We start from the raw sequence: 131,631 nt of genomic DNA, 5'->3' as shown, positions 1-131,631 counted from the left end.
AGCTTTGATCGGTTTTCAAATTAATCATTAGGGTTGTAACATTTCAGTCAGTGATAGATTTGTAAGAGGTATCACTCACACGACCATCGGAAAAAGTTTTGTAACTTTTAATCATAAAAAGGAGTACATCAGATGGTCTGTACCTGTTCAACCTTCCAGCATTTAAAAAAATCTTTAGTTTAAAAACTTGCACATTATTTATCAAATTATCCAAATAATGATACTGAAAAATTTATTTAACTTTTGACAAGTTATCTAAAAATTACTCTTATATTTCAGGGGAAGCGATAAGACGAAGCCCTTATAGACATCTGACTCTAAAATGGATTCCAACTTTGTTAACTTGACAAGGAAGTGCATGCATAAATTTGACAAGTAAGCATGTCTGTAGTAACAAGTTGGAGGTTGCAAAATCATTTATTCCATTTTATATCTAATTTCCTTACACTTTAGATAATTTGATATGAACATATCAAGGTACACCCTAAGCCTTCAACTTATCAGTAAAATGCACAAAATTGAATGGCAAGTATACTGGGGTTAGATAGAGGTACAATGGTAATTTTGAAAAGAAACATACAGGGCGGGTCCGGGTTTCAAGGAAAAAGGCGAGATGGGTTATTGTCCGTATTAGTAAAAATAGCGACGAGAGTAGAAAGGAAAAATCTCTTCCGAAGATTTTATGACAAAATTGATAGTAATTCCGATCAAAGAGGGAGAGCCAAAGAAGGCGAGTATGCCCTCTAAACGCCACTTCCGATCCGCCACGGACTTGGAAGGATTAACAGTATTGACATTGCCTAGTGTTTTGACCGAAATGTCTAGAAGTTAAATTATTACGTTTACGTTATATATGTCTTGTTTTCTGTACAGAAAAACCCAGAGGGTACGTATTCATTTTTTGTTTCTTTTCATGCTCTTGCATAATATTTTTTAGACATTTGTGTAGCGAATAAACCTTTTAACTGTTTAAGACGAAAATTAATTGTACCTTACAAAATATAAATTATTTAATAAACATTTGCAATCGTTATGCAACACGTTTTACAGAAATTTTATAATCTTCTGGTTTTGTTGAAAAATATATACAGATTTCTTTCTCACATCCAAAATAATAATGTTTAAATTCGTAGGCAGGAAATATCGATGAATATAATGTAGTTTGCCGGTGTTAAGTAACATGGCCGACGGTGCCCAAATGTGTCTTGACATTAAGCAGTAAGAACAAACAGGAAATGCATTTTGAATAACATTAAAATTGAATTACTAGGCAATTAACTTAAGACCAGCTTTAGGAGAAATCCATTGATATTACAGCATCCCTTAAGAGACTCTAAATGTACACGTGCTTTCAGTTCTACGAGTTTAGCAGTCAGATCATGTCTCAAAGATTCATTTTATAACATTACATGTTCATCATTAATAATGCAGTGTATATTTGATTCCAGTTTTCCCTCTGATTTGATAAGTTAATATGCTATTGAAGATTAAAAACGTGTTGTATCATGATCCATAAAACTTAATCGATGTGTCTGAATTCTAAATCCTGTATTTTCAGCATTAACGTGGTTCGCACGTAGATGGAATTAAATCAGAATCCTGCAATAACTATCTATACACTACTACAAAAATGGTAACACCCATCCTTAAACATGTTAAACAGAACATGAATTGCATGTGCTTCTCGATAATTTGATCAGTTTCTTTTAACCACTATGTTAAATAATTTTTAAGAGGTAAAAAAATTCCAACTGGACAATCAAAGAAAATAAGTTGAAGAAATACAACTAGAAAACACAATGTCCACAGCAAAAACAAGACTAACAAAGAAATACAACTAGAAAACACAATGTCCACAGCAAAAACAAGACAAACAAAGAATTACAACTAGAAAACACAATGTCCACAGCAAAAACAAGACAAACAAAGAAATACAACTAGAAAACACAATGTCCACATTAAAAACAAGACAAACAATAGTCAACAAAACACTACATAGAGAACCATAAGGGTTGACCTGAGCTAACCCGACAAAATAAACCTTGCTTGAACAAGAGAGGTAGTGTAAACCAAAGGGATATACAAACAAAGAAGTCGAAAACGAACTGACAATACCATACATGACAAAAAACAGTAAACGACAAAAAGACAAAGAACAGTCTTCTGAGTAGCCTCTGGCCTTTGTTAGTCTTGTATGTTTTTTAATTTATATGTTTTGGAGTTTAGTGTGACGTCCATTTCCACTGAACCAGTACACAGTTTTATTTAGGGGCCAGCTGAGGACCACCTCCGGGTGCGGGGTTTTCTCGCTGCGTTGAAGACCCATTGGTGGCCCTCGGCGTTATCTGCTCTTTGGTCGGGTTGTTGTCTCTTTGACATATTCCCCATTTCCATTCTCAATTTTATTCAAAACACAATATAGAAAACTAAATGTGGTCTCAGGTGCTCCGGAATGTAAGCAGATCCTACTCCACATGTAGCACCGTCGTAGTGCATATGTAAGTACCAACCAGGTGATATAAGTCTAATTCGGTAGGTCACATTCGAGGAAAAGAGGGCGATATTGGGGTTTCGACAATCGGAACATTATCCGTCGTGTTCTGTAAAAGAGAGATACCATAACAGTCAACCAACTGATGACGGCATTCATAAAATTTTCAACTTCCACTTCATCACCTGGAAATCTTGGTTCAATAGCGTCCTTGTTAGCAGCAACCCCCTATCAAGGAAATCGTGATAGGAAATTAAAGCTCATAAATATATCATTTCAACTGGGAGATATAATTTATATGTAGGCGCTGCTGGAATGTTGCTGGCTACATAGTAATGGATAGTTTACAATTGGGTAGCTGACATAATCTTGTGTCGTATAGATTTTTTCTAAACCAACCCTCATTCGCAATTTTAAGATGTAAGTCAAGATATGAAGCAGACATAACTGTATCTGTTGTATCCTTTGTTTCAAGTTCGATGGAATAGATACATTCCACGTAGTCAGCAAACTTTGAATTATTTAATGAGAGGACACCATTTATATAGCGGAATGCGAAGTTAAAGAATAATGCTAGCTTCTTTTCATTCTTCCTAAGAAGCTGCTGTATGAAATCTACCTCATATTAATAAAGGAACAAGCCGACAAGAAGAGGAGCACAGTTGGTTCCCATGGAAGTGCCGATTGTTTGTTGATAAATACTTGAAATAAAGGATGCAACAGATACATTTATGTCTGCCTTATATCTTGAATCAAATCTAGAAATTGCGAATGAGGGTCGGTTAAGAAACTTTACGACAAAAGAGATGACTTTAGCTACCCGAATTGTGAACTTTCCATTTCTATGTAGCAATATTCCAGCAGCACCAACACATGGAATATATATCTTCCAATTGAAATGATATTCCAGAGCTTGCATTTCCTGTCATGAATTGGTACTTACATGTAAAACACGACGGATGCTACATGTGCAGTAGGGTTTGCTTTCCCTCTAGAACATATGAGGTCATCCCCGATTTTTGGTGGGGTTCGTGTTGCTCAGTTTTTAGTTTTGAATGTTGTGTTTTGTGAACTGCTGTTTGTCTTTTCGTCGTTTTTCGTTTTTGACATGGCTTTGTCAGTTTGTTTTCGATTTATGAATTTGAATGTCCCTCCTTTTAGTATATTTCGTCTCTCTTTGTCAATCAAGAAATCAAGCATCTTGATATTGCCAGTTTTTTTTAATGTTTTGTTTGAACCAGAAGTACTATTTTTTCCTCCCTGAAAAAGATATTTGTATCTACGTTGGCCATTCTTTTTTATGAAACAAAACAGGACCAATTCTCTCAATTTGTCTTTTAGTTTCGAATAAGGAATACTTGTGTAAAGGGTAGAAGAGTAAATGGTTTTAATACTATTATAAGGGGAAAGAGACTTAGAATTTATTTACTCTTACAGATCTTCCGATTTGTTTTGTATCCACATCTGATTCACACCGCCCCTAGAGTAGGTATTTTCACAATAACTCTGAAACCCAGCTTTGATTGCTGATAAAATTGACGATAATACGATTTCCTGGAGCATTTGGAAGACCATGCAATATAACATTGTTTGTACAGACACTTATGTCACTGATGAGTCTTTTGTAGACGAAACGCGTCTGGCTAACAAAATTTCAATCCGGGTATCAATGATGAGTTTATTTATGCAATATAGCTATCCAATACATTGAAGGAAGATCCAGTTCTTCATCGTTGGGTGAAATTCCAAAGGAATATAGAACAGAACTATCACAAAAGAGAGGCGAAAGATACAAAAGGGACATTCAAAGTCGAAAATAAACTGATTACGCCATAATAGTTCAGGATTTCCTCTTTGATAAGTGTCGTTAGAGTATATGTTGAGTTTCCAAGTGATATGTCAATAACTAATTTATCAAGCATCATACAAGGAATGATTCAACTCTTTATGACTTGTTTCATTGAATTCAATTACATACTTCGAATCTTTACAGCATTTGGAAAGATGGAACAGGACTACTTGAATTCACATTTGGATTGTGGCGGTATTCCTAGTTTCAATCATTTGTTTTTCTGATGATGCTATTGTTGCGGAATTAGGGGCTTTAACGACAATCACTACGCATAAAAGGTCTCACACGGCCAGTTACGATGTTGTTGGACATCCAGTAGCTCCCCGTGCTTTATTTACATTGCCTTTGATTGTCTGTTCGTCTTTTTTTCTTTGGCAAGTCTGCTAAGTGTTAACGAATGGTGTGAGTGTTTCACATAAGATCACAAGATACGTATTTGACTAATCATTCTTCAGCTAAGCATTTCAGTTTTACTACGTAATGTATACTTTGATACACGTGCACTCTCAAGTAGAATATTTTGCATGCTTTATAAACCAGCTAAACAATATACATCCATTTTAATTGATAACAATGTTTGATAATTCTATTAAACATTAGGTGGTGTAAAAATAATAAAGAATAATCACTTAAACGGACGAAAGTGATATCAAAATGTGCTGAATATTACAAATAAACTCATCATAGATACCAATATAGAAATTTTGTATTTGCGCCAGACGCGCGTTTCGTCTACAAAAGACTCATCAGTGACGCTCGAATAAAAAAAAATTAAAAAGGCCACATATAGTATGAAGTTGAAGAGCATTGAGGACCAAAAATTCCTAAATGTTTTGCCAAATACAGCTAAGGTAATCTATTCCTGAGGTAGAAAAGCCTTAGAATTTAAAAAATGTAAAGTTTTGTAAACAGTTAATTTATAATTATGACCATATCAATAATTCATGTCAACACAGAAATGCTGACTACTGGGATGGTGATACCCTTGGGGAATAAAAACTCCACCTGGCCGACAATAATTTGCTGTTCCACAACAATTAACATTGTTTTATACCTGTTGTTTAGTGTCGCTATGTTTTATGCCTGCTATGTTTTATGCCTGTTGTTTAGTGTCGTTATGTTTTATGCCTGTTGTTTAGTGTCGTTATGTTTTATGCCTGTTGTTTAGTGTCGCTATGTTTTATACCTGTTGTTTAGTGTCGTTATGTTTTATGCCTGTTGTTTAGTGTCGTTATGTTTTATACCTGTTGTTTAGTGTCGTTATATTTTATGCCTGTTGTTTAGTGTCGTTATGTTTTATGCCTGTTGTTTAGTGTCGTTATGTTTTATGCCTGTTGTTTAGTGTCGTTATGTTTTATGCCTGTTGTTTAGTGTCGTTATGTTTTGTGACTGGACTTGAAAGCAAATAACTATCAATCAATCGTTATGTTTAAAACATGGACACTCGATCGAGTTTGTTTAGTTTTTTAATTTTCGTTGATTTTTTAATAAGCTTTGGATTTTCCAATACTTTGGCTTCGAGCATCACTGAAGAGATATTGATTGTCGAAATGCGCATCTGGTGCAGAAAAATCGGTACCGTTTATGTTATTAACGATATTCTAGGACATCTTTTAAGTTTTTCTTGGCAGTTGATTGCTGATTGCAAGTCCTCTAACTTTACTTTATGTTAAAATTTAGAAAATCAAACTGTAGAGTTACCTACCGTTGTCCATATCTTGCATATTTCCACGTCTTCAGATAATTACCAGTTGACTAAATTGTAATAACCTAAACCATTCATACAATGCATTGTTTTGGTTAAACTGACAATTTTACTGCAAATGCAATCATCACATCAAGCCTCAGACTCACCTATTTTATTTTAAAAGACATAATTTAATTTGAAAAGGTAACTTTAAAACCATTTCAGCTACAATACCAATTAAGTGCAATTAAATGGAAAATCAGTCAGATTAGCACAAACTCGAACACGATCTTGGTGCGTCGACAGCATAAGCAGCTCTAACCGTTCTAAGCACCACATGTTACGCAATATGCCAAAGCAATATTCAGTAGCAAACAGGGACATGACAGTAAATAAAAGTAAATCTTACATTAGAATCTTCAATTTAAGAGAGCAATGCACCAACATGAGAACAACTGTCTGGACACGTCGCTTTTAAATCAAAGTGTTTTCTGAAGTCAAAATTTGCCATGTTGACGGCACTTAAAAGACGAAGCATGCCTATTTAACAGAATATTTCCATTTGACAACTGTCACGCAAAAATCATTAAAAACATATTCTATCAGCGAATCCCTTGGAATACGACATCTCCCCTCTCGGGATGATAAACTTTGACATTTGAATCACACAAATTATGTTTTCCACAAGAAAGTCATACACATAAAATAATTAAAGACATCACTACTACTGTTTATCTGTTCTTCGTGTGAATAGTTTTTATGAAATATTTTACGACCTGTTTCAATATTGTTATCGGAAAACAGAAAATATACAAGACAATGGTAGCTTGATTACAGCATTGTCAATCCCCCTGATAATAACACTGAAAAAGGATGGAAAATTATTTTAGTTTTTGATTTGATTCAAGCTAAATACACACAGACAAAAGCACGGTCGTTATATTACAGACACTCGATAACAGCAGGTTAATTTGTCAGTTGATAACGTTGAAATATAAACGAATATCAGCTTGAGGATCGTATAGCCTTTGTAAAAACGAACAAAACGAAAAATAGAAGACGTAGAGATTCTTTTCCAATCTTCTAAGGCTGTGATTTCGTAAAAAAACAAATCATAATTAAAAAATATATACTTGGTTTATAATTTAACAGTTACCCGATATTACAATTGTAGTGGTCATCGAATAAATGTAAGAATTTTGGTTGAAGAAACAATAAAATGAAGGCACAATGTTTGATAGGAAATAGTCTTACCAGAAATATGGAATACAGAGCAAAGACCACCTGTCTAATGGAACCTTATTTTTTTTACTAAAACATGAAGATCATTTAAGATAAATTTGACTGTAGTTCATCTTGAATGATAACGTACAATAGCCAACGAGCATACACCTATTTTGTAAAAGGTGGACATTCTGATTCTAACAAAACTGGCATCATCAAAATGTCCCTATTAAATTTTAAAAATTTTTTGGCAGACGTGTATATTTACAAACAGACATGCGTGTATGCTATTAAACTTGAAAAAGGAGAGGATAATACAAATGCAGCTGAAAACAGTCCTTCTTCATACCTAAACAAAACTTAAAAAAATACAATGGGAGCCAGTTCGGAATTAAACTTAACGAAAAGAAAGATGACTTTGTTTTTTCTAATGTGATCCTACCATTTTTATGCAAGGATAATTATCCCAGTGGCAACTGCAAGTGTAGTATGTATCTCTTAGTGGCACTTGTGTGTTGACATGAATTATCATTGATATGGTCATAATATAAATTAACTGTTTACAAAACCTTAAATTTTTCGAAATACTAAGGATTTTTTCCCCAGGAATAGATTACCTTAGCTGTATTCGGCAAAACCTTTCAGAGTTTTGGGTCCTTAATGCTCTTCAACTTCGTACTTTTTTTTACCTTTTTAACTTTTTTGATTCGAGCGTTACTGTTGAGTCTGTTGTAGACGAAACGCGCGTCTGGCGTAAACAATTTTAATTTTGGTATCTATGATGAGTTTATTGATATCATATTATAGATATACCTATTATGATTCCCTTATATGCTTTTAGATTTTGCATCTTAATTCATGTAGAGATTTTGTGTCATGATTTAATACTCCGTATAGTTTCCTTTCTATCATATTGACAAAGTTTTCTCTTGTGCTGTGTGGAGGCTATAAAAACTCATTAGAGATACTAGGCTTATAATTTGTTGCGGCATACGTTCACTGTAATTTCTCACAATATGTAGACATGCCACATTTTTTTTGGCTAGTTGTTTCCATTAGCAGTTGTCTGGGTCTTATATTATTGTTGGATTTTCAATTTGTGATTTCTCAATAAAAAGAGAGCTTTTCGATCTTCCTATGGTCAAATTGTGACCAGTTCACGTATATTTTTAATAACGGCATGTGTCCAGAACTTTTCGTTGATTTTATTAAAAAACGTATTTTTTTAAGTGTGTTTATATTCAGTTTGGAATTGTGACAATGCGCAATTTTGTTTTGATATTGTCAGTGACGGCATTTATTGCATCTGCTACCGTTCTTATGATTGTACGTGATATTCCACTAATTATTGTATCATATTTCATAGATGTCCTTGGTTACTTAAGTACGGATTATTTGCCTTTCAATATATATCTTCGAATATTTATATCTCTTTTACTTTTTTGTAAATATACTGGAACAGCCGATGGATTCTAAATAATAGGTCCAAGGACAGAGATTGGAAACAACTGTGGGATGATGTTTGACTGCTATACTTTAAAAAAAGTATAGGGATTTGTGCAAAAACCAAGAAGTCCTTAATACAGAAAGAAAAAAAAACACTTTATGAATTTCATACGTCTGACGCGCTTTTCTTGATTTACCTTCACCAGGGGTGCTTAAAGTCGAATATTTGAAATCCAAGGATGAATAGAAACCGAAACAGTTGAAGAGCTATATGACCAACAAAAGACCCGAAATAATGTCAAAATCCATTTGAAAGGTCAACTTTGCCTGAGGGAGTCGAAACCTTAGTTCGTTAATAATTTAAAAATTCAAGAAAGGTTTGTTATAAATGAAGCTTATTGAGATGTAATGTGATTGAGACCATTATCCACAACAGTACAAAGAACGAGGATGTTAACATATACAGGTTATCGTATAAGGCCTTCATTGATTAGCAAACGTATACCCTAAGTTAAGATAAAAAGGTCCTCTGAATAGTAAAAAGTTAATCAAAGCCATTGTCACGGAAAGGAATATCTGCAATAATAGGAAATGTCACTTACATGGAGGAAGGTACAACTAACGGTCTGATTTAAAACAAATAACGTTAAACTAAAAATAGAGAAACCAAATACAACCCCTGTCTGAACTAGCACATAAAGAATATTGATGTTCCAATGAATTATCTTATAAAATGTGTTTTGGTCTACCTGCTAAATGCTTTTATGATGCAGTACACACATTTTATTAATGACATACACATTTCTAAATGCTTTCAAATCTGTTTAGATATTGTATTTAGAACATCTCTGAAAAAAATTATTGATTTATTTCTTTGAACTAATACTGCATGGGTTTTCTCATTGTTGAAGGCCGTACGGTTGCCTACATCCTCTTTATTTGAACTTTGGTGGATAGTTGTCAAAATTGGCAATCCTACCACATCTCCTTATTTTCATAATGAAATGGTGTCAAATTGCATATGGTTTGTCCAGCATAATGCCAAGTTCTGTGCTGATAATTAATAATTTTTGATAATTTTGTAGCAAAGTTTAGAATGTTTGTACGAATCAATCATTTTTAGATTATGTCGGTGAGTAATTTATCTTTAATCCCTAAATTTTGATTTACATATTTATTAACTTTAGGTAAAAAACTCATCAAAGTTACCAGGCTTAGAATTTGGTAGGCCTGTCACGTTTCGTCTACACAAGACTCATCAGTGGTAAATGTCATTATTGCAGGTTTTTCAATCATTCTTTTTCTTCAAAATCAAAAAAAATAGTGCTACTACTATTTCCATTAAACATTCATTTAAACAAATAAAAAGATTAACTGTTTGTCTGCATAATGTTAAGATGCAAGTATATCAAGGTTATAGGTCCCATTGTTGTTTGCATTACACCTATTTAAGAACAAGATAATGCAGAAATGATAATAACGTTTAATATGTAAGTTACAAAACATATGCATAACAATGAGTAAAATAATGTGTACCTCGTAATATGAATGGATGTCGAAAGTTTATTTGTACATTTGTTTAAATGTACATGTCTTAAATTTCAACAGTAAAATGCAAATTTCACAAGAGCACCAAAGGGGATTAACTGTTCTGTTAAAAAAACATAGTTGTCTTTCTTTCTTCACATAATGCCTCAGTTTCTATGTAGGGGCAGCTCTAGCGTTTAACACTTGTCTCGTTAGTTCTTCAAATGCCTGCAAAATTATAACAAGTAAATATTGTTTATGATTTGACGTTATCTTAAACATGTATTCATTTGACCATGGCAAAAGTAATAAAATGTTATTGAATAAATGTCATGGTAAATCAAACGCAAAAGGAACATTGATTTTTAAATCAGATATATAAACGTTTACTTTCCTTTCCAATTTGATGTGCATGTTTCAGTAGTTGTTTTGTATCATTGGACAAGTTTTCTCTGTAAAAGGCTTGATCCAAATGTACATGAACAACAGTCGACAAATCAACACACATACAACATTCAAAATTAAATGGGACTTTTTAAATAATATGTCAAATATCAATTCTTAAAATATAACTTGTAATTGATAATAACACTTTATTTGGTGCGTCTGAACGAAAATTCCAGAAAAGTGCTCCAGGCACATCAAATCTATAAAGTGTTAGAAATGCATGAAGTCATTCAGAAGAAATTAATTGCAATTTACTTTATCTAACCAAAATCAAACCAAATGAACTTTTATGATTTAAAAATCATTTACATGTTTTACTTATAAACCAATTTCTTAAAAAAAAACAAAATGCAGCGATCATGTTTTATATTGGTAGATGCACTATTTTTAACATTCAAATATTCATCAAATTTTGCATAGAAACACATATCTGTCATATACGACAATTAAATAGAACGGCTTATGTTATTTATACACACCTCTTGAAAGCATTTTACCACAATCGTTTCTCTTACATGTAAACCTGTCATTTTATGCACTGATTTTCCAAATTGTTATAATAAATTTGGGGAAAAATGAAAAATTTTGATCAATCATGGATTGTTGCCAAATACCTTGTGTTAGCTTAAAATGTTTTAGACACAAACTAGTATTTTCGAGTAATCCTTTGACATTTTACTTCAATTACAAGAAAACTTACATCTATTTCTGCTAAGACGGTTGGATCAATTTCCTTTCTTGGAGACAACGATGTATCACTTTTGCTATTTTCAAAAACATCATCTGATGATGTGCTATTTCTAGACTTTGTAAGGTCTATGAGACTATTATTTGATTTCCTTGGACTTTGGTCTGATTGATCTGAGTCATCGTCATCATCATCCCGACTAAGATCCATATTTAAAGCACCATTAGAACCACCGTTTGCAGTGACTAAACCGTTATATTTCGGCACTTCAAAATGTTGCTTTTTAGATTTCCCCTTTAAAGATCGTTTTGTCTTTTGAGCTAACTTTTGAACACTATTTTTCAATTTCAAACTGTTTCCACGAATAGTATCATCGTCTTTCTTTTCATTGTCAAGACTTTCGGATGACATGCCGTCATTGAATGGTAATGACTCGTCTGAATGCATGAGATATTGAGGCTTTTTATTTTGATTCATGTCCAACATTTCCTTGCGACTTATGTCTATATCAATTGTTTGCATTTTTTCACTCAGTTCACGCAACTGTTCTTGAAGATGTTCAGTCTTACTTTCATCCACTTTCTTTTTCTTTCCAAATAAAAATTTTCGACCAGTTGACTGTGGTTGCATCTGTTTTTGAATTGTATCCATCTTGAAAAATAAGAGGAATGTTTTTGTTAATCATATCTCATTTCTTTATTTGTAGATTCTGAGATAAAAGATGATAATGTCAATTTCAATGATTGTTTGTATTTGTACCTCATTAGATATAAGCATTTTAATCAATTAACCCATTAAAAACCTTTTTCATCACAAATATTAACTGAAATGTTGACAATGTTTGCAATCTGTATTCGCCCAGCATGTGTAATGTTTTTAAAACAGATAACCCATTACTCAATTGATCAGATATTGCAGTGTACCTTGGAATTCTTCCAATTTTTGTCCTTCTTAAAAACGATTAATCTATTAGCACCTATTATGCGTATCATTATTTTATTTTCATTTCTTGGATCAAGCTGTTAAATTTTCAACATTATAAAATATATGCATCTAAGCATCTAAGAATATTTTCTTTTAACAATGTACATGCAAAAAAACTAAAGACAGGGCAACATGGACTCCCCATCCCCCCCCCCCCCCCAAAAAAAAACCAAACCTTTAAACATTCATTTGACGTGGCTCGGTAATTGTACATCCCGTCATTGTGTTATGGTGCTATGGTAAATTTTTGTATTCTTGTCTTTAGTTTTTGCTTAAATGTGCTTTGTCTATATGCCTTTTTGTTTTTCTTTATTGACATATTTGTTTTTATAGTGATTAAGATTATAACACAATGTTGACTGCTGTACCCCTATTTTTGACATTTTTACCTATTATGTCTGTTTGCATTGTTCACACATTGTTGTCAATATAATTGAATTTTATGCGACTGTCATACAAGTGAGAGGTTTAGCTAGCTATAAAACCAGGTTCTATCCACCATTTTCTACATCAGAAAATGTCTGTACCAAGTCAGGAATATGACAGTTGTTATCCATTCGTTTGATGTGTTTGAGCTTTTGATTTTGCCATTCGGTTAGGGACTTTCCGTTTTGAATTTTCCTCGGATTTCGGTAATTTTGTTATTTTACTTTTCATCAAAGATACAAGGGTTATAGTTTGTTACACAAGACGCACGTTTCGTTTGCATAAGACTCATCATTGGACTGGAATCAATCAGTTAATTGAAAGGCCACATCAGGTACTAGGCATAAGAGCATTGGACGGTATGAAATTCCTACTAGAAGAGTGGCAATCATTAGGATAACAGTATTGTAGGTAAGAAAAAGGGAACATATCCTTGGTCATCTGTGGCACAAATATTTCATAATGATCAACCATGCGGCATGCCATGATTGCAACTGCAACACATTCGATGAGATGACTTCAACTTTATTATCAAAAATCCCTCCGTAAAGTAGCTTTCATATAAACAGCAATAATCTTTGTCAAATAAATCCTGACAAGAAGCGCAATCAAAAGAATATCGTACCACTTAGAAGATGAATTTATCATTAGGAGATTCTGATGGAATGTTTCTACATTAAAAAAAGTTCACAAGAAGGAAATGAAGTCATCTCTTGTCGAAGTTAAGTTCTCAACTAAACCTTATTGTGTATCTTTAGAAAGAGCCTAGGTACAAAGCAGATCCAATTGGATGTGTGGTATCCTACATTTCAAATTCAATGGGGGACAATATAAAAAATATTTCGGAAAAATAGAAAAAAAAATCTGTAAAAGGATGAAAGCTAAATGATGCTTCCATCTTTTCTTTCTTAAGAAGCCCCTGCATAAAACATATCCAATGTAATTGGATTCCAATTGGAATAATTCAGCGAAAAGAGAGCACAAGTCGTTCTAACAGTATCGTATACTATCTGTTGATATACTGCGTCCACCAATACATTACATATATCTTTTGAAATTCAATATACTAGGTAAATCCAGAAAAAGCGCTTCGGATTTTCAAATATTTTGGCCTCGAGCATCACTGAACATTAATTGTCGAAATGAACATCTGGTGCAGAAAAATGGGTACCGTTTATATTATCGGAAGCATGAAATTTAAAGTGTTGTTTTCATTTTTTACCTTAATTTGAGTAGACATTCTTCTTTGACGTAACCGTACCACGTCAGATATCAGCTGATCATCCTGTACATAACCACCGGAAGTGTCAGCAGAATTATGATGCTGCTTCTGAAATATGGCATTATGTGTAAAATTAGGATTATCTGAACAAAAAGAAAAAAAAAATAAGTATATACAGACAATGTCGAGCTGGGTCAATATCGTCTCCTTAAAAAAAAATAAATAAGTATATACAGACAATGTCGAGCTGGGTTAATATCGTCTCCTTAAAAAAAAAAAAAAAATAAGTATATACAGACAATGTCGAGCTGGGTTAATATCGTCTCCTTAAAAAAAAAAAATAAGTATATACAGACAATGTCGAGCTGGGTTAATATCGTCTCCTTAAAAAAAAAATAAATAAGTATATACAGACAATGTCGAGCTGGGTTAATATCGTCTCCTTTAAAACAAAATAAATAAGTAAATACAGACAATGTCGAGCTGGGTTAATATCGTCTCCTTTAAAAAAAATAAAAAAATAAGTATATACAGACAATGTCGAGCTGGGTTAATATCGTCTCCTTTAATTAAGTATCATTACACTATCGTCCATGCTAGGTATGAAGGGGCAAGAACATATTAACAGGTGCAACTTAAAAGCAGTCTGGTGGTGCGATTATGGGATACTGCAGCTCAGTATCTCTGCTTCAAAGCATCTAGTGAGGCATTATCCACGAGAGGTTGTGGGAGGCTGTTTATATCTGTAGAAACATAACTCAGTCTGAATTAACGCAAGTAAACAGCGCCAGAAATAAGGCGGGTGATATACTGTTTCACATAAGACAATTCCCCGTAAACGTTCTTCCTTATTTCAATTTATGTCAATCAAACAAAGATATCGAAACGTCTTATCACGTCTAATATTGATAGCAAATCAGTGAAATGAAATAGTTCAGAAACTGACAAATTTATGAAGATTAATAAAACTGTTAGTCTATATGGAGGAACTTGTTGATACAATAGCTTGATATAGAGAAGATTGTTTTACTATTATCAATCTTGATTGAAATATTCCATTTTGTCAAAGTATTAACTCTTGACAGATGAAATGTCTTATATATACCTCTGATAGAAACATTCTTATTAATATAAAATACAGTTGCTTTAATGAATTCCAAGAATTTAAAGAATGTAGGAACATTATAGTTTCTATCTTTCTATCAAACTGCCATTGAATCGAATATTTCTACCAACTTACAAAGGGCCCACGGGGCCACTACAACTTGAGATGTATGAAGTATTGGTGTTACATTAATATTCGAAACAAAGTATTATAGGTTATCGATAAGCATCTTATATAAGCTAAAAGTCGATTGACATGCGAAATTTAACAATATCCTTCTTACACTGTTAATACCAAGGATACATGTTAAGGAAACTTGGATATCATTTCTCTATCATTATTGACAGTGCCAACTTTTACAAAGTTATAGTTTGACAAAAGATAAACAAACACCCTTGTCTGGATTTGGCAACGCTTTAGGTCCTTCCTGGTTTTATCAGCTGTTTAACGTTTTTATAAGTTTCTGATTTTCCAAAAAAACTTTGGTCTCGGACATCACTGAAGATACATTTATTGTTTGAATGCGCATCTGGTGCCCGAAAATTGGTAATGTCAATGCTATCAAGCATTTTAAGTGAAGCCAAATAAATATATTTGTGACGTCATAATACACACCTTTTGTCTGGCTGCTTGTTTAAGCTCAAGTTCACGCTTTTGACGTAGCATTTCCTGAAGTAATTTCTGTTTGACTGACTGGCATTTTTCTTGATAATTATCTGTTGAAAATATCATTGTAAAATAAATAAATCAGTACATCTGGATATACATCAGTAAGATTGGCAAAAATGTAAACAAATATAATACGAACTGATACCATTACGATAACATAGTGAACTGTTATTGTGTTAAAGTGCCAAGTACAATACTGGAATCCGACAGTGGAATTCAGAAGTATCGATATATTTAGACTGTAGCTAGATTAAATAGGTACAAAAATGGTGACTGGTGTTAAAGTGCCAAGTACAATACTGGAATCCGACAGTGGAATTCAGAAGTATCGATATGTTAAGACTGAAGTTAGATTAAATGGGTACAAAAAGGGTGTTGAAGTGCCAAGTACAATACAGGAATCCGATAATTCAGAAGTGTCGATATGTTAAGACTGTAGTCAGATTAAATGGATACAAAAAAGGGAGTTTAAGATCTTAAAACAGCATAAACTGCATCGTTTTCTTTCAGTAAATAAGTCATGATGTATTAAAACTTATATAACTGTATTATTATTATTTAAAAAATCATGAAATGTTTATCTCCATGAAACTAGTAGAAGGAACGTGATCAAATGGTTTTTTTTCTCCACATTTCATATAATTATATCATAGGCTTTGCTTAAGTGTTGCGTAAGAAAGGGCACTACACTGATTAAATAGTTTACTGATATAATTAGACAGTACATTGTTTATAATTAGACGAACGAATCCAAATTGGAAACACCTATTCTAAATGTACTTTTTGCACTGTTCACGTCACTGTCAACCACCTTTGTACAATTCTATTTTACATTATAAGATAAGATAAGATAAGAAAAACATATTTTGATTCGGCATAAGTTAAATATACAACACAAGCTCTAAGGAGCTTTTGACCGAATACAAAAAACAAATACATAACATTAAACAGTCTAAGATATAAAACAACCTAGCATGCAATAAAAAATTAAGCAACAGATTTACAATGAAGTAAAACATTGTTTACCTATATAAAAGTTTGAAATTTAGATTAAAAATATGGTAACTATTTAAATAAATAGATTACTTTTATAAAAATCAAATAAAAAAGTTTAGAACTACAATATATGCTTTGAGATCTAGAAATTTCAAAGAACAGAATATTTTCAACATGAATTATACTGTAACAAAAAAAAACCAAACATCCTCCTGTGTATTCTTTTTATTCCTCACGAAGTCTATCATCGGTATTGCAAATTTAATGATAACCTACGTATGTAATTAAATTAACCATCATTTGTTCTATAAGTACATGTAACATTTACCGTTTTGATTATCGTTGTTGCTTTCAGCTTGACTATGCTCACTAGGTGGCTGTCCTGTTGCTGATTGAAGTTTTTCTACCCATAATTCCATCTCATCTCTGCTGTTCGCGGATAAATATGTAGAAGAGATTTCCTTAAAAAAAACGTAAAAAGATGAATCAGATGTGTAGTAAGCGTCAAGGAATCAACAATTTTACCATACTACGAACGTCATAAGACATCTGTAGAGATCAACATACGGTCTTCACAGGTATACCAACGTCCGTACAAGGCTCTAAATCGCCGCAGTCTAAACGTTTTAGCTAAATTTAACTGAGTTAATGAAAGATGGTGTCATCAACAGTTATTTCCTTTTTCTTATAGTCAAATTAGGTTCACTGCGACAATACCCACCCCAACATGCAAAAAGAAAGAAAATTCTTTATTTTGAGGACAAACAAAAAGCCATGAGAAAGGTGTATGGACCAATAAAAATAAAAAGGATACGAAACGTGAACACAACCAAAAATACGAATAATCTTATAGTTGATTGGTTTGATTTTTGTTTGCTTATTTATATACCAGTGGGAAATATTTCATGCATTTTCAGAACGAGATTAAATTAACGATGTTTATATTTACAATCATCAGTTCACAATTAAAACATACACCTGCATGAAAGTATACGACAGTCTTTTGAAGTTACTGATATCTAAAAAAAGGTGACAATTAAAAATTATTCAACGATTGACCGGTAGCCAAACATTCATTTGAGAATATAGCATGCATTTCAGACAGATGTAACGACAAAGACAATCCAGTATTTGTCATAAATCGATTGAAATAGAAAACATTATTGGTTTCTTTGGTTCTAATCAATAATTGATCTGGAAAATCGCTTCAAACGCAGCATTTTTTCACTCCATTATTGTTTTGCATTTACATGTATCTTCACAATATATTCAAAATGAATACAGATAAATACACCAAGAGTACAATATGCTTTCAAAGATCAAAAGAAAAGAGTACCAACCTCATGTGCCAGTTTTATTGCGAATCGTTTCCCTCTAAATTGGTCAATTAGAGATGACACCTTGTAACCATGGAGATCTTGTATATCAACTGTTACTGTGTCATCTTCCGTCAAAAAGGAAAATAGTGTTCCATCCTTTAAGGCATACCAGTATCTGTAAGTTTCCCAAATAAATAAATAAAAATAAAAAAAAAAGTTTTTAAATGCAATACTACAAACATCAAAACTCACTCCCAACATCCATTATCTAGCCTATTTCCCGAAATCCTGCTGCTAGCCTACGGTTTTGCTAATAAACCCGGTCGTGTTATTTTAGGCGTAATTTATTGTATGCGCGTAACAACAATGTTCTGATATATCATGTATATCTGAAATCTAAATGATAAAGAAATGTGCAAAGCGAAACCTAAATTTGAAAAGGTACACTTAAACCAGTACGCCCAATCACTGATAATTAAAACACGAATGAAGAACAAAGGTAGAATTAATGGTGGTTAAAAGGCAAATACACACTAATAACACAAACATCACTGAAGAGACATTATTTGTCGAAATCCGGATATGGCGTATAAAAACCTTTGCACCTTTTGTTTGCGGTATATCATCTTTTCCGCAAGTTTATTGTTTTCTGTTTAAGTATTAAATTTAAAATTAAGATCCATTTATTACATCGGTGATCCGTTTATTTGGCAATCGTCAGCAGGGTTTATGAACATTTGTTGTTCGACCTGTCAGTCAAATGCGTTTTGTTAAAATATACTTTTTCACTTTTTTGGTCTTTTGGAAAATGCTGTTTGTGCTGTATTTAGACCCCTCTAACAAGAAATTTGTTTTGCATGCACACGTATAAAAATTGCGGTTTTTATCCAACGCAATCATAGGTTTGAACGTTGTTTTCAATTTAGACTTGTATATGTATAACTAAACGAAAAACACAGTATTCTTGTGAACAGACTACCAACACCAAAGGTAGGAAATGAGGAGCTACATAAATTCTGCAACATTTATAGGCCATCAAAAGGTCTTGAAATAAAGATAAACGAAACTGTCTATGAACGAACAATTTCTGCAACACTCATCTTGACTTTCAAAACGAATAAATTAAATTAGAAATTACAAATACATGTGTGCTCCAAGTAAGTAAAATCAAATGAAACTTCAAATAGAAAAGAACACATATATGCATGTTCCGGGCTTTGTGTTGGTACGAACATAATATATGATAAATAATAAATCCCTCTAAAATACTGAAAAAAATACATAGCAATATTCATATTACTATTACTGTTACGGTGACATACTGGCATATATCTATATGATTATAAAATTTAACACCCCCTCCAAAAACTAAACAAAACAAGAGGCTGTCAAAATGACAGCAAACCGGATTTAAATTTTATTTATTAGTGTCATTACTATAGCAATGAAGGGACATACCTCCTTAAAGTGAAAATTGACCTAAAAAAAAAAAATTAATATCATCAAAATGAATCACCTGATATATTCCCCGTTCACCAATCTCCTTTCCAAACCCCCACATATTGGACAATTTCCTAGACTTCATGGTGTTACTCACAAAAAACAAAACAAAAAATGACAGCAAACCGGGTATAACATTGTATTAAAATGTGTTGCATTGTCATAGCAATGAAGCGCCATAACTCCTGAAAGGCCAAAGTGAAAATCGTCAAAATCAAAATTGACCCCATTAAAAACATAAAAAAATTACCTGATCCATTCACCATTCACTAATCTTCTTTCCAAACCACCACATATTGGACAACTCCCTAGACTACTTGGTGTTATTTTCTTAACCGTCAATGGTTTGTGTCTTTTGCGAGAAGACGCTGGTGAATCTGGACAATACTTGTCGGCCATTTCAGTACGTGCTTTTGTGTGAAATGAGTGTGATCTTCTTACCTCTCGTCCGGTTGCTCCCTGTAAGTACAGAAAAACAAATATAAGCCGTCTCACAAATAACAGTTTAATGTCCTTGATTCAAAATATTATTCTTTTGAATATTGACACAAGAGGTTAAAAAAAAGATGTCTACACTCTCGTTATATAATCCACCTTGTTTTTGTGGTTTTAGATTTTGTTTACTCCTCTATTTAATTAAAAAATGCTTAATACACGACAATGGACAAATATCCAATATAAGTAAGGTTATACATGCTGGCATGTTAATAAGACGATATCAATTCTCCAAGCGTTGAAAAATACGACAGTAAAAATCTCATAAAATCTCGTTAAAATCTCTCTAACAAGATACTTAATTCTTTGACTAGAATCTACAAACTATAAACGACAGTTTCAATCAGTTAATCTATAGTAAAATGAACTTTAATCTTTAATTCAATATACGTTTAAGTATACAACAGCATCCTTTCATTTAATGATAAGGTTTTCTGAATATTACAAAAGCATGGCGAAACATAAAAGCAAGATGCAACACGAATGATGGGCATGCAATTGGTACCACGCAATTGTTGTCAGCTGTTATTGAAATGTCAGTGTGGAAGTTTATTGAATTTCATAGCTATATTTTCTTCATTTAAGTCAAAGAAACTAATAAGGCATGTATATGTAGATACTCAATAACGTATTTTTATTGAAAAATATCATGAGATGTAGCCGAACGCTTAGTTTGTTTGTCTTTAACATATGTGTTCTCATTTACTTTGGTTGAAGGTTTTTGCTACATTCTTCTTTATTAAATATTATATACGTAATGATAAATAAGAAAAATGTAGCTTTTTCCTGGTACCAAAATTGGCAAATTATAAGAGGTTTCTAGCTGGTACTTCAAAATGTATTAATGTCTATACCCATTACATATAAGTGTAAGATGAACCTTTTGAGTAATTAACACATTTGATTTTATTTTTTTATGAAGAATGTGACATATTGATGATTATGGTTATTGTCATAAGTGAAATGTATAATGATAGAAACAGCCATAATACAGTTGTGAATTAATTGTGTTGTTGTAAGTTGGTTGCTTAATTTCCAGTGGCACATGTTTCATGCATGTTCAGGCCGAACATGATATTTAGTTTTCTTTTTATTTACCTAGTTTATGAATAAATACAAAAAATGGTAGCAAAATAGGTTATATTATATAACATAACCTCCTTGGTTGTAAGCAGCATTGTATCTCTGTTCTGAATATAATAATTATTTAAATGCTAATTTGGGAGGAGGCATGCATGTTGTCACAGTAGACACAAACTTGATTTTTTTGGTCAATGTCACATGTTTGTATTGTTTATTGTTTATTTTTGTTATTTAGTAACAATCCTATTGTTTGGATTTTACACTAATAAAATATCTTATCTTATCTTCTTCATCTTTTCTAATTGGATGAAGAAACAGCATGCTCTAAAAAACGAAGGAATGATGGAATGTTTGTCAAAATAGAATGTGCAAGTAGTCTAAACCCATTATTGTGAAGCGAGATGTAAAACTAATCACTAAGGATAAAGACAGCTAACAAACATTCCAAAATAAGATAAGATAAGAATTTTAAGAATTTTATTAATCTAATCAAGAACCCATAAAGGGCATCATTTACAACAATATTAAGCACAATATGATTGGAAAAAAGAAAAACTATATCCTAATATAATACTATCATATATTGGACAGGATCAGAGCCTAACACATCATGTGTCTTACATAACATTAACAATAATTGCATAATAATTTTATATATTTTGTATTCCCCTGGATCTTATTTCTAAACACTTAATTATATAATTGCCTAGGCACATAAGAGTTGGTAAATGCTCATTTGTGAACAGCCAGAAATATTTTTTATCCTTGGGTAATTCTTTAAAATTATTACAAAAACTGTTTACTTTATCCCATAATAATTTTCTCTGTTCGTTATATAAAGGACAACTTACTGTGAAATGGGTCTCATCTTCAATAGAATTTGATCCATGTGATAGGCAGTGATGACATAGACGCTGACTTCTCTCTATGTATTTTTTACTATACCTATCTTTCTCAATTTTAAGATCATGTGCACTTATTCTCAATTTACATATAGCTCTTCTTATATTAAAATCTTTAATTGATAAATAAGCCTCCTTTACGAAGTCAGTCTTGAGGTTGAAATAATTTTCTAATTTACTATTACCTTGTGATAAGGTATCAGATCTTTTGACCCCCCAAAATGTTTTAAAACTGTTACAAAGTTTACATTTTACAAATTTAATTAATCTATTGAGCTTTGTATTCAAATTTTGTATATCAAGTGATTGAAGGACATATCTCATAGATGAATACCAACAATTAATGTTTCCTGCATCTAAAATTTTATTACAAACATAAGCATCATAAAGTAACCCATCGTCCAATTTGTTAAGCCTGTGTACATATTTTACCATAGATATAATGACAGAAAAATAAAGAGGAAATCTTGCAACCTCTGATAACACTGCCAAAAATATATCACCCAGGTTAAAAATCAGGACCACTCGAATAAACAACCTCAAGAAGAAATTATTTAATTGAGCAATACCAGAACTCGAACTGTACATTGTAAAACTTAACAAATCGTCAAAACTGACAGTGGAATAATCAAAATTGCCCCTCCCCCACCACCAAAAAAACAAAACAAAAACAAAGAGACAGACAAAAAACAAAAGACAAAAAGAACAAAACAAAAAATAAACAGAAATAAGTGCTCGCTCGTCTCCATCATTCATCTTAATTGTCATGTAAAGAAATAACAACGCGAAGAATGAACTAGGGTTTGGAATATTGTACATCTAGCATATTAAATTGGGTAAAATCTTCATTCTACCAAAATATCAAACGAAAAAGAAGCACACTTATTTTTTGTTTATTAATACGATGACAAGTATGCCAAATATCGTGCTGCTGATAACATTATCTAAATAAATATTAAACCTCTAGAAATGTATGGTTAATGGGGATAATATAGAGTTAAAAATATTTGTACAAGCTTTCAAAAATAATCTCGTGATCTCTGCATTTTATATATTGGTTTTGTAAATTCTGGCAAAATATTTATAACCCCTCACCGTGGCATGATTCTACTGAAATGAACTTATCTAAGGTCAATTGTATGTGTTGGACAATGACGTACATGTACACACACGCTTACAAATAGTCCCCCAAAACATAACACAAAATTTAACTAGAAGACAGACTTGCGTATCTCCAGAGAAAAGTTAACAACTGTAGTAGGAGCTATATGAAAAGGGATTGACGGACAGACGAACGGACAAAATAAATAAATTCGTAAGGGTTCCGCGGAACCCAGTGTCTCGCCTACTTTTGCTTTTAATCGCAGGCTCAACAAAAATGAGGAAAAAAATAAATAAAAATATTCCTCTCTATACTATCTTTTGATTGTAAGTAGCTTCTGTCCAAGTTTGGTAAAAATCCAGGATAGTTTATGAATCTAATAAATGTTTTAAAAACTTAAACTGCAGACTGTATGTAATGTTAACTGGAAGAAAAACAAAGTCCATTTATAAGTAAAATACGGAAAAAATCAAACAAAATTTTAACAAAATTTCCTTCTAGATACTAGCTTTTAATCATAAACAAGCTTCTGTCCAAGTTTGGTACAAATCCAGGATAGTTTAAGAAAGTTGTTAAAATTTTAAAAACTTTAACCACTGAGTGAATGTAATGTTAACTGGCAGAAAAACTAAGTCCATTTATAAGTAAAAAACGGAAAAAATGGATTTTTTTTTTTACAAAATTTACTTCTGGATACTATCTTATGATCATAAACAATCTTTTTTCCAAGTTTGGTAGAAATCCAGGATAGTTTAAGAAAGTTATTAAAATTTCAAAAACTTTAACCACAGAGTGAATGTAATGTTTCTTGGTAGAAAAACTAAGTCCATTTATAAGTAAAATACGGAAAAAATGGATTTTTTTTTTTACAAAATTTACTTCTGGATACTATCTTATGATCATAAACAAGCTTCTTTCCAAGTTTGGTAGAAATCCAGGATAGTTTAAGAAAGTTCTTAAAATTTCAAAAACTTTAACCACAGAGTGAATGTAATGTTTCTTGACAGAAAAACTAAGTCCATTTATAAGTAAAATACGGAAAAAATGGATTTTTTTTTTTACAAAATTTACTTTTGAATATTATCTTATGATCATAAACAAGCTTCTGTCCAAGTTTGGTAGAAATCCAGGATAGTTTAAGAAAGTTATTAAAATTTCAAAAACTTTAACCACAGAGTGAATATTTGTGGACGCCGCCGACGACAACGACGACGACGACGATGCCGACGGAATGTAGGATCGCTATGTCTCGCTTTTTCGACAAAAGTCGAAGGCTCGACAAAAACTGTAGTAGACGAACGGACAAAAAAAAACTGTAGTAGAAACTATGTGAAAAGGGTGGACGGAAAGACGGACGGACGGACGAACGAGCGGACGAACGGACGCACAGACCGAAAAACATAATGCCCATAAATGGGGCATAAAAAACAACATATTTGTATTGTTGCGTTTTCCTGTTAGAATGCTTAACGATTTGTCAATGACATAAAGAACAAATTAACCTTGTAAAACACATTGTTCCAATTATACAAGGTCACAATACATGAAGATAAAAATGTCCCCTCTTTACGAAAAGCCATTTTCCCTATGCAACAAAGATATTTCAAATGTATTGTGGACGGTTCTAAGAAAAATATAGATAAAACTGTAGGTAATTTAGGTTTTATTGTTCTTGACTAATATTTGGTGCAGATTTTGATACAACTTTGTACAATATAAATGTTGTTATGGACACATTTAAAATGTGTTACAATAATTTCGAGCAGTTTGAGACGGCTCTTTAATCCTAATGTAATAGGTAAGCTCTACATCACTCAAGTCTTACACATGTGAATTATTTCACCAATAGACCATGGAAGTAAAATCACAATATAATACTTCCATGAATAGACTGAGCACTATCGGATTACTCTTTAATGACACTGAAAAGGGGAGTTTCCTGACTTGGAATATGTGTTGTTGTGCTACGAAAATAAAATGAATGCAAATGATATCTTTTTTTTGTTAATTTGTGGAAATTTAATAATATTTACAACAGAGGTTGTTTGATAATATCTTTTTCACGTTTAGCAGTTTAGCTAATTACCCATTCAAGATTAAACACTAATGTTTCTCTCTGACTGTTTAATGGGAACCAATACATAACAAAATCTCAAAATATAAATAGAGTATGAACAGTTACATCTGCAAGTGTTTTATTTATGAGGGTGGTCGCAAGAAAAAATAGATTAGATTAACTATTAAATGGGTTTAAAATTAGATCATCAGCGAGAACAAACATCGAGTGTTTTTCATTGATCTTCCATGGAACTAAGCTTAAAACAGTCCATCAGTTAATTTTAATGAAATGTGATCATAATATAACTGTTGAAAATTAAGTCAAACTGTATTCAAGATTTTGTCTTGGTAAAATATTTCACCGAAAACAAATTTTCTTAAAAATTTTAAAGTTTTAATTGCAAATTGAAGATGATGTTTAGTTAATACCATCCCGTAGACATTTAATCAAGCTAATGCTGCATTACATAACAATATTAATAAGTAGATATATAAAACAAGTGAAACTGCGAGCTACTGCTCACTGATGATACACCGCCCAAATATGGATAATTTTAATAGTCTAAAAATATGTAAGTGTTCGGTAAACAGGAAGTTGTTGAGTGATAAATCTGAAAACGCATCACACGGTATAGCTCACTCATATAAACCTTGAAACCAAATTTCAGAAATCCTTGTAATGTAGTACCTGAGAAAAATGCGACAAAAAATATTCATGGGACGGACGGACGGACTGACGGATGGACGGACAGACAGAATTAAAAGAGTATACCCCCACTTTTTTAAAGCGGGGGTATAATTATTGAATAAAATGGTAAATCTCAATTTATTAAGTCCCAATTCATGAAATTGCGAACTTATTAGAATAAACATGTTTTTACTACAATATTTGAACTGTACAATGGTCAACATGGCCAATAGCAAATAGTTTTCATACCAGAAACATATAAAATGTGTGTCTATGACATGTTTACATTAATTTATTAGTAAACACGTCTATCATTCTAGGTCAAAAACATATACATGAAAATAAAAATTCAGGGCATAATAAACCTGGATTAAGGACAACAGTTGTTTTGCTTTTTTCTTCAAAAATTCATTGTAAAGGCAATGAACTCAAACCTTATAAACAAACTAGACAAAAGATCCTAAAGATATTAGTTTATAATTTCAGGATACACCGAGTTTGTCAAACGTATTTCAACTTTTGCTTTTGATTTTTGAGTGAGTAAATAAAAATATCCATGTTAATCAAACGTACACATGTCTCTGCCTGTCATGGTCATAATATTTTTAGTTCAAACGTGCACATGTCTATGCCTGGCAGTTTCATAATATTTTCAGTTCAACCGTGCACAAGTCTCTGCTTGGCATTGTCATAATATTTTCAGTTAAAACGTGCATAAGTCTGGCATTATCATAATATTTTCAGTTCAAACGTTCACATGTCTCTGCCTGGCATTGTCATAATATTTTCAGTACATATGTGCACGTGTCTCTGCCTGGCATTGTCATAATATTTTCAATTCAAACGTGCACAAAGCTCTGCCTGGCATTGTCTTATAAAAAAGATGTGGTATGATTGCCAATGAGACAACTCTTCACAAGAGAACAAATGACACAGAAATTAACAACTATAGGTCACCGTACGGCCTTCAACAATGAGCAAAGCCCATACCGCATAGTCAGCTATAAAAGGCCCCGAAATAAAAAATGTAAAACAATTCAAACGAGAAAACTAACGGCCTAATTCATGTACAAAAAAAATGAACGAAAAACAAATATATAACACATCAACAAACGACAACCACTGAATTACAGGTTCCTGACTTGGGAAAGGCACATACATACAGAATGTGGCGGAGTTAAACGTTAGAGGGATCCCCCCCCCCCTAACCTGGGACAGTGGTGTAACGGTACAACATAAGAACGAAACTATAAAAATCAGTTGGAAAAGGCTCAACTCATCAGATGGAAACAAATAGAATTACCATGATCTAACAAAAACACAGAGTGGACGTGGCCGGGTACTTATACATCCAAACAACAACAAAAACTAAGTACAGATCTGAGAGTACTCACAGTTACTGACAGCTAGTTCAAAGCCAATAACAACTAATAAAAAACATCATGCATCTAAGACTAAATTATCAATCATTACACATCCAACATCTAATGGATTTAGTGTAAAGATGTCATAAACAGTCAGAGAAAAACATGACCTTGTGCAATGCCAAGATATAGGTACCGACAGATTGAAGATCCATGAATGTGCATATGTATATCATAATATGTTTCGTTCAAACGTGCACACAAGTCTCTGCCTAGTATTGTCAAAATATTTTCCGTTTACACGTACAAATGTATATATATCAAAATAATTTCCGTTTACACGTACAAATGTATATATATAATTTCCGTTTACACGTACAAATGTATATATATATATATATATATATATATACATTTGTACGTGTAAACGGAAATTATTTTGACAATATATATATCAGTCTGTTATTGTCCTTTTTTATTTCAGTTTACATAGATATAGGAAGATGTGGTATGAGTGCCAATGAGACAACTCTCCATCCAAGTTACAATTTATAAAAGTAAACCATTATAGGTCAAGGTACGGCCTTCAACACGGAGCATTTGCTCACACCGAACAGCAAGCTATAAAGGCCCCAAAAAAATTACTAGTGTAAAACCATTCAAACGGAAAAACCAACGGTCTAATCTATATAAAAACGAGAAACGAGAAACACGTATGAACTACATAAACAGACGACAACTACTGTAATCAGATTCCTGACTTAGGACAGGTGCAAACATTTGCAGCGGGATTAAACGTTTTAATGGTACCAAACCTTCTCCCTTTTCTGAAACAATAGCATAACATCACAACATACATGTTTGCATGTCTCGATCTAGTATTGTTTTATACACTGATTTCAGTTTTCATGTATTCAAATCTCAGGGTTTTTTTTTTTCATTTGATATTTAGATATTCTGAATTTCCCCGCACGCCTAACAACCGTCTCGGGTTTCTGACATTACGTATTGTTTACTTCGCGCAGTTGAATGTTCAAAACCAATATACACATATAAAGACATTGGTTCTGTATCCCCCCTTTCTTGATGTACCTTTTTTGGAACAAACACATCTTGTGTATTGGTTCTAAAATGTTATATAGCCATCACTGCTTGCAATGCAGCAAAAACTAGAATGATTATCAATATTCATGCTATCAATATTACTCCAGGGTTGAAACGACCTGGTAAAGACATAAAGACGGATGTTTTATCTCTGCTGCACTTGCTCGTCTATCTTACTATCTATAAAATTCTGATTGAGATACATTTTTCCAATCGAGATATGTAGATTAGGGAACATAATAATAAATACCAAAGTCATAAGGAAATAGGGTAATTTAAAACCAATTTTACACTTGCTCGACTTTTGAAGTCATTCAAAGTGATGTAGAAGTTTAAACAAGCTTCATTTTATTATAGAAATTTTAAAATATGTCCAATAAATTATAACACTTGACGTTAAGTTTAAACTTATTTTTATGAATCACTGCTGGAGATATTTATAAAAAATAAGGTCAGAAATGATTATCAATTTTGGAAAAAGAGGAAAAGAGACTAAAAATCTCGCATTAATAACAATATTTCTTGTAGAATAGGTGGTAAAAATAGTCAGCTACATGCTAGGTACGACAGCAAAATTAATATCATATATTGCTTGTTTATGTTTTAAAAGTAAAAAAAATAATTCCATATTGTCAAAATAAACGGTATAAGTACAAATAATTGGAAAACTGTTTAATATTTAAAAATATAAAAGCAAAATTCCAAAAATATTTTTTGTGTTAAAAATTTTGTTTCTTACTTTATCATATTTAACTCTTTCTCAAACAGCAAAATATAATAGAAAAATACTTACTGCAAAATTGAAAAATGGAAAATCAGTATAACCAAGCAGAGCAAACGATTCAACTGAACCTACCTACGAATTGATTGAAGTATATCAATGCTCCTATTTCAAAAATATAAACAATTGTGGTTGTACCGCAGATTGTGATGACGTGATAGCGAAATCTCTACAACTTAGTGAATTACGTAGAGACGTGAGGTTCTGTAATATAATTGAACTTAAAGTTTACTATGCAATTTTCTGTTAATAAAACACTTAAAACCTATCATTAAAACGTCTTACAGATTGTAATGAAGGGTTGTTCAGCATTATTTATGTGTGTTCAACAAATATTTAATGATCAGGTATTTTAGTGATTGATTTTTATTTACATTAAGGTCTCGATCGCACCCTCAAGTGTTTGTTTCTGCTATCTATGATGTACAATATGTTAAGAGATTGAAAAAAGGTCGGGAAAAAACAAAAGTGGTTGTATGAAAAAGTAATGTTTAATAATATGAATACACTCAGAAAGAAAACTGATCAAAATCATGTAACCTGTAGGTTCTGAAAGGTCTACACCAAAAGGGCATGCAGGGCAAAGTTAAAAACAGCTTACTTGTACTATGCCACCTTACAAAATACCCCATCAGAGTTTGTAAATAGTTGTTGTAAAGGTTAACCGCAGATTGCCACCCCCCCCCCTCATTTTAACACTAAGATTATCCAATTTTGAACTTCTTAGTTGCTTTCTGTTTGATATCATTTCAAATTTTCTGCGTTGATATCACTGATAAAGTAAAATCATATTATACAAAATGATGTAAATTTACCTGTAGACAGTTGAATCTTTTCAATAATTTCCATTTTGAATTGGATCTACTGCTCATTTTATAATAAAAATCCATACAATATGTCGTTGGAAATTAATAACCAGTTGTGTAGCTAGTGCATTGTTGCATGTATTAATGTAACGATTTACACGTTTTTATAAGCATTATAAGGCCAAAGAAATGGGTTTACTATAATCAAATTAATCATGATTTTTACAAATATATTTGTTCTACACGGTAAGGTTAACCCCAAATTCCTTGCAGCGTTTATATGACGCACAGACGATACAATCATTTCAAAATCGCTTTTTATGATATCCGAAAATCAAAGCCCTGTTCTATTCTTCAAATAAACTATCAATTTAACAGATTGAAAGCAAATAAGAAATTTTTTCCTATGGCCTTAATTTAAACAGTTTTACAGATTATGTGCAGGTTTACAATAGAAAACTATTTTGAAAGGCCAAGTACCTTCGACTTTTTAATAACATTTTAATTCTATTAATCTTTCCTAAGTAATTGGAACAAATAACAATGCTTTTATCACGGGTGTATTCGTTATTCGTTCTCCTATATTTTATATTTTTAATGAGTTTTACCAGCTTAATTAGCATGAACATAAACGTAACTTTCATAATTAGAAATAAAAAATGTATTTCGCTAGTGGTTGGTTCAATATTCTTTTTTCTTAAAAAACCAAGTTAATGGTTTGAAGATAGATATTTTTACAATAACCTACGGATTCTGAGCATGGCAAATTTCTACAACCAAGCACAAAAACACGAGAAATCGATGATCAACCTGGAGAACAAACTTATGTATTAATAATTCTGATTAATTCACAATTTATTTCTCCATACTTAAATATTTTTTTAAAGGAATCAACTGGCGAATTTCAAAATATCGACTCGGCGTAGGTAGTCGGTTTTAAAAAAAGATCTTTTGCTTTCTTTTAGAACTGTACAATTTAAAATAGTGAGCAATCCATCACGCATCTATATGTAGCGTTACAAAGAACATAGTACCTTTCATCTCTAACGATACCAAACCATCTACGTGTGTACCTGTTACTATAGGTAGCCAGTGTTTGGCACTTCTAAACCTACATGCAGTAATGGCACTACATCTAAAAATTCTTCAAATTAAAAGTTTTCTTTAAAAAGACTATAATATAAAAAATGCTTTTAGAGAGATTATTATTTCAGATTTCCAAGCGATTTTTCAGAAATTGGTCAAATGTTTTCTGTATAATGCTCAACTGTAATAATTTTGTATTAAAATTGCAATCACCCCGATTTATCTAAGTACTGTAAACCAGCTAATTTTCGTGAGCAATTTAATTTCGCGACTTTCGCGAGTAGAAAAATAACGCGAATATAAATCGTCGCGAAAATTTAAAACTGGGATCTTTCCTTATCTAACTACAAGAAGTAAATCTGAAAATCGCGAAATTAAATCGCCGCGCAGTGGGCTAGAAGGTGATAAACGCGAATTAAAGTATCCGCGAAAATAAGTTGGTTTATAGTATTTGAAACCCATATTAATTTCTACAATCAACACTAACATCTTCAAATCAGAAATTATTCATTCAGATTTGACATAAAACAAAGCACTAACAAGGTTTCGGGCTTAGGACAGGTACATGAATGATATGTGGCTGGGTTGAACTAGTTTTGTGAGAACTCAAACCTTCCGATTTTAATTTCTCTTTTGCGTTTGATATAAATCACTGTTATATTATTTTTTTCTTCTTAAAATATCAAATTTTATGATTAATTTTTATTTGAATAAACTAAATGCACAACTGGTACGCTCTGATTTCTAAACAACTTTTAAATGTAAAGTGTAATTTCAACGTCTTAGTTATGCAGATTAAATGGGTAGATGCTGGGCATGCATAATAAATTGTTGAACCGAAATTAAAAAGATATAAACTCATTGATATAAGGTTATTGCTTTAAGTAGTTAATTTAAAAGAAGCTTTAGTCTTTTTGATATTTTATTATACTAAGTATAGTTATGAGGAGGATGCACAATTTTAAGTTAGATATGTCGATAAAATTGTAATAAATGAGTTGTAAATTTAAAGTAAAGTACAAAAATTGAAAAATGTGAAATACGTTTATCCAAGATGCAGAGTTACAAAAATTAGTAAAACGATTAACAAAGAACATTTTAGTCTTGCTTCAAATATTAAACTAGCGAATTGATATTCCCCCTTATATTTGACTCCGTGGTTGAATAACAACAGTATACTAACTAACCTTTTCAATAATTCTATATATAATGATATCAATTTATATAAACTAAGCAACAAATTCAGGATGGATGCCCCCATACATGTTCAATTTGATGCACAGTTTAAAAAATCTAAATTGATTGCACAGGAAAGAAAATAAGGTTGTAGGGTTTAGGCTTACACTAAATGAAAAATTAGGTTTTGAAGATGTCCAAACTTATTTAATTTATAAGTGGTTTGTACTTGTAACTCTTTTTAAATGATTAATATCAGTTTCAAAGGTTCACTTCGTATTTCTATATTAAGTACAAATTAACTTCAAGCGATTATATAGTTACTGAATTAAACATGCAAAAAAGGCGTATATTCTGATTCAAGTAGTATACTTTTAATGACTTTTTGTGTTAAAATCCACGTAATATAGCCAGTTAAAATCAAATTCTTAAAGATGAAAAGGATGCTTGCAACTTGCATACCAACATTCGAGCAAATATAGAAATGCATATAATTTTTAACCAAGTGCAGAGCTCTGTCTGCGCAAAGTCATACATTTTTTAACACCAGTTTTCGTTATTTACAAATATATTTTTTTTATTCATTTGAATGTTAGGGTTTTTAGGTACAGATTTTTTTTTGCATTAAGGTACGCATCAATGTGTATTTTCCATCAACTTCTACGCGAATATATAATCATTGAATTAAGTATAATTATTTGACCAGAACACACATTAAAAGGTCAACTTGCCATTGGGGTATAACAAATGTCAAGTTATGTATAAATAAAGCTATGATCTAACCATTACTTAATGTAGATTTTTATACCAAATAACGATTAACCAGAGGCTAAAAATAGCTTATACTTGTGTAAATTAATGCCAATAACATACAAACTCGATTTATTAAGCCACTATGATAACTCCTCGAAAGGCCACTGAATTGTTCTAGTTACTAGTATCCACACCTTAAATTTTCTTTAAGTGATAATTTTGATAAAGTATAATGAAAGAAATTAAAGTATTAGAGTGCAAAAAAAGATGTGAAAGTGATTTCAACCCCACAATTTGCCTATTTTTACTGGATATATTTTTAAGCGCCGTAAACTCACTAGAAATGCAAAAGTAACAACTTTTGGCAACATTTAAACCTAAAAAACTCATTTAGTTAGGATTGAACAGCTTGACATTTTACAGGTTAAAAAATCCTTTTTCTGTCACTGTAGGGGATATAAAGTTGGCATTTATGACGTTAATAGATATACCAATAATATATATTATAAGTCGTAAATTTTCAATTCAAGAAAACTCATCAAAAGTATTATGTTTAATTTGAACTCTTTAGCATGTCGCGGTGGCATTTTTCAAGTGAAAGTACGAAATCAAATATGAATAGAAATAGGTAATTTTTGTATCAGAAATATTATGTTTATTCGGTACAATGTCATTCATATATATGTATATCGAAATAAGGGATTACAATCGCCTCTTTCTTTGAAACTAATCTCTTTAATTTTAAATGCATCCTACTTTCCTTAACAGGTCAATTTTAAGATATGCGCATAATTTATCTAAAACATGCATTTCAGGGTTTCACCATAAAGATCTAAGCAAAGATGCAACAAAATTAAATGGGTTTTAATATTCAAATAGCATCATGATTAACAGTTTCTTAAAAGCTCTAAATTTTACATGCGCCAACAAGTTTCTCAATAGTTACTTCTTAATTCGGCAAATTTCAACGCATAAACAAATTTGTATTCTTTCTCAATTTAAAATGTTGAACCTTCCTCATGCAAAGTTAAGCAAAGATCGGTTTTGCTAGCACTTGTATGCCCCTTTGGAGTATAACTTGCAATAAAAATAAATCTTTGGCTTTCAACAATTTAGATTCGATGTATCCCTAGTGACATTAAATCCAAAAGTGTACATCGAACGCAACTATGCGTTTTTCTTTAACTTATCAAATGTTCAGGCAGTACTATAAACAATCATATTCATTAGAAATACGACGAACAGAAATAAATGTCGTTCTCTTGTTTTACAGTAAAACTTTGCCATACTTTTATTTCGGTACATTTGTTTTACAGACATAAGATGATAACAATGTGTTTTCTTAATCTTAATACTTTGTATTGTAAACTTACTTTATAGTCGGAACATACCTATCCAAAATGTCACACGTGTTGACCAAAGTCCAGTTATATACAAGTCAACAATTCTTTTTTTTATATATATATTGGAGCATGAATAACGCCTGCATTTCCATTAAATGTCAAAAATCGATATCCATCGAATATTTGGCCCAATTAATGTCGAATAGAGTGTCTTCATGATATTACATGCAGATAAAAATGATATTTTTTTGAGTTGTGGTCGTTAAGCTAATGGGTGTGATATTCAATCATTCTAAGATTAACGGCCCTAAATCGGCAAATCGACCAATATTTCGCTTTCCAACCTAACTAAAAATTTTATATGAATTCATATATTGGGAATACCAGAGATGAAAAGAATTCTTTCCTCCTTTTACGAGAATTAAATTTGCCCTGTTTGAGATCATCTGCATACTACATAAAAGGACATTTATTGTGCTAGTTATAAAATAGCCATCAACTTGTAACGATGGCGTGTGACAGATGGATAATAATTTAGACATTTACAAGACCAACAAACAAGTCGTAGGAGTTTAAAGGCTATTTGTCCATCAACTGACCAAAATGCAAGAAATCACAATTTGTTTGGACTGACCACTTAAAAATACAATCATATTCGAAGGTGACTTGTTTTTCGTTTATCGCAATACATCAATTTGAAATTAATGTAGTAAAATATTTAGAGAACCAATCAATCTAAAAGTTTCTTAAAATATAAAAGGTTCGACTTTCAGGAATTTGAAATTACATGTACATGTTTCTTTCAAATTGTTTGGCTATATTGATGAGGGGCCTGATGGGTTATTTTCGTTCTTCGTGATCGGCGCATTTTCGCTATCGTGATCCGTTTTTCTACAGATTTATTATTTTTTTATATTTTCGTGATCCGTGATCATGGAAATTTATTTTCTGTGAATCGTGATTGACAAAAAAATCAACTCGTGAATCGTGATGAGACCCCCCCCCCCCCCCCCACCCCATCAGCTATTGTTGCATTCTGTTCAAAATAATTTATTATATCACTAATGAGACACGTCATAAGAAATAATTTGTAGGGAGATGAACACACATTTGTAAATGTATCTGAAATCTGTGCATTCTCTGACTAATTTGAATTCATCAACCTACAACAAAGGCAACAAGTTGCCTGAAGGAGAGTGAAGTTAAGGTCACGTGTGTTGTTCCGACATAAATCAAACTATATCCCGCTTAATATAATTTCACTGCAATACAAATAGACATATTTATTACCTCCAGTGTTCATATTTAGCATCCAATTAAAACAATATGACAAAGATGTGTTATTTAATAGAACCATTACGTACTATATGTCGTGGTTACTACTGCGTTAAATATTTACATTGTAAGAACACGGATTCAGTGCACATAATGTTAAATGGGGGTGTAGGCGATTCCTTATTTAATATCTAGCTCGGTGATTGGCAATAGACACAGAGCATAGTTTATAAAGTCAGATTACAGGCTTTTATTTATGTTTGCATGGCACACTTATAGCTAAACTAGCTCCAAATTCTGAACAAGCAGTGTATCAAAGCAAATGATAGACAAAATATGACAAATGGCAGCGCATCGAAATCCTGTCACGACCGCATACATGCATTTACAATTTTTTCAAAGTTTATGTGAACACATTATCAGGAGGTTGTGATTATCCGTCCCAAATTTGGCAAAATATGATATACACTGACATATTGGATAAGCTTGTCCATAGATATCAGGATTAAAGTTTTGCACGTCAGATGCGCGTCTTGTCTACAAAAGACTCTTCAATAACGCTTAAATAAAAAGTTACAAAGGCCAAATAAAGTATGAAAAAGGTGCGTTACCCTTTCTCCCCGTCTTCTAGATTACATGCATGATGAATCAAATGAGATAATCTACATAATCGATAAAATAAATGGTAAGAGTTTTATTGATAAATCAATGGATTTCAAGTTTAAAATAAAAACTCTGTTATTTATCTTTCCACAACTCCTGCTTACGTGTATTTAAATATCTCAAAAGCAACGAAATCCCACAGTGAGGCAGAGTTCAGTTATTTGTTTGAAATACTTATCCCTAGAATCTGGGTCTCTCATTTTATATATTGATTTAAAATTCAAATTCAAATGACATTTACACATCAAGTGCAATATTTATTACTTATAAATTACTAAAGTCATACATGTACATGTACATCGAGCACCTTTACGTATTAGAATTCTGAAAAGATTTATTTCATGGAATTTTAATAAGTAGCTATTCAATATTTATTGCATGTGTGTTTACTTGAATAGGTAGATAATTAAATTTCTTCAAACAAGTACATCCTTCATCAAATAGCTAAGTAAAGATCAAACTTGGCAGGTAAGTCAAGGTATTTTATCTCCCCTTTTACGGAATAAACATATACCTCACAGAAGCTGTTTACCTTTAATCTTCAATGAATGTTAAACGACAAACAAGCTATCACTGATTGCTTATTCTGCATAATGCAATATCGATTATAATTATTTAAAAAAAAACATAAACTAAACGTCAAAAGACAGCAGTCATAAAAAAAGTATCCCTTAAAGTCCTCTTGTAAATTTGAACCGAAACTAATTCTGCGCATCTATGTTTTATTTACCATAGCATTTGCAAACCGCAAAGAAGATAAGTAGAGCGCGACCAACGTTATTAACTTTATTACCGAACAAAATACAAGTCAAGTAAACCCCCGCAAAACAGGGTACACAATATGTACGAGAAACTAATATTAAAAGTTTAAATAATAATATTCTTGACATCATGACTCTTTTGTTGGCATGACACTATCCAGTTTACGTACACCAAGACAGAATTAAATAACAAATACTAGATGCAACCTTCAACAGTTTGAGCTAACTAAGCACAAGTCTAAAAGAATATACTAGCACTTATTTCTTCTTTCTTCTTTCTTAAAACGAAATATGCATTCATTCAGATTTAGGTAGGATTACACCGTGTATTCTATATGTGCACAATATATCACAGTAAAAGAATCAAATGAAGAAAGCATCAAGACTCGAATAACAAGAATGCAACAAAACAAAACACGTGTCAACTAAAGAAACAGATGATTCTTTAGCATGACCAATAGAAACTAAAGAATTTTACGCATATGCTGAATCAATTGCCTTTTGGATCAATTAAGTCCAAGTATTGGTCTAACGTACCTTTGTCAGACTGCTCCAAGTAGGTGCCATGATTAACCTCCTAGAGCCTGGTAGTGACCCCATTGTCCCCGATCGTACTCTATTCCGTTCTCCTACTGTCAACACTGCAGTTAGTCCAGCATCAGAAATTCTTCGATATAGTCTTGATTTTTGCGGTTCTTCCATTTTTTTCAAATATCACTTACATGTATGTTTTTTTAAACTGACAACCTAGTTTTTTAATGATTCAAATATGTATATAAAGTTTTACGAAAATGGCTTCACCCATAAAATCAATAAATATGAACGACTTTAGTCCAACCGTTAAATGATTTTCTTCTTCACCATACTATCTGAATCCCATTTAGAGTTGATTAAGTGAAGCAACACCGTTACGCTCATTTATAAAAACATATCACTTTCTCGACTTAAATTCACGTTATCACAGTTAGAACAAGCACTGACCTTTAATTTCAACAATCAAATTTCAAATGAAATCTGTAATAAATTCCCTGGTTGTGTGAATTGCTATAATATTTAACATATCCTCAATGATAACATTTATCTATTGGAAGTCCGATACATCACCGTCATTATGGCCAAACCCGTACAATAATAATAATAAAACCGTGGTATTTATTACAAATTCCTTACGCAGTTGAAATGTGACTAGTTTTTAATGTTTCGTGTCCCCGTATAATAATGATCCTCTTATATCAACTGGACTCTTCTGTTTAAGTACTAAAACCACATAGAATATTGGACACTTTGATTCAACGAAAACAATAAATTAAAGTTCACTGACACTATACATAAGATAGGCACTTAGAAGACTTTAATAATGTAAGCCCGAGATACTTACAAGCTAGCGAAGTCCAAGAAAGCGTGTTACTCAACGCGCATACTATTGACTTAGTCTAAAAAAGATAGCTAATCAAATACAAATCAAACTTTCCACTTGGTGAATCACTACAATTTTATAATTTATATCTGCACAATTCAATATAACAACACATCTAATGCATATTGTATTAAAATCAACAGGTGAGAAATAGATATATAGTCCTGTTACAATTCATTCAAAAATTAGACGAAATTTTATACCAACATATTTCGTTTCTTGAATGAGTTCCATTTGTGGTTGTGTGGTTAACAAATTGATAATTTTAATCCGTGTCGAATCATATTATACATTTTGAATTAATAATAACATCCCAGAAATAAGAAATTTTCTCCCTGTTGTATATATATGCGTCGGATGTGAGAAGTCACGGTTGATGAGTTTTTACCTATCTTTATCTAGATGACTTTATGAGTGTCATTTATCTCTGTGAAGTTCCTGTTCGCATTGTCACCCGTCCGTAACATTTAATCAGTCATATTTATGTTTATTATTATTAAAAATAATATTACAACATTATAGGTGATGGTACTGGTTACAGCTTGGCATGTAAATGTAAATAGGTCTCAAATGGTCAGTTTAGAAATCTTGTCACAATGCTATCATCTCTAACCATTAGTCTGACAAAGCCGGTCGACTTTTTATGAACGATGTATTCAATTCATTGCAAACCATGCATTCGTTCTAAAATTAAGGTATTATTAACAACATAAGAAATCACCAATACATAGAAAATTTAAAAAAATATTTACAAGCTATCAGAATTATCCAAATTATAACCAATAGCAATATCCATAAAACAATTCGGACATGAAAACAAAGGCACCAGAATAGGGAGAACGAGAGGCGATAACCGGCCTTCTGTGAGATACTTCGGACTCTCTAAATACAATATAATAGGGAATTTATCTTGCACGTCCTTTTTTAAGTCCCATGCAAATGTCTACCCTAAAAATGAAAAAAATTCTACTGTCATTGCCAACAAGAGAAAATATATATATTTTTTAAATTATCCATAAAAAGTGGAAAACGGTCTACAGAGAGTTTAACATAATTATGTAACATTAAGGAGATATGGTATGATTACCAGTGATACAACTATCCATCAGAGTTACAATGAAGTGGAAGTAAGCAATTATTGGCCGTCGTACGGCTTTCAACCAAAAACAAATATGCCCGAATAGACTGCAACAAACGACAACCACTGAATTATAGTTTCAGAAATAGATGTTTTTGAATAAATGAAATACAGTAACAGTAAAAGTGTTTTTCATTTTTACCATGGCATTGCCAGTTTGTTTTCGATTTGCGTGTTAGAATATCCTTTTGTTATCTTTGTATACGTTACCATAGTCGATATCTTGAATGTTAGCAATTTTACATTTTATCTTATTTTTTAGCCATTTCAATAACACCATTGACCTGTATCACTTTATAATAATATACTTTAAATACACACATTTTAATGAATGATAAATATAATTACAACTGTGCTACAGGTAGTTTCATGACTCTTTATAGAGCACCTTTTAGTTTAGAACTGTGACCTTTTTGAGAGTATATATACCGAACGGATATGTTGACAGAAGACGTATAAGTTGCACTATAAACAACAAGAAATATTTTAACCATGACTTCTAAAACATTTGTAAAATAAAAACAACAACAACCGATGACTTAAGGAGACTATTCGTGCATGAAAAAACCCATCTATATCATTTCATATATATTTTGTTCGGTACACAGCGGTCATAAGTTTTTAACAAACTGAATGCAAATAGTATATAACGCAACCTCTGTGTGATTTTTTTCCCGCCAAACACACTCTAACTATTCTCCCTGCCATCTTTCTGTAAGAATACTTATTTTCTTTCACTAAACTTTGAAAAACTCCAAAATGAATATTTTTTTTTAATTTTATTTAAAAATAACAGCAGTATATTAAAGCTAACAGCTGCATTAAAAAGGAAGCAATATTATAAATATTTCCATTCTCTTTGTAAAAGGAATACAACAACTACCATTAAAGTTAACAGGCTGGTGTTGGAAAAAAAATATACGGTCTTCATAAAATTAGGTCGTACAGTCACTGAAGTTATTTCACTTAAATCCCGAGTTAATATTAACTTGATACAACGAATGCCCACGATCATTAATAAAAGAAGCACAACTTATAGGGTCCTTCACAATATGAAAAGGAAAAGGAATTCATACATATTAAGCAGTCTGGGAATTCATGGCAAGCCATAACTCTACAATGTTATGGTAACCCATAACCTTTCAATGTTTTGAGATTCCAATACCTAATCCTCTTTCATTTTAGTACGGTGACGTCTTCATTATCGCTTTCGTTATATTCCGGATCTCAAACCGTTACCTCACCGAAGTCGGTATTTTGTTTACATTGACATCCGGGTCACTGTGTAAAAATGGACGAACAACAACCTTCGACATCGCATTCAAGGGGTACGTAAATTAGCCGACTGCGGCAATATTATATGTTACACATGAATGAACCTGCATGCAGTGTTAAACAAATGATTAATTTACATTTTACAATACTCAAACACGCAATTACGCTTTTATTTAAAGAAATTACGCTTTTCCAAACTCGTTCAAAAAATAAAATATACACGAAAGTTATGGTTAACCCTAACTTTATTCACCTGAATGGTTACGGTTTACCAAAACAAAAGAAAGGTTACGGATATCCGTAACTTCAATAGGGAGCAGTTGTTTATTTCATTGAACAAGCTGACAAAATGATTGATACCCATAAGGCAGTTCTTGTCTCAATGAAAAAAGGGGGGTTGCCAACATGTAAATATACATGAAATAAAGCTCATGTTATATATGCATGGTATTTTGAAGAGTAAAATTTCAAAGAAATACTGGAGAACAGAAAAAGTTCAGACTAATAGTATTTTATTAATTTTTAATTTTATTACTGTTAAATTTAAAATAAAATAGCCCTAGATAGACATCTTCATATATATATAGCTGATAACCGTCAGCTGATGCAATTGCGATATTTTCACATTAACCGTCACGGGTAACATTAATGTATTGGCCAAAATGCAAAAGCATGCAAACCATAGATAAACAAACAGTGATATAACTGTGAAATTTAGAGTAAACTAGCCCAAGATAGACATCTTCATATTCAGCATGGCATATTGCTCTCTCAACACGGTCAGCCATTTATCGTCCCCTTCCGACAGACTATCATCGTTATTTGTTTCAAAACTTTAAAGAGGAGGGGATGTATATCCTTTAGGCAACATGAATCGTTCTCTATTAAAGGAATGTGCAAGAAGTTTACATATGAATGTAAGATTATTTTTTTTCTTTCAGAAGCATGGCACAGCAAGAAAAAGATATAAGACACAACAAGACATTCAAAGTGATTTTGAATAAGACAATTGATTGACTTTTTCAATGTATTCTTAAATAAATCAAATAGTTGATGTAAAATGGTGTTTTGTTCTCATCTCTTAAGCCAATTATCAATGATTATTGACTTAAAATTTACCCCTTTTAGAAGTGTAACGTTTTAGTTTAAAAAGAGAAGTTATATTGAAAAATCTGAATTTGGGACACACGTTTTAGTCAATGTAATTTCAACTTAAAAATGTGTATAATGTTTGCATATAATGTCCAATGGCAAATATGGCATGCATGTTCAGGTTGACATATGCATGATGTGTATAAGATAGGTAATAAAAGTTGAGAGTGAAAAACTAAACATTATACCATTGTGGTAGGAATGTGGGCTTTCTTGCACTGTCTGTAATCTGTCCACCTATATTTGTCGATTTTGTCCAACAAATATTTTCATTACTGTTTTTCCCAAAACTGCTGATCAAGATGAGTTCATATTTGAAGAGCTGCTTGATAGTGATGAACTGTGATGTGTGAACATTTTTGTATCTGGCACCTGTTTCCTGTTTGCTTATACATTGCATTTCAAAATGTTGAATGTTCCCAAATTTTTCATTACTTTTATTAGCTCACCTGGCCCAAAGGGCCAAGTGTGCTTTTCTCATCACTTGGCGTCCGTCGTCGTCTGTCGTCGTTAACTTTTACAAAAATCTTCTCCTCTGAAACGACTGGGTCAAATTTAACCAAACTTGGCCACAATCATCATTGGGGTATCTAGTTTTAAAAATGTGTCCGGTGACCCGGCCAACCAACCAAGATGGCCGCCATGGCTAAAAATAGATCATAGGGGTACATTTTGTAAATTGTAGATTTTGGCTTATATCTCTGAAACCAAAGCATTTAGAGCAAATCTGAAAGGGGTAAAATTGTTTATTAGGTCAAGATCTATCTGCCCTGAAATTTTCAGATGAATCGGACAACCCGCTGTTGGGTTGCTGCCCCTGAATTGGTAATTTTATGGAAATTTTGACGTTTTTGGTTATTATCTTGAATATTATTATAGATAGAGATAAACTGTAAACAGCAATAATGTACAGCAAAGTAAGACCTACAAATAAGTCAACATGATCAAAATGGTCAATTGACCCCTTAAGGAGTTATTGCCCTTTATAGTCAATTTTTAACAATTTTTATAAATTTTGTAAATTTTTGTAAATTTTTACAAAATATTTTCCACTGTAACTACTGGGCCAAGTTCATTATAGATAGAGATAATTGTAAGCAGCAAGAATGTTCAGTAAAGTAAGATCTACAAACACATCACCATCACCAAAACACAATTTTGTCATGAATCCATCTGTGTCCTTTGTTTAATATGCACATAGACCAAGGTGAGCGACACAGCCTCTTTAGAGCCTCTAGTTAGAAACGCTGCTGAACAGAATGACTTAATATTTGGTAAGTGGCTTGACCATGATGAGTTGTGTCTGCCATTTTGGATGTGTCAAAATTTGTAGATATTTCTTGTATTTAGATACTTTGAATTGTGAATTTTCATATGCTTAGCAAAACAACTGATTTATTCTTGTTTGTATATAGAATGAATCACTGTGTATTCATTAAACTAATGATTTGTTATTTAAAAAAAGCAGGAAACTCGATCAAAAGTACAGAAATTTTTATATTGATATGATCTAGATATCAATCAAAAACATCTAAAAACATTTTGAAAACATTTTTAAGGCAGTCTCACTTGAAAGAAAACATCACAAAAACATTTTTATAACATTATTTGATACTCATGATGTTTTTCAAACGTTTCAGAAAATATTTCTAGAAAACATTTTTTAAAAGATTATCAAAATGTTTTATCCGCCATTGGTTTTCACATTATCATGATATTTCTTGACAACATTTTAATTATATTATGCAAATATATTAGAAAACGTTTAAGCAATATACATTTTAAGTTTTTCTCAAGTTTTTTTGTGATATTTTCATGACATTAGACACAACATTTTAATAACGTTTTAAAGATGTTTTTGTGTTTGCTGGGTTTATACTCCAATCAAATTTTATAGGTCTAACATTTATATTTACTCTAATTCATTGTATTCTGAAATGGATGCCATGATCAGCATGGATCAGGAAGATACGAAATATAGCCTTTTGTTTATGGTATGGACTACCAAAACCTTTTTATGACTGAAGGTTATGGTAAACCCTAACTAGAAAGGTAATGGATGCCCATAACCTTATCAAGATAAATGAAAAATAATTTCTCCCAACCTCAAAATGCACAGTTATGGATATCCATAACTATGAAGGTTATGGGTTACCATAACATTGTAGAGTTATGGCTTGCCATGAATTCCCAGACTGTTAAGAGGCGTGGTGGACGAACGCTAAACAAACAAATTGTGATCGAATAATTATACCGTTGTACTGTTAAAGATGGATATAAGATACATGTAATATAAATCACCACAGGACATCACAATAAATAGATACCAAAATCGACATGTATACATTTAATCTATTCTTATCGCATTTAAATCAAGAAATTAAATTTGAAAATGCAAAGCGACATCAGCCTTTCTACTCCACTAAGTATTGTATTGAGTCTAGCATTCATTTCATTTGTCAACCGATACAAGGCAATAAGTATATAAACAAATTTTGTAATATTCTTCAAATGCATTTAGTTTGTCAATGATATATATGAGGGTTTAGATAGAGGGGGGGGGGGGGGGTCTTCATTTCCTTATTTTTTATACCATTTTTCTCTATTCTTCATTTGTTTTGCCCTTCATTCTATATTCTTTATTTTCAGCCCCTCTGTTACTCTCTATTCTATATTTGATTTGCCTATTTTTCGATATACTTTATTTTTTCAGACATTTATTCTGCAGCTTTTGCCCATTATTCTCTAATTTATAACCCCGTCCATGCAGACCCTCATATATCAAACGATCTTTAATATACTTTTGATGAATTCACATAAACATGTTACAGAATCGACAGGTGCTTGATTGTGTATTGGATGTAATAGACATCGTTATTTTATTTTGATTGTTTTCAAAGCATATTAAATTATCATGATTCACAACATGACTAGGAATATTAATATGATTATAAAATATTGCCAGTATCAGCAGTTTTATTACTTTACATGTATTATACGCAGAGCTCTGTACAAAAATGGAGAAAGAGTCCGTAGATGGTCTGTTGCAAAGTAAAATTTCTGTCCCTCATTTAACAGATTTTCCAGTGTTAGTCAAAATTTCCCCGATCTTCATCCCACACGGCCTCTACTACGGAACCTACCTATTGAATTTATAGTTAATTTGTTTTTGTCCTGAATATGCATGAAATATTTGCCACTGGATGTTAAGCAACCAACAATCAATCACGGAAGAAAGAAAATCAATCAGATGAAACTTATTTGGCCACTCAAACTTTTGCGTTCCTTGTGAAAGTTACTATAGAAAAGCTGTTTAAAAACAGAAAAAATAGTTTACTATACTTGACTTATAATATATTTTTTATGATCGCGTTACTGCATGTAAACTTTTTCTCAAAGATTTTCAAAAGATCATTGAAAAGAAAATGCAATAATTAGATCATTTAAATGTTATTACTAGTATGTTGATTCCTAATTGAACACCTCAGCTCAATACAATAACAATAAAATACAAAATGTACAAACTAAGGTATTTATATACGCACCAAAATTATAAAGTTTTTTGACATGCATAATATCTCGTAGAGGGAACAAGATCAAACCAATTTTGACTCCGCAATAAAAAATATTAAGATGTGGAATGAAACAAATATCCACCAGAGACAAAACGACGTAGATGTAGGCACATACATTTTTTTTAAATTTGTGTTAACCTTAAAGTTAAACCATAGCATAACAAGAAAAACATACAAGCAAACAAACAAAAAACAACAAGAAACCCACGTTAAAGCAATTAATTCATTAATACATGTATAAGTCAGTGGAGGGCATTTTAGCGGGAACAAATCGGACGGTTTTAGCGCTTATATAAATTATAACCCATTTTAGCGCAAGATATTTAACCCATTTTTAACGAAAAAGTGAAATTATCAATGTCCAATTTGCGACAGAAATTAATTTATATTTGAATAATCAATCAAAATAGTATTAAGACAGCACAACTTAAATAATATTGCAAAAGGAACTGTTCCTTTTCATCATTTGGTCTAGATTAAGATGTAGATTCATTCATACTTCTTCTTCATTTGGTCTAGATTGAGATGTAGATTCATTCATACTTCTTTGTTTGTATACGTTGTTAACATTTGATAACAGTATCCAGCAAGCCGTCACATATTCCAACTTTATTTCCTGTTTGTTTCAACATTATATTTTCATGTATAAAAATAAGAAGATGTGGTAGAATTGCCAATGAGAACTCTCCACCAGAGACCAAATGACATAGAAGTTAACAACTATAGGTCACCGTAGCCAAATTGTAAATTCAAGTAACTTAAATATCACGGCAGCATGGAAGACTGTTCATGGCTTTAGTATGGTGCGTATTACTCAACCAGGTAAGATTTCTCAAATGGGCTATCGAAAATACAGGCGAACGGATTAATTCTGCGCTAAAATGGGCTATGAAGTCTGAACTAAAAAGTCCCTTGTAGTTTTGAAATTTTCGCTAAAATGTCCTGCACCCAAAATACAAGTAGGATTTTCATTTAGGATTGCCAAATATGTTTGAAGAGAACAATGATATTTGTGAATACCTGATTGTTCTTATTTAACATACCAGCCAGGTAATCATCAAAGAATTTATATTAATTTCTATTTCAGATTAACTGGATAGAAATTTTTAATTGGATTAGTAATATCAAGGATTTGAATAGTCTTACTATACAAATCCTTGGTAATATAAAAAAAAATCAAAAGTATTTGTCAATTTTAATTGGATTACGATAAACTATGTCAACAATTTATTTACGAAATAATTCTCTTAAGGGAAGGGTTAAACCTATAATCATGACATATTTTATTATTTGTAAATTACATACGGTTTTAAAATGAAACATAGTAATTTATACTATGCACAAACCCACCCATGTTTAATATATACAACTTTCCGTCGGTCTTGTGCTTAAAATGTTCAAAACTGAGTACAAAACCTCCGTGATATCTAAGTATTTTACCTGTATATATTGTATACACAAGAGCATTGAGAAAGACTGAGCATAGAATAGTTTAACCCCATCACGTTTGAGGTGCTATACGAATTCAGAATTTCCCCCATTGTCTGTCTTTTTTGTATATTTTAGGCGATTGATCGCATACATATGGAACAGTTTGTTTGTTAAGTAATATATTATTGTACAGATTCATCAGATACCAACTACTTTTAAGCAACTATAGATTACCATAAAACCTTTAGAAATGAGCAAACCCAATATCGTAGAGTCGGTCATAAAGTTAGGACTAAAGCGAGGTGTCTTAAGAAGGTCTTAAAGCGGGAGGTTTGGCATGCCATTAAACCAGGTTCAACCCACCATTTTTTCTTAAAATGTCCTGTACCAAGTCAGGAATATGGCAGTTGTTATCAAATAGTTCGTTTCTATGTGTGTTGGCGTTTGTTTTTGTTTCACTTCTGTGTTCCTGTTGTTTCTTTGTTTTCCTCTTATGGTTGATGTGTTTCCATCGGTTTTGGTTTGTAGCCCGGATTTGTTTTTTTTTCTCAATCGTTTTATGACTTTTGAACACCGGTATACTACTGTTGCCTTTATTTAGGATAGTCATAAGTTAAGACATCGTTATGATGTCGTAACATGAATTGTAAACAAATATGGCTGCTGTAGTTTTAATGCACATCAGACGACGACAACAAAATATACGCAGAAATAGCTCTGATTCGGTAAATATAGCAAGAATGCACGATTTTATCCTTTAACCTTATCATAACCGATACAGTGACAATTTGAATTCAATTCTCTTGTACAAAAAAAAATGACATCATTTTATTTTTTTTATCCTCCATTTTGTATTTGAATTTTCATATGTATATTGGTGTATTATATAAATTACACTTATTTTTTGTATTAATTTTGCAAATTATCTAATTATGAAATATTAATCAATACGTTTAGCAATCTATAGGAAACACATGCTACATTTACATGAATTTTTCCATATCCATGTTAATATTTTAAAATTTAAAGAACTTGCGACAGGTTTATGATATCTTTGCTAAGATCATGCTAGGACAGCTTCGAGGCGAGGTCTGAGATATGTCCTAAGATAGTCATAAAGGGATCATAAGACATGTCCTTAGATATATCTTATGACAGGTCTTCGGATAGCTTCGTGAAACTGGCCCCTGGTTTCCCCAAGTCTGCTTTCCTGGGCTGATTAGGGGTATTGTATAACAGGAAATGTGAATAAAACGATTTATCAATTGAAAAAAAAACTTTAAAAAATATATACATATATTAGTTTGCGGCTACATTTTCTGTGCATTAATATATGATATATAATGTGCCATTGTAGAATTTGCACTTTCTAATTGTTAGATTCTTGTACTTTTCACCGTTATTTTTTAAGTTGATTGTGGAATGTTTAGAGATAACCTATATATTTGCTGTCAAGTTCCCAGTATTTTTTTCTATATTGTGAAGACAACACTTAATGAGCTTCTTAAATGACTCGATTCAATATTTTGTGGTATGTATCTCTAAGATAATGTATAATTAGAGATGATTGAAATATCTAAAGTTAGATCGTAAGTTTTGAAGAGGAAACACTCATTACTTTATAATTCTTTTCAAGCGCCTCCAATTCATCATGTTCACTTAGACATCAATCGTACGTTTAACATCAAAGTTAACAGTCTTAAGTTGCCAAATAAAAAGTGTCTCCCGAATAATTCCAAGTGGGAGTACATTAGCAATTAAAATTTTACTGACTTGTCGACGATTCTCTTTGTATATTAAATTCAAATGAATTGTTGCTTAAAAAGGTTAATTAGAAGATAAGATGATTTATACAAAACAGTGAGAGGACGTTTTTCATATACATGTATTCCTAACAATACAAAAGGGTCTGGATGGGGGGTCCATCATTTCTGTATTCTTTATAATTTATTATGCAATTTTTCATTATTCTTTATACCTTTATCCCATTATTCTGAATTCTTAATATTTTAGCACCTCGTTATTCTCTATTCTTTATTTTTTTTGGTCCATTTTTCTCTATTCTTTATATTTTTTGCCCATTATTCTCTATTCGGTAAACCCCCATCCACACACTCATACAAATGATGAGATATGTTTTAACTTTTGAAATGTAATTTGCTTATTGATTAAGTTTTTATTTAACTTTAGATGCACAGCCTGCATGTCGATAACATAATATCAAAAACGATTACACAGTTATTTTAAAGTTGTGTAAGCATGTGTAATTTTGAAGAAAAATACTTACCACATTTCAACGTCACAAATGCCAAATCTATGCCATATTATACCTTTGTTATATTGGATGGATAGTGTCCCTGAATATTAAACATCTGTTTTTTTCCGCAAGGTACATTACATAATTGAGTTATCTTTCGTTGTACAAAAACGATAATCGATAGCAGACGAATGATTTCATTGAGCAAGAAAAATAGACATGACAATAATAACTCAGAATATGTTTTCAAGTGATGGAGTCAGTATATTTTTAGGCATTTGTGTACACAGTCGGATTATGTATCTTAAAATATTCAGTAGCCCTTTTAAGATACGTCAAACGAAAATTGAATTTAAATTTTTGTTTCTGTTAATGTCCATATTTGACTTCCTAAGGATAATATTCAGTTTTCAGTATTCAGAATAATAGAAAGAAGAAAGATACATTCTTACATGTTTTGTTAATATTGGAAACTTCTAATGGGGTCCACTCCAATGGTGACTGGTGAATAAAAATATGGTCCCTTGGTCTTCTTCCGACTTGCAGTAAAACCCTTGCCAAAGCGGGGCGCCAGTTTGGGTGTGCAGGATGTATAAATTCGCAGCCACGTCCAGTCAAAACGAGGACGTGAATTATGATGCCTCGTATAGAGAGAGTGCCACGGTCTCTGCGCAATAAAAACCTTTGCAACAACTCTTTGGTGGGTCCGTAGGTGGCCTGTTGCAAGGCTTAATCTGTCCCTATCCAATCTACCCTCATTTTCCAGTGGAAGTCCAAATTTCCCGGCCTTCATCCCGGTCGACCCTGATTACAGAACCTACCTATTGTATGAATTGTTAATTTATTCTTGTCCTGATCATGCATGAAATATTTACGATTAAACATTAAGCAACCAACAATCTATCAATCAATAAATCTAATAGGGCTATTATATCCATGCTACCAAAACGACCAGGTCGTAATAAGATTCACTGTATACAAAAGTCAATAGCACTCATACTGATACTAAACACTCGAAACATTGGATAAACGTTGAAACGGTAAAAATGTGGGCAGTAAATCCATCATATAGATATGATCTTAACAATATATCTATTGCACAGTCAGGTGGTCAAGCCCCTGTAATTGCAACAACATATACTAGTACATGTAGTATCAAATCTAAAATCTAAATGTATTGTGGACGAGAGGAATAATTAGTTAATACTTTATACATCGGCTTGCACTACTACTTCTTTGCTAACCAATTAGTAACAACTTCTATTATGCGGTCTTAAAAGTGATTAAAACTATGTATTGTTATAATTCTAATATCTATGGTTAAATCCAATATAGGAATGCCGTCTAAAGGACGATAAGCAATTCATTTTATATTTGTAAAAAAATATGTGAAGACAGTTCAAGTGTTGATAAAGCATTGCATTTAGATTAACCAAAAGCGAGTAAAAAAGAAATGCCTCGCCCCGCACGCAATTGTCACATTTTTCATGATCAGTGAACCGTGAAATCTTGGTCAAAACCCTTATTTTGCATATACATTAAGTTGTTCCCTAAATAAGGAACATGTGAACGAAGATTCAAGTTGATGTGACCACAAACTACCTAAAACTAATTCAAAACCTTTAACCTATTATCAACCAAAAGTTAAACCTATCACATTTCCATGTTCAGTGAAATGTGAAATAAGGATAAAAACCATAATTTTGAACAAACATTTAATAGAATTGAGAATGGATATAATTCACTTCGTTATGAAAAAAAGTGTACTAAGTTTCAAGTTGAAGTGACCACAAACTGGCTTAAACCAAAATTTTAACCTAGCTTAAACCAAAATTTTGACAACACATTTCCATGTGTTCTTAACTATGATATCAAGGTAAATGCCACATTTGGCATACACATTAAATTGTTCAATACATAATGAACAGGTGTACTAGGTTTGAAGTGGATGTGGGCACAAACTACCTTTTATCAAAACTATAACCGACAGTAAACCGAAACTTTAACCTGATATGTGACAGACTAACTGACGGACCAACGCACAGACCAGAAAACATAATGCCCTCTAGCATTGTAGGCGGGACATGAACAAAATACACTTTAACCAAACTTTTTACCTTATATGGTGTTATAGAAAACTAAAACGCATTTGGTTAACAGATATATCTACTGAACCCGACGATGAGTGATCAAAACCAGAGACATACAATACAATTGTATTATATGTCTCTGTCAAAGCCAATGATTAAACCATAAATTGAAAGGCAGATACTATAGACATATACTACACGAAGAAGATATAAAAAGAAAGAAGAATAAAGTCTTACCGTTGCTTCTTTATTCAACTGCACTAACGTCTTGCCATCTGTAACTATATGTAAACCATCTCCATGTGATCCAGTGAGGTCTTTGTTTGTTACATCGTTTCTCTGTTTATATGAACTCAGCTTAGCTCGTACTACATTGAACAAATAGTTTTTGTCTTTCTCCCATACCTGTTTTAATGTTTCGTCGTGTTGCGGTGGAATGAATTTATGGTAATTGTCTATACCAACAGAACATTCACTGTCATCTGCGGAAGAACTGAATGTGTCATCACTTCCGGACATGATCCCGTTGGGTACGGAATGTCTTTTATTAGTACCAGTATTTGATAAAGCCCTTACTACACTATTATTTCCATATGTAGAGTTTTTGGCATTAGAATTATTGACCCCGTTTGCCTCTAATTCTTTCAATTCAACATCACACTGAATTTTACTAGATTCCATTTGTAGAATTTGCAGCCATCTGCTAAGATCAGCATAGTCACAAGCATTTAAGTAAATGCTTTTCTTGTTTTTCTGTGTCAGCTTGAACACATACATCCTCTTATAGCGTTTATCTTGGTCCGACACATACGCAACTTCACACCGTGTTAAGATTACCACAAGGTCAGGAGTTTCGTCCTGATTTTGAGTTTTAAACCCGTATAAACATCCTTTACTAACAACACACCAAAGCTTTTGCCATTTTATAAGATACTTATATTGCAAAAAACCAGATATGCTTATATCGTTCAGGTCTTTAAATTTGATTTTTGATGACCCTGACTTTTCAGAAGCGCTTTTCAATAATCGGTCTTTCAGATCTGATGCTGTTCTAACTATTCCTTTGCTAAGACCCTTTTCAGATTTTCCGAAGTCAAGCGATTGGGATAATCTTTTATCATGTGATTTAGCTAGAGGTGATTGGCCATTTGCAGTCAGATGATTCTTTCCTGTGTCATCAAGAGAATGAGTTTCCCCATTCTCATCTGGCTTACTGTTCTTGCGTTTATGTTTAAAAAGGCTTTCCAAGCTACCAAAAGAACGAATTTTCTTAAACGTCACTGCCTTTTTATCAGCCGATTCACGTCTTTCAAAATGCGTTGCTTTCATAGGAACTGATTTCAAATTCTCTGATTCATTATCACGTCTTAATTTTCGCCTAATGTCGCCAATTGAATTCCGAACATTTTGGCTTCTATTCAATGATTCTTGGTCATCCAAATTATTCGAACCGTCACTAGTATCATTCCACGCATAAGACGATCGAGTACCCGTATTTGATTTAGGTGATGGTGCGTATGTTGGTGAAATACATGATCCCTGAGGTCTAGATGATATACCTGGAATTGAATGTCGACGTGGTTCTTGCAGTGCATCATTTTCAAGTTCACCATCGTTATCAAGTTTAGAAGCAGCTTTAAGCAATGTCATCCATTCTTCCTGAGCAAACTGGTTATCTAAACTAAACAAATATTTTTTCCTCGAAGAACAATCATCAATTATAATCTGGTATTTATCGATTCCTGATACAGTTTTAGTAGAAACCCCTTTCGAATTAACTGAACGATATACAAGAGACCTGACTGAACAACCCGGTAAAATAACAACCACGCTTGGCTTTTCTGATGACTCGTTTTCAAAGACACAAAACAGCATATCTGCAAGGATACACCATACGTTCTTGTGTTCTGATTGGTCGTATAACCATCCCGCCCTTTCCGGAAATTCCAAATCTGTCATTGTTACATTTCGGAGTTTATCAGTTAGACTTGACATTCCGTTGATATTGGAAATGCCGTTTTTGAACTCAACACTGAAGCCAGGGTAACGCATCATTCTATTCTGCGTTTTCAAAAACCTTCTACGGAGGACATCACGGTGCTCGTTTAGATCATCTGATACAACTAATACATCATTCTCTGAGGTACAGGTCCCATGCTGTAATATATAAAAGCATAAAACAATATAAATGGAAATTTGTTTTTAATGTTATATTATCTGTAACTTTGACTACCTTTTCCGAAAACCAAAACATTTCACATTGTGAAATTTCTTTTTTGTTTGTGTAGGCGCATTCAAGAAGATACACTTGCCTACATATCATCCTTTTCGTATAGTGCGTAGGTAAAAATGTAACTTTTTTCCATATTGGTTTGGTTTTGTGTGGTGGGTTGGAAAAGTGAAATACCAAAGTGTTAGATTCCTTAAGTAATGTTTAGATACGGCGAAACTTTCAGTTGTGAAAAAATATTTACATTTTTCATGTCGGGGCCTTCTATAGCCAACTATACGATAAGTTTTTTTTCTCATTGTTGAATGCCGTACGGTTGCCTATAATTGCTTACATCCACTTCATTTGAACTCTGGTGGATAGTTTTCTCATTGGGAATCATGCCACATCTCCTTATTTTCACATTGACTAAGTACCACAAGTAGAACAATGCAAATTTTACTAAGTATCACAAGTAGAACCAACCTTGACTTAGTACCACAAGTAGAACCAAACTTGACAAAGTACAAGTAGAATAAAACTTGACTAAGTACCACAGGTAGAACCAAACTTGACAAAGTACCACAAGTAGAACCAAACTTGACAAAATACCACAAGTAGAGCTAAACTTGACTAAGTACCACAAGTAGAGCTAAACTTGACTAAGTACTAGTACCACAAGTAGAGCTAAACTTGATTTAGTACAACAAGTAGAGCTAAACTTGATTTAGTACAACAAGTAGAGCTAAGCTTGACTGAGTTACCACAAGTAGAGCTAAACTTGACTAAGTACCACAAGTAGAGCTAAACTTGATTTAGTACAACAAGTAGAGCTAAACTTGATTTAGTACAACAAGTAGAGCTAAACTTGATTTAGTACAACAAGTAGAGCTAAGCTTGACTAAGAACCACAAGTAGAGCTAAACTTGATTTAGTGCCACAAGTAGAGCTAAGCTTGACTAAGAACCACAAGTAGAATCAAACTTGACTAAGTACCACAAGTAGAATCAAACTTGACTAAGTACAACAAGTAGAGCTAAGCTTGACTAAGAACCACAAGTAGAGCTAAACTTGACTAAGGAATCAAATCTGTGGAAAGGTGAGGGACGAGCCTAAATTTCCAAATTAATGTTTAGCAAATCACGAAAATATTAAAGGAATGAAGCTTTTATGATCGTGTTTCATCTTGGTAATTGCTGTAAGATTTTTGACAGCATTACAATAAAGATATCAAACCTGACAGTCGTCAACGTCAACATATATAGGTACGCCATCATAGAGGATTCTACTCACGTTTACAAGATATCAAAATTTTCCAAACCAAACTAAATTCCATCGCATAACAATATAATCAAATGTGTTCCTTATACACTATATAAAAGGTCTTTCAATTATAGCATACGTTTAAACTGAATCCTTAAGCCTCGTATCTCTTTCGACATCCACGATAATTAGTGCAACAAATTGGTAAAGTAGACGTTGGTAAAAATAAAATAAAAATATAAATACCATTTTTATGCCGTTATGTCACATAGCTTTCATTCGTGTACAGTCTTCAATTGAAACACAGATTAGCCAAATATCCCAATAATCCGAAAGTTAAAATTTTACAATGAGAATTATCCTTAACCAAAGGGTAATTTTCTTTAAGCCACAAACAATGTGTTAGGTCTTGGCATAGAGCCACCATGTCGCATTTATAATATAATATTTGTTAGATATGATATGATTTAAAATAACGTGTCTTTGAATGCATCAATGTTTGAACAGCTGAGTGCATATTATGCAAGGTATAAAGTATTTTGAAAAAAAGGACAGTACACCTGGAAGCTTTGCTATTGAGATGGGCTTGTCATTTCATTGGGGTTGTATAGTAAATGAAATCATTATTACGCTTAATAAGTTATTGAAGTACAAACACATTCAGACCTGTTATGCATAAAAATTGTAATTGAAACATCATATAAAAAACGAAAAAAAAAAGTTATATATTTAAAGAAGATATGTTAGGTACTTTTTAATATAAGAAACTAGATATGACCTTTCGTTTTTTTTTGTTTATGATTTCAACATCACATAGAAACAAAATCACTAGTTCAGTGCATGAAAATCTAGCCCCAAAACTAATTAACATTTTTGTTAATAGAATATAAATAATAACTGTTTCATTTTATGACCTAAAAAGTAGAAGTAAATTCCTGGCCCACTAAAATCCTATACAATAATGTACAATTATAATGTGCAGTGTGACATATCATTTGTCAAGCGTATAGTTATTAGTGTTATCTAGGAAATCTAAGCTACTACTGTCTATTACCATTTTATAATTAAAGTAATAATAACATAAAGAGTTAAGTGATACACAACACCTTCATTGTCCGATCTAGACCCTCGATAGCGATAGGAGGTGTATTAAAAAAAATTAAAAGAATGGACATGGAGTGGCTGTACGTCAGGCACTCATTTACAATACTTCAAAAATCTTTCTACAATAGGTATATACGTACATTATAAATGCTCAAACTTTTACAATCTATCTCAATTACTTGAATTTAATGTGGCAGTATAAATATACCATGAATTTGAAACCACTCACATTTTGATGGTCAAATTACATATATTAAAAACGTTTTTTGTAAAGCAAAAGAGTTAGGTATTGTTTTTTAAAGATGTTTTTTTTCTGGCTTAGCATACTTTTAGTCTTTCACATCTTTCATTCTGGCTCAATAGACTTATTGATAAAAAATATATAATCATACGGTTGTAGTTAAATCATTGCATCTCGTATTTTGGGGATTTTAAAGAAATTCGCTTATTCATGTACTGCTCATGACTTTATGGAATATATCCAAAACACAGCCGTCGATATCAGAATGTAGGACAGTATGATTTATATATCAGCACGTAAGTTCTTTTAGACCGATACCAAGGCTCCGTGTTGAAGACCGTACTGTGACCTATAATGGTTTACTTTTATAAATTTTGACTTGGATGGAAAGTTGTCTCATTTGCACTCATACCACATCTTCTTATATCTATGAACCTCATCAATCGTTGTCTTTGTTTTTTGTCTTTACGATAATTCTGTGTTAAAGGCAAAAAAGAGGCGGAAGATACCACTATCAACAAATTCCAACAGGTCGCTTTTTTATCCTGGTTGCAACAAAGTTATGACAAAGCTACACCGATATCAAGACAAAATTCCAAAATGAAATAATATAACAAAAAAACTTTCGAAACCTTTTTTGAAGTTCGGAAGAGAATTAAAAGAACGAATCAATTTGGGTATCGACTTTGTGGTGCATTTTAATTTTAATCTAAATAGGATTAGTGAGACATGCCTTTTCAGTATATGACATTTTACTTATGTTATTCAGACCTGAATACTAGACTAAGTATCTACCACTAATGTTCTATGATTACTTCTAATGACACTTTCCCTTTGTTTTTAAATCACGTAATTTGACGAAGACGAAAATAAAAATATCAATTCACACAATGTTCACTCCAAAAAATACAATAGCAAGCAATCCATCCGAAAAAATACTTGAAAAAAAACTCTTAATAAATTAGCGAATAGCGGGAATTATTGTTCAAAAAGACTCTATATTTAAAAAAATAATTTATAAGAATCGTGGCTAAAGAGTATGGAGCGTGTTTTCAATGTAGACGTTTTGCAAGAACACAACTCGTATTTACAAAATTGCTAACCATAATTTTTTAACGCAATTGGGATATTTTTAGTATTGCCCGTATTTATTTATTGTCATTTTTCGAATTGAAAAAGAGATACGTGCTTAACTATATTTTTCGGAGTACCCAAATGCTTTGACGGGACACGTGCATAGAAAAGAAAGTCCATCAGTATTAGATTTAACACTCAAAACTTGACAGTAATGGGATATTTTAATAAAAGTAGGCAAAAGCAAAAATTATTCTATTTATTATTTCTAATTAAATCTGATGAAAACAACGAATAACGAACGTTATTATTATTTGAACGTACATTAACGTGCATTTATAAGGTGGGCTAACAAAATTGAAATACAAAGTAAGAAACAAATATAAAGACCTTTTCTGCATATTGAAAACAATTCAAATCAAATAATTTTAAACATTACAAAAGTGAAGCTTGATTTACACTTGATAATGAAAATTATCAAAATAAATTTATAGTTATCATACCTGTTTTATGAACACAAATCCTTCTACACATATTCCACAGAATGTAAACAATGTTTGATTTTAAATATCAAATTCATGTTCGTTCAAAAATTATCAATGCTAATAAAGTCGTTTTTAATTCCCTTAATTAAATCTCCTGTTCCATACCGATAACTGTAAGTAGATTAAAAGCATAACTGGATTGTCACTGGCCGTAACCTGATTATTTCAAGTGAATTTACGGTCAGTATATAGATCAACAAAAGGAAGAAATTAAAGTATATTTTCGTAATTAATAAACAGTACACAAAGCAATCCTATTTTAGAGATATCCTATATCTGACACGTCTTTTCATTAAAATTTTAAATGCCCATATAAGTGGAAACCTGTCTCGAAATCATTTGTTAAATATTTTTGTATCAATTATTGAGTTATGCATTAAACCAGATATAAGTTTTAATATTCAATATTCGTGGATTATACAGAAAGGTAATACCATATTTTATTTTCATAACCGTAATCTTCAGAAAAATAGACAATATACATGTTTTACAGTAACCCATTTGTACAATCAACATAGCCGTTTGGACTGCAATATAATGTATAAAACAAGTCTTTCAAAAATATTTATCATCCTAATGACTCGATTATTTTTTTCGTGTCTTTGAAGATGACTGTTTTAAATTTTACAAAGCAAAACAACATACCATATACATCAATAGAAAATTCGATTTGTGAATGAATAGTTCTATATTCAAATTGTACACGTAAAACAGCAATTAAAATCAGCTGACTAGCCTTTAAATGAAGATTACAAAGATTGCCTTTCAATGCAAGCATAATAAGTACATTACTAATATTCTTAATGTTTGAAATAACAATGAGAAAGGAGTAGAATTTACAAATGAAACATAAATATACGCTCTGAATGCAAATTACTACAAAATGGAAAATAATAAACGAATCTTAAAAAATGTTTAAAATTGTAGAAAGGATAGGGTAAGCGAAAATGTCTTATACATAAAATATCTCGGATTGTCTTATTATAAAGATTTGTGTTTACTCGAGTTATGGAGGGTCTTGAATTGGTTACTCTAAAGAAAATACTGAGATGTGGTTTGATTGTCAATGAGACAAATATCCACCAATCACCAAATGTAAACAACTATAAAAGGTTACCGTACGACCTGCAACAATAAGCAAAACCCATAGAGTAAAGTCAGCTATAAAAGGACAAGGGTTAACAATATATCAAACAAATTAAGAAAATATATCGGTCTTATACAAGCAAATAACACTAAAGGATAAACACTCGCAGCAGTCATGCAACGACAACACAAAGACTGCAATTTCTTAGCTATATAAAGAAAGTGGCGGGATTAACTTGCTTTTGAGCACCCATCCCCCGAAAAAAATAGGAGCAATGGTGTTACAGTCAATATTAGAACAAAATGTAAACATCAATCGACGAGGCATCGATTCATCATAATGTAATTTAGATTGAACAGGTAAAAACTTTACGTATTATCCAAGAAAAACTAAGGAATACCAGGGACATAAACATCATCTTGATAGAGTAAAATCATTTCACCGAGTAGAGCACAATAGAACTAAACAAAACGACATAATTGTTACACGAGAATAAATATATCACATGTTTTAGCGTGTATAAGGGCATATTTCGTCTTTTACACATAAAAACATAGATTATCTAAAATGGAATTTGCTTGTAATTTGTAACAACTTCTTACAAAATTATACACAAAAGTCAGACATATGTATGCATGATCAATTGAACAAGGTCTTTACTAAGCCAGGTCTACTTACATCTACATTTCGTTTTGTAATAAAGTTGATAGAGGACAATTTTAAGACCAAATATGGTCATCATTTGGCAGCTACAGTCTGTGATAAGAATGTATTTAGAAAGCTTTGTCGAGTATGTTATGTAATAAGTATTTTTAATGCAATTTTAAAGGAAAGCCTCTGGGTAAGAGGTCTGCATGTATATTTAATGTCTTGCAACAATCCCGATACCAGAGAGGAACCAACTTATCCCCAAATAAAAAAAAAATATCCTGCTAAGAAGCCTTTACCACTGAATCATGTAGAAACAACCATTTCAGCTGAAGTTGTGAGTTTTACGAGAGAGTGGAAGATACCAACGGGACATTCATACTCATAAGTAGAAGACAAACTGACAACGTCATTCAAACAAAAAGAGAAACAATGAAAAGACGTATTACAGTCTACAAAACATAATATAAAAATTTAAGGTGGTACATAACACTACAGGGAGATAACTCTGTAAAAATCAGCTGAACGTTTTAATCACGTTCTATTGTTAAGGAAATATTAAGCTTCTCGATGATCAAAATTAGTGTTTGTCAAACTGCTATATATCCAATGAAATTTTTCCGATAAAGTGTGTAGTTCAATTTTTATGAAATTTTTATATTTTTGTCAAAGGGTCAAAGTAAATATTTTGTCAAAATTTTATGAAAATTAAACGAGCCAAATTAATTTTAGTCAAGGTGTTTGGTACCATCTTAAAAACTGAGCAACAAACTATGTAAAAACTTACAATTGTCATAGAATTCAAAACATCGTTCATTTTAGTCTATGATACATAAAAGGGCAGGATTTGAATTGTATAGCCAGTGCCTATCCCGATACATTGTAGCATTTAAATAGTAAAATTGAGAAGATATGAGAAATGTTGCACTTCCTAACGATCTCTTGACACACAAATTACTTTTTTTACACTTCAATCATATAAGTTTGTAATCTATAGCAATTTAATCTCAAATCATTACGGATCACTGCCAGTCAATGAACAAAACCTACTACGAAGTAATTGAAAAACAATAATTTATTATTGTTAAGGTCTTTCGTCTCAAATCGATAATCATACAACAGTTTGACAACCTGAAATGACGTTCTGAAATGTAATAGCAAAACCTAAGTACTCGGTCATTTCAGGTTTAAATAAATAGAACTTAAATTTATGAAAATTAATTAATTCAACACCTATTCTTCACAATTAATATAATTTTATAGATAGAGCACGAGGCCCAATTTTTCTTTCATTCATTTGTTAAATATTATGATAATTATTCCATTCAGATAAAGTAATAATGACATTAGTACTGTACATCTTGACAATCCATCACGTTTCAGCGATGTTTACTGTTCATAATCAAACATTTTTAAGTTTATCAAAACTGTGGAAGCACACAGATGTTATTATTTTGTTAGATGGACTGAGGTTTATAAAACGGACAGTCCCTCAATTGGTTCAGTGCGATAATGTACATTGAAGCCCGGCTGGTACGTGCTTGGCCAGAATTTTACGTATCAAAGAATGAAGTTATAGGTTTAAAGAAAGAAAAGACTCCGGCTCATTTATTCTTTGTTTTCACATAAATTCCAACCAGAGTCGTTGCAGATATAAGTTTTGAAATCCTTGGTTTTCCTTCACCAGAAATCGAACAAACAGCTTTCGTATACAAGACAAGCACGCTACAACGCGACCACCCATATTGCTATAATAAAAAAAAAAAAAAAAGACTCAAATTATTCGGATATTTTGAAAGATCCCTTTTTTTCCTGAGTTTTCCTTACACTAATTGGAAGACATTAATGAAAAATATGACAAGCTGAGGCTGCAATTTTTATAGCTGACAATATATGACAAGTCAAAATTTGTTACATGTTCGAAACACTTTTACGCCTTTGATTTTCGATAGCAGCAAAACTTAACACCAACACCCTGTTCACCTACATTTTACTACCATAAGATAAGATAAGATAAGATAAGATAAGCATTTTATTAATCTAATCAAGAACCCATAAAGGGCATCATTTACAACAATATTAAGCACAATATGATTGGAAAAAAGAAAAGAAAAACTAGATCCTAATATAATACTATCATATATTGGACAGGATCAGAGCCTAACACATCATGTGTCTTACATAACTATAACAATAATTGCATAATAATTAAATATTATTTTATATATTTTGTATCCACCTGGATCTTATTTCTAAACACTTAATTATATAATTGCCTAGGCACATAAGAGTTGGTAAATGCTCATTTGTGAACAGCCAGAAATATTTTTTATCCTTGGGTAATTCTTTAAAATTATTACAAAAACTGTTTACTTTATCCCATAATAATTTTCTCTGTTCGTTATATAAAGGACAACTTACTGTGAAATGGGTCTCATCTTCAATAGAATTTGATCCATGTGATAGGCAGTGATGACATAGACGCTGACTTCTCTCTATGTATTTTTTACTATATCTTTCTTTCTCAATTTTCACGTACCATATATATTTGACAACTTATCCCCACGTCTAAATATATATATAAAATATATTCTACTTGAGATAAAGCAAAAAAAAAAAAAAAACCCAACCAAACCAAAGTGCGAATTTATCCTGGAAAAATTATACACAAATAAACAAAGGATAATTTAAATGGGTTTTTGTTCTGTTTTGCACTATTTACAGAAAGACAACACTAGTGTAAATTTACTCATCGGACAATCTACACTCCGGAATAAAAGCACAAATCATCACAAGCGACTACAACTCAAAAGAGGATGGATGCATCTGAAACATGCTTACAAAATTGGAACTTCAGAAACTCCAGTACTAGAGTCAAGAGTCAACAACTATTAGTATGTTATGTACACGGTATTTGATGGGCTGTTTTCTGATATTGACCCAGACAACTATCTAAAACCGCCAATACTCAATAGAGCTACCACAACGAAAGAGTATAATTATCAGCCAACACATATTACAGTGAAGCAAGAAAAATATAACACAAGGTGTTTTACATTCCCACAAGCAGGACACAACAATACTAGTATTCTAACTCGCTCTTCATGAAAACTATCATTGATTGAAACCACTTGGAAGATTGCTGTGTGCGCTAAAAGTGTATCGAGCTGTAAATTTACTCTCGCGAACCGTCAATAAATCGGCGGCGCCCTCTCATCTGTTGCATTAAAGCTATTATTGGTGTATTAAACGTATCCATATATGCAGATACAGAGACTAAGTGTCAGTACCAGAATATAGAATATATAGATGTTTTCTTATATAGAATACTAAACATAACAATTTAAAAAAAATATAATGGATCGTCAACTCACGTTCTTAGATTAACGTTAATGGAACACTTAAAACATACCAAGAAGCCTGTCTATTAAAGTGATTAATTTTTATATTAAACTTTATCAAACTATACATCAATGACCCTAGACAGATATAGCAGATAAGTCAAGTCAATGTTTTGATCATGGGGACATTCAATAGACAATTTGGTAGATACCGTGTCATGTTAAAGTGATCAAAGGTTTAGCACTGTGTGAGAGAAGTTTGATAGTATATGACATGTAAATAAAATAATTCCCATTGAACAATTAAATTATTGGATATAATTTATTGTATCTGAAATGACTTGAATATTTTTGAAACCATAAACACATGAATTGGATGTTCTCGTCTGAATTCTAGATAATGTATAAAATGAAAACAAGAATTACTACAAACACTATTTTGGACCGATAGGACAAGATCGTATCTTTTTTTAAATATATATGTATCTAAATTTGTTAACCTCTCGATCTACCGATTTCAAATGCTGTGTAAAATTCTTAAATCATAACGAAAAAAGTAAAATAAAAAATACCGAACTCCAAGGAAAATTCGAAACGGAAGGTCCCTTATCAAAAGGCAAAATCAAAAGCTCAAACACATCAAACGAATAGAAAACAACTGTCATATTCCTGACTTGGTACAAGCATTTCTTTCTGTAGAAAATGGTGGCTAAAACCTGGTTTTATAGCTAGCTAAACCTCTCACTTGTATGACAGTCGCATAAATTTCAATTATATTGACAACAATGTGTGAACAAAACAAACAGACATAATAGGAAAAAAATGTCAAAAATAGGACTACAGCAGTCAACATTGTGTTATAATCTTAATCACTATAAAAACAAACAAATATGTCAACAAAGAAAAACAAAATGCATATAGACAAAGCACATAGGCAAAAATGAAAGACAAGAATACAAAAAATGACCACAGCACAATAACACAATGGCGGGATGTATAAGTAACGAGCCACGCCAAATGGATATTACCACAAATGGACTAAACAGTAAAGGTTAATGATTTACAAAGACAAATAAAAGAACACCATAACACGTAATTAAGATGATAAACAACGCAGTACCTAGAATCTATACTTCAAGACCATCTTCTTTTTTCAAGACGCATATACACACACACATTAAATTAATAAGAGAAACCATGTCATGTGTGGAAAAATAAAAAAAGGCAAACAAACGATAGACAGTGTGTGAAAATTTGATAAACGTCTTACCTTTTACCGTGGTGACTTTAATACATGTACCTGTTATTAGGTAAAATGTTCACACTGCACATTCCACATATTTATTTCAGTTTTGCACGAAATATTCTTTTCAGCAACATATATATACTAGTTAAACACTATAATAATACAAACATTGGATTTCTTTATTTGTAAATATCTCCCAGTGTGTACTACACGTATCTTCTCAAATCTGTTTATTGTTTTAAATATACCTTATCATTGTTTGGCTGTCAACCTGACGGTCTGAATTGTATCTATAATTTTTTTGGAACGCTTCTTATCCATAAGTCTAATTGTTTAAGTGTGAGACAAGGCGACACGCAGAATAATCACGAATAGTCAAACATATGAAGGTTCAGATTAGGTCACTGATATGTTTTTGACTTAAAAATCGCCAGTCTAAAATATTCTAAATCCAGTTACGCAGAGAAGTTTCTAAAAACGATTTTTCATTATCATCTGCTAATGCATCTAAAATCCACTTTAATCCATCCATGCATTTCCAGATAGTGACGTTCCACACTGAAGCTTTAGTATAGTACATGTATCCTTTATTTATTTTACAACCGAGGAAAATGAATTTAGCATTTAAAGTACCATTTATTAATATGATTTAATCGTTTAAATTTAAACAACGAAATGTTGTTATACCGAAGTATATATATGTATGTCGATAATATCGTAGTTCAGTGTCGCACCTGATAAAGTGATACTTAGAAACCCGATTTTATATCTAACACTTTAATGACAAAGTTTGTGAAGCGAATACTAAGAATGTTCGTGGCAGTGCCAGATTTAAAGCATTTCAAAATTAAGTGATTAACCTGTGATGGTAAACTGATTAAGTCACCCGATCTGAGTAAATTCTAGATTTTTCATCAAAACAAATTGTCAACCTTTTGAAATGTCCGAGATTGAATTTGATATAATATTTCCATTTAAACTTATAATAAGTCAAATATTCTACAAACGCAATTGTAATGTGCTTTCATTATTATTATTCATTATTCATTATTAACAAAAATTACATCCACTTTGACCAACTCAGAGGTCTTGCTTTCAAATCATCGTAACACAATGCTGAGATTTGTCACAAGAACAAACACATATTGATATATCTGTATCAGTAGAAGTATAAAGTAGGGAATTAACTCATACAAACTATTATTATTTAAATCAAATTGTAATTTTTAAATAATTTTGAGTTATGACAAACCCAACTCATTTAAACGATAGGTCAGCAGGTAAAGATTCGTTATGTGCATTAACATATATAAATTAGTTGATATGAAATAGATTGCAACAAATGTGCATACGCAGAAATGTCTCGCCTGCTTTACTGGCCATTTATTTTATGTTAAAATCTTAAAGATAAAAGTTTTACTACACGTATCACATAAACTTAACATTTATAAAGATCCATTACAATGAGGTCAAGGTCAGATAAATCTGTCAGGCAAACATGTACACCTTACAATTAATCCGTACACCAAATATAGCCGAACTATTGCTTATGGTAATTGAAAAACAGACCAAACCACACAAAACGTAACATTGACCAATGAACCATGAAAATGAAGTCAAAGGTCAGATAAAATCTGCCAGACTGGCATGTACACCTTACAACTTTCCATGCACCACTATCATACTTCACGTTAAAATGCCATATTTTGATTGGCTAATACGAGGGTGTTAATTTACTCTATTACCCTTCATGGAGACGCTTGATCAAGTGTGCGCTTTATTAAATACGACTCTATCCTATGGCAAATACTCTATTACCCTTCACGGAGACGCTTGATCAAGTGTGCGCTTTATTAAAAACGGATGGTTGTTATGTACTAGACGTCATAGTTTATTACTTTGAATTTGAAATTTAATCGACAGTAATAACAGAACATTCAATATAATAAATTAAATAACACATGTCGACTCAGTTGACAATGTTTTTCTCGGGGTAACAATCTGCTCTATCACCCTCTCAGCTATGTGTTATTTATATATATAGTTGACCTAGTGCTTATAGTATCTGAGAAACGGATCTAAAATCACTATCAAAGAAATGAGGTCGATGCCAGATGAACTCTGTCTGACGGATATGTACACGTTGCAAGAAACCGATATACCAAATATGGTTATCAGATTACTCATAATAAGTAAGAAATTCTCATGACAAAAAAAAACAATTTTTTTCCAAGCAGTCGCTGAACCATGAAAATGAGGTCAAGGACAATGGACATATGACAGACGGAAACTTCGTAACATATAAAGGTATCTTCATTCAAGGTATGAAATATCCAGGTCTTCTACCTTTTGAAATATAAAGCTTTATACAAATAGTTTACACTGCCGCCGAATAGTAATCATATGTCTTGCATACTGCGACTTTCGTCTCAGGCGAGACGAAAACTTCAGACTGATGACTGAAAGCAACTTCTTCGGAAGATAACGTGATTTGTCCATATAATTATAATAAAATGAAATTCAATACACACAGAAATATAATGCGGTATTGTATGTAGTAAATAATTATTTATTTAAATGAAAATGAACAACCTTTAAAAGGCTCTCCTCTTAATTATGTTTGTATTTAGACTTAACCTTTAAATGTTTACACGCCGTATGAACTATGTCAAATTGAACAGAAATTCCTTAATAAAGTGTACATATTAAGTATATATTTGGTAATTAAAATCGTGTAGGTTTCTCTATTCACAAATTCAAGATATAAATTGTATTCAAAAATTCAAATGATACCATGTAAACGCAAAATCAAGAAAAGTATTTCCATCTTCATGAATAAAATAATTCTGATGAAAGATTTATAGACCAATGAAATATATTATACAACTATTGAACGTGATTATTCTTTTGATATTGTTAATCGTATGATAATCTTAAAATGTAGGAAAAACACTGGGACTTTACTTTTCTTCATTCCTATAGAATTTGCCAACATTTAGAATTGATACTGATGTCATATGTCACATGTATACTGTTTCCCCCCTAATTATAATATACTTTTTATAGGATAGGACCCTTTACATCAAACAATTCGAGCATGACTATCTTTTAGTTGTAATCTATCATTGTAGGGAATAAATTCCAACGCAACTTTCATACCTAAGCAATATTGATATGTATCCTTAGTTTTAAATATCCTACTGCTTTATAACGTCTCTTTGCGTTTAACCTCGAAACAACAGAAATCAATTAGCTGCGTTGGAATATATCATTAAAAATTTTCTCGTAAAAATTAATCATATGCAACACTTTAACGCCCTTCACAACTAAACTCTTTGTTATATATAAACTGAACAGAAATGCTTCAAATTCTGCCTTTTTTCGTTGCCTTGCGCAAGAAAAAGAACCCCAGAGGGTTTAATTTACACGAATACGGACACCGTGCTTTCTGATACCCCGCTTAAAACATTCCGATGTACAAAAATGAGAAGAAGATATCAAGACAATCATAATCAAGTCAGAAGCCTGCGTTCAGCGGTTGTTTTTGGTTGCTATCTTTTATATTTGTTTTTCGTTTATTGCTTTGTTATAAATGGTTTTCTTGTTTTAATTGTTCACATTTTATCTTGTCGGGGCCTTTTATAGCTGAATTTAAGGTATGGGTTTTTCTAAAAGTTGAAGCTCGTACGATGACCTAAAGTTGCTTTCATCCATACTATTTGGCCTTTGGTGGATAGTTATCTCATCGGAAATCATACCACTTCTCATATAATCCATACATTGAAAAAAAAACATAGCCAAAACGAAAACAAGAAGTAATTTATAGGAAAATAAAATAGCCGATATCTTTCAAATTTTCTGGTGATACTTCATGAAACCTGTTAAGAGTGTTTGTTTTATTGCCTTGAGCGACATTATCCAAGTAAAAACTGTGGCAACCTTAGCTAGCTTCCTGTAGTAGCGAGTACGTTTTTACTCTGCTTTCCAGATTATGTGCCGTTTTTTCCTTGATCAAGTAAAATGGTCATCCTGTTGATAGCTGCACTGTGTAGGGTTAAATTGTGTGTGTTACTTTCACGACATATGTATAGATAAGCAAAAGAGTAGGTTTTTGACCAAGTAAAACTGGTTAAATCGCAGCACATGTTGGGCTTGTACCAAGTACGGCTATCTGTTCCATGGGTTGTTCGTTGTTGTTGGTCTTTAATTGTATGTCTGATTTTTTAATAGATTTGTGGTGTTGGTGGTTGGTGATATTCAATTTTCATCGTAAATTTTACAATTTTCAGGGGCGTTTCTATGATATTTGAAAGAGGGGGCGTAGAAGCAAATCTTTCTGGACCTTTTTTTTTGCTTAAAATCATAAAATAATTGTGAAATGCACTAATGTAACAATATAAGCAGATAACGATAGTTTTTTTTTGTTTTTTTTTTAAATGGGGGGCGTACGCCCATTACGCCCTCACCTGGACCCACCCCTGATTTTATTACAGCCATACTCGACCATAAAGGTTCTTAGGCTTTCTAGTTTGAACATGCTGATGTTTCATACTGACCAATACGGCCTCAACTACTATATCTATAACAAAATGGATATAATGAAATTCCAACTTGTACAGCTATGATCTCTGTTTATCTTTAGCTATTTTTTTTAGTATTAAGTTTAGACAACATGTGAGTTTCGTTGTAATTAATTTACATTTGACCAAATAGTTTCCCTTAGATTTAGAAGTTAACTAAAATGGCATTTTATTTCCTTAGATGCACAGTCATCCAAGTAGATATGAAGCTGGTAATTTGTTAATAATCTTAGCATAAGTAATTACAGAATAATTTCAGTTTTGTTCTGTTCAACAATTTTTCACTTTTAAAGGTAAAAATAAATTGATTACTATGGTACCCGATTTCTGCCTTTATAGCTTATATAGGGCTAATATCCATTCAAACCATGAATCATTTCAACCCGACATGAATGAAATGATCTTTAGGTCACCCATTCTAAAGATTGCACTTGAAGATGGAAATGTGAGGTATTTAGGATCCGCGCCAGGCTTTAGTTTAAATACCTGTCCCAGACCAAACCCAATGATTCACTATGTCTCAAATATTCATACAAAAGGAGCGACACAATACATATCTTGTAAATCTTTTCAAATGTGAACAAAAAGAAATGCCTATTTCCTTTGATGCATTCCGTATATATGTATTAGATTATGTATATCTTTTTGTTCAGTTTCAATTTTAAGGAAGAAGACATTCAAAACACGATTTCTACGGTCAAGGCTGAATATTTGAAGACCAATCAAAAATACATTATCTTCAATCTGTCATGACTATCTTATTGTTGGTTTCTATATGTATATGTTTCATTGTTTTTGATCACACTGACGTGAAAGCATTTGAAAAAATTGTTTTAAAACTAAATTTCATCAACATAAACGATCTAAAGACTTTATCGATGCCCATTTAATATTTTTATCAAATATATTTCTATCTCGAAATAAAGCCTTAAAGTAGAATGTTTTAATCTCAAATCTTACCAGAACAATTATATATGTTCTGATTTTCTACACCGGGTATACGTTTTCTATAAGACCATGAACATTTATACCTATACCAATCTAGATAGAATGTATGTATACCATCTACTGTCGAAACTAACCAAGGTGCTAAACAGTACATACCTACAGTTTCAGTCTCAGTAAACAAAGTGCTAAACAGGACATACAGTTTCAGCCTCAGTAAACAAAGTGCTAAACAGGACATAACTACAGTTTTAGCCTCAGTAAACAAAGTGATAAACAGGACATAACTACAGTTTCTACATCACAAACCAATTTTTTTATTAGGACATAATACAGTTTCAGCCTCACAAACCAAAATGCTAAACAGAGAAAAACTACAGTTTCAGCCTCTCTGACCAAAATGCTAAACAGAGAATAACTACAGTAAAATGCTAAACAGAGAAAAACTAGTTTCAGCCTCTCTGACCAAAATGCTAAACAGAGAATAACTACAGTAAAATGCTAAACAGAGAAAAACTACAGTTTCAGCCTCTCTGACCAAAATGCTAAACAGAGGATAACTACAGTAAAATGATAAACAGAGAACAACTACAGTCTCAGCCTCACTAACCAAAATGCTAAACAGAGAATAACTACAGTAACACACTAAACAGAGAATAACTACAGTAAAATGCTAAACAGAAAAAATCTAGTTTCAGCCTCACTAACCAAAGTGCTAAACAGAGAATAACTACAGTAAAATGCTAAACAGAGAAAAACTACAGTTTCAGCCTCTCTGACCAAAATACTAAACAGAGAATAACTACAGTAAAATGTTAAACAGAGAAAAACTACAGTTTCAGCATCACTAACCAAAGTGCTACATAAACTTATTTCTTGACACTCTTTGTAAATGCAGTCTTTTTAACCGTGTATTTCTTTATTAGTCAAAACATGTGTACCACCAACACCGATGACACTATGGCCATCTGGAAAATGTCATTTTGTAACATCAACAAACTTGAAGATCTATATTTGAAAGAAAAGTTAAAGTTTTAAACAATTCAGGAAATAAATGAACAAAGACCCAATCAAGGTTTACAAGAGAAGTTAATGACAAGACGTTATTGATGAGAAATGAGAGTTCTCTAGAATAAACCTTTTATTATCAGATCTATCCAAATCTGTAAAAAAAATATACCTTTAGTACACGAGAGGCGAAAGATACCAAAGGGACATTCAAACTCGCAAGTCGAAAATAAAATTACAACGCCATGGCTAAAAAAAGAAAAAGACAAACAGACAAACAATAGTACACAAAACACAACATAGAAAACTAAAGACTGAGCAACACGAACCCCACCAAAAACTGGGGTGATCTCAGGAGCTTCGGAAGGGTAAGCAGATCCTGCTCCACATGTGGCACCCATCGTGTTGCTCATGTTAGTACAAACCCGATAATAAGTCTAATTCGGTAGGTCACATTCGGGGAAAAGTATACATATTTCAGTATACTTGAATTGTGTTTCTTGAATCAGTTTCATCAGGTAAACATTTCGGAGCAGCGAAGTCAGTAATACTGTCTGATGTAACAGTTAAAGGGGCATTAGCTACGAGTTAGATAAAAAAAAATTAAAAAAACGATTCGTTTTGTTTCAAGTATTGATAAAAGCAGAATTCTGAAATAATGTTTCGTTAAAAGCAGTTAGTTTAGCCCAAAAAAGTAACACTTCTAGGAAGACCAGTGGCGGTACCAAGAATGAAATGCGCGAGGCAAACGTTTGACAAAAAATAACCGTTCAAAAAAAGCGTTTCCAACACATTTGATTTTAGCAATCCACAAATAAAAGAGTCCTCAAATGTTTAGCTCCGAGTCATAATGGTTAGATAAAATGATAAGCAGTACTGATTCTCAATAATTCTTGGAAGTATCATGCTTCAGTAATAGCCGAAGAAGATAATTATAACCGTAAAACAATCATATTCCCAAGAACATCAAAAAGCCACCAACATTCTATATCGCTCCTCTAAAATTGTTCCAGAATTCAAAACGCATGTACTGTGTGTTGAAAGATTCTTGAATAAAATTATGATTTGAAAATGCAAATGTTGTATATTCTCAAATACACATAAAACTTGCTTTTGTAGTTTAAAAAAGACAAAATAAATTTTACGTAAGTTGCCTGTTTCAACCGATCCATGCATGACCTTCTACATTTTATATCCTGTTTCTTTACCCTGTTACACCAACTCAGCAAAAACAACTTTATCAAGTCAACCCCTACCATTAAACTAAATGTCTTCTGTGATATATACATACCTACCCATAGCTATAAACCTATCCATATTCTTACATTACAAAAACACATATGTACAAGAACAAATTTAGTAAATAAATTCTTCAAATTTCATTGACAAAATGATTTGAAACAAATACTTAATACCATCTCAAAGCAAAAAGAATAACAAAAAGTAGTATTTATATGTATTTTTGGTTACAATTGTAATTTACACAATGCCCCAAAACACCTACAAACGAAGAATTAAATGCAAAGTCCTACCTTCATGATTGTGACCGATCGTAAGACTGTCTTTGAATACATTTCTATCTCTATATCATCTGTTTGTCTGTGTCAAATACGTTGACTTAAAAATCCACTACTTGTCGACATTTACTCAAAAATGGCTTATCAATATGAACATTCTGAATAGAAAACTGAACCCGAGGACAACCTAAAAAAATATCTTCTTACTAGTATACAATAAGGTGTATTTAATGAAGATAGTTAGATGGGTTTCATTCAATAAGACCAATTCAAAGATTTAATTCTTAAAATATTTTGCGTGCTTGATTTAACGCACACTAAAACACATCTTTTGTTTGTCAACATTATTTTGGCCCATTTTTTTTATGCCTGATTAAAGAAGATTTTCGTTTGTCGAACAATTTTCGAATAAAGACATATTATTACTTATCATAATGATACTAAAATTGAGAACATATTTGCACGGCGGGTATGTTTAAAGGATTAAATAAGGTAATATTCCGTTATGTATGTTTTGTCAATAGATATATATAGGTTACGACCTTCATTGTAATTCTTCAATATAAGGTCAAATAATTTGTGAATGATATTATATCATACTACTTAAGCCAATCACGCTATGATATTAAGATAGCTGTGAGAACTTTACCATTTTATAATATATTATTATTCCTAAATAAACTTTGGTGCCGTTTTTTTGAAAATAAAGCAGTAAATTTAAAGGTCTTAATGTCCTCTACGAAAGACTGGATTAAAATAAAATCCAACTAAATCTTTGTCTATCGGAACTAAATTTCTGTGGCTCTTTTCATAAAAATATTACGACAAAAATTGATTATAGGTTATACTGAAATGTTTATGACTTAAGGGTACTTTTTCTCATATCATTTTTTGTGAATTGATCGCTGTCCTTTATTTCCTGGTGTGTAGTCTTTTATATGTAAGAAACTTCACAGTTCTAAAAATTTATCGGGAAATCAGTGACCGAGTGATTTGTTAAAGTTGTCCATCTACAGATGGTAAGTGATTCTCTCCGGGCACTCCCTCAACTACCTCAATCAATAAAAAACTGCGACCAATGATATAGCCAAGAGTGCTGAAAGTGACACTCCCAATCACTCAATCTGAAAATGTATTAATTGTGGTAAACCTACCGTACGAGTATGAACCCCCTAAGGAAAGGTTTGCCTTTTACGATTTTGACAAGGAAATCATGCCAATCGGGTTTCTTACAATCTATCATAATCATCTGTTAATAAATTAAGAAATTATTTAGAAAATAAGGTTCGCACTTTTTAGGCAAAGTTGATCTTAAAGTTAGGTAGATTTGGCTATTCTTTTTTGGGTCCTTTTTGATCACGTGTGTAGGTATTTTAACATACCGGGCTTTCAGCGTTTCGGGTGAAGGAGAACCCGGAAATGCGCTTCGGACACAACACATTTATAAGGTGTTATTTTCATTTTGGGAAGGGAAATGAATTTTCAAAAACAAACAAGACAGCTTGAGGATTTTGGTTATCAATTGACTCCCGCTTTCCCTGTGGTAATATCCCGCATCTACCAAGTTTTATGTTTATCTACCTCAGTAAGTTCGCTAGGCCAAGTTATATTAGACCTAAGCTACTGGATCTTTGGTACTGCTTAGTAGTCAAAATTGATAATGGGTAAATTTAGTAAGGGCTTTAATCAGTAAAAGGATGGGAGAACATAAGCTCTCAAGATAATAGGTCCCTTATATTATATGAACTTATCCATTTATTGGTTTGTTGCAGTGTTAATGCCATGCCATGGCGTTGTCAGTAATTTTTATTCCCCACCTTGGGGCATTATGTTTTTTCGGTTTGTGCGTCCGTCCGTTCGTCCGTTCGTTCGTCCGTCCGTCCGTTCGTCCGTCCATTTGTCCGTCTGTCCAACTTCAGGTTAAAGTTTTTGGTCAAGGTAGTTTTTGATGAAGTTGAAGTCCAATCAACTTGAAACTTAGTACACATGATTCCTATGATAAATTATGATCTTTCTAAGTGTAATGCCAAATTAGAGTTTTGACCCCAATTTCATGGTCCACTGAACATATAAAATGATATTGCGAGTGGGGCATCCGTGTTCTATGGACACATGCTTGTCTATTTATGAGTTTGAATGCCCCTTTGGTATCTTTCGCCTCTCTGTCATAAGGGAAGTTTGATATCACCCTGAAGTTAATGGGTTGGTTGCTTGTATAATTCTTAAATATCACATTCTCACAATATGATACATACATGTAACACATCGATTACTGAAAAAAAGGAAATCAACTTTTTTTTTTTTTTAAATCAATAGATATTTTGGCGGGAACATACTGACTCTGGATTTTTCTTTAAAATACACGAAGTATTTGCGTGTATAAATCGAAGAAATGCATATAAGTAATAACAAGAAGTTTGATAAATAATTTGCCAAATGTGTCTTTAAGTATCTCTTAAAATAAATCCCCTCCCCCACTCAACCCCCCCCCCCCCCCCCCAACCACTACCAAAAAATATGAAGCTTACTCCTTGAAATTTGTAATGTATTTCTAATAGAAATCCAATGACTAAGGAGTTTGAGTGCTATGAAAAAAATCTCTTAAACCAACAAGCGACAATTCATTGGTATATTTTTTTATATCCGAAACCTCCTTTTGGAGAACAATTTGGATGTAGAATGATATTTACTCACGGACTGATATTCTGTTCGTCGAGCTTCACACTTCTTTTTCCGGGCCTCACGTCTTTGTCGCTTCATTTCTCTGCGTAGTTTTCTTTCTTCTGCATTCTCATATTCAATTTTTCTAAGAACTGACAGCATAATTCTAAAAACGGGATCATCTTGATGTTGAACGTTTTTTCTTTTTCCTTGTTTTAATCTCAAAGCATTTAAAATTTGGACATAGTTCTTGACTTCTTCAATCTGTGATTCTCGTCGATGGACGAGAAATTGCTGATGTGCAGCCTCATTGTCGGCTTTGTCTTGCTCTACAGGCCTCCCAAGAAGTACAAATTTGGATTCCGGTGTGCGTTCTAATAACTTTCCTTGAAAATCTATCCCAAGCATAGACCTTCTCTTTTGTATAGCATTTTCCAAAACATCAACTTGCATACAAAACATCGTGTGGATTATCTACAATTGTGAGAACAACGTGTCAAATCCTTTCGACCATGTCGCTAACAAGCAATAGATTGTCTATGTGTAAAAAGGTGACAAGAAAATATATTTTTGTGGACAAAACAAAAGTAATACATTATTTATATGGATCACCTATAAACCAAGATTTGATGTTTTGTACATTCTTAAATTTTAACTTTGTTCAAAGGGATTAAACTCTTGCGGTTTTCTATACATTTAAGCATGTCAAATTTTGGGAGATGATTAATGCATTGGTCTTAACTTGAAATAAAAATGTAGTTGTTGAGTATAATTAACTGACTGTTTAATTCTTCGAAACAGATATGACACTTGTTTTTTGTATAAACACGCAAAATCTGTTAAAATCTTTCAAGAAACTGTTTGAAACAGTCTTTAAGCATTTATCATTTGGATATATGTTCAGTAACACGACATAATGGTATTCCAAGCTAATAATATTCACGTGAAGTTTCGATACAGTAGCAAGCGCTGATTCAGACGCCCCCTCTAAAAAAAAGAAAAAAATGTGATTTATAGGTAAAATTACAACTATTTTTTTGCCGAATATGGTCGCTTTACTCCTATTATCGGGAAACGCCCCCTCCTAACATCAAATCTGTGTAGTTACTTTGCCATAAGTTATGTCGGACTGAATTCTGGAAAATGCCGCCAGTGTGAAATAAAGAAAGGGGAAATTGCTTTGCCTTTGAGCCAATTGGCATTTCATTTGAGCCAAAAAAATCTTTTATTTGCGCCACAAATCTTATTTATTTGCGCCAAAATAATACATTTCATTTTAATACGCCAATAACGCATGTAAAAAATATGAATAATATATCTTTATCGAAAAGAGAATTTAAATAATAATGTTACAACATATGAAAGGAGTCCCAACGAAGAAGGAATTTACATTGCATAACCAGACCATTTCTGAATTAGAACGTAGAAGGGTGGTAGGAGCGGATGTCATCCAGAATTCCCGCTAAAATAAATCATTCTTTCCCGAGATCCCGAAAAAATAAACATTAATTCCCAAGTCCCTATAGGTGTAAATCCCGAATTCCCGAGAAAACAAAGGCCTAATCCCGACCCGAAAAAGGTCCTTCCGCCCCTCAACGTAGACAAAAAGTAAATGTCACTTACTTTGATATTGGGAAATGCCAATTGTAAGTATAAAGATAAAGAGATGTGGTATAATTGCCAATAGGGCAACACTCCACCAGAGACGAGATGACGTAGAAGTTAACCATTATAGGTCATCGTATGGCCTTCAACAAGGAGCAATACCCGTACCGCATAGTCAGCTATAAAAGGTCCCGAAATGACAAATTAAATCAATTTAAACGAGAAAACTAACGGCCTGATTTATGTACAAAGCAATGAATGAAAAACAAATATGATAATCAGCAACAAACGACAACCATTGAATAACAAGCTCCTAGATCTATTTCAAATCTTCCGAAAGTTGGAGAGTGTGGTCCAATCAACAAACTATATTAGCCAAGAATTCCTTTCTATATGACCAATGATTTATAGCCAAACCGAAATGTGTCGACTTATCTAAGACAAGGTTATCGCAGTTCATTCAGTGAAATATTTTTTACTTTATCCAGAGGATCCCTTCCCATTTTTTTCACCGTTATTTCTTTTCTCTTTCAACCTGTGCTTAAAGGGGCATTAGCTGTCAAATTCATGTTCACCGATTTGACTCCAATTCTCATATTCGATTTATAACATACTAAAACGTATATCCAAATTACAAAAAGTCTAAAATAAACAATTAACAATGCTATACTCGATAATATGTATCAACATATCCGGTGTATTTTTGTCAAGACGTCATCTAATTAAACATCAAGATGACCTCCGAAGACGGTCGACGATATAACCCGATATAAACATAAATATAAATATAAACAGATAGCGACCACGTGCAATTGGATACTTCTAGGTTTGTTTGATTTCATATTGCAGGTTAAAAAGTATGTTTATCATCGTTTTTACGTACTTGAGAATAATTTTTTGTGGATCGAATCAGTCAACCAAATGGTTCATCCTTGTTTCACTTTCAATGTTGACAGTCTTTTGCTTTTAATAGCTGAATACATGCGTAACCCATCTCCAGCTAATAGGTTAAATTGAAGGTCACATGAATACGGATCCAATGATGTTGAATTATTCACCTGCAAGTGAATAATTAATCAGCGATGTTTCTTAACTTATTTTGACAAAATTGAACCAAACTGGCCACGATATTTGTCAAACTTTTAATATAGAGAAAAGACAGTCCACACACACTACGGAGAAAACTAAATATTTAGCTATTAGAACCCCGCCGAAACCAGACTAGAACTTATGACTTCCGGAAAGATAAGCAAAAAGTCGCACTAACAGATGTCACAATCGTGGGGGAAAGTTTGGAATGGTTGCTACGACTTGTAAAACATACCCGTGCGGCCGTGTTCATTATGACTTACGATTGTTTGTTTTATGTTTTTATTCTTTGAAGCTGTTTTAATGTGAAAACAGTAACCGGTTTTTGGAATGAACACATGTATGGTTAATTATGGTACAAATTCGTTTTCTCAGGTTTCTCCCATTGATCTTGCGTTTTAAAATTTGTCGCATCAAACCCGGCTGTTGCCATTGACCTGACATTGTAAAGTTTGTCTCATTAAACTCGGCTTTTGACATTGACCTGACATTATAAAGTTTGTCTCATTAAACTTGTCCCTTAGTCTAAATGTTAATCAAGGAAACAACAATCAATCAATTAACACTGACTACATATACTTCTTCAAAAATCTTCCTTATAACAAACATTTAAAAATTTGACCTAAGACACGAATTGCTAAGGAAGATGACAAACGCATTTAAAAATATACTTTTAAAGATGGAATATAATACAAATTGTAAATGATATCATTTTCAGTACGATTTAAAAGAGATTGCAAATAAATAAATGGAGATCAGAGGTATAATTACAGTCATTTTATAGAACTGAAAGCTTTCATACTCAAGGAATGTTTCCAAAATAAATCAATGATGAAATTTGAAATAGTTCTACTTAACTTTATAGTTTAAACAAATTATCAATATCCAAGTTAAAAACTGAATAAATTATTGATAACAGAAGTGAATACTTACATTGTAATAGTTAAAATCACCTCTTATAACAAGGTCTCATATTCAGTGACATCTGAAAATGGACAGTAAAATAAGTGTCATTTATGGTACATTAGAAATATATTATAGTCTTGAAAGTGATAGTTTAATGTGAATGGAGAGATATCCCCGTTTGATCTGAAGTTTGTCCTAAAAATAAAATTCTCCCAAGTGTCGGATGACAGATATAAGTATTTTGTTATGTTTTATTGGTCAGTTTATTATCTATAAATAGATTGATAATAAAAATCATTTTAAGGTGGTACCCAACACCTTGACTAATATTAATTTGGCTCGTTTAATTTTCATAAAATTTTGACAAAATGTTTACTTTGACCCTTTGACAAAAAAATAAAAATTTCAAAAAATTTGAACCAACCACTTTATCAGAAAAATTTGATTGGTTATATAGCAGTGTGATAAACACTAATTTTGATCATTGAGAAGCTTAATATTTCCTTAACAATACAACGTAATTAAAACGTTTAGCTGATTTTTACAGAGTTATCTCCCTGTAGTGTTAGGTACCACCTTAATCATCACGAAAAAAATAAAATGTAAATGAATTTTGTCTTAATGTTATAGAAAGCAAAGAAAGATGAACGACATAAATTCTTACCACATATGTACATGTAGTCATTGCAAAAGTCATGTTTTTACACTGTGTACAAGATTATATATTTGCATCGAATTTTAAATATGATCCATGTGGCCATATGATTACAGGGGACCTCAACATCGTTCAAGATCGAAAAGTTATTAAAAGTGACGTTGCTTTGAAGGGCTTGACATTTTTGTAAATTAATACAAGGGAAAACTGATTCATTTATTTATATATCTATCTACTATTTTTTTCCCAAATAACGAATTACTCATTTTCTTTTACGGATTCATTATATTACAAAAATAACCAGAGAACCAAGAGGCTGAAAATAGACAAATCAACTTTACCTGAAATATTTGGTCAAGAAGGAGTATCCGAAAAAAGTCATTACTATTCTCGATAAATATTTCAACATAACGTTAACACCATATTAACAGAAAAGAAAAGAATCAAAGAAGAATATGTCATTGCTCACATTTTTATGAAGTAACTTCTCCCAGTGTACTGTACAATATATTCATAAATATTTCAATCAACGAAGGAAAACTTTTTAATGCTAGATGTAATTATAGATAATATACAAATAAAAATGTAACAATGAAAAGTCAATATTTTAACTTTAATGAAGCAGTGACAGTTAGTCTTACTTTAATGAGGTAATTTTAATTTGAAATATCAAACAATTACTATATTTTGTCCGGACTCGTACAATGCCTAACTATCCAATATTGATATAATTGTAATGGGACATTTGATTCAAATTGAAGTTAAATGTCCAATATTTTTTTAAGTACTAAACCTAAATAAACATCTAATTAATATTTTATTTTTTAAATATAGACAGAATAAATGACGAAAATAAAAAAAAAAAACAAAAAAAAAACCCAACTTTTTATCTTTGAAAGATCACAATATAATCATTAGATGGTTTTGGTTTCTCATTTTAAAGGTCTCTTTTTGTTATACAACTCCTCTAGTTTTTACACTTTTTTCGCTTTAACATTTTTGTTTTTTTATCATTCCAGATGAAGATGAATCAAGAAAGAGATTCGGACGCACCAAATTTATAAAAGTGACATTTATATTAATTATGAAACATTTGGTTTTTGGGATACATCTACCAAATATTTTTTTTTAAATGGTACTGAGTCTTGGACGCGAAAATATATTCTCCATTACAAAAAAAAAATAATGTTGGGTTGTTGTTTAATTAGGGTATACCCACATCTACTTTTGTTTATAATTAAAATTCAGAGAGTGCTGCCCCTAAAAATATATTATGTACATTTTGATATATGGTGTGTTTATACATGTAGGTCTGGCACTCGTGACCTTGAAAAGTTGACAAATTATTTTGATGGTGCATAGAGCACGATACAACAGCAGCTGAGTAGTCCATGTGGTAAAAAATAAGGACAAAATGCTATTGAGGTAGAAACGAGTTCAAGATGCAGTAGAAGAAATTATGATAACAGACCCTGTCAATGGGAAGGTACTACAATCATACTAGCAAGTATACAGACACCTTCAATTACGTCTTAACCATACTTTATTATATATGTCAAAATAAATAGTAACAATAAATTACTGAAGTCCTATATGTAATTTATCCAAAAAATAAATAGAAATAGAGCATCCCTCACAGGGAACGGACCATACGTGTGATGATTGGTTGTTTTAGCTTCCTTAACATCCAGTGGCAAATATTTATTGCATACGTAGGAATGGAACAAATTAACAATCAATACATTACGAAGGTTATGCGAGTTAGGTCGATCGGGGTGAAGGACGGAACATTGGACTGCTTAGAGAAAATTAGGGTTTGTTAGATGGGGACAGACATTTTAGACTCGTCAGAAAGTTTTACTTTATCAAGGGTTTACTTAGCACGGGAGAGGTCCAGGGTTGACATCATTTCTATTCTCAAGTCAACCATTGGGGAACTTAACATAGAAAATTCGAGTACAGTATATTAAAAACAAAATTTCATGCGAAAAATATCTTACAGTTAATAAAAACTGGGGTCGGTATACTCCTAAAAAATATGAACATACTGAAAAACGATTGAACATCCTGAATAGTCTTGTACAGATATTGGTTAAACAATGTACAACGAATTTTCTGTTGAAATGTTTATTTTTTGTTTCTTTCAGGATCTAACATACATTCGATGTCAATCATTAATGAACTATTATATATATCTTTTCTTTTAATCATCTGGCTCCCAGGTAATAACATTAACGATACCAGTTTTGCTGCACCATATATTTTAATGTTTAAAGAGTCACTGTGTGTATGTAAACCTATTACACGCCAAACCTCATGCTAAGTTTAAAGTATTTTAAATCTCAATTAATTAAATTTAATGATTTTATTCTCATTTTACGAGTAAATTTAAATAATTATGATGGAAGTTCGTGTTCTATTTCGAATAATGTTTACGTGCGAATGTTCTTGTTACTTTAAAAGACTACCAACGTTTATGTATTTCACCTAACGTTACCCTGGAAATTTTGTTATAAACAATGCCATAATTTCTGTTCCTTTGCAACAAATATTCTATACCCGCTATTCCGTTAGGAACAAATACTGTAATATTTGTTCCAATTGAAATGATATTCCAGAATATGTCTTCCATTAGGAATTAATATTATGAAGGAACTTTTATTTCATGACGAGTCCATTGATGACACCATAGAAGATGATACTTAAAATCAAACGTCAAATGTTCCCTGTATATAGACAATTTAGACAAACGTGAAAACTTACTTTATATACTAAATCAGTTTATTAAAAAAAATGTTTATGATATGAACACAGTTTATCATGAAGGTTGACATGCACTAGAAATGCAGATTGACGAGTGTATAAAACCTTATAACAACCTTTACCACATGGCATGTTCCAATTTACGATCATGTTTTTTTCTAAATAATTAGAAAATGAATGACAGGTTCTGAAACATTAACAGTAATTTACATCATAAATAACCGCGCACCTCGTTTGCATTCTAATTATTATCCTAGAAAGAACATGCCAAGTATATGAATAAATCCCGGAATCATTTTCTGGATGACCTGGTGAAACTTAATTTAGCTTTTTCAGCTTTTTAAAACTTTAAACATTTTAATATAATCTATGCTTTTAGATAAAATAAAAGAAGCTGCAGTAAATGAATTAATAAAAAAAGAAAAGAATAATTCGAACTCACCTTATTATATTGCTATTCGTCTCCGGGATCAATAACGCCAAAATTCACACGTTATTGACTCCTCTTTCTTGTGAAAGCCATAACAAACATCGCGGATATATTATCAATTTGTTATCACGTCTTTTAAATAGTTAAAATGTATATTCCGATTTAAAGTCTATTTGTAAACATGTTACATTGTTATTAGTCCTTATTCTTTATCAAATTTCATTTGATTATCGGGTTTGAAATTTCTTCAAAGAGTGGTAGGGGGTATCAACAAACTGAAAAAAAAATTACCAGTATAGTGAAATCTGAGCTTTATTCATGAATAGGTATTCGGGATTGCCCTTTCATAAAGACAATGGCTGATCATTAAGTGGAAAATACCCTGATCTCGGATCACCGGTGAAATCCGACAACCGCCAGGACATTTCAAACTATTATACATTCCTATTAATTAATTTTTTTTACTTATTGACAAATACAAGTAATTTTATCGTCGTGTATTTGGAAAAAAGTGTTCAAATATATATAAGTAAATTTATCATTAAATTTTTTATCATTAATGAAATCATTAATATTCATCACATGTACAATCATAGAGATAAAAAAAAATCATTTAGTTATTTTTAGAACTTATCAACTCGTTCATCTTCAGTCATGAGAAGAAACATGATACGCCGCAATCAAAATTAAAAGAAAACTTTGAATGAATGATTAATATATGGAATTTTCCGTTTACGCTAGGTTATTACACAAGACTTCCAAATCAGCTTAAGGCACTATCTGAGGGATAATAACCGGGTCAATATGTAAATCAATCTGTTCATTATTTACATTAGGCAAAGTCGACCTCATTTGGATTTTGCTATTCTTTTATTCCTTTTTTGGTCATATAGCTTTTAAAGTATTCTTTGACAATGAAATAAACATATTTTGACTTTCAAATGTTTAGTTTTATAAAGCGTTCCTGATGAAGGTAAATCCAGAATAGCGCTTCGGACACACACAATCTATCAATTGCTATTTTCTTATCCTGTACTAGGTCGATATCGCTGATAAAGGGCTGCAACATTTTGTAGTCACCTAGGTTATCATCAACGCAGTAGTAGGTGCTTCTGCACTGGCATGATTTATTACATACCTTTCCAAGATTGACCAAATGCCACCAGATCTGAACAGCTGGGTACGTTCTATCAACAATTGAAAACGTTTAATGGTTGATGTCATAGACACTAAGTGTTGAAAATGCATAGAGAGGATAGCCTGAATAAAAACTGTTTAGGCACATAATATCCATCACAGTGGAATAGAATGGCACTGGAGTTTATTTTCATCCCACAGGTTAATATTTCTGTCTATAAGTAGCTTTCATTTTTAAATTTTGTTTCGTGTTTTTTTATTTCTCGATTTGTAATTTTAATAAAACACGGTATAAAGAATACCCAAATCAATTTACTTTAGACTATAAGATAGATACAATAAAGAAAAAAAACAAAAATACAAATAAAACAACAATGAATAATAATACTGTTTCAAAGACCCCGCCTGTTCAAACCATAGACTTGAAAATAGGCCTCCGGTATTTGCTGCTTCTCCGTTTAGCATGTGGTTTTTAGGAGTAAGACCAAAGACTGGTCGACTCGGAGTCAGAATAACATGTCCTAGTAAGATGACATGTCTTCCTGCGGACTGTTACCTTATGAACAGGCTCAGCGTGTCGGTCTAGTACAAAGCAGGGTTTACTTTCATATCATATTATCATGTTCTCGTCCTAAATATGCATTAAAATAGCCAATGGACGTTAAACATCCACCCATCCATCCGTTTAGAAGGAGCCAGCAGTTACTGAAAGCTATTTCAATGCACTTAATCACCTGATATGGTATCAAGTTGTCCTACATTGTGATATAAGCTTTTAAATCAGTACTTCATACAACAACGTCATAACAAACACATAAAGTCTACATCTGGTCCAATGCATAGAATAAATCAGTTAGTAATTTGAATGTAGGAGAAGCAATGAAATTTAAATCATATTTAAATATAAATGTGCCGTATATCTTGACTTACATTTACAATGAGGGTCGGTAAAGGACAAAACTTTGTTACAAAAGGGATGATTTCAGCTTCCCGATTGTCAACTTTCCATTCCGATATAGCAACAATCCACCAGTGCCTGTATATGGAGTATATATCTCCCAGTTGGTACGATAATCCACAGCTTGCGTTTCCTATCATGATTTCCTTAATAGAGGATTGCTGCTTACAAAGAAGCTATTGAACTCAGTGTTACAGGTGCTTACAGGTGCTTAAATTGGAGTCATCCCTTCGAAAGTTTTTGCACGCCGTCACAAGTTGGTTTACCGTATTAAATTATCTGTTTCACAGATGACCACGATTATGTTATTGTAACCACAATCCCATGTTTTTTTCCTCGATTGTGACATCATCGAATGAGACTTATAACCGAATTTGTACTTACCATTACCAACGGGCACCACTAGTGGAGCAAGGTCTGAGTACCCTTTCGGATCACCTGAGAGCACCCTCAGTTTTTGATGGGGTCTTCAGTTTTCTATGTTTGTATTGTGGACTATAATTTCGTCGTTTTTCGTTTTTTACCATGGCGTTTTCAGTTTCCCATCAACTTATGAGTGTTAAACGACCCCTTGGTATATTCAGCTTCTTTATTATAAGGGAATTTACATTATCTGAAAAATATCAGACAATTATGATAGTTATAGTATTCACCAGAAAAGCACCTGTCATTTATTTTTTGTGAACGGGAGATTTCTCGGGATAAACATTTGTTAAGACTTCTCTTTTCAATCACATACAGGAACAAGACTTTATTTTAGAAACTCTGTGTTTAGTATTTTCATTATTTTCAATGGTAACAAACTATTTTTTTCACTTTCCATCTGAATAAACTTCATTTTTACCAGAAATTTTGAAGCATACAACTATCATAAAAAACATGACCTCCACAAAAGATGAGTGGTCGGTACCTTAGTCCATCAGGCCAATAAGAAAGATTTTAAACGAATAACTCTCGAGGTTTTTCACTGAATAATTAATAATACTGAAAAGTACATTGTATGAAATATCAATTGTTACAAAATTCCAGCAGGTTGAACCATAAACATGAGCCTCGGGAGAATATAATCTACAAGGAGTCAAACCACAAACTGAAGTCATGGTGTCTACTGCTTCTCTACTTAACCTGCAGTAGAAAATAAACTGTCGTCTCGGCGTAGAGTTCACTATGATGTACGTACACCACTGTCCTAGGTTAGGGATGGTTCGGTGCCCGTAAACATGTTTAATACGGTGACCTATAGTTGTTAACTTCTATTTCATTTGGTCTCTGGTGGAGAGTTGTCTCATTGGCAATCATACCACATCTTATTTTTATATTAACCCCGACACATGTGTCTGTCACGACTCACAAGTCAGGAGGTTGTAATTCAGTTGTTGTCGTTTGTTGCTGTATTTCATATTTGTTTTTCGTTTATTGTTTTGTATATGAATCAGGCTGTTAGTTTTCTCGTTTGAGTTGTTTTACATTTGTCATTTCGGGGCCTTTTATAGCTTACTAGAAGTATGTGGTATGGTTTTGCTCATTGTTGAAGGCCATACGGTGACCTATAGCTGTTAACTTCTACATCATCTTGTGTCTGGTGGAGAGTTGTCTCATTGGCAATCATACCACATCTTCCTCTTATTAAATTGTATGTATAAACTCTTCCATAAAGGGCTGTTCCGGTTCGTTTCAGGTTGTATACCTCACGTACGCTGACACGTTTTCGTCATGTTTTGATTACTATATAGCCCGCTAGATGTTCAAGACCCATCAATCTAGCTGTCAGGTTGACTAAACATATTTGTAAAATAATTTCAAGTTATACGGCAGTAAGAACGTAGTTATAAATAGGTTCTGAAATATCAGATGTCCGAAACAAGTTACAAACGTATAAACATGTAAAGTTTATTTCGAACAATGATTGTCACATTAAAAGTCATGAACAATTATGTTAACATCCACTAAGATCCATTTACATTACAATCAAATAACAAAAATATGCTCAAAATCTAAAAATAAATATATATCAAGATGATTTACAACACTTCAATTAATAATACAATTAAACCGATGTTTGATTCCCCCCTCCCATTTATCATTTAGATCAACGTTCATTACTGGCAGATATGACACTACCATGAAAGCCCGATACGAAAAACAATGTTCAAACAAATTAAAAATAGTCAGAAGTTCAAAATGCAGCTACTCTTAGTCTGTGCAATTTGAATTTAAACATTTTCACATTATTTTTAACTTACAGTGCGTGTAGGGCGACATGTTTCGAAAGTTAACATTTGAAGCCGGTCATAAACAAAGAAAAAAGACGTGTATATATGTACGTGAGTCAAAGTCTAATCAAATTGTAGCGAGCTATAGTATAAACATCGACAAACTTTAAGGTTTTGCAGTTGTAATCAAAATTAAAGGGCTTCAACAATCATATAAATATAATTGAAAAGAGTAGTTGTACATGCCCCAAGGAAACAATAACCCGACACAAAACACTATAAGTTATATGGTTCGCTACTGACCCCCTACGGATCCATAGAGGGTTAGTAAAATCCATAGGGGATGAGGCCGAAGGCCGAATCTCCTATGTATTTTACTCACCCTCTATGGTCCGTAGGGGGTCCGTAGTGAACCGTATAACGAATTTATCACACACGGGACTTTTCATGCAGCGTTTTGTAGAAAAATAACAACGAAAAACAACAAAATCAATAGAGTGACGTCACCATTAACAGAAGACGTGATGTCATAAACCCCCTATGAAATTTACTTACCCCCTACGGATCCATAGGGGGTCACTACGTGACGGATTTAAACCAATCAAAACGTCATAATTTTCCCACGGTACGATAAAAACAGATATTCTAGATATCAACAATACGTTACGCTCTAAAAGAGGGACGAAAGATACCAGAGGGACAGTCAAACTCACAGATCGAAAACAATCTGACAACGCCATGGCCAAAAATAGAAAGACAAACAGACAAATAATAGTACAGATGACACAACATAGAAAACTAAAGACTAAGCAACACGAACCCCACCAAAAACTGGGGGTGATCTCAGGCGCTCCGGAAAGGTAAGCAGATCCTGCTCCACATGTGGCACCCTTCGTGTTGCTTATGTTATTACAAATCCGGTAAATAGTCTAAGCCGGTAGGTCACATTCGTGAAAAGGGAAGGATATTCAAGTTACGACATAAGGAACATATCCGATATCATCTGTGCAACGGTTATTCCATAACGGTCAACCAACTCGTAAAATTTACGAAGGGGTGATTTCAACTTCACCATTTGGAACACTTGGTTTAATAGCTTCCTTGTGAGCAGCAATCCTCTATCAAGGAAATCATGATAGGAAATACAAGCCCGGGAATATCGTATCAACTGGGAGATATATACTCCGTATGCAGGCGCTGCTAGAATGTTGCTTCATAGAAATGGAAAGTTCACAATTGGGAAGCTGAAATCATCTCTTTTGTCGTAAAGTTTTGTTTTCAACCGACCCTCATTGTCAATTGCTAGATGTAAGTCAAAATATGAGGCAGACTTAACTGTATCTGTAGTATCCTTTATCTCTAGTTCGATGGGATAGATTCGTTCAACATAGTCACCAAATTTAAATCACCCCGAGTCCGGAATAGTTGTGATTTAATTTAACGAAGACTATCAAACTTCTGCAATCTGTTCCGAATTCCCTAACAACGATAAAACAATTAGATATAACAAAATGCAATCACTGAAAATATGGCTGACATCGGACAGACACATGATGTTAAACTGGTCTTTGAGCCTTGGAACAATATAACGAGTGACCGAACAACACATTAATTGACGAATGCGCGTATCTTAATTATTTTGATGCAACGTCACCGATAACGTCTTGACAACATCCATTGTACTATGACGTCAAAGAAGCGAAATTATCAGATTTGATCACTGGGAAATCACGATTCATTGTAACCATTGTAATAATACGTTGTAAATTTTGAAGATTTTTTGTTATCACCAGAGAAAACAAAAAACTTTAAAATTACATCAAAAAGACAGCAATCCGACAGTGATTTAGAAACTGTTAAATAATCCCCGACATTTACACATATTGTAAATACGATATCCTGGTTCTTATAATTCAACATTGCAACATTAATATGACCAAGAATTGAGTGCATTTCTGTACTTCTTTTTATAGTCTATTTCTTTACCTTTATACACCTATTGAAGTTTGACCACACCTTATTTACATATCCAGTATCATATCGTCAGTGATCGTCATTGTTTAATCTTTTTTTTTTTGTCATTGGAGGAATGATGGTTGAAGTCAACACTTCGATAGCATAGGCGGATCCAGGGGTGGGGGTTGGGGGGGGGGGGACATTTGGTTGATTATATAGGGAATCACTGAAGCATGACTGTAGCGGGCCCCCTCTTATGACAGTCAGTGCCCCCCCCCCCACCCACACTTTATAAAAAGTTCTGGATCCGCCACTTGATAGTTTCTGTCAAATTCACATTTTGACAAAGTTGTAAACATTCGTTTTTAAATACGATAACATAACACAGTGTCCGTCACTCTCATGTCGAGAGAACAGCATACACAGGGTAACGTTATCGTATCTAATCCTCTTTTTGTTGAAGACCATTTGCTGACATCGTGTTTGTGGTTGGTAGCTGTATTGTTGACATATTCCTCACACCTTTTATGTATATGAGTAAGCATTTGTATAAAATGGTGCTATACAAAAAGTAGAAACTATAAACATCTTCAATTTAAATATTTCAGTTTTTGGTAAAGTTTGTGTGGATCAAATCTTTTTGTGCAGTGATTTGTGAAAGAGTGTTTGTCTTTTATTCTTTTTTGGGCTATGTTTTAACTGTTTTTACAAGACTGTAAGTTACCCCCTATATTTTATTTTGGTTAATTGTGTTGTTGGGGTGCTGTTTTATGAACGTAGACCCCACATCTCCCTTTATTCTTATCTCAAAGATAATATTAGATACTATTACTATATCCCTGGACGGCCATGTAAATATTCCGAAACAGCTATTTACAGCGATCTTAATTGCAGACACTCAGGCAATACCACTGGTAGTTCGACCATTGACAGAATTACACAAACATAATTTTCGTATCCTTTCATAGGCTTTCACTAGGTTCGAAGGCATCGTTTTGCCTATTTCACTTTCTGTTATGGTCTTTTTTTTAATCATTTGTTTGCTTGTTGCAATCTGTCTTTTATTACTGAGATTACTTTCATCATAATACATATCACCGTCACCACTATCATAATAATAATCTTCACCATTGTCTTTTTCTTCTGACAGCAAACTATCATCATAATAAAAATCGGGACCTTCGTTAGCTATTGTCTTTGGTGATTGTGGATTAACAATCCTATTATTTAACTGACCCTTATCATTTGCAGTCACCTCGGCACTATCGTCATAGTAAGTATCCGAGTAGTAGTCGCTTTCAGTATAGTCTGAAAATTCTCCATCAATCTGCGAATTTATTTGATTCTTCTGTGATTGTTCTGAGTTTAGATTTTTAACAGGATTAACACTGTGAAATGCATCAGTATGTCGTGATTGATCTTTATTTGACTCAGTAAGAATTTTAGCTGTACTTTTTGTTTTTGACAATGCACCATTATCTTCAAAGCTATCAGAATAACTGTCATAATAATAGTATTCTTCTGTCGCTTTGTTTTCAGAAATATTTTCCTCTGCTGGTAATTCTAATACTAAAGCGTCTGCAGTGGCATCATCATCCTCATAATAATAGTAGTCACTGTTATTATCTTCCGCTTGAATTTCAAGCTTATCCTCAGACGAATCTTTCTTTTGGAGATGCGTTTTAAATACATTCGGATTTACAGGATTGGTAATTTCAGATTCAGCCTGGATGTCGTATATATTAGTATCAACATACTGCGTAGAATACTCATCACTTGGTTTTTTAATCGATGTGCCAAACTGCTGGAGACTGAATAATGTCTTCCTTTTTATTTTCTGTTGGATAGGTTTTCGTTCGTCTAATTTTTCAACCGATTGCGTCTGCAAATTTTTCACTGGAGTTTTCAACAGCTCTTTATTAGTGCTTCTTGTTAATACACCCTTTGTTGAATTATTTTGCCAATTAAGCGTTGGTTGGGTTGATTGTTGGACGTTGTCTGTCATCTTTTTGGATGATATAAAATTCCTGTCTAGTTTTTGTGGATATGAATTAATGTGCCCATGCAAATTGGTTCTTGTTTGAGGAAAATCACTTTGTTTTACATTCATCTTTAAGTGTTCAGAAAGATCTGATTCTGTGTTCTGTTGATTTTCACTATTTTCTATATTCGACACACTTTCTATACCAGAGTCTTTTTGAGTAAATAATTGTGGTAGCGCATTGTGAATCACATGATTTCGTCTTTTTAATAAATCTGTTGGTTTTGTCCTTATGCTGCCTTCAGTGTTATTAACGTAATTCGATTTATCAACGCTAATTTGCCTAGTTTTGTTTCGAGCTAATTTTAATCTTTTTTTGTTTTCTCGGTGGTTGTATTTTCGAGTTGACAGGGTTTCCTGCAAGGGAATCTGATTACCAATTTTATCTGAGGATATTTGGCTAATTGAAATTGGTGGCGGAGTATCTGTTAATACTTGATGTATTCTTTCTGATAATTCTATTGATTTTGTATTAATAATTCTTTCAGTGTTATTTGTGTTGCTTTTTGGATGCCTTTCTTTCCTAAACGGAATGTTACTTTGAATGGGTTGTAAACCTGCGTTATATTTATCCCGCTTTAATTGTTGAAAATGAAGACGATTTTGAAAATCCGGAGCTATAGATTTATTGTCGATTAACTTGCTGACCGATTTTGGCACTGTAACTTTATTTGTTGACAGATTGTTTCCTTCCGATAATTGTAGTGATTCCTTTCTTGAATTACGTATATACATATTGATACCATCTACTAATTTTCTTTTGAATGTTCGTTTTCCACTTTGTTCAATGCTAGTCCTGCTTTTTTCGTTCCTATCATACATTTCATTGATTATAGATTTATCATTGGTATTTTCAATTTCAATTGCAGCATTAGATCTCGAAGAATTTAACCTTGTAATTACGGGAAGCTGTTGAATTAAGTCGTTATGGTATCTCAAGCCAGATGGTATATTTTTGTTTATACCTCGGAAATCTTTATTGGTTGATATTTGTTTATTACTCTGCAGATTACTGTTATTAAAATCTACGTTCATTTTGATTTCATGTATAACCGTTTTAAGTTGTTTCAAAGGATGTCTCTTGGTGGCAGTGATTTTAGTTTGTATATTAGATGTAGTTTTTATTTTTGGGGAAGAAATATCAGTTCTTTTAGATGCATAATTACCATTCTTAGTCTTAATCAAATTATTAAGGGATATGCTATTATTACCTTGTACAATTTCTTGAACTTTCCGAATTTGTTTAGTTTGGTTGTATTTTGAGTGGTTTCTTTTATATTCCAAATCCGTAAACACTTCTTTCATTGGTTGTCTTGAAACATAATCAATGCTATAGTAATCTATGGGCAATTGTTTATTGTTCTTTTCTGCATTTGCATACGTTTTTTCAACTGGCTTCTTTAACATGTCGTTATTTGAAGCGTGAGATCCAACATTTGAAAGAATCGGATTTGTGTTTGTTTCCTGGTCGTTTACATTAATAGAATTATCCATGTGCATAATATCTCTGGAAAGTTTACGCCCCTGCTGATTTTTAAAAGATGTATTTTCAAACTGTCTCTTCCCCTTTGTATAATAGTTTGAAATATTTGTATTGGCTTTTGCTGGATACTCATTTGAATAACCTTTAACAGATTGAACTTTACTCCTTGATTTACTTCCTGCTTTAGATTTCAAGACTTTCTGTCCTCTATTATGAACTAATTGGTCGACTAATTGAAAGGAATTCAATGACCTTATCACAGGTTTTAATCTTGATCCGACCGAATCATTCGATTCGTCATTATAGTGGAATTTGTTGTGTGTATTTTTTTCACCATCGTTTTGATTTTGTAATGAAGTTATATTTCTGATAGCATTACGATCCTTTTTGTTCATTTTAATACTTGTTTCACTATAGGGTATTTTAATAGCATTAGTTTTGCTATTTATTCTTTTCTGTGGTCCTACAACTTTTCTTTCATTCTGCGACACATCTTTGTCTTTAATTTGGTCTGCATTCAATAAATTTTTCTTCCGTTTATTGAATTGTTTTGTACGAATCTGGTCTGCATTCAATAGAATTTTGTTCCGTGTATTGATTTGTTCTGTTCGAATCAGGTCTCTGTTTGATTGTATTTTATTTGTATCACCACCATCTGGATCTTGTACGAAAGTTAGATCTCTGATATCAGTACGATCCTTTTTGTTCATTTCAATACTTGTTTCACTATGAGGTATTTTGATAGCATTAATTTTGCTATCTAATCTTTTCCGTTGTCCTACAGTTTTTCTTTCATTATGCAACACATCTTTGTCTTTAATTTGGTCTGCATTCAATAAAATTTTCTTCCGTTTATTGAATTGCTTTGTTCGAATCTTGTCTCTGTTTGATTTGATTTTATTTGTTTGACCATCATTGGGATCTTGTAAGGAATTTAGATTTCTGAGAGCAGTACGATCCTTTTTGTTCATTTTAATACTTGTTTCACTATGAGGTATTTTGATAGCATCGATTTTGCTATTTATTCTTTCCTGTGATCGTACAGTTTTTCTTTCTTTCTGCGACACATCTTTGTCTTTAATTTGGTCTGCATACAAAAGAATTTTATTCCGTATATCGTTTTGTTCTGCTCGAATCTGGTCTGTATTCACTAGAAGTTTGTTCCGTGTATTGATTTGTTCTGTTCGAATCAGGTTTCTGATTGATTGTTTTTTATTCGTATCACCACTTTTTGGATCATGTAAGAAAGTTAGATTTCTGATAGCAGTACGATCCTTTTTGTTCATTTTAATACCTGCTTCACTATGAGGTATTTTGATAGCATTGATTTTGCTATTTATTCTTTCCTGTGGTCTTACAGTTTTTCTTTCATTCTGTGACAAATCTTTGTCTTTAATTTGGTCTGCATTCAAAAGAATTTTATTTCGTATATCTATTTGTTCTGTTCGAATCTGGTCTCTGTAAGCTTGTATTTTATTTATATTACCATCATTTGGATTTTGTAAGGAATTTCTGATACCATTACGATCCTTTTTGTTCATTTTTATACTTGGTTGACTATGAGGTATTTTGATAGCATTAATTTTGCTATCTAATCTTTTCCGTTGTCCTACAGTTTTTCTTTCATTATGCGACACATCTTTGTCTCTAATTTGGTCTGCATTCAAAAGAATTTTCTTCCGTATATTAAGTTGTTCTGCTCGAATCTGGTCCGCATTCAATAGAATTTTTTTCCGTAGATTGATTTTTTTTGTTCGAATCTGGTCTCTGATAGATTGTATTGTATTTTTATCACCATCATTTGGATTTTGTAAGGAAGTTTGATTTCTGATAGCATTACGATACGTTTTGTTCATTTCAATACTTGTTTGACCATGAGGTAGTTTGATAGCATTAATTTTGCTATCTAATCTTTTCAGTTGTCCTACAGTTTTTCTTTCATTATGCAACACATCTTTTTTTTTAATTTGGTTTGCATTCAAAATCATTTTCTTCCGTCTATTGATTTTTTTGGTTCGAATCAGATCTCTGTTTGATTGTATTTTATCTTTATCACCATCATTTGGATCTTGCAAGGAAGTTAGATTTCTGATAAAATTACGACCCTTCTTGTTAATTGTAATACGTGTTTGACTATGAGGCATTTTGATTGCATTTATTTTGCTATGAAATCTATTCTTTTGTCCTACATTTCTTATTTTATTCTGTGACACATCTTTGTCATGAATTTGGTCTGCATTAAAAATAGTTTTCTTCCGTAAATTGATATGTTCTGTTCGAACCTGGTCTGCATTCAAAAGAATTTTCTTCCGTTTATTGATTTGTTCTGTTCGAATCTGGCCTCTGTTGGATTGTGTTTTCTTTTTAATAAAATGAAGATTCCTTTCATGTGTTATAGTACTTTTTGGTATTTTATTTTCTTTCTTTTTCCTTTCATGGTTTTTACTTAATATTTTATTTGATCGATGTGGAATATTATTTGCTTTGTTGTTAGCAAAAATCGTTTTATGTTTGGCCTTCCTTGTGTGGTGCAAAAACATTCCGTCATATTTCAATTGTTTAAATTTTTGCTCATTCATATATGGGTGTATCTCAACTCGTCTTGAATAATCCGTATACTTTGACTCTTTTTCTCTCTGATCATTTCTATATGGCGGTTCTTTCTTTGGTCTTGATTGAGTGGTTTGGTTTAGTAAAGCAACAGTTATGCTCGGTAATTTGTCTTCATTGTGGGATTTCTGAACCGGAGTTTTTGCTTTATTCAATAAAGTTATATTGTTGCTTACATCTGTAGTAGATCTAGAATTTTTAGTATGAACCATGTTTTGCATGTCCTTCAAACGTCTTGAATGCTTTCGTTTTTTAGTTACACGATTAATATTATTATGTTTTTTCGTTATCATTTGCCTGTTATTCGAAGGTGTAATGTTTTGATTGGATTTGAATAGTAAGCTATTTTTGGGTATTGCTGATTTAGACAAAGACTTAACAAACTTTTGTTTTCCATTCAATAAAAACAAATCGTTTTGTTCTTTCCGAATGTTTTTAGTCATTTTTCTGTCGTGAAATGGAATCTTACTGAAGTTTCGTTTCTTTTGATGTACTCTTGGCTGTGTCACATGATCTGTTTTCTTTTGAGAATTCAGAATCAAATCTTTCCACTTATCTCTATATTTTCCCATTATTTTGGGTTTCTTCATGGTTAAATCACTAAAACTGGTACCAACGGATAACATAGAATTTTTTGTTATCGCCTTAACTTTAAATCTTTTACCTTTCTGTTCAACCGCGTTTATTATTTTGTATCTTGTTTGATCTTTCAAGTCATTTGAACCGACATCAGTAGCTAAAACATGATTCCGAATCGTTGGCATCTTTTTTTTGTCGACCTTCCCTTTAACGGCGTTTATTATTTTATAATCTGTAGATTTATCCTTCGAGAAACCCGAGGACACTGTCTGTTTTTTTTCGAATACTGGAACCTGCCATATTAAAAAGTTATCTTTACCCTTACTTATCGTTCTTTCAGCACTTATCTGACCACGAATGCCAGTAGACTTTGTGCTAATACCAAAAAGTGATGTGAGTTTCACATTATTAGTTTTTTTGTCGTTTGGACTTTTATTTCCTTCTACAAACTTCTCTTGTTGATTTCCAATGAGCTGAAAACCGTCATTGGTATGGTTATATAGGTTGTTAGTAGATTTCAATTCCTTACTTATTCTAGTAATGCGACTTGGATTGATCCATATAATGTTGCGATTGTCGTCAGTTGGTGTATACTCTTTGTCTTGTTTGTTTTGTTGTTTGCCACTACTATATCCAAATGAACCGAACATCGAAATATTCCCTGATTTTGATGATACATGAGCACTGTTCGATACAGTAAATGTAGAAATGCCCTCGTTAACTGATCGATTTTGTAATTGATGAAACTGAATTGGTATGCCCATCACCATTTCCTTTCGGTTTGCAGAAGATTCTTTAGGTTGCATTATGATCGGTATACCCATTTTACTTCCGGTGTGATTAGTCTTGCCATTAATAGCTAAATTGCCTGAAGAACTAAACAAAGTTTTTGGAGCAAGATTTGCTGAACTATAAATACTAAGTGTATTTCCTTTGCCTATCGTTTGATGCGTGCTTCTGTTAACCTTGGAGTATTCCTGTGGGTAAGGAACCGCATGCTCAGGATAGTGCTTTTTGAATAATACTTGAACATATTTTCGTAAATTTTGTGCGAACTGACTCGATGAAAATTCAGATGGAAAGTGGGAGCGAATTATGAATGGAACATATAGTCTTCCTTTTGATTCTAATAGCGGAATTTTGTTATGAATTTTATGTATCGTTAACACACCTGTTATGGAGGGATCCACAAAATCTTCCAAATCTGTACTTTTGATGAAACCTAAGATAAAAAAAAGTAAAAAAAAGTATTACTTTATTAATGGTAATAAAGTCTTTTGAAACATAAAGCACACGTTGTTAATCATTATTCCATAATATGATCAACAATTCGAAGGCTTGAATGATTTCAATACTTTTGATACAAGTAACCACTGTTGACCATGATAAACAAGCTGCTTATTTTGTAATCGAGCAAGATGGCTTTAAGTTTGACATTAGAGTTTATAATATCAGGAAGGCTATTGCAAATACTCCATTATATAAAAAGGGATTTGAAACATTTTTCTGATAAATAACAACTTCAGTTGTCAATGTTCTATACTATGAAGTACTGAAGTATTGAAGAACTCGCGTAATCAATCTCTGTGCTGTTTGTTCTTGTGTTTGTTTGTTCAGTATTCCTGTCACGTAGTGTTGTCATTTTAGCTGTATTTTTAACATTGCCATATAAGCGGGAGGTTTTGCTAGCCATAAAACCAGGATCAACCCACTATTTTTTTCTGAAAATGTCCTTTACCAAGTCAGTAATATGGCAGCTGTTATCACACAGTCCGTTGGCGTTTGCTTTTGTTGTAATTCTGTGTCTCTGTTGTTCCGTTGTTTTCCTCTTACAGTTATTGTGTTTCCCTCGGTTTTAGTTTGTTACCAGGATTTGTTTTTGCTTAATGGAAATATGACTATTGGACAGCGGTATACTACTGTTGCCTTTATTTAGCATCTATATAGCACGATTTTATCCTTCAAACTGTACTAGAAATAAAACAACAAAGCATTAACAAATCATCGTATATAAATGCTCTTACACAATTCAACAAATTAAAGGTTAAAAATAAAACTTAGATTTGAGGGAGATCTTATGTATTTTTATTATATGTCGAAGTAAGAGAGAAATTTCACCGTGACTTATCAGGTATATGTGGAGAAATCATATTTAATTCAATAAAAATTTAAGTTTCATAATGATTGATTAAATGCATACACATATCAAACAACAAGTTAAGCTTTCTGAAGAAAAAAAACTATTTGGTGTTTGCAGTATCAAAAATTAAATTTGATGTTGTTTGTTTGTCAGGATTTTCTCTTTTCATTTAATAAGTATTTCTTAAGTTTGTTATTTATTTTTTTTATATACAGACACGTGACGCTCCTCTGGACTTTCTCTTTACCTAATGTTCACAGCAAGAGTAACACATAACTTGATAATGTAAGAACAATTTTTAAAACTAGTCCTTGTTACGTACACCGTTAACGTTATGTTCTGGATGTGTTTTTTGTAATTGTTCATCCCAAAGGTTTCACGTGCTAGACCCATAAATTCTATATTGTAAAATGATGATAAAGATTAAATACAGTATGTCAAATACACATTTAATAATTATATATCTGTCGACAGTAAACGCATACTCATCTGTTCTTTGAATTAAGCTATTCATATTACCTTCCTTATGTAATAAATAGAGATATGATATTGAACAGTAGAATAACACTGCGAATATCGTGATAAAACAATTCGAATGCAGTGCAGATTTAGCATATAAAATGCCATTTCATAAATAGAATTTTCATTTTGTCAATGTTGACTATCAGCGCTTATGCGCAATATTTAATGAACTGGATATAGCAATAGATTCATGTACCTGGTTTCGAATACCACTACTGTTGTTTTCATAAATTAATAACCTCATTTTCCGACTTTAATGTCTTCTCCTGTCCATTATTTGTTCCCAATTAACAATCATATTAATCATTTCAGCCATTAAAATCATTTGTTATATCAGCCACATCCCTAGAAAGCGGATCAACAACACCTTTTTTGAGTAAAACATTCAAGATTATGTGCGAATCTAACAAAAGTTAGGGCTTCGCATCATTTGAAAAATAACCGAGTACATCCGAGTACATCGTTTTTGATATAAAATTCATGAATATCTGTGAGATTATCGCATATTTGTGTGAAATCATAAACTTGTCAGCTGATGCATCAATATGATACTAAGATGATCGAATATTATTGACAGTTTGTACAATAATCGATAAGAGATCCTTTCAAAACAAGACGAACCAACACAAAAATATGTATGTATAGGTACAAGAAAAGTTAAAAAATAAACATCCTCTATAGACTTTGTCTGTATAGGAATAACGTTTAATAAATAGGCCAATGTAATATTTTCCCCATTCATATTCACACTTGATAAGACAGTAATTATTGGATGTTTCTAAAACTTGCTCTCTGTAGGTTTCGTTAGAAACAACATTTAAACTGTTGATAGTTCTTACTTTCTTAGTCAATACCTAGATGAATTGAGTGTTCTTCCTTTTTGGACATGAATTTGAGGAAGCAGACACGTGTCATTAATATGAAGTAAAATGTTTTGTATTTTCAGTTACACTAACACACATGTACAACCCGCAAGGGTCCATGATTGGTCAAATAAAGAATTTCTATTTCTATTTATGTACATCTTAACAACGTAAATGTCATTCAGAGGGTGACCGTTTTATGTAATTTCACCTTTAAAAATTGCGACATGGTTGGTAATATTACATGGTACATGTAACTGATTCTTTGCTTATACGCAACATCCCAGTTTTTAGTTTATGCACATACTATATTATACATGTACTTTTAACTTACTTATACTGAAGTATACTTTAATATGATACGACTTGTCATTGACGGCGCCCGGTAAGAGCTAAATATATTACAGATTGAGACAGCATATACCTAACTTATCAAAGATGTTTTTTCTTTTTCATAAATTAAAGAAAATAAGAAAAAAAACATTTTCTCGTGCTATTGATTCCATAACATTCTACTATTTTGTAATTATTGTACAGAAAAATCCAAAATAGTGTAAAGAATGAAATTCGAGAAGGGAAATCTTCTTTTTCAAGAATCGTTTTCAAATAAACGATAACGTTTATTCTTTCGTTTCATGAATAGAAAACAAAATGTGAGCCAACGCTCTATTTTCAGTCTACATTACAAAAGCAAAAAAATGACAGCCCAAGTTTTTCATAAGATTAGATTATAAAACTACAACCCCAACCCCCTTATAAATCAAATTTTTTGAATTAAAAAAATGTTAATTTTGAAACAAGATGACTATGAAATATAATAATTTAAAAGCAGATCGTTGAACAATGAATAAAAAGGATAGATGAATCATTACGTTTTCCGAAAATGCTGTATATGAATAATGTTATCAAAATTTTTTTAAAATGTTAATAATTATTTTTGCGAAACCTATACCATTTACATTATAAATATTTTTATAAAAACATCGCAAACAATTTTGAGGTTCATGTTTTCATATGAATTGAAAAAATCATGCACACATATCTCTTTTTATTATTAAGAAACTTCTGTTGTAATAGGACATTAGTAAAACCGACAGTTTTCATATAATATATCTTTAGAAATTTTAGATCCCGAACTACGATAAGGACTAAGATAAATTAAACACATATATAATCTTCAAATAAAGCTGTCTGATAAAAAGTTTTTTCGGTGACTTCTTCCATCTTTTTAGGAACCAAACTTGGAGAACAAATGGTTAGTTTAAATGTTATCGTAATGTCGACGCACAACAGCTTTTATACGAAAGTGGGTAACATCACTTAAGGATGTATTCTTCTGATGTTTCAGTCTCGTTGAAACCTCATTCGGGAATTATTTCCAAAACATGTGATACAAGTAGAAGAAATCAATAAGTTTAAAAAATATTTTAATCAAACTAAACTGTGTGAAAAAATTGTGTACTTACAATAAGCAATTTTTGAGTAATTAAATTTTCAAATTTTATAACCCATCCGATCATTCTCATAAGCCAAAATGTTGAGAAAATGGGCGAGGGTACAAAGAAATGATTTTACCAAAAGTGAGTACATCCTTTATCATTTTTTTCTTTTAAAATTGTTAGATATGTATTTTTTCAATGATTTATAACAAAGAAGTTGAAATAATATGCTTTTTATTCCTAAAAAAAAGAAAATTCTCAAATTTACAAAATTGACAGCATGGTCAATTTGACACGAAAAAGCAACAGAATTTTATAAAATTCTCTAATACTGAAACCAACCTATAGTTGTTTTTAAGTTAAATTTATTAAGATTGGTCCACTTCATCTTTAGTGAACGAATGAAAAAAAAATTAATTCATGATAATAACCTAAAAATGGGTAAAAATTGATGCAAAATGAGAAAATCTTTATAATTGGGTACTTTCAAATGGCCGTAGCAAAAAAGAAGTGCACAACCATATGATTGTTTCTTCATCAATTACTTTCTTACAGTCATATAAACCCAAAAAATCAGGTAAAAAAAATTTAAAGTTTAATTCTAGAAATGTTTGGCTCCTCAGAGGTGTACATCCTTAAAGAATATATTGACAATTAAAGCCTTCTGTAGTTTCCTTGTATTTGGTACTCTTGGTGATTACATTAGAGAAATAGGACATTCAATAATACACATCCACCTGTTTAAAAGAATCAGGTGTGTTGAGCAAAAAAAGAAAAGAAAGAAATAAGCAATATCAGGTATAAACAGTATGTCTGGACAGTTGTGCCCTCTAAATTGAGTATCTAATCTGCATAAGTGGGCGATAAAACAATATGATGCTGATATTCTGTCTCGCTATAAAGTAAATGTTGATTGCTTTGGGAATATGATAAAAGAAGTCATATGTGGTAATAACATTCTGTTTTCTTCTTTCCTAAAGCTCGGGTAGCATATCGACAGGATCACACATTTTGAATTAGCGGAAAATATCATATCAGTTTGAATTAAAATTTCATACTCTTTTTTATTTAATGTCTTACTCGGTCAAACAGAGGGAGAGGAGAGTGTATCCTATAGGAAATATTAATATTTTATTTCCTTATTTACAATAAGTCTTTATTTTTGAAAAGACTGATTTACGGTTAATTAATTGTTATAGTACATTTGCAATTATCAAGTTAATAAACAGTAATGCGGTTACAAATAAAAAGCTTATTTACAGTAATACAATTTTTTTTTAAATTTTATTATTGTGTCACATATTGATTGTACATTATACAATAACATGATAAAAATATACATTAAATCAATCAATAACCAGCCATTGAGTTGGCTTATGAGACACATATTTACAAAATAATTCACAATTATTTGAACATAACATTTACTTCAATTTTTTTCGAACAATTTAAAAAAAAGATTTATTACTTACATGTATACAAATTCGATTAATAAATTGAAATAATAAAATATGTAGATAAAAACTTATTATTATTATTATTATTATTATTATCATTATTATTGTTATTATTATTATTATTATTTATTTCATTTAAATATCACATGACTTTAGACATACATTTACATATATTGTTTATTCAGGACGAGAAAAATTTGGGATAATGAATCAACTCTCAACTGTTGTCCGTAAACAACCCCTATCTCATGATTTGTTTTCAATATGTGGATTGTGCCGCTGTAAAAGAAAATTAATACGTATAACTGTTATAAAGAAAGCAGCATCACTAGTAGTTTAGCGACATTTAAGACAGGTTACTCGTTATTGAATATCAAAACCAAGGAAAAACAACCCTGAGGGAATCGCATGAACTCCAAATATAGCGAGACATGTGCGTCAAAGTGAAAGCAAAAGAGAGGCGAACAATACCAAAGGGACATTCAAACTTGAAAGTCGAGAATAAACTGACAACGCCATGGCAAAAAAAGAAAAAAAAGACCAAAAGACAAACAATAGTATACAAAATACAACATAGAAAACTAAAGACTGAGCAACAATAACCCCACCAAAAACCGGGAATAATCTCAGGTGTTCCGGAAATGAAAGCAGATCTTGCTCCACATGTGACACCCGTCGTGGTGCTCATGTAAGTACAAACCCGGTGAAAAGTCTGATTCGGTAGGTCACATTAAGGATAACAGAGGACGGGATTGTAGTAAAGACGATTGGAACATATCCATCGTCATCTGTGAAACAGATTTTCCGTAAGTTTAAGTGTCTCCTGATATTTATACATCACCCGCTTTGCGATTCCAGAATAATAGATATTTGAAAAGAGTCAATCAAGTACAAGTAATTGTCGTGTTTAATCTTAAATGTCTACATTAATTCATAAATGTCGAAAACGCACAATAAATGTCATAAAGCGACTAATTAATTGAAACATAAAAGCATATCAAACATGTCTAATAATACTTTTTTCTTCGTGAATTATTTTCTATCTGTTCTAACATTCGTAAGGTCTAACTTATCACATGAATTCAAATAAGGTTTATTTTATGTTGGTGTCCTCATCAAATACTTAACCTTGTTAAAGTTTGGTTTATTTATGTACCCAAAAACAAATGGATGGTTTCTCCGACTGGATGGTGTTGGTTGGGGAATGGGAGCTACCACAAAGTATGTGTTAAATAAACTTAATATTTTCAGTTGGACTATGAAAAGAAAATGTCAATATTACAGCTTAAATTCGATTTTCGACGAAATATAGGTAACGAGCATATAGTGGATGCATGCACTAAATGGATATAATTAATAAAATTTAAAAAGCTGGCAGTTTCGTATTTATTGCATGAGAAAGATTTTTAGCCTTCGATGTGTTTAGCCTTTAATTCATTTGAATACCTTGATCATCACTAAACTATATTATGTAAAACTTTTTTCCTCGTTTGTGATGCCCCTGAAAAACCCCGCGTTTTTGCTTACATGAGAATGACGAAGAGTGCCATATGTGGAGCAGGATCTGCTTGCCCTTCCGAAGCACGTGATACCATCCCCTGATTTTGTAATGTTCTTATTGCACAGTTTTCAGTTTCCTATGTTGTGATTTGTATACTGTTGTTTTTGTCTTTTGGTCGTGTTTCGTATTTTATCATGACGATGTCAGTTTGTCATAGGCTTATGAGTTTGAATATCACTTTGGTATCTTCCTCTTCTCTTTGAAAGCAAATTACATCTTATCCTTATTTTGCTGGGTCGCCAGTCTGTAATTAGTAACATTTAAAAAAAAATTAAGTCAGATGTTTAAACTGTTGATCAATAGCCGATTGAAAAGAGACGGACGATACCAAGGGGTCATTCAAAACTCATAAGTCAAAGAGAATCTGACGACGCCATGGTAAATACAAACCACACCGATAGACGAGGAAACGATAAATATGTGCTTGACAATACAACATTTACCAAGCTGTCAGTTGTTAATTTTCATACTAATCATGTAAATAAATTTACTTGATGTACAAAATTGTACATACATTGATGTTGTTTGTTTTCCCTGAGATCAAGTGAGTTTCATTTTCGTTGTTCAATACTTGCAACCCTCTCTCCCCAACAAAAAATAAAGAACTAAAACAACTGAAAAATATAAAAGATAAAGTAGAATGAAATCTGAAATATCTGAAATACGATTTAAACTTTTTTGGTAAAACTGTTTTTATAATTTTATACACAATTATCAAATTAATTATTTTGGAAGTGAATACATGTAATTAATTAAAGATAAAAAACACTACTTATTTTAAACGGTGTAGTTTGGCTAATTTTAGTGCACTGTGTGAAGTTTATTGCCTTTTAAATAAAAGTGGGCGATGTGGTTTAATTTCTAATGAGACTATATTTTGAATAGACCCTAAAAGATAAGATAATGATTTGGAGAAAAAAAAAGAAGACAAAATTAGAAAACCAACGGCCTTTTTCACACCATAAACATAAAAACAAACAATACTAAATAGCGGAAATACTAAGTTAACACCTTGACAAAAGTATTCAAATGGACAAGCGCATTTGTTAAGGCGCGGATTTGGAACATGTTAATAAATGCTGAACAACCCCTTTAAATCGGGGGAGTTGTATTTTAGTGAACCAATCAAGAAACTGAAATAAAATCGAAATTAATAAAAAGAACTTATAATCCAAAGCTTGCGTTTTCTATCATGATTTTCTTGATAGAAGGTTGCTGTTCACAAGTAAGCTATTTAACCAGATGAGTATCTAGGAAAAACACACTAAGGAACAAACGGGAACAGATAGTGTCATCTCACGTTTAGCCGCAGATACTGACAGCTAGTTTAAACTGGTCAATAAACCGCGATATTAAAATTAAGATATCAGCAGGTTTACTTCCAAACCTCAAAAGGATATTTCTAAACGCATTGTCAAAATGTATGTATCGAATGGACGAAGGACTGTATACATATATATACAAACATATGAAAGCTATATATGATGAATTATAACTAATCTACTGGTAATAAAAATCAATGTTTGTACTGATGAAACTAATATTAATTAGTAGAGAGCGAATCATAGACAACTGTTATCTTTGTATGTAATTGAATAATGTGCAATATCAGCAAAGTAATATGTTATTTTGTGATAAAATGTGTAATTGTTGTGATGGGCTTTGGTGTTAATTTATACTTTAGCCGTTTCAGAATAAATATAGAAAATTTTTTCTAAATTACGAAGAATAAATCATTTTCGATATAGTATCTATCAATTTTTAAATACATTCATAGAAATTATGTTCCTTCATATTTAAAAAAAAAAAGAATTATGTTTTCTAAATTATGAAGGAATCAGTCTTGTAACAAATTATTTTCGATATAGTATCTATCGTGTTTTAGATACATTCATAGAAATTATTCTCCTTCAGATGAAAACAATACATTTTCAACGTTTTTATGCGATTATTGTTTACATCTTTAGGTGCAAAGTTGTTGTACTATATAAACTTGACGACGCCCTTGGTCCGAAAATAAATCAAATTCAACACGAGTGTTTAAAAAAAGACTTGGTTCAGTGACCCTTTCCGAAAAAAAAATATTAAGCGTTTTATATTGTATTTAGAAACTTTTGCATTCGTGCAACTAATTCCAAAGATGGGCATAGCACTGTTGATTTCTAGAGTCTAGAATATAATTAATTTTCAATGGTGCTGTATAAAATTTATAATGAAAATCTGACATAAGCATTTCCTATTAAAGAAATAAATCTCGTGAAAAAAACATGTATTTAAAAAGAAAACATTTCATGTTTTTTATATTTCTTAAATACTAACAATAGTGTTGATAAATGATTCACTGTATTTGACTTTTCACATTATTGTTTTTATAATTTAGAAATTAGGAAGAGATCAAAACATTCATGATTTATATACTAAAAGTTTATGAATAAAAACATACCTACCAAAACAAAAGATTAATCCAAAGAATATGAAATACATGTTTAGACACAACTATTAAATTATATCCCCCTAATTAATTATCCACATCTGTCTATTCTATGTAAAGTATTATAGTCATCTACGACATTTTGTTACGTTTGACACTAATAGAATATTCTAAATAGTTTTAAAAAGATGAATGGATCTACAAATACGGAAATCATCTGTAATATTCGCTAAGAGGAAACTATACATGCACATGTTATTAGAGTTCTACACCTGTTTGCAAAGGAGTAATAGCTAATTGAAGCCAAGTTCGTTAGTTAGTCATTAGACACATAGAGACATATTAAATAAACTAATCATATATAGATACCAGGATTAAAATTTTATACGCCAGACGCGCGTTTCGTCATACATGCAAAGCCTCAGGTGTAGATAATATTCCAGCTGATATTTTATGTAACCAGAATTGTATTATATTTTTATATATATTGTTTAATTGGTGTTTTAAAACTGGTAAAGTCCCAGAGATGTGAAATACTATAATTATTAATCCGATACCAAAAAATAACATGTCAGATAAAAGAGACCCCTTAAATATTAGGGGTATTGCTTTAGCCCCAGCTTCATATAAATTATATTGTAACATATTAAACATGAGGCTGTCTCAATGGGTTGAATTCCCTAGTTGACGATCAAAATGGGTTCCGGAAGGGAAGGAGTACTATAGATCAAATATCTTCACTTACTAGTTTAGTAGATGTTCGTAAAAAACTACGAAAATCAACCTTTTGCGCATTGATTGATTTTAAGAAGGCGTATGATACGATTAATAGGACATTGTTATGGGAAAAATTCACAACTCTGGGGGTTGATGTAAAAATGTGTATGGCTATTAAGTTCCTTTATAATGGGGTCAGATGATCGATCAGAATCAATAGTTTCAACATAGATTGGTTTACTGTAAACTGTGGTTTGAAACAGGGTTGTACACTTTCTCCTATATTATTTAACATTTTCATAAATGAATTAGTTATGTACTTAAAATCTTTTGGTTTTGGTGTTGACATTGGGGAGAAAAAGTATTTTGTTGTATGCTGATGATATCGTACTGTTAGCAAATACTGAGAATGAGTTTCAAAACCTCTTAAATGAGTTATATCATTGGTGTACTGACAATAAAATGACTATTAATGCATGTAAGAGTAATGTTGTCCATTTCAGACGGACCTCATTTGAACGATCAAGTCACGAATTAAAGTGTGGGGACATGAATATTGCTACTAGCAGTGAATATGCTTATCTGGGCTTTGTTTTAAATGAATTTCTTGACTTTAGTATTACTGCAAAAGCAGTTGCTAGGTCAGCAAACAGAGCTTTAGGTCTGGTAATAGCTAAGTGTAAAGCTATTGGCGGCATTTCGTATGACGTCTATAAAAAACTATTAGATTCACTTGTAAGTCCTATTGTTAAATATGGTGCCGCGATTTGGGGCTGCAAGAATTTTTCATTTATTAATGCGATTCAGATGAGAACTTGTAGATTCTTGCTTGGTGTTGGTAAATACACACCAAACCCAGCTGTCATGGGAGACATGGGGTGGGTTCCAATTTACCATACACAATTGAAAGTTATTGCAAGACACTGGCATAGATTAGTAAATATTGAGCCAGATCGTATCAGAAAAATTGTAATATTGTACTGAAAGCGCGGAAATCACTATGTGATCCGTGTAAACTCATCGAACCTTTAAACAAACTTATTAGTAAAGGTTATCTTACCAATGTTGCAATTAGATCTTTGAATATAGTTTACATTGGCACGAATATCGATTTTGTCATCAGCAAATTAAAACATAAATAAATTTGTATTCTTTTCAAACGGGATGTATAAAGACACACCCACGTTCATTTTGATCTATAAAGAGGTTAACTCCTAACTATCATACTTCCTGACGATACATTTATTTTTTGGCATTGCACAAGTCATGTCTTCTTTGACTGTCCATGACGTTAAAATACGAAATCACTGGGATTTGTTTTAGTTGATTTTAGTCTCTGGTGCATGATTTTTTATTAATAATTGTTTTTGGCTTTTAACTAGCTGTCAGTAACTGCGAGTACTCTCAAATCGTACTTTCTTGTTTCTTTGACCTGTTGATACTAATTGTAATGCTTTTTTGTTATTTTATGTTATTCAGGGTTATATTTGGTCTATATACCAGCTTTGATAAGTGTTTAGAATTACTATAAATTTTCACTTATTCGTACTATGAACATCAAAATTATTTATTTTGTAAAAATATTTCCTTTCTCCATTTGAACTGTACACGTATACCTAACAACAAAATTATTTTCATTTACCTGTGTTTAAAGTAATTGCAAATGGCTGATGTTTTTGTTCAAGCATATTGTTTTTCTTAAATTGTTTAACATTTCACAGCGGTATAACATGTTACTTTAATGATTCTTCCCTTAGTTTATTTATTTCGTATTTACATTATATCATAGATCAAATTTATTTGTTCAGTGTATGTTCACTTGTGTTAATATGTCTTTTGATTGAGTTTTGGGGCCCTTTATAGCTTGCTGTTCGGTGTGAGCCAAGGCTCCGTGTTGAAGATCGTACTTTGACCTATAATGGTTTACTTTTATAAATATTAACTTGGATGGAGAGTTGTCTCATTGGCACTCATACCACATCTTCTTATATCTCATTAGTGACGCTCGAATCAAAAACGTTAAGAAGGCCAAAATAAAGTACAAAGTTGAGGAGCATTGAGGACCTTATTACCCGATTCTTTAGACATTGTGACACAAGAAAAAACATGCACATGTTTGAATCAAATAATATACGTCTTGCAAAATCGCATTTGTCAAGCAAACCATTTTCAAATATTGTAGTTAAAATATCATACACTTTATAAATTATAGTGCGTCCGACCCTCTATTTAAAATTTACCTTTATTTGGAACGCAAAAAATAACAATGAAAAGCTAATTATGTATAATTACTGGAATACTTGCGGAACTAAATGTATAAGAACCCGATCAATTTTGTATACCTTAAAATGTTATTAATGCTGTCAAATGTCGTAAAAGTAAATTGTAATGTAGAATTTGATGATTATTTAATAAAAAGAATGCTTTCAATTCTTTTAAGTGCTCAATTTAACGGTCATGTAGACGGAAATCGCATTTCTGCAAACATTTTGAGTTATTTCCCTTATTTTAGTATTGGTTTAATTTACTAGATTCAGATTGTAAGCAGAAGTATGCATGCTATTAAATTTAGTAGAATTTACTAAAATGCGCATGCAATTACGAGTACATTTGAGTATATTTAAGAGTTGATAACGCCGTTTACTAGGATTTAGTAATTCAACCCAAAATTCTGGTTTTCAAACACTACATACACCACAAAGTGGAAGCAATTAAAACACCAAAAACATTTTGTCTTTGATAGTTAGAAATGAAAGAAAACTCAAAATGAACTCTTTGAAGGAGTTTGCATTGTCTAAAGAGAGACAAAAATTACCAAAAGAATAATCAAACTCAATTGTCGAATACAAACTGACAATGCTATGGCAAAAAACGAAAAACGACAAAAAACAAACACCAGTACACAAAACACAACATAGCTTTGATTTTCAGCTTTGTGTGGTGTTTTCACTTGCTGATGTCTATACGATAACATTATAAAAGTAATCAGATATGGCATGATTGTCAACAAAACACCTCTCCGCCAGAAACTAAATGACGTAGAAATTATCAACTATTGGTCAACCTACGCCCTTGAACAATGAGCAAAACCCATACCGCATAGTTGGCTAAACAAGCTATATCAATACATAAGTGGTAATTTGTACATTTTTCAAAGTCTTGAGTAGTCAAAAGGAGTTTCAATTCTTTAATTTTCTTAGTAGCACATTAACTTTAGTATTTGTTTTAGGGTTTTATGTCCATATATATAATAGTTAAAAGTGCATAGTGACCATCAAACGACTATTTGGTTTACTTGTATTTTTGTGCTTTCTATTGCTGACTTTTATACCGTTTGTTGAACTAAGGGTTCCAAGTTGAAGTCATAGATTCGAAGGTTTTACTGACGCCATCTCGAGTTGGTTGACCGTTATGGAATGTCTGCTTACCCTCTCCCATCCGGGGCATATGAGATCACCACAGAATTTGGTGCCGTTCTTGGTGCTCATTTTTTAGTTTCTATTTAGTGTTGTATGGACTTTTCCGATGCGGTAATTCAATATCAAATCATACTGTTGGAATTTACTTACATGTATTGGCAGGTGACGGAAAGACTTTGTCTTCATAAAATTTACATGTCATTTATGTTTCATTTCTAGAGGTTAAAAGAAAATATTTGTATTCACGTTATATTAGTCTATAAACATTTTTTAGAACATACTACATGTATCATTAGTAAACGTTATTTCAAGCTGTATGGCAAGGAAATTAATTTGTGTGCATTTATACATTATAATGATTATATGTTTGCAATGTGAGTCATATCAGCAATACATTCCATGTCAATTATATGCTCTTTACTGTATTTTCTTGTATTATTCGTTTGTGGTGTAGATTAAATAACATGAGCTCAAATCGGTTAAATGCAAAAGTTCATAAGTGGGCTGATAATATGAGTATTAAGCATTAGTGTGTTTAAAAATTGAACTTTTTAGTAAGGAAAACCTTCTGTGAACTAAATTTAAGTCATTTATCGTATCCTGAAAATATGGACACTAACTATGTTGTAAAACTATTTATGTCAAAATTACACGATAAACATGTCGATAATTGGCATGGTGTTTTACATTCTGATAAATCTATATCGGGTAAAGGTGTCAATAAGCTACGAACGTACAGATTGTTTAAAGAAAATTTTGAACCGGAGGAATACTGCAAAATAGCTTTACCCTTCAGTCATAGAAGTGCTTTCGCTATCGGGAGATATGAAAATATTGTTTTAGAAAACAGAGTGTGCCATATATGTGACGGTTTTATTGAAGATGAAGCGCATATTTTATTAAGATGTCCTCTTTATGACGATTTTAGAAAGCATTTATTTTATGTTGCTGAAATTTTTAATGAAAATTTTAATACTTTAGATGATAACCAAAAGTTAGTGTTTTTATTCGCAGATGTAAATATGATACGTGTGTGTTATTTGATTTTAAAAAGGCGTAGAAATTTTATATATTGTAAATAGTATTTTATTTCATATTGTTTAGTGTATTATATCTATGCATTTTAATAGTCTCTTATAATTCTGTATAGAATGGCTCTCATTTTATTTAGTGATGTTTTATAATGTATAAATATTGATTGTACTTGTTTGAGAGATGAGACTTTAATAAAACATTGAATTGAAATGAATTGCAAAAGTGCCACATCCTGATTTTCTATTTTTATACGCTGTTTAAATTATTCTTTTAATACGTATACCTTTAAAGGATTTACAAGTTTAAGTTAGCCATTATTTCATCAACAGGATTAATTTTAAAATGTCTGAAGCCTCACAAAAATCCTTTGCCTAAATCGTGTCGAACTTCTTAACCTTTATTATTATCATCTGTAAAAGAGTAGGGCAAAATTATCCCATCGAGATTTTTTGAAAATAAATTTTATTTATAAAGTATTGTAATACATATATACATGTAGATGGTTATTATAAATCGTAAATATATTATGCTGTAGTTACATTATTTGCCATGTTTTTATATGTTATACACTTGCCATTATATATAAATGTTCTTTATCTAATAAGATATTTATATTATTTTCTAAATGAATTTTAAATAACTTGCGTAAAAAAAACTGAAAAAATAAAACAAATGAAATTGAATATCCAAAATGGGAGATTAATTTCTGTCATAGTTAAAACAATAATATTAGTTTTGAAATATAAAACTAAGTAATCAAATAATGATTAATTAAAAAAAATTAAGATTATTAATTGCTTATTATCATTTCTTTGATGACCATAAGTATTAATTATGCTTTTGTCAAGAAATTGTAAAGGAAATACAAAACGAGATCACTATAAAAACAACAGCACCAAAGCTGAGTTCCAGCGGATACAAACATACCGATTTGGTAGAGAAATTTTGTTCTTACGAGAATAAAATATGGTACGCAGTACTGCACAGGAATATGCTGTTTAGTTTCTACTCTCTGTTAAAAAGCTGTAAATCAATTTTCAAAGTCATAGTAGGAATGAATTATCAATAGCATTAACTTAAAACTAGTCTTCTATGACTCTACTTGTCTTGTTGAACAGCAGATGTACAAAAGTAAAAATAAATATATAGTCGACTATACTATACTGACACTTTCAAACCCGAAAACTTGTACATAATAAAAGAGCTGCGTCGGATAGAAATCGACCTTATGCAAGTGCACGTAAATATGTACATCTATAAGACATTGATTGATTTTGAAACATTCAAATACGAAATAAAAGATGAATTTTGGTCTGTTTTGTAGGGATCTTATAGCAACTCAATTTTCAGAAAACTACAGACATTTCTGTAGAGATTTTTTCAACCCGAAATAGGTTAACAGATGTATTGATATTGATGGGCATAAGGTCGATTTCTACCCGACGCAGCTCAAATACTACAAAATCATATTTATGTTATAACTATGGTATAATACCTGTTGTATTATTATGCTGCGTTCACACGTAATTCGAATTCGATTCGCATTAACTAATTCGAATTAGTTTAATTCGCATTCGAAACGTTTAACGTCCAAACGTAAATTCTAATTCGAATTGCAATGCGCGTCAAATTCGCTTTAATACTGTCCTAACGACGTTAATTTTTAATTCGTATTAACAAAAACGCATTTCTAATGCGAATTGGATAATGCGATTTAGCCAATTCGAATCAATTCGAATTAAAAAAGAGTGTGTGAACGCGATTAGCGAATTCGATTCGTATTCGATTCGAATTCAATTCGAATTAAATGTACGTGTGAACGAGGCATTATATTTTATGCTATAACCACAATGGAAAAATGTATGGCCGTCGCGTCCCGAAAGCTTCTCAATTGTCGTAAGCAGGAATTTATTTGACTGTATAAATTGTAAGTTCCAAGTTTAAAGAAATCGTTTGAGTATATAAACTCTATTTACATGATAAAACCTCGTGTTACAGATCTTGTCGACAAAAATAAAGCTGCATGTAGAACATTAATAGATATTACCGTATGAGGCAAATAATCAATGTATTGTCTTGTATGAGACAAATTGTCAATTTATTGTCTTTTATGAGACAAATTATCAATTTATTGTCTTCACTAATGCATTTTGCAAGGTACCATGTTATATTTGATTCTTAATTGATAGGTATGAATGACAGAAATATACTTTATTGTAAATTAAGTCAACAAAAGTCAAATCTCGTAAATCGATAAGGAACAGACACATCAATGTTACAAACAGAGACTTAGGGTATCGCATGAACTCTAAAAGGAGCGAGACCTAGTGCGTCGACAGGGTATGTAAGTGTATTCTACTAAGCATGCATCACTGAACAACCCATTTCACACTCTTTGTAAATGTGAAATGATAATTCACCATAAGAACACATAATAACAAACTTTCTGTAAAAAGCACATTACTCAAAAATGACGGTGTTACAAATGACAAAAATAAAGCTTATGGGCATACGATACAGTTTTGATCCCACGGTGATTTTTTTACGAAAATTTGCATACAAGCTATTTTTCACGTAGTCAATTTAAATATGTAATAAAAATATATCTTCTTTTGCTACGTTAAGAGATAAGTGGAGTCAAAATTTTAAACATTTACTCAAAAATTCTTTTTTTTTTTACATTTCTATCCTTTGGGTAGACATACCTAACTTTTTTGTTTCAAAAGATAAACAAAAGATGTTACTTACATTGAATGTAAAGATTTTTGTCAAAACATTTGGAAAATCTTCTGTACATAAGTATGCTCTAAAATTGTATAACAATTCTTTGGAAATAATTAATTTTTATCAACGTTTCATGATTTAAAAAAAAACGGCATTTCATGCTGTATATTTATCTTATTTAAAAAAACGCCATCGGTGACTTTTTCATAACTATTGGTACAAATAATCTTCATACGTAATCAAACCTAATGTCATTTTAAAAAAGAGGGGTCTATGAACTCGTTTTCAAGTTAAATCAGTCTGAATGATAAAAATCAGTCGAAAAATGCATCTTTCCCCCATAAGTCACAATTTGACGACGCGAAAATAACATTTCACGTTAACAAAGTCATTATCTCCCCTGAAACTGTATCGTATGCCCTTTTAATATACAGTAGTAACTGAAACTTATATGTGAAATGCAATATAGACGTCAACGAGAAATAAAATGAATAAGTCATATCTATTTATTAGTTTATTGATATATTTTACGTTTACCTTTTTTCTTTCAGTTTTAGGCTTTTTCTGTACTTTTTACATCGCGATTACCGTGAGGGCATTCCGATGTATTGTTGCCGACGAGATTTCTACTTACGTCACTTTCGTGTTTGACTGGTAACCGATCTATAAATACGCGGACATTTGCAAAATAACATTCCTTATTGCTTGTTATAAATTCATTTCTTAAATAAATACTCATAAAGTATTTTTGTTTAGAACATAAATTAATAATATGAAAATGTTTTGTCGTTAGAAATATATATATAGGTAAAAAATCATTGATAATATCTACGCACACGTACAGAAAAATTGTGTTAACGCATGCGGAAGAATATCTCAAGAACGTTTTGCGGGAAAATATGAATGCCTGCTCAAATCCAATCTACTAGTATTAGAAAAATCATATTATTACAGAAGAGTGTCCACCATGCACTTGCACTGCATTATTATTAGAATAGTAAAATAGAATGGTATACAAATGGATGAAATTTATATTTTATACATTCAACTGTTATATACAAACATTAATATAATGTATAACAACAAACCAGAGTATACCGATTTGTATCACTACAATATAATAGTTATTACGGTGACGTTGAATTCCCTGCCATTTATTCATTATCCACGCACGAACTTGTCTCAGAAAAAAATATATCTCTGTACATTAACCTCACTTTCAGGTATACAGATGTGATATTTTTTTCTGAGACAAGTGCTTGTGACCATCCACAAGAACTTGCGGTCATCCGATGTTCAGTACTTCAGTACTTTGATTCTTAATCCCCGTGGATTTTTTAACTTCTAAATTCTTGATGGCATGCTCAATACGACACCTTTAGCAAACGATGTATACTCGCAAATTATAGCTTACGTGAAATTCATCAAGACATTAACATTGATTTATTCAAAACGTTTGGACTTGATATGTAACATCGTTCAATTTCGTTACCTCATTTACAACATTTTTTCAATCATGTGGTTTGTGGTTCGACCACAACTGTCTTGTTTGAACTCTTGTATCTATGCACACTCGAAATACTATTTGTCATTTGTAAGAAGTTCAAACATATATTTCCAGTCGATGTCTAGTAAATTGAAATCTCTACCAAGGATGAAAATACTACTTTTGTATTTTTCGCGTAGATCAGTGATGTCCTGTATTACGTTGTTTGCCGTTTGTTGATCAAGCCTATTTGGTGGTCTATATAGGCAAGTTATTATGACTTCTTTTTCTGATTTATGTTGATGCTCCCAGATATGAGTTCAGTGTCTTTCCCTGACTTAAGATGGCTAAGTCCTAATGTCTTTGCAGCTATGAGGACTCCTCCATGGGCGTCAGTTTGGCGGTCCCTGCTTATGACATCATAACCAAGTTCTGGTGGGAAAATTTCACTTGTGTTGATTTTGTCGCTTAACCAAGTTTCCGTCCCTAAGATGATGTCTGGGCGTGCGGACTCCAGCATAACACGGAGATCATTTCTTTTATTCCTAATGCTTTGAAAGTTGACGAGCAGAACTCATTGGTAATCATACCATGTCTCCTTTTTATATATATATATATAAATTGGATAACGACTCAAACTGTTCTTATAATGAAACAACTCAAATTTATTCCTGGTGAATGTTTTGTACTTGAATACTAACTCCGCCTACCCAATGTTTCCTTTTATGGTACCGGTAATAAAACTATGCTTGGGCAATTTATCAATCTAAAAGTATAATGATGGCTTTACATACTTCTTAATTTTATTAACAATGTTTCTTTTGTTATTCAATTGTTGATACATGTATATAGTACATGTAATTGTTGAAAGTGAAAAACTATTTCTTATCTTATCTGCTTAGCCTTAAAAAAGACATCTACATTATGCAAATTTAACCTGAAGGACTACAACTGCTTGCACCTGGTGAACACTGTTTTCGCAAGTCATAAATATAGTAGCTTTTTTTCCATTTGTTCCATTTGTTGATATAGTCGAGCGTTTAATTTTGTCAGGTTTCTAGAAATCCCCTTTTTAAATTAACCTTGTAGTCCGTATTTTTGTTAATACTTTTCTCTTTTCATTACGCGATGTCTGCTAAATTTTTTTGGTTAAATGTGTATTTTCAGAATCAAGTTATTCTATTTTGACGAGTGAAAATACATATTTTTAGTTTATTCAAAATTAAATGAAGTGACTAGTCACATTTTGAGCACGAATAGTTTTTTCGCGTCATACAAAATGAGATTCGTCACTTGCTTTCAGTTTAAAAAAAGGCATTCGAATCAAGATTTTAAAATGAAATTAGCTTAGGAATAAATGTATACAATGTTCTTGATTATTTCAAAATAAATATTAATGTCCGGATGCTTTCCGTTTGACTTTGACTTAGTGATTTAGTTTTAACATGGTTAATCTCAGCTGCATATCTTATGAATAAATTAAGATGTATGATAAAAGTCAATGACACAGCAAATCCTGGACATAAAAATAATCAAACGATAGAGGTAATTATATGATACCAAAAAATAGACAAGCGTTTATACAATATCTTAAGCACTATATCGTTCGGAATCTAGAAAGGTTGGCAAGAAATTGAATAGAGAATATCAAAATTCGGCCATAATTCCCAAAATACCATAAAAGAAAAAAGCCTGCCATATAGAACCACTGCCGATATTCCTGACATGTGGAAACATTTGATTAAGTTTTCTATGTACTCTATCATACCACTATAAATCTTGACCAGTCTAAAACAAAAGATGCATAGAAGAACTCACAATGCAAATCAGAAAAAAGTACGTTACTTAATAATATCTGCATATTAGTAAATACAAACACAGACACATGTTAACATTAATAACCAACGCTTGATCTGATAATGTTTACAGTAACTTGAAAAAAGTTTATACTGCTCCACCTGTTTATATTACGCCATGCCGTCTTACACTCATATATCGGCGACTGTTCTGCGGAGAAGATTTCAAACGGCATCTTCATAAAAAATGAAATAAAAAAGTCAAAATCAGCAATATAGTAGTAAACATATCGACGGGTGCCACATGTGGAGCAGGATTTGCTTACCCGTCCGGAGCACCTGAGATCACCCCCAGTTTTTGGTGGGGTTCGTGTTGCTTAGTCTTTGGTTTTCTATGTTGTGTCATCTGTACTATTATTTGTCTGTTTGTCTTTTTATTTTTTGCCATGGCGTTGTCAGTTTGTTTTCGATCTATGAGTTTGACTGTTCCTCTGGTATCTTTCGTCCCTCTTTTATCAATAGATCGATTAAGTCGAAAAGAAAAATTCCAATGACAATATTTTCAATTAAGTTAATTCTTAAAATATTGGTTAGAAATGCTCCTTTTTAATAGGTTTCGTCAGGTGAAATCTTACCTCACCTCCAAAATAAATGTCTATATTTTTTTAATTGTTTACCAATTTATGATATTTAAAACGTTTTGGCAATAAAATATTACATTCCCATAAATTTAGAACGCACGCATATGAAACCAACCGTGAAATGAACACTAAATTGGAAGGAGTCATCATGGAAAAGAAAACAAACAACAGGAAAAGAAAAATTATTATCACGAAGAACTTCTATATGTCAATTTTCAGTTTTCGATGTAGAGTTGTAACTTTTCGTCGTTTTGGTTTCCATAAATTTGTTAATTTCTCTTCGACTTGTGAGATATGAATATTATCTTGCCAAGGCCTTGGTATCTTGTGCCTGTAAAAGGACAATGATCAATTGCGTCGTTGATTTATTAATGGTAACTTGAGGTGATTCAAAGAGAGAATATATCCTCTGAATATATGCAGGCGTAAAGTATTTTGTGAGTGTTTACATGCACATCTTTACTTTACAAGCTACAAATGTACGTGATCCTGTGACATATAGGGCGAGTCGAAATATAAATTAGTATGAAATACTCATATTACATTAAAGGTATCACTTTTATTAACCAGATGCTCAGTTCGACAATTAATGACTCTTCAATTTTGCTCGAGGTTAGAACATGTAAAAATCCTAAACATAATATAAATATGGACGACATTATAAAAAAAGGACCAAACGTATAGCCAAATGGAGGCAACAGTTCTTAACCGATTTTTAAATCTCATAAATCGATTAAGAAGGCAAATCAAGATAACAAATAATTCCGTTTTATCTTTGAGAATGTTTTGTATGAATTCTGCTTCATATAAGTACAAACACGAGTCGACTAACACATTTGATACCGACTGTCAGTTGAAAGTGTTAATCCACCAAACTCAACACATATTTATGTCTAGATACAAAATTCCGTATAATATCTTTGTTTCATATGATATCTTTTTTTCGAATTTTATTTTTATTGATGATATTTACCAGAATGTCGAATGAATAGTTGTTTTATTGAGTACATGCCAACCACTGAAGAGTTAAGTTTGAAGGTTGCGGACTTTTGATCCTCAAAATTCGTACAACAAAGTGGCTATTTCACTTTGTATGCAGTATCAAATACTTGAAAAAATTTAAACCATGTCTTGTTTTTTTTTTAATGCTGTAAAATATCACCAAAGATACAAGGTTTTTAATCTTCCACGTTAGACACGCGTTTCGACAACACATGAGTCATCAGTGGAGCTCAAATCAAAACAGTCACAAAGGAAGAGGATTTTAATCGAACATTCCAAAAGGTTGTGCAAAATGCAGCAGACGAATATAAACATAAGGGTAAAAATACAGTAATCAACTTATTTTCAGGAATACATTTTTTTTAAGTTAGACTGTTCTATCCGACGTCGCGACAATTTCATGTTTATGATTTTCTCATCGTATAAATGTATATATCGTATTCCTCATTGGTTTGTCTTTTCGTCGTTTTTTTTTACAGTGACTGTTGTTATGTGACTATGGTTCTTCATTGTCTCATTGGTTTTGTTTTACCATTTCTCCTGCAAATCAAATTCATGACAATACAAACTATGTTTAAAAGTTGGAATGATTAATTATTCGAAGTTTAGGGAAAACTAATTCGTCATATTGTAATCCTATATACATTTCATTAAGACTAATTTGTAACGAAAAGACAGATAATATATTTCTAATATAGTGTGGTTATCAGGTAAATTAGGTATTTATTTATTATTATTGTATACTGATGGATTGTTCAAAAGTCAACTATGACTTTTAAATTTATGATGATAAATCATGAATGCTTTTGGCGAGGATAATGATTCAAATGTAAGCATTCTATAAACGTACAGCACACAAATCATTGTCTTATTGATATTAAAGATGAGATCAGTAGTGTTGCATAGATAAGGTAGGTAACGACATATGAATACTGATATTCATCCAGTTGTCCTACAGATTGCCATGATAAGCAACAAATCCCAGTTTCATTTCTTTTCTATTCTATAAATAAAAATGTTTTCTGATATTACAGCCTGTAATACCAAAATATCAAAAATATTTGAAAATGAAATACTTCAAGGAGTTTACCAAATTACCTATGTATATCAAAGGTTCATAAATATACACAGAGGTCCAACTACAATGCTCGCAGTTTACTTTCTAATTTGTGTAGGATACACGAAAGTACATGTATGGTCGGGAAATTCCCATGCTGTTATTGATAGAAATGGAAATCATTATTATCGAAATATCGTGAGCCTAAATCCATCAATTGGAAATAAAACTTCAAAATACTGATAGATTCAGTCGAGGATTATGCCAGGCAATGGGTTAAACGCGAGAAAGAAAACGTAAATATTCTTTCCGAATGTATTAAAGTTGTGAGGTCGTTGATGCAAATCCGATTTAAAAAACTGAATTGCTCTATGAATATACATGCTACATCAATCCTTAAGGACCCAAATATTGCAAAGCAGCTGTCCTACCTCTATGACAAATATGTTGTTGTCCCCTCAGATAAAGTCCCAAGCAACATCGTTTTTGTGATTAAATCACATTACATAAACAGCTTCATAAATAAGTTAGGTGTTGACAATTCCCTTGGAAACTCAACATATACCCGCACGACATTTCCCAAGGAGGAAATCCTGGATAACCATAGGTCTGTTCTATGTTCCTTTGGAATTTCAACCAAAGATGAAGAACGGGATGTTCCTTCAATGTTTTAGATAATAAATTACATACTTTACAAACATCGTTATATTGCTGGGTCTTCCAAGTGCTCTACGAAACCTCTTTCTAAATTATTAACATCAATTTTATCAGCAATCATAGCCGTGCGTCAGAGTTATTGTAAAACTACCTATTCTAGAGGCGGCGTGAATCAGATGTGGATACTAAAACAATCCAAAGACCTGTTAGATTACATGCAATCTAAGACGCTTTCATCTTGCAATAGTATTAAAACATTTGAATTTTCTACACTTAACTTCAGTATTCCCAATTCCAAACTGACAAACAAATTAAAAGAGTTGGTCCTGCTTTGTTTCATAAAAAAGAATGGCCAACGTAGATACAAGTATCTTGTCTTGGGGAGGGATAAGTCGTTCTTATTAAAAAAAATTCACTGTGATTCAAACAAAAAGTTCTCTGGAACTGACATTATCAAGATGCTTGATTTTTTGATTGACAACATATTTTTGTTACGTTTCGAGGACGTGTTTTCAACAAACAATAGGCATTCCCGGTGGAACCAATTGTGCTTCTCTTCTTGAGGACTTGTTCCTTTATTCATATGAGGCTGATATCATACAGGAGTCCCTTAGAATGTCCTCTCAATGAATAATTCAAAGTTTGATGACTATGTTGAACGCATATATCCCAAACGAAATAAAGGATACAACAGATACAGTTAAGTCTGCCTCATATCTTGAGTTACACTAGTATCTAGATATTAACAATGGGGGTCGGTTGAAAAAAAACTTTACAACAAAAGAGATGATTTCAACTCCTCAATTGTGAACTTTCCATTTCTATGTACCAAAATTCCAGAAGCGCCTGCATATGGAGTATATATCTTCCAGTTGATACGATATTCCAGGGCTTGCGTTTCCTATCATGATTTCGTTGATTGAGGGTTGCTGCTCACAAGGATGATATCAAACTAAGAGTTCCAAGTGGCGAATTTGAAATCGTCCCTTCGAAAATGTTACTGACGCTATCACGAGTTGGTTGACCGTTATGGAATATCTGTTTCACATGTAACGACGGATATGTTCCAATCGTCGTAAAAACAATCCCGTCCTCCTTTTCTCCGATTGTGACTTACTGAATTAGACTTATCACCGAGTTTGTACTTACATGAGCAACACGACGGGTGCATCATGTGGAGCAGGATCTGCTTACCCTTCCGGAGCAATTGAGATCACCCCCGGTTTATGGTGGGGTTCGTGTTGCTCAGTCTGTAGTTTTCTATGATGTGTTTTGTATAATGTTGTTTGTTTTTTGGTCTTTTTCTTTTTTTGCCATAGCGTTGTCAGTTTTTTTTTGACTTATGAGTTTGAATGTCCCTTTGGTATTATTTGCCTCTCTTTTATTGTTGAGGGTAAGAAAACAAAACAAAAATATGAAAAAATGTCATTTTTAGATTGTTTACATCTGTTTCGATATAAATGTTCTATGTAAATATTGATATTCTTACAAGAAAAATTCACATTACGAGAAAACCAAATATATTGGTAAAACGCAATATCTTTGTAATGATTCATCATTACAGAATAGTTGTCCTTGAATCATAAAATATTCTGGTGCTAATATAATTGTTGAAACTTTAAGTGAACCTCTTACTCGTAAATTTATTTGAGTTTCTTTGACACATTATCGTAGTAAAGTTTAAATATATTAAGTGTCCTATTCATGAAAATTTGCATTAAAAAATGTCGAACCGCTGACACCCACTTACATTTCCGCTAAACGGCCTTGACGACAAACTTTACACTTGCATAACTTCAGAAAATTTGTATTGTTTTGTATGTTATCTATGGTTCTTAGTCTTTGATGAAAATTTCTAGTCTGCCTTTTCACGAAACATGTTTGAATTTTCTAAAGTATTATATTGAAGAAAACAATTGTCCTGGCAGCCAATCTGACAATAATTGTAAGCAGTTTAAAGGCATAAAATTTATAAAATGCTTCTACTTAGCTAGGAGAAACACGTGTCTGTCCAAATAAAACTTTGAATATAGAAATAAGACGATGCTGTATGATTGCCCATGAGACAATGAAACCCGTACGTTTAGTCAGTTATAAAAGGCCCGACTTGAAAATTGTGAAACACACTAACGGCACACTTTATAACAATACAATTTACGAAAAACATATATGATAGACCTGAAATAACGACAACCACTGAATTACATGATCTCCTGACAGGCACACAAAGAATGTGGCGGGGTTAAGCATGTTTGTGAGCGCTCAACCCTACCCTAACCTGGGACATGGTGTAATACAAACATAAGAACAAATTATAAAAATCAGTTAAAATGACTTAACTCGATAGATCGGTTCGAAGCACAAAAAGCAACCAAAAGCAACTATAATAAAATTAATAGACACAAACACCAAAATGAGAGTACTCACAGTTACTGAAAGCTAGTTCAAAGCCGATTATAAATAAGACATACATCATATTATCCCAGAAAAAATTATCAATCAGTTAACATACAACGGATTTAGTGTTAAGACACCATAAACAGTCCGAGAACGTATGACCTTATGCAATGCCAAAATATAAGTAAACAGTATCGACATGATGTAAGATCATGAGTAATCATAACTGTACATCTATAGCAATATATATTAGTTAAGTGATAATGTTACAATAACAAAATCAATTAAAGTACCGATAAAAACAATATTTAAAGATTTAACTACGATGTTAGATTGATAAGGATCAATGAGTTTGTATGAATCGTATCTAAATTTACAGGTTCTATAAACCACACCACCTTAACAATTTGGGATGTGATATTTCGTTTTTATAAATAGTTCTACAAGTACAGCCAAACTTCCTAACTAAATCTTTATATCTACACAAGAATTTAGTAAAAGTTTTAATTAATTTGTGGTAGCGAAATCCCTGACGTAATACTTGACCAGTTAAACATAAATTACGTTAATTGAAAACCGCAAAAACTACGAGAAATGAAGACATGTACTGATATAAGACGCATTCTTGATAATAATCAGATTGGCAAAGTCTTTAAAATGTTATGAATTGCAATTTATTTCAATATTCACAAATCAGAAATTTTCGTATTGATTTACCACTTGGAGGTATGTGAACACTTATGCAATTGGTACAATCAAGAAAAATTTGCAGAGTAATTTTGAAAGGTTCATAAAACAAGTAGGGTTCGTAATGATGGAATGTTAATATAATGAACTATTATCAATAACTATCATGACAGCACGCCAGATCTACAATAGCTACCGTTTTCTTCAATAAGCATATTAATAAGAAGACAATTTTGGCGAAGTAAAAATATGACTGCTCCGATGTAAATATGAAAACCACATCTGATACGAATGTCCGTTTCTTTTAAGTATGGAAACGTTATGGACTTATGTGATCTACAACAGTCAAGCATTTCTACAAGGATTTAAGACATTTTGCAGACTCTGTGATGTAGAAACTTCGGTAATTTGTCCCTGAAAAAGCATGTTGCTGGTTGTATTACCAAAATAGTTTATCAAAGATTTTTGCAGAATTAGAAACAACGATGGATGAGAAAAACATATGGCCTGTATATCAAAAGCCATATGGTGACAACTAATTGTTCATGTTGTAACCTTTTCTTATTCCGTATCTCGGTTAAATCATATTCACTTTGACGTGTTCAAAAACATGTTATTATATAATATTCATACGTGACGAAGTTTACTGATCTATACAAGCAGAGATAACCTGGTACATATGAGAACATTCAAGATATAGTACATATGTTGTTGTCTAAATTCTTTAAAAGTCATTACAGTATTTTCAAAACGATATTCACATAATGTAGTGCTTGAACATAGCCATATACACCAAAACACTTACAGCAGGTAGCAGGAACTGCTTACCGTTCCGGAGCTCCTTGGTTCAGTCCGATTTTGGTGGGATTCGTGTAGTGGTGTTTTCTTTTTTGCCATGGTGTTGTCTCTTTTTATGAACTTATAATGTTTGATTTCCCTCTTTGCATCCTCTTTTTTTCTCTCTCTCACAAAACGTTTCAGTGGATTCAGCATTTCTATATAACGTAATGCCAATTGATTTATTAGTAAATTATGGAATTCTGTTGTAATCTGAAACACACAAACAAAGACATATAGTCATTATTTTAGGAAAACTTAGAACTAGAAGCAAAACACTCTTCATTTCTTACCCGTTTTACAGCTTAGACATAACCAAAATTATTTAAGTATTGCAGACTTTTAAAAGAATATGCCGCCATTTAAAAACATCTGTATGCCCAGAACGTTGCACAGTGGGACATTGAGAGGAACACAAAAAATAAAACAACAATTCATAACGTGGAGAGGGGCATATATTATCTATCATAAAGTAAATGGATAAAAAGACAACTAAAAGTCAGAAAAACATAGCGCTGATAACAAGACTTTGGAACATGAATCTTATTATTGGGATCATTTAACATTCTCTTAAAAAATAAGCAATTCCCGTTCAAACCTGTGTGTATCCAATCGGCCAATGCTATTGAATAAACAGTGACAAGAACAATCCTAAGACAAAAAACAAGTAGATTATTCTGTCTAACCCTAACAGAGTTAAAGAATACTGAAAGGACACCGAAACAAAATTCAATTTGAAAAAAAAAGTATAACAAAAATACCGGACTTCAAGGTAAATTCAAAATTGGAAAGCTAGCTTAACCTCACATTTGTAAGACAGTCCTTTATAGTTCCATTATATTGACAAAATTTGATGAGCAATCCAAACAAGACTAAATAGGTAAATGCGACGATAACGGTAGTTGAAAGTTGTAATTGACAATAGTATCGACTTCTTTATGGCATGTTGAAAATATATCACACGAATGATACAATACCTTATTGAAATATAACATAATCACCTTAACGTAGGGTAGTTTTTCATGAACCCCGTTTTCATTTTCTTTATTGCATCAGTTTGATGTATTCAAATATATTATGATTGAAACTGCAATGAATTTAAAATGATTTAGTACCTATGTCGATGTTTAAAATCTTGTAGTAGTTTTTGATTTTGATTAAAGAACTTATTCTTAAAGGAACGTATACAACAAAATACACGTTCAAGATGTAAACTGAAACAAATATTTTAAAAGTTTCTGAATTTTGCATATAAAAGCTATGGTGCAAAAATTGCAACGCATATAACTGTTATATCAATTTACTATTTTCTACATATGGAAATGCCTGTACCAAGTTAGGAATATGACAGTTGTTTTCCATTCGTTTGATGTGTTTGAGCTTTTGATTTTGCTATTTGATAAGGGACTTTCCGATTTGAATTTTCCTTGGAGTTCGGTATTTTTGTTATTCCTTTTTACCGTCAACTGTCCGTTTTTCCAAAACAGGCAGTTGAATGTAAAACAAAGAACTTAACTGAAATCACCAATTCTTCATGTAAGCAGAAATGTTTAATCAAATTATTCCAATATATACTGCACTTGTTACAAAAGCAAAACCATAAAATAAACCTACTTTTCAGAAATGCCATTTGTTTGTGTTACTGACGTTTAACATCGATGTACAAGTAATACGATACACATTATTTGGAAAACTCGATAAACAATATATATCATTCAATTCAATACAACCATAGAGAATGAAGACATTTACTGATATTAGACTGATGTAAATCAGGGTTCTGTTGTTCAACTTGTAGTTAAGCTAATCATATGATTATCTTTAACGAGTCGTTAAAAGTTAATCGCCTGATAAGTGAATGCGATGATTTCATATTGATGTTCAACTTATTCAAAACATTATATTTGTTTTAAATCACTGTATTACTTTTTAATCATATGATTATTTATGGGATTAGCGTGTATTTCCAACGATGTATCGTAAATCAGGGCCTCTAAGGTCCTTTTCCTCATTCAAAAGTAGCCGTCTTCTTATATACCATTGTTTTGCTGGTGTCAAATATGATTGAATAATGATATCTTTCTATGTTCATATTTTATATGATATGTGCTTGAAAGTAAAATAATTTGGTTAAATGCAGAAATTAAGGCATTGTGTTGATCAAAATATGCTTTAGGGTACATTTTGCAAAAATAAATATTTGTATTTTACGCGTGATCATAGTTTTGAATTTGTTTGTCTACCGAATATGATGGGATCAGCCGGTCAGATAAATAAACCCAAACTGCATTCAATGAGTAAATTTTTTTTTTTTTTTTTTAAGTTTTTAACATTGTTCCAACTAGTTTTACCATGCACCATGTGATCTGCATCTGCTAGAAATCGACCTTATGCTAGTGGACGTAAACATGTACATGTATACAACTTTGATTGATTAGGAACATTCAAATGTGAAATAAAAGATTACTTGTGGTCTGTTTTGTTGGATTCTTATATCAACTCAATTTTCAAACAGTTACAGACTTTGCATAGAGATTTTTTCAACCCGAAATAAGTTAACAGATGTATTGATCTAAATTTCTATCCGACGCAGCTCATGTGTCTGTTCAAACTCGGCAACATTTTCAGTGTTTGTCTGCGGACCTTAATGTAAGTTTTGTAAGATTTATTTTTAGAGTTAAAAATGTCCATGACCGAGATTTTGTAAGATTTATTTTTAAAGTTAAAAAAGTCCATGACCGAAATTTTACACTGTAAAAACATGTACCTATATCTTTTTTACAGAGGCCGGTGCTTTTGCATTTTTACTAGGGACTATATAATTCTATATAATGAATGAAAATCATTGTGATCCAAGTCTTTTGTTTCCTGAAGCGTTATAGTTATATCCTCAAACCCCCACCCCAAAGGTAGTTTTGAAAACATTATTTAGGTAGTTTTTCATGATTTGATTAGATCTTTTTATAGAAAATCTTTTTCATCTACAAATAAGATTAATATTATGCACCAATAAAGCTGAATGAGAATCTGGTTTTTCATGTTGATGGTACATTCTCTTATTAATGGATAACTCATGCACTGTTACATTAGGAAAATTTAACATTACTTCAATTTCAGATAACAATTGAAAAGCCCGACTGCGATAATGGCTTGATGCAACACTTTAGTTACTGTGTTGCATGAACTCGGAATTGCATATTAAGCTTCTCTTTATTTATATATACTCTGATATATAACAAATGTTTAAATGATGAAAAATATAAAATGGTGTCTATCCTTTTATTTTGATTTCATGTGTTTATCATCCTATAATAGTAGCTGAGCCACCAGGTGTTAGATACACTCCTTCTTCAGTTGTTGCCGGGGGGCGTTCTCTATCAGGCAACGTTGTAGTGGTAGTTTTCTGTTGAAAGTGTTCTTGTTCTGAAAAGGCCAAAATATTAGGTTGAGAGTCGAAGCAAATGCGATGATTCAATCTTTTGTAAGAATTTGCCAGCTTTTGAAAGTGCTGAAATTAGTTCTGTGCAAACAAGACAAGATATCAGATATTTAGTATAAGCTCGTATATACCATGCATAAATTTGTTTTCATGTTGAATCGTTATGTCATATAGAAAATATTATAGTGTTATCAACTGGCTGTTTCTGTATTGGCCCTGTTATAGTTTCGAGGTTAGCTGTATTGGTCCCGAGAATCGAAGAATCGGGAGCCAATGCAGCTGATCGAGAATCTATAACAGGGCCAATACAGAAACAGCCAATTCATAACGCTTTTATCGAAAGATTTTAATTCTTCGATTAAACTAAGAAACCTACCGTGAAGAAGATACAGGAATTCATATTTTGAACTTGTCTTTTCGAAGTCACGGTGCAATTTTGTCAACATTGATGTAATTTCTGATTTCTCGTCCAAGTACTTAATCTATGCTATTTCAATTTATTTTATCTAGCAAATATAAAGTAGCTGGGAAGAATAAACCAGACAGTTTAACCATTCTTATTTTTGAATCGTCTGCGTTCTGATGATTGATCAACGGAAGGAAACAGTGATAATAATCAAAACTTTTACTCGAAAAAGCTGTGAAATATTTCCGTTTGAAGTCGTTACAAAACACGGAACATCATTTTAACTTTTTTTTATGTTATTTTAAGTTACAAAATATGATACAAATGTATTTTATGCATAACGATACGTCCAAAGTTAAGTAAGGGGTAAGAAAATAGAAACCAGAAGTGAATGTCCCGTATTAGCCCATAGGCCAATACGTTTTTTTCCGTATGGCCAATACGTTTTTTCCCGTATTGGACCAGTCCGAAAAGCAATATTAACTCATTATTTATATCAACAGGGCAACGTCATCAGTATTGCACATGCTGATTTATCCGTATTAGGGCTGATTTGGTCTTATCATTTAATAATTTCTAATATTGCGGTTATTTTGAATATTTGTTGTCACAAAATGTACCTAATCATATTTGTTTGTAACAAAATAACAATTAACGATTGTATGATAATTTAAACATAAACGGTCTGTAATATGATTAATTCATTCAAACGTCGTTAAAATTATATAATTTATAAATTTAACCATGTTCTTGAAATGTATTTTCTAAACCTAAAAAGAGGATAAAATATAGCAATTTTAGACGTTTAAATAATATGATACCTATTAAAAGGGTCGAAAGGGTGTCGAATTAGAAGACAGAATACGAGATATCTGTGATTCTAGTTCTTTGTGTGATTAGTACCATGACTTATTTTAATATTACCTATATACTTTATTACCTTTCCAAATATTATAAATTTTTAGAAATGAAAACAACACGTTATAAATTTCATGCGTTCGTAGCGCTTTTCTGGATTTACCTTCATCAGGAACGCTCAAAGCCGAATATTTGAAAGCCAAGAATATATAATAACCCACACAGTTGAAGAGCTATGTGACAAAACAGGACCTAAAAATAGCCAAATTTGTCTAAGGTCAACTTTGCCCGAGGGAGTTGAAACCTTAGTTTCTTATAATTTCAAAATTTATTAACTGACAGTTTTAGAATTTGAAAACTTGTTTCAGTTCTAAAACATATGATAAATACTTTAAGTAGCAAACTTGTGCAATTATATTATCAGTTGTAGATTGAAAAGACATAATAATATATTTTATGTTTCGTTACTTGTTGTCTTTCTGAAACACCTATATGTTCAAATATTTTATATGTACATACTTTATGCTTAATTGAAATTGTTGTGTTACTAATTCACCATGCATTGCACCTTCTTGTAATATTACGTTGTTTTTACATGTTACACATACCCCAGGTTGGTCTTTGGAATTTAAATTTTAATTTGAACTTGTGCGCACAACACTTGAATCTGAACTTATCTTTAACATCTTACGTAACGGATGTACGCTCTTAAAATTGAAAATTAAATAAAAGATATTGGTAAAATATCCTTATTGGTCAAACAATGTCAAAGACGACATTTAGTGCAAATGCATAGTCGACAACATTAAAATATTATTTATTATTGTTTATCACTGGGTAAACTAATCGCAAACGAAAGTTATTATGCATTGGTTTTACTGTTCAGAGATATGATGGTATTCAAAACAGAAGATAATTGTATTGATAACAATAGAAATGATTTTGATTTTATTGGCAAACAAACCAAAAACAGTTAATTATCAATAAAAATTAGAGACGTAATGCATTTGAAAGAGACCACGCAATGTTCCCCGTTTACCAGTTAAATCTCAAATAGAAATTAAACAGAGAGCTATTAAAGGTCTTTCCACCTCAACTTCAATAATAAGGGATTAAATTTTAAAAACAGTGTTAGTAGATGTCACTTCTGGTTCATATGATTTGTTACTTCAGACTGATTCTAAAAATATAAGGTTTCTAGGTACGTTTTCATTAAATTAATGTGAGAATGGCTATTTCCGGTTAAAATGATATCACTTCTAGTTGACCTTTTTAAAGGTAATATGTCTACCAACCTAATGCAAAAGTAATAATGGTTTTATATTGGACCAGTATAAAATTTTAGCAAAGGTCAAAATCTATCTAGAACATTAAAATAGCATTTCACCTTGACCCTAATTTCCTCCTAATGGACCAATTACTTCATATCGAAAGACTTACGGTCTTTATGACTTATGGTGTATGAATATATTCAACATATCACCTATGTTAAATTTGAAAAGGGAAATAACTCCTATAAGATGTCATTGGATAACTTCGGTTAAACTTAACTAAAGCATCCTTAAGATTATGGTGGATTTGTCGATATCTTTTTACGGTTTCAGGTTTTTACGCAGGTTGAATGAGGAAAGCCTTATCACTGTACGATATCATAGGTCAAAAATCCTTTCAATATGTCTTGAAACGAAAAAAACGTCTCAGACGGCAGAAGAAAAAAAAATAATAATCAGAACAAAAGCAAAAGGTCTTTCCATGAAGAGTGGAAAGACCTAAATAACTCATTGTCCAGACATTCGACATAAGCTATACTTAACTTACGTATCGGACCATATAGGCATGTGGTGTATGCCCTTATATTTTACAATTATGGGTTGTTTGCCTGTGAGAGAGCTTTCACATGTTTGACTTCGACGGAGAGTTGTCTCATTAGCACTCATACCACATCTTCTTATTTCTATGCGCATAATGCATTTGTAATGGGTAATGTAACATAACTTATATTGATTTTTTCAAGTTAATTTCTCTCTCTGGTAAACCAGAGATATTCAATTACAATCATGGTGCATGGTCTGATTCAAAAGAATTTTACGTCCGATACCTTCCTTAAGTTAAAATTATGTCATTTCTCAAGACGTCTGTATTAGTGAACTCTGAAATTGCTACTTAATAGGCATAAGGTGACTGATTATTTTTCCGGTCAAAGGAAGACAATTCAAATCGTTTAAGAGTTACTGTAGGTTCTTGTATTAGAAATGCATTATATGTTATTTCACACGTATGATATACGTATATATATATATATAAGTAATGTTGCGTCGCTTCCTAGGAATTCTCTAATGAGAGACTGAATTTACGAATAGACTGACTTGAAAAACGTTATCCATACTTTTACTACTTAAATTATGCAATTAAAATAAGGCGACAGTAGTTTACCGATGTTAATATCTCGTAAATTGAAGCTATTAAACCAAGAGTTCCAAATGGTGAAGTTGAAATCATCCCTTCGTAAATTTTACGGACGCCACCACGAGTTGGTTGACCCTTATGGAATAACCGTTTCACAGATGATATCGGATATGTCCCTTATGTCGTAACTACAATACCCTTCCTTTTTCACGAATGTGACTTACCGAATTAGACTATTTACCGGATTTGTAATGACATAAGCAATACGACGGGTGCCACATGTGGAGCAGGATCTGCTTACCCTTCCGGAGCACCTGAGATCACCCCCAGTTTTTGGTGGGGTTCGTGTTGCTTAGTCTTTAGTTTTCTATGTTGTGTCATCTGTACTATTATTTGTCTGTT

At 32.0% G+C, this 131,631-nt stretch overlaps 1 protein-coding gene and 1 long non-coding RNA gene across 8 annotated transcripts; one reads left to right on the top strand and one right to left on the bottom strand.

Annotated features, from left to right (window-relative positions):
* Nucleotides 1-10,171: 10,171 nt before the first annotated feature.
* On the bottom strand, nucleotides 10,172-82,398 carry LOC127719758 (uncharacterized). 7 transcript variants are annotated; one of them, XM_052226006.1, is made up of 11 exons: nucleotides 82,288-82,398; nucleotides 78,455-78,506; nucleotides 74,861-75,301; nucleotides 51,596-53,515; nucleotides 19,834-20,042; nucleotides 18,105-18,258; nucleotides 17,093-17,225; nucleotides 15,715-15,815; nucleotides 13,995-14,102; nucleotides 11,375-12,013; nucleotides 10,172-10,455 (listed from the first exon to the last, which is right to left on the bottom strand). In XM_052226006.1, the coding sequence occupies exons 3-11, from the start codon at nucleotides 75,287-75,289 to the stop codon at nucleotides 10,402-10,404; spliced, it is 3,747 nt and encodes a 1,248-aa protein (XP_052081966.1). In that variant the 5' UTR covers nucleotides 75,290-75,301; nucleotides 78,455-78,506; nucleotides 82,288-82,398; the 3' UTR covers nucleotides 10,172-10,401. The 7 variants fall into 7 exon arrangements, with proteins under 7 accessions (XP_052081966.1, XP_052081967.1, XP_052081969.1 ...); XM_052226007.1 differs by lacking the exons at nucleotides 74,861-75,301; nucleotides 78,455-78,506; nucleotides 82,288-82,398 and adding an exon at nucleotides 72,182-72,296; XM_052226009.1 differs by lacking the exons at nucleotides 74,861-75,301; nucleotides 78,455-78,506; nucleotides 82,288-82,398 and adding an exon at nucleotides 64,141-64,703.
* Nucleotides 40,662-41,914, top strand: LOC127719759 (uncharacterized). The gene is made up of 2 exons (XR_007990475.1): nucleotides 40,662-40,906; nucleotides 41,795-41,914. It is a non-coding gene; the product is annotated as an uncharacterized LOC127719759 (long non-coding RNA).
* Nucleotides 82,399-131,631: the final 49,233 nt, after the last annotated feature.

Source organism: Mytilus californianus, unplaced genomic scaffold (genome assembly GCF_021869535.1).
Source record: "Mytilus californianus isolate M0D057914Y unplaced genomic scaffold, xbMytCali1.0.p SCAF_11, whole genome shotgun sequence".
Classification (NCBI taxonomy): Eukaryota; Metazoa; Mollusca; class Bivalvia; order Mytilida; family Mytilidae; genus Mytilus; species Mytilus californianus.
The sequence above is the reverse complement of the archived record's forward strand: the minus strand, read 5'-3'. Positions and strand labels throughout refer to the sequence as shown.

Coding starts and splice junctions, on each gene's coding strand:
- LOC127719758 (XM_052226006.1), bottom strand. CDS start 75,289: ATGTTTTGTATGCAAGTTGATGTTTTGGAAAATGCTATACAAAAGAGA. Junction 20,043..51,595: donor AGTTGAATAAAGAAGCAACG/GTAAGACTTTAT, acceptor CTGTACTTACAG/GGAGCAACCGGACGAGAGGT. Junction 14,103..15,714: donor AACAAGCAGCCAGACAAAAG/GTGTGTATTATG, acceptor GCCATATTTCAG/AAGCAGCATCATAATTCTGC.